This window comes from Poromitra crassiceps (genome assembly GCF_964638095.1).
Source record: "Poromitra crassiceps genome assembly, chromosome: 1".
In the NCBI taxonomy this organism is placed as follows: domain Eukaryota; kingdom Metazoa; phylum Chordata; class Actinopteri; order Beryciformes; family Melamphaidae; genus Poromitra; species Poromitra crassiceps.
In genome coordinates this window covers 88,763,919-88,908,097 of record NC_139623.1, presented here as the reverse complement: position 1 = coordinate 88,908,097, position 144,179 = coordinate 88,763,919, and the positions used below count along the sequence as shown (strand labels likewise).

Sequence of the window (144,179 nt, the reverse complement as noted above, 5' to 3'; positions counted from 1 at the left end):
GTGTGTGTGTGTGTGTGTGTGTGTGTGTGTGTGTGTGTTTGCTCTCCACTAAATGAAAGTTGTCAACACTCCTCTTCATAGTGACCACATGATATCTCTGTCTTACTGTAATCAATCACATGTAGCCCCCCCCCCCCCCCCCCCTCTCTCTCTCTCTCTCTGTGGGTGTCTTGACCTCATTACCTGCAAATGTAAGGTATCCATTAATTAAGTTTAATGTCTTGGTCTCTTTGGTTTAATTTTAGTTCCACAAATTAAGCATACATGTATTGAAGCTCATGGTGCAGTGGCGTGGCTATTCCACCTTATGGCAATTTAGCAATGTTTACGTCTAATCGTTTTCAACATGGAACAGTCCTACCGCTAACCCTAGCCTCCCGCCACCCACATCGCCCTAGCGACCCCTAGAATCCTGACTCTCTACCACCTTCCTATCCCTAGCTATACGGACCCTTTTCCCTAGCCCCCTCCCACCACCCACAACCCCCTAGCCACTCCCCTTACCCACCCCCTTATCCCGAAAAAATGAATCTGAATCTGGGTGTTTAATCGCCAACATTTTTGGAGATTCGCCTATTTGCCATTGCCGATAGTAAAAGATGTCTTTATCTTCACTGTGCGTGCATTAGAAAGTGTTGTAAGTGTTGTATGGGTTTTATTTTTTTATTTTTTTGTGGATATCTGTGGTCTCTTGTGTTTGTGTTATGTAATTTTGTTTAAAAAGAAATGAACAATAAAAACTTATATGTATATATATAAGTATATGGTATAGCTGACTACCCCAGTTCAGTTGCACAAAATATACATCCCATAAGTAAATCCATAGCGAGAACTAACGAAGAAGGTTCCATCTGAAACCAAAATGAATTCCTCGTTTGCCTGAGGTGCATGCGCTGTACTGATGACTACACACAGCGCATGCGCCTCAGGCAAATGAGGAAGTAACTTTGGTTTCAGAGGGAACCCTCTTTGTTAGTTCAATCAATAGGTAATTAGGGCAATTAATTGGCCCTAATTACATAATTAAAAAAAATACAGCTCCATTAGGTCACCCGCAGGGGTGCTCTTTACACTTCCTGAAAGATTTAGCCCGATTTAGATTTAACGTAAAATGGTATAGACCCCTTATACGACTACGTCACACTGACATCACGCAGCGTCAGATGCGCATGACGGAGGTAGAAAGACAGAGTCCGTGCAGCCCTTGCAAGTAGCTGATCTGCGGCTGGAAAACTAGACCAGCTAGACATGTCTTTGTGTTGTGCAGTGGGATGCCAGAATCGGAAAGCTATTGTAGCCCAGTATTCGGGTCCACCTATTCACACTTGGTTAATAAAATAATAAACGATAGAGCCAGGCTGTAACGTTATAACAAGCTTCACCTTTATTCTCCCCACATATTCTGTTCTATGGCAACCCTTGAGGGAACATACACAGCCTCGCATACAGACGCAATAGAACACAACACAACACTGAACAGTCTGTTACACTATCAACAAAGCAAGGACTAAAGTTTTACCGAATCCCGTCAACTCATACTCCTTTTAATGCTAACCGTAGGCGTCTTTGGTTGCAACTAAGCCATTAGAAGAACTGATTGGAAAGAGGAAATCATAAAAAATGCCCGACTTTGCAGTGCTCATTTCATATCAGGTAAGCTGTAGCTGTCATCGCTCAGTTAGTTAACAACCAAGTAACGTTAAATAATGTCATTATTGAGTTGAGCTGATTGGACATTAAAAATGCCCGACTTTGCAGTGCTCATTTCATATCAGGTACGCTGCCTGTAGTTCTAGGCTAACAGCCACATCGCTCGGTTAGTTAACAACCAAGTAACGTTAAATAATGTCATTATTGAGTTGTGCGCATTATCAACATAACAATATATCTTTGCAAGTTACAGAATAACTATCTACGCTATGTATTGCTGGCCACTCTAGGCTTGGCCATTTCTTCTTGTCTTTTATCCATTGACACGGCGCCAATGCGTATGGGTCTGTAAGACGTATCCCATTAACCAACGTTAATTTTGATGCATATAACATTGCTTATCACTAGGCGATAAGCTGTTGTAGTAAGCCGAGAACTGCATTTTAAAACTAAAATCTAACTGTGTGTCGCAGATGGGCGCAGAGCAGTCCTGACAGCGGCGGCTTTTACACAGCTCTGTGTCTGTCAATGCCGGGCTCCCGGCTTTTTACCTCCTTGATGCGCGCGCAGCTCCAATGCTGACAGCTGTATAAGGGGTGTATAGCTGTGGCTGAACACAATATTCTGCTCACTCACTCACTCACACACACTCACACAAACAGACACTTTGCTTTCTTATTATAAGATTCAGAAGTACCTTGGCCACAGTCCACAGTCTATTGTTGATTGATTTGAGTTGAAGACAGAATGACAGTTTAGTTTTTGGCTCTCCCCAGACTCAAATATTACGTTGAATCAATACGCTCTGCACACTACTGCAGCATGCAGTAACGTAGTAAATGAGCGTAAGAACTGGGTCTGGCATTGAGACTATTTTTGGCTTATCTTCTGCCTTTTCACTCACTTGAGCCTGAGCAATGTGCCTGATATTAAACTCCATTTCCCATCAAGCCGTTCACCAGTCTGCCATAAAGCAGACCGTTCTGCTGTTAACCAACAGCATTTTCAGATGCCCCTCCCTCTGCCGGGTCCAGTTTCACAATTTGAGCTAGTTGACAGGTTGTTAAAAGCAAGGATATTTTTATTTTTTATGTTTCAGAGAGAGACACAGGCCCAGGAGGGGATAAGGACTGCTTCAGCTCTCCCGCTCACTGCTGGTTCATTTTCGCTTTCTGCAGAGTCCACAGGATGGAGACAGCCTCACACCAAACTCCTTTCAAATAAATGTCATTCAAAGGAAGGCTTTGCCAATTTTCAACCCATTTTAAATCATTACAATGTCAATAATATATGCAGATGAGCCTTTACCTTGTCTTCATGTTTTCCTGTGCTGAGGAGAGCTCTGCAGTTTATTCCAGGTTCATATCAGAATGACGCATTGTGAGTCATTACGCATCATTCTGATACTGAGGTAGAGAAGAGAGTTTATTTTATCGAACTCACAGTCCCGTGGGAAGATCGAGTTGAGGAGGCTTATGAGCGCAAGAAAGCTAGGTATGCTGAAATGGCAGCAGAGGCAGAGCAGCGAGGTTGGAGGGCTCGAGTGCGGCCTGTAGAGGTGGGCTGCCGTGGTTTTGTGGCAAAGTCCGTTATTGCCTTACTAACTGAGTTGGGCATTCGGGGACGGAGCCTGAAACTTGCGGTTAGCAACATGTCTCAGGCAGCAGAACGAGCAAGTGAATGGCTGTGGATAAGGAGGAAACATGCTAGCTGGGGAGCTCGCTAAGGTCAGATTGATTGTTTGTTGTTGGTCATGATTAACGGTCCGCATCAACAGGGCTGAATCATTGACAGTGGTGGTGTAGTTAGGGATTGTTTGTTGTTGGTCATGATTAACGGTCCGCATCAACAGGGCTGAATCATTGACGGTGGTGGTGTAGTTAGGGATTGTTTGTTGGTCATGATTAACGGTCCGCATCAACAGGGCTGAATCATTGACAGTGGTGGTGTAGTTAGGGATTGTTTGTTGGTGGTCATGATTAACGGTCCGCATCAACAGGGCTGAATCATTGACAGTGGTGGTGTAGTCAGGAATGTCATACCGAATCGACCTGGATAGCTAGGCTTAGATAGTGAGGTAATATGCAGTTGTGCGGTGGTAGCATGGAGGGGGGTGTTTCCAGGACGCTGGATTACACCGTTAAGCCTTCTTGAGGTGTCGTGGGCCTAACTTAACGAAACGTCGGTGAAGGAAGGTGCCCACTTGAAAACCCCAATGACATGCTTCATACTGCTGTTGGCTAGGGTAGGTAACTGGTGATTTGTGTCTTGTTTATTAGTTTGTTAGCCTGTTAGCTTGTTTTATTCTGGATTGGGCTTCTAAATGTGTTTTTCCTCGGATTTTGGCACAAGGGATAGTAACATCTTGTCCTGTGTATTAATTAATACTAAAGCTAGCTTAGGCTAGTGACTGTTGTGAATAGTGCAGCTGACAACTAGGGAAAGACCTAGTGACAGCATGGAAAGACAGCTGACAGGAGGGATTAGACCCCACCGGGGCTGCAATGGGTTAGCTGCTCATTGTGGCAGTAGCCAAGGCCAATAGGCCATTGGTTACACCCAAACTTGCTACGAAACAGAATTATGAAAAAACACCCCTAGAGTCTGCGAGAGCGGGGGCGGAAGATGACTCACCTATGGTTGACACGGTTATTGACTCTGGAACGGACTTGACTATGAGTAGGGAAAACATGTCAGTGGAAGCCACTAGTTCAGATGTAGATGGAAAGAAGCGTCAGGTTTGCTTGTGTGGCTGGCAGAAGGTAACAACTTTGAGGGGCCTTAGAATCCATCAAGGCAGGAAGAGGTGCTTGGTAGAGGGAACACAGGGACCCCGCATTGATAATTATTTCTTAAGAAGTTTATCAAGTCAGTCGGGTGAAGTCCAGCGACAGGAAGTAACCCACAGCTCGCAGGACATCAGCACCCCTGATGTTGAGGCAGGTCCTAGCACCGAGGAAAGCAGAGAGGCCAGCCAGCCAAAAAGGGAGAAGATTAGCGGTCAGAAGCCTAGAGTTAAGTGGCCAGGTGCAGCGGAAAGTAGGAAGTGGGAAGATATCAATAGTGATTTGGTTAGGATGTTAGAGAAGCTTAAAGGAACTGCTGAGAGTAAGTTGGAGAAAATGGGAGATTGTATTTATGATTATGGTAAGGAAAGGTTTGGCGTCTTTGAGAAAAGGAAGAAACTAGAGGGTGAGGTAGTTAAATCTAGGCGCCAACAAGAGATAGATAGACTTATCCAGGAGAGAAGACAGCTTAAGAGGCAGTGGAGGAAAGCTACAGAGGTTGAGAAGGAAGGCATTGATTGCTTGCAGTCAGATGTGAGGGATCGGTTGGCAGTTTTAAGAAGAGCAGAGAGCATTAGGAAAAATAGGAAAAAGAAAGAGCGAGCTAGAATAGCATTCTATAAGGATCCATTTAGATTTGTGAAGTCATTGTTTAGTAAGGAAAAGAATGGTAGCCTTATGGTACCTAAGCAGAAGCTTGAGGAATATTTGGAGGAGGTTCACAAAGATAGGGAAAGGTTTAGAGAGATGACAGTCCCAGCTGATATTCCACCTATTGGTGAAATAGAGAGCCAGTGTGATGATAGCCCACCAAGGTGGAAAGAAGTTCAAGAAGTAGTGAGACGTGCAAGGGCCTCTTCAGCCCCGGGTCCTAATGGAGTCCCCTACCGGCTGTATAAGAGTGCTCCAGATGTGTTGCAGTTTCTATGGAAGCTGATGAAGGTAGTCTGGAAGAAGCAGGTTATTCCTAAGGCATGGCGTAGAGCAGGGGGAATCTTCATTCCTAAAGAAAGGGACTCGTTAGAGATAAGTCAGTTTAGACCTATCAGTCTACTTAATGTTGAAGGGAAGGTTTTCTTTAGTGTTGTGGCACAGAGGCTGTCTAGTTATCTAGAAAAGAATAGGCTAATAGATACTTCGGTGCAAAAGGCTGGAATTCCCGGCTTCTCCGGGTGCTTAGAGCACACCAGCATGATCTGGCACCAAATCCAGTCAGCTAGGCGTGAGAAGAGAGACCTGCATGTAGTATTCTTGGACCTGGCTAATGCTTTCGGGTCAGTGCCGCATAGTCTGTTATGGGAGGCCTTTGATTTCTTTAGAGTGCCAGGTAGTATAAAGAGCTTAGTTAAAGCCTACTTCTTAGATATTCAACTCTGCTTTACCACAGCAGAGTACACTACAGCTTGGCAGCAGCTGGAGATAGGCATTATGGCAGGGTGTACAATTTCCCCATTAGCTTTTACCATGGCAATGGAGATCATTATTAGGGCTTCAAAATGGGTAGTGGGTGGAGAAAGGCTGCAGGGAGGGCTGCGGCTCCCTCCAATTAGGGCATACATGGATGACATGACGACTATGACGTCAACCGCTCCATGTACTAGCAGATTGTTGGATAAGTTAAATAGTAATCTGCAGTGGGCTAGAATGAAAGTGAAGCCAAGTAAGTCCAGGAGTATTTCAATCATTAAAGGGAGGGTAGTAGGTAAGAAGTTTGTTATAAATGATGAGGTGGTGCCTACAGTGTTAGAGAAACCAGTCAAGAGTTTGGGAAGATGGTATGATGCAAGTCTCAGTGATAAGGGACAGTTTGAGGAGGTGAGGCAGGAAATGATTCAAGGTATTTCAAGTATAGACAAGTCAGGGCTCCCAGGAAAGTTAAAGTTGTGGTGTTTGCAGTTTGGATTGTTGCCTCGGTTGATGTGGCCACTGACAGTGTATGAGGTTCCCCTTTCAAAGGTAGAAAAGCTAGAAAGGATGATTAACTCATTCATTAGAAAATGGCTCGGAGTCCCACGCTGCCTAAGCAGTGTAGCCTTATATGGGAAAGGCATATTGGAATTGCCATTATCTAGCCTGACAGAGGAGTTCAAGTGTGCTAAGGTTAGACTGGAAATGACTCTGACTCAGTCAAAGGATCCAGTGGTTAGGAGTGTAGCGCCCACAGTTAAAACAGGGAGGAAGTGGAACCCAAAGGAGGCAGTACAGCAAGCACAGTCAGCTCTTAGACACAGGGATATCATAGGTCAGGTGCAGCATGGGCGTGGAGGCTTAGGGTTGTGCATAGGGAAACCTGTGTGGAACAAGGCATCAGTAATAGAAAAGAGGAAGATGGTAGTTGAAGAAGTACATAGGCAAGAGGAGGCAGTAAGATGTACTAAGGCAGTGTCGCAGGCAAAGCAAGGACAGTGGGTGAACTGGGAGAGTGTAGAGAAGAGAAAGTTGAAGTGGAGAGAGTTGTGGAGCATGGAGGCCAGCAGAATTAGATTTATTCTAGGGGCTACTTATGATGTGCTGCCATCTCCCCAGAACTTAAATCAGTGGTTGGGCGAGGATGGTGCCTGCCCGTTGTGTTCTAGTGTATGTACATTGAGGCATATACTGTCAGGGTGTAAGGTCAGTCTCTCCCAGGGGCGATACACCTGGCGTCACAACCAGGTGTTGAAATGTTTGGCAGCTGCAGTTGAGGAAAAGTGGCTAGAAGTAAATTCTCTAGTTGCTAGCAAAGAGAATAGACAGATCAAATTTGTACGTGAGGGAGAAAAGATTAGACCAATTAAGGTCAGGCACAAGTTAGGGCAGCTAAGTGTAGGTGGAGCCTGGGAAATGAGGGTTGACTTGAATGAACAGCTAGTCATCCCAGCATATATAGTTAGCACCCGGCTACGTCCGGACTTGTTACTGTGGTCTGAGGTAGAGAAGAGAGTTTATTTTATCGAACTCACAGTCCCGTGGGAAGATCGAGTTGAGGAGGCTTATGAGCGCAAGAAAGCTAGGTATGCTGAAATGGCAGCAGAGGCAGAGCAGCGAGGTTGGAGGGCTCGAGTGCGGCCTGTAGAGGTGGGCTGCCGTGGTTTTGTGGCAAAGTCCGTTATTGCCTTACTAACTGAGTTGGGCATTCGGGGACGGAGCCTGAAACTTGCGGTTAGCAACATGTCTCAGGCAGCAGAACGAGCAAGTGAATGGCTGTGGATAAGGAGGAAACATGCTAGCTGGGGAGCTCGCTAAGGTCAGATTGATTGTTTGTTGTTGGTCATGATTAACGGTCCGCATCAACAGGGCTGAATCATTGACAGTGGTGGTGTAGTTAGGGATTGTTTGTTGGTCATGATTAACGGTCCGCATCAACAGGGCTGAATCATTGACAGTGGTGGTGTAGTTAGGGATTGTTTGTTGGTGGTCATGATTAACGGTCCGCATCAACAGGGCTGAATCATTGACAGTGGTGGTGTAGTCAGGAATGTCATACCGAATCGACCTGGATAGCTAGGCTTAGATAGTGAGGTAATATGCAGTTGTGCGGTGGTAGCATGGAGGGGGGTGTTTCCAGGACGCTGGATTACACCGTTAAGCCTTCTTGAGGTGTCGTGGGCCTAACTTAACGAAACGTCGGTGAAGGAAGGTGCCCACTTGAAAACCCCAATGACATGCTTCATACTGCTGTTGGCTAGGGTAGGTAACTGGTGATTTGTGTCTTGTTTATTAGTTTGTTAGCCTGTTAGCTTGTTTTATTCTGGATTGGGCTTCTAAATGTGTTTTTCCTCGGATTTTGGCACAAGGGATAGTAACATCTTGTCCTGTGTATTAATTAATACGGGAAAGTGAACAGATATTGATCGAGGGCGGCCGTTATTGTTTATTTTTATTTTTTCTGTATACATCCATGGAGAATCTCATTGAGAGCCTTAACGAACCTTAATGACTTGCAGCTGGCGGGGGCGGAGTTTCTGCAGGCAAACTGAGGATATTTCTCGGTGTGGAAAACATAGAGAAGGTAAAAACTGTCCATCTACTTATATTACCGAGATTATACTGATACAAAGTGGGTTGATAATCGGCTCATCCTCCCTTTAAATGTAATGCTGCTGTAATTTTCTTTCGGAGTCAAATGTTTTTAGCATGGTAGCCTATCAGTCTGGACTCCAAGCCGTCCACAGTCATTTCAGTGGTGGGAGTAGACAGACAACTCCTCTAGCGTTGCCAAATCCACTCCGTCAGCCAATCAGCATCACCAAATCCAGTCCTTCAGCCAATCCGTGTCAGATCCAATCAAATCCAAATCCACTCGGAAGAACAGCGAAAACGTCTTTTTCGCTGAGAAACTGTGCTTGTTTAATTGTTGTGTTTGAGTCTATTTCTGCAATAATTGCACTTACAGCTGTGTAAACTCTATGAATTAGTTACAATGTCAATTATGAGGAAAGTCCCTGATTGGCCCGTGGACTTTCTAATTTCTGAATTGCCCACCCCGGGCTGGAGGGAAGATGGTCCCGCAGAACGAAACAAAGTGTACATGTAAGTTCACGTGAACTGGATGGTTTACCAGGCTAATGTTTCATGGTCATGATTCATCTCATACTTGGTTGGTTAGTTCCAGGCTTACAACTATAAAGATTTCCCGAAATATCTATGGAGAAATGAATGGGGAACCGGACCTGCAAAAAAGTGGGCGGTCACTGTTGAGCTCTCTATATGGCCATAATTTACAAAGTGAACAACATGCTGTACTGAAGAAGACTTGAAACTAACAATTGAGGGCATAAACTCATTAGCAACGTGTTTACTGACGCCATAACTCAAGTGAGAAGTAGGGTCATTTACCCATTGTCTTCCATGCAATCACACTTCTTTTTGTAGCCAACGGAGTCGCCTCCTGCTGGCCATTATAAAGAATGCATTGGCTTCATTTTTTCAGCAGCGAAGGTTGCCCCGGTCGACCCGCGTCCCAGAAGCAGCCGCTCACGGATCAGCCTTCCTACTCTGTCTGCAACGTTGCCCGCGGAAGGGTTGATCACGCCCAATCCGCTGCAATAGAGTTAGTGCTACACCGCAGTATTGAAAGACCTTTGGTGCATGGAGGTCTAAGGCCCTGTGGGGTGATTCCAGGCCGGGCACCTCCTTCGTCTCACCAGAACCTCCTGCGGAAAAAGGCAATCCTACCATGCCGTACCATGGGCAGGGAGGATGCCTCAAGGAGGCCTGTGCGCTGCACGTCATACACCTGCGGCGAGCACCTCGCTCTAGCCTGAAGGACCCCAGGCCGCGCCGATGTTTACGCAGATTTTCAGGAGGCTGATCCGTAGCGTTTGTGGATTTCTCCCTCACGAGAGCCAGGCTGGGGTGCTAAAACCCATCCCGTACCGGATGCCGTCTCTCCGACCGTCAACTTTCTCTCCAGCTTGTCACCGAACTATACTTGGTTGTCACCTAGTCTATTCCCAAGTGTCACTGGCCAGGGGGAGCCAGGACGTGAATAAAATGTTTATCTGCAAAGCAGGATTTAGATTTAGAGATTTGTTTTTATATTTTAATCAAGCTTCACAACAGGGTGTGTGTGACATGGGCAGACCCGGGCTGCGTTCCAATACCCATACTTGTACTTCTTTCTTGTAGTATGTACTGCCGCTGCCCTCACAAAGTATGGATTGTAGTGTGTAGCATGCATGCAAAATGCATACTATTGGGACACACTACATCTGTCGTCACATGAGCTTCCTGAACTCCGACCTCTTGCTCACTTCCGCCGACGTCCGCAGCGCGTTTATTCAATAAACAAGTCTGGCAATAACAAACAGTACATTATACAAAAAAATCAGACTAAGCATTTACAAAATTGGAACAATCAAATAAACAAATTGCTGTTATATTGTAATGTATGTTGTTGTTTCTAATAAACTGATGTGATGATACTTACATGCAGTCTCATTCTTAACAGTATAATAACGTGCATATTTCTGTCAGTGTTTTTATCATAGTTATTGACGTGTTCACGGCATCATGGAGGTGGGCATGGATTATACACGCAGCTCAGTCAGTGCGACGTAACTCCAGTAGGTGGCGGTAATGCACAAAAAGTTGTTTGCCAACCGCCATAAAACATTAGAAGAAGAAGAACTTCCGCTGCGCAAAGGATTGTGGGGAAGTTTGGCTGGTGCAGCATGCATCGATGCATACTCCGAAATAGGGGCTGATGTACATCCTGGTACTCTTGGCATACTGCATCTGACATACTATGTATAGGGACATACTAATTCTTTTTTTGCCTACTAAATAGTATGGAAGTATGGGTATTGGAACGGGGCCCATGTCTGTGACAGCCTGTCGCTGTCCATCGGTGGTGGTGTTGAAATGTTCATCAACGATGCATAGAGCGCCTTGCGCTGTCCTCGGTGCTGAAACATGCGTGTCTGTGAAGCTTCACTGTCCGCTTTCTTAGACATAGCCTACTGTATCACTTGGCTCAATACGTGACAAATTGTTTATGGATAGGACATCTACCTTTCTAGACATGAGGGGTCTTTGGTTTGTTTTTGCCGAAGGTGAGTAGAGCGGGCGGGGGGAGCGCGGGGGCGGTGGGGAGGAGTGGGGTGTGGTGCGGAGGAGAGCCCGAAGAACAGAATTGGGCAGCCAAAAAACCCTGTGCCTAATATCAGACAATTCATAAACGTCTCTGCAATCCTCAATTCTTAATGGATTTCTTATGTTTAAATGGCCCTGGAATCTATGGATTGAGGCAGTAAATGCGGCTATGTCAACCACGCTTCTATCACTTGTAGATCAAAGGCCAGAACTGAAATGCAAGTGTCGGGTCTTACAGTCTATGCCCGCTGGTTTACCATAAATAAAAGGCACAGCACGCTGAGAGAGAAGGTGGAGCCTACCCGATCAGACTGTTGTCACCCATAGATTCAGTTCGTCATCAGCTGAACAGCTAGGCTATATCTAGTTGCTTGACTGGTTTTGACACATGAGGACAGAGAAATTTGCGCATTCTGGGTTAATTGGCACGGGTCAACACACTTATGGTCAAATATATGTATTAGCCTACTCCCCCCCCCAATGACAACTTCAGTGCATTTTCTAATTTTGTTACATAATGCGTCACTTATTACATTTTCAACCAGAAAAAAGTGCAACCACCGCATTATGTAATAATTTGCGCAATATGTAATACATTTATTACAAAATGCGTCAAATGTTATTACATATTGCGTTCAGGCGATTTATTACATATTGCGCATATTATTACATAATGCGTCGTTATTACATATTGAAAGTGAGGTTTTATTACATTTTGTAATTTTATTACATAATGTGCAGTTATTACATAATGCGTCGTTACAAGGCGCACAGCCCCCTCAGGGGCTCCATGCGCACTCTACTTGTGAGATGTCTTCATCCTGGGCCCTTTTTAGAGGGATGTCTCCCCAAGACATTTGTAGAGCGGCAAGTTGGCTCTCACCTCTCTCCTTTGTTTGGTTCTAGACGTCTCAGCCCCGTGCTTAGCACAGGCGGTTTTGGGGCCCCAGTGAGGAACCTGGGACCCTCCTGGGCTCTAAGCGGCCTCCCTGCCTAAGTTCATGGGTGACGTCTTTTCCTATCACTCTAGGAGCCTTTGCTGCCCTTGTGGAGCAGCGGGTTCATAGTCTATGCCCTTTCAGGCCCAGAGGTTATGCCTTGTCCATGCTTTGAGCATTATTGGACAGAACTGTGGGGCCCAGGGAGGGTGAACAGTTGTTTGTCCCCTGGGCGATTTCCGGTCTGAGCAGGCCCAATCCCAGGAGAATGCATCTCACGATGGATGGTGGAGGCTGTCATCTCAGGGATACAAGTCAGGGCGCATGACCTCCTTGGAGCTCTGGGCGCACCCTACTCACATCTTATCTTGGGCCCTGCTTAGAGGAGCGTCCCAAGGACATCTGTAGAGGGGCGAGCTGGTTCTCACTGCTCTCTTTTTGTCCAGAGTCTGGTGTATCAGTCCCATGCCTTGCACGAGCAGATGGGAACCCAGCGAGGAACCTGTGGCCTCTTCTCTGGGTTGGTAAGTCTGTCTGGTCACTACGGGAGAGAAACAGATCCCGTCATGAGAGATGTCTCAACGAGACTTGAAATAAAACTCCAGGTTATGAATATAACCCAGGTTTTACAAAACAAGGTGAGAGGTCTCTCACCAGACGACCCTTCTTGACTGATCAGGTTGAGAAGGATTGCTTGTTAAATTGAATTGGCCCCTCCCTTCGCTGGGCATTTATAGTGGAGCATTGGCACTGCCCAGATGCCCAAAGGTGGAGGGATAAGCCTTTCTTACCCAACCCCAGTTATATTGCCGTAGATAAATATTGCTTCTGTCAGGGATCAGAAAGGGCTCTGTTCCGTCGTGAGATCTCTCTCACCTTGTTTCGTAAAACCTTGGTTATATTCATAACCTGCAGTTATTTGTCAAAAAATATTTTTACGAACAGTGAATCAACATTGTCAGGAAATTACTCAGAAAATATGAAAATCTTCAAAATGTCAAATACACTGGAGGGGGGCTTTAAGAGAATTTGTAGAAAGGATGGAGTGAAAAGGTGAATGTTGGGATTCAGGCATGGGGGCCCATGCTTGCCTTTGCCCTGGGCCCCCAAATGACCAAATCCACCCCTGGTCAAGGGTCAGGTCAGAGGTCAACGTTGGAGCTGTCCCCCGTGTCTCTTTACACTGCCTGGGGCTTTTACTGCCTAGAAGTACCCAGGAATGTCCAGGCATTAGTTTACATGTTTTATTGCCCCATGGAAGCCATTTCTGTCTCTCCGTGTTTGGCAGCTCTGCCGCATGCCAACAAGCAAAGGCATTCCCCTGTGAGGAGGAACTCCTCAAGCGGCCCAGTGGAGAGGAGCAGGAGATATCAGCACTGCAAGACCTACGGCAGGTAGGCAGAAACACAAGTCCAGTAACTGTGCAGGACTCGGGCTGGGGGATGAGGATTCGATTGGGTTTTTGATATGGGTTCTTGAAGACTGATACTGCAAATGTTTGGACCTGCTGATTGCTGGTTCAGTGTCTTTAAATTTGATAATATTCATGCAAAAAAAAATCCAAGTATTCAGTGTTTCCTGTATAATTTTGAAGAAGCTGGTTTTAGTTCCAACCAAACCAAGGTTATTATAATTAACTAAACTAAAAAATAAAACTAGGTGAGAAGAAAAAAGATTAACTAAAATAAAAACAACAACAAAAAACAAAAACAAACTAACCAAAATGATATTGTGTACTTAGAAAAACTAACTAAAATAAAAATATTTATGTACAGAAAATCTCTTTAGTTTTAGTTGTTGTCAATTTGGTGAAATTTGTCAACACAAGAAGCATGAGGAGGCATTGGTGCACTCACAGTCATGTAGACATCCCAGTCTCCCAGAGAGTCACTTGCCTTCACAAAGTGTTTGTATTGTAATACATATTCTGAACTTCTTAAATCTTGTCCCTGAGAAATACCGCCCCCATATTTGAGCAAAAAAAGATAAAAAACAAAATAAATACATAAATACATAAATAAATACATAAATAATACTCAAATTAAATAAATCTAAATCAAACCTAAACATGTTTAAGCAAACCTGAGATGAAATTAGCAAACCCACTCTGGAAACTAACTGAAACTAAACTGAATTGAAAACGACAAATAAAAACGAAATAAAAAGAAAAAGTAATGAAACAAAATAATCCTGTAAATCTGAACCAAACACACCGGCTACTTTCAGTATTGATCGTGTTTGGTTGTTGTGAGGAGCAGGCAGAGGGGCGATGACGTTTCTCGGTGTGTTTGTTAGTCTTTGAAATGCTCTTTGAAATCTTCTCCACCTTCACACTGCAACATGAGGCCATCATGTCACTCACTGAGGTTCATGAATTCACAGGAATGTGTCTTGGTGACACTGGTGAAGATACGTTTGAACAACTAACAGCATAAAACTGTTGTGATCAGAAAAGTATTTTCACATTTATGTATTTCACATTTTCGTCGCTGTAGGGCGGAGGAAACCTTGTATCTCCAAAAAAGCTATTTTTCACAAGGAAGAAAAACGTATTAACATATTGTAATAATAATAACATTAATAACCAGTAATATAACAGTAAAGTACCTGAAACTTTCACAGGTAATGTTTGGCTATATTTGGCTATACACTTATGCAAAAAATAAGAAAATGGACGAATTTGGAGATACCGGGCTCTATTCTCCCCCTGGCCTTAGGCGTTAAACTGGCCTTAAATGCAAAAAAAACACGCTTTGCGCCTGCCTACCGCTGACTCGGGAAGATAGCGTCATGTTTTTACGCCCTGAAATGCGCTTGCAAAACCAAGCCTTATTCAGTGCGCCGGGGGTTGTGTGCCTCCCTCCCCTACCAAACGCCACACACAGACACACATTTGCATCTCTCCTAGCATGCATTGGGGCTTACAAAATTTTGACAAGAAAAAGCAACCAAATCAGTAGGCTAAGTGGTAGATAGAAATAATAAAATAAATAAATAATTTCACAGTTTGAAAAATGCCCTGGAAGGAGTCACGTTTCCTGCATTTCCTTGGCTATACTGCAGCGTGCCACCTAGGATCAGGCTTCCTCGGATTGTTGTGCAGATGCCCATCGGCTCAGGCTTCCTTGGATTGTTGTGCAGATGACCAGATCGGCTCGCAGATCGGCACGCAGATAGAGTGGACATGTAGGCTCTACAGGGCGGCGCTAGCGCTGGGCCAAAAAAAAATGCTTTTTCAGTTTTATGTGATTTTTTTGGCAGTAAAATTGTGGGAACTGGCAAAAATTGAAAGTTGAGGGGGGGGGGGGGGGGGGGGGGGTGACCCCCACCCTTAGCTACTACCTAATGGCAACTTTTCTCAAAAATTGCAATGCAATTTGTGTACCGGTAGTTTAAAAGCCCCTGCAAATATTGTGGATATTGGTTTAATTTGCATTAGTTATTGCGATCACAAAAATGCAATTTCCTGGGGGGACCCGTCAATATAACACGCAATGAATTAGATAGCTCCATGTGAGCCTTCTCTAAAACAAGAGAACTGGTCGCAAACTGGTTGTTTAGAATTCTCCCACAAATTAATAAAATCACTCCAAACAGCTTGAGCAGTGTTGTGAACAATGACAGTAAAACTGATATTTTGGAAAGCGTTCATGCTTTCTTGCAGCCACATTGCATGTGAAGTGAAAATGTGTGCCCATCCTCATTTCCACCCGTACGATGCAGTTTCTCACTTATAGCATCAACAACCTTTCAACCCCCTGCAGATATGTCATTTTGTGCTGTGTGGAACAATGAAATCTTAGTTATGGCCCCTTTAAATCTGTTTCTCAAAATGCAACATCTGGCACTGAGTGTAGGTCTAATGAGTGTTGGAGGCATTAAGGCATTAAGTGAGTGACAACAGTGATGCATGTTGTCAGCTCCAGCCAGCCGTCCTCTGAGCTGATTTACAGCCCAGCAGACAGCTGAGCCAGATCCATTCCTGACAGAGGAGCATGAGGAGAATGGCGAGCAACTCATTGTCGGCTATAAAAAGCCAAATTGCTTGGCATCACCGGACGTGGTGTAATGTAACAAGGTAATAATACTTTGTTACATTACTTAAAGGAACACGCCAACATTTTGGGAGATTCACCTATTTGCCATATCCCCAATGGTAAGATTCTCTTCTCTTCTCGGTGCGTGCAGTAGAAAGTAGCGACACAGCCCTCCTGCTAGTTAGCTTAGCACAATGACTGGTAGTCTGCGGGACTGCTAGCCTATACCCCCATTAAAGGATGGCTTTACCGTGGGGAATATGAATATATATTAAATCTCACGCCCCTAAGGTTTTCGAATCCGTTGAAATTTTTGAAATTGGAGCTTCACTGCCAGAGATATCAACCGAAATCCACTCTGTGTGGCGGGGGGGGGGTGGGGGGGGGGGAGGTGCGGGTGCGGGGACTCGAAATCCTACATTTCCCACAATGCACTGGGCTCGCGTGGCCTTCGTTTCCATGCCCACCCCTCAGGCATTTGGCTGATATCAAACTCCAGTAGGTGGCGGTAATGCACATATATGTTTGCCAACCGCCATAAAACTCAAAGAAGAAGAAGAAGAAGGCTTCGACAATAATACATATAGAGAAGAAGAACAAATCGAAAATAAAATTGCCTCCAAATTGCACCAAATTTAAACCGAAGTATATATGTCGGGAGATGTCTTCATAAAAAAAAAATCATGCATTTTAAGGCATTTTCGTAGGAGTTACACGCATCTGATGTTGTAACTATTTTCTGTAAAAATGTGTAAAAATGGGTACATTGCTCAGCGTTGATTTCGTTACTTCAACGCACCTACTACTAGATGTAAAATTTGACGAGCTTTCCAATGCCGCCAGTCCCGTGTCTGTCCGTGCTTCCGTTCCCGAGAAAATCGTCTCTTTGCAAGGAGCTATGGAAAGCTAACCTAGCTACAGCAGGCTAGGTGGTGGAAAAAGATGGCTGCCTTTTGTTTTTGTTCAGACCTCTGAAGGGGCGTGGAGGACCTCTAGAGGCGGGACCATGGCCAACAACAGTTGTAGTTCATAGGTGCACGACTTCCGCAAGGCTGGACTTGTCGCTCTGACGCGTTTTGCGTCAGAGCGACATGGAAATAATGTGAGAGATGCTTGATATCTCTGGCAGTGAACCTCCAATTTCAAAAATTTCAACGGATTCGAAAACCTTAGGGGCGTGAGATTTAATATATATTCATATTCCCCACGGTAAAGCCGTCCTTTAAGTCGCCAAATACTAGGGATGCGTACCGAGCACTGGTATTATTTGGTACCAGTTCCTGATTGGTCGGTAGTACCAGGAGTACTACTGATAAGGTCATGCTGCTATCGGTATTTATTTTCTTATTTTATGTTTTATTTTTTTACCGTTCCCTAACGATGACGAAGCGGCACCAGGCATTTGATGTTGCGTGTTTAGACTCCTGTCTTGTCACTACGTCACACTTGTCACAAAGATCAGTAGTATATTTGGAAGAGAACTACTTTTATGATAGGAGGCATCGCGTTGCTGAATCACACAACAGAGTCTGATAAAGCGAGCGACTGCCCTGTGATGATTCACAGAGCAATCTCCGCCTCGTGTTGCACAAACATCACAGTGTTTTGCTGAACCCACCCTATTTTCTGACAGTCACACAAAACTATGTGGACTTTGCCAACTCTGAATACAGAACAACGAACAGCAACGGTGAACAGCAATCTCACACTATGCCAATTATCCAACCAACCTTGCTGCAAGGAAGCACCTCATGTGACCCTGAGACCCGAGGCTGGCAACGGAGCACATAGTCCATGGCAATCTGCAGGCATAATGAGTGACTAAGGAACTACCGCCTGGCGGCTGACAAAACAGCGTGTGCAAAGGACGCGTTGGCCACATCAAGGCTATAGAACCTAACAAAAGTGTGGTGGGTAGACGATGAGGCAGCAGAACTCATAGGCCACCACCTGGAAAGAAAACCTGAGGTATTTCCTGTGCATCTCTACTACTGAGGTGAAGTGCCCCGGTGAAGGTCCCCCGGCCGCAAAGCACTGAAGAGGCGGGGCAGGGTAAGCATGCGGAAGAGCAGCTTCCTCAGCGTCTTGTTCAGAAGCTGAAGGTCCAGTATGGGCCGCATGGAGCTGTCCTTCTTGGGCACGGTTGTAAAACCCTGTGCGCTTCCCCCCTCCGGTACTAGGCGTATCGCTCCCTTGGCCAGGAGGGTGGAGACCTCCTCCCGAAGCGTGGCCGCGGAACCCTCGTCCATGTTAGGTGCGGGGATCCTGTCGAAGGCAGGTGGGGGCCCAGCGAACTGCAGCGCATAACCCCTCCGAATGGTGCGAAGCAGCCATGGGGTGGGCCATGGGTCTCTGCTTCCCAGCAGAGATCCTGCTGGATAACGACTGTCTCGCGTAGGACGATGGCGCGGTACCCGTACCAGGGCCATCAGCTATCGCCAAGGAGATTGTAGGGGCGTGACCCGATGTCGGGGCAGGTGGGGGGAGCAGAGTGGGCGGAGCGATGCTTGCACGCTGTGCGACCGGGGCTGTAACAGACACGGGCACAAGGTACCTGAGAGCTCTGAACCCGTGTCAGGCGTTGAGCACAGACTGCGTTGGGCTCGCCCCATTGCCGGGGGGCACTCTGGAGGCAGGGGCCTCTTGAGAGCTCCATATCGGCGTCGGGCACTGGGCACAGACGCCGGTGGGCTCACTTCCCCCCCTCCCCCAAGGGAGGTAGGCTAGGTGCAGCCTTGCCTACCGGCCGCACTCGCGGTGCAGCCGGAGTGCGCGCAGAGTCCAGGAAGGCTCCGCGGTGGTAGTCTGGCTCTCAGCCGGGGAGCGGCCCGCGCCTTGGCTGGGGGCCCTTCCCCGAGAGCGCAGCGCCGGGGACTGGGACTGGACGGACCCCAAAGAGCAGCCCCAAGTCCGATCTGGTCCGACTGGCAGACGGCGTGGAGCCCACTGCCTACGTGGCATGAGGGGTCTCATGGCCGCCAAATCCTGCCGCTGTCTCTCCAACTGCTGGGCCATGTTTTCCACCGACGGCTCATAGAGGCCAGACGGGGAGACAGGCGCGTTCAACAGCCTCCTCTTCTCAGGCTCAGGGAGCTGAGTGAGGTTTAGCCAGAGGTGGCGGTGGGTGAGAAGCGAGAAGGCCATGACCTTCCCGGCGTTCACTGCCACACATTCCACCATGCGCAGGGTGTAGTCTGTGACCATACGCAGCTCCGTATAGGCCTCCAGGAGTGGCGGCACCCTGCAGGTCTGCTAGCAGGGCCGCCTGGTAGCCCTGGAGGATGGCCAAATTGTTGGCCATCGCTGCCACGTGGCCGGACACCAGATACGACTTCTCGGCCAGCTTGGCCATGGAGGGAAGCTGAGGCCTGGTGGAGGAAGGTGACAAGTGGGCTGCCACCGTATCCTCCAGTGGTGGCATGGTCGCGTAGCCCAGGTCGGGCTTGCCATCCAACACCGACCACACGGCGAACCCCTGGGAAGGGGCTCTGGCCTCTTGTGGGTGTCCCCAGGACGTGCGTACGGTGTCCTGTACGTCCGAGCACAGGGGCATGTGACGTTGAGGTTGGCCGGAGGGGGGCTGGAAAAACTGCCCACGCAACAGGGAGCTCGGGGGGGGAGGGGGGGAGGCCCAGGCGATGCCCAACTACTCCACGGCCCTGAGCATCACCTCTCTGAACTGCCTCTGGTAAGGCTCGCCAGCAGAGGCGTGGGCCTCCAACAGTATACGCTAGCGCTAAGCAGGCAAGTCGCTAAGTTAGCTAACACCTAAAGACACAACCCCAGCCGGGGAATTAGCAAATAGCTAGCTCGGGCTAGCATAACTCAACTAGCTACAACCTAGCCATGAGGATGGCTAGCAAGAGAGACTACCGAGCTGGCAGTTAAATCAACGAGAGAAAACTCTTAGCTTTCCTAGCAGGTCCCGCCGTTCCTGGCGAAGAGGGCCGGGTCGAAAGAATCTAATATCTAATAATCTAATCTAATCTAATAATAATAATAATAAATTGTATTTGTATTGCACTTTTCATTTTGACCAAATCCCAAAGTGCTACAGAGGTAAAAAAAAAAAAAAAAAAAAAAAAAAGATAAAAACATAGAGAGAAATAAAATAAAATAATAATAATTAAAAAGAAAAACATAATTAAAAGAACATTAAAAATCACATAAAAAGCCTGAGAAACTAAGGAAAAGCATAGAGCTAGGAGAAGGCTTTATAAAAAGGAAAGTTTTCAGTCCCTTTTTAAAAGCCTCCACCGTCTGTGGTGCCCTTAGATGGTCGGGAAGGCTGTTCCACAGACAGGGAGCGGCCGAGCAGAATGCCCGGTCTCCCATGGTGCGGAGCTTGGTCCTGGGGGGATGGAGGAGGTGGTTGTTTTTTGAGCGGAGGTTACGGGAGGAGGTTTGTGTTGTGAGCAGTTCTTTGAGGTATTGGGGGGCATGTCCATGGATACACTGATGTGTGAGCAGAGAGGTTTTGAACATTATCCGGGAGGAGACAGGGAGCCAGTGTAGTGAGTGTAGGATGGGAGTGATGTGGTCATATTTGCGGACTCTCATCAGGATCCTAGCTGCACTGTTTTGGATATATTGTAGTCTTTGAAGGCTCTTGCTTGGAATCCCGATTAAGAGCGCGTTGCAGTAGTCCAGCCTTGAGGAGACAAAGGCATGGACAAATTTTTCGGCATCTGGCAGGCTGAGTGTGGGACGGAGTTTGGAGATGTTTTTTAGGTGAAAGAAAGAGGTTTTGCAGAGTTGTTTGATGTAGGTGTCAAAGGTCAGGTGAGGGTCAAACCTAACACCCAGGTTGGTAACTGATGTGTCCCGCAGTCCTCGTCCACCGCTCCCGTTACAGTTGTTGGAACACAAGGGAACGGGTATCCACTACTGGCTGAGAGCTAACCGTTAGCTAGCAAGGGTCAAGAGAAGACAACACCCGAGTAGGTTGTTGGAAAAAAGCATAGTGAGGATCTGGGCATATGGCCCGGACGTGGTGGTCATGGGGCAGAGTGGGTGGCCGCGTCATAAGCCAGATGCCATGACGCCTTCAGGCGTAATGGATGCATGGTTTTATAGGGGTCAATTTTGAGAAAATAGACATTTTCCAGTAGGTGCGCTGCTGGGAGCAGCTTGGCATAGTGTGAGATTCTGAAGTTCGAAACGAAGTCAAACTACAGGTGTTTTCTCTGGTCCAATTTAAAAAATAATTGCGTATTTCTACTCCATAGGTGGCCTAGGTTTAATAAATCACGACGGTGAAATAGGCCTTCTCAGGAATTTAACTTGTAATAAGTAATAACAAAATAACTGTTGAATCTTTTCGCATCTTTTCATGTCATGTCTTTATTTTTTGCACCAAATTATGGAGAGTAGTATCGATAAGAGTATTGATAAGTATCGGTATTGATAAGTAGTACCGATAGCAGAATCAGTATGGATAAAATCCAAATGATACCCATCTCTACCAAATACACAGTCCAATAGCGCCAAAACACTCAGTCACTGCAGTCACTACGTTATCAAATAATAATGTAGAATTACAAGACATTGTAATTTATTTTCGAAGCAAAATAATAGCAAAAAGTAATTTCCTGACAAAACTGGAAGCTCCAGCTATGTATTGAGAGGAGATGACCTCTATTCTGCTGAGAATAGAGAGATGGCAGAGGAGAACAGGTGATGAAAAGATGAATAAGAAATAACTTGGAGAGGGAGATCCTACTGTGAATGGCATGCCTCTGGTACATGTATTTGTGGAGGAGGGAGGGACAGAGAGAGAAGGAGAGGGAGGGAGGGAGATAGAGAGAGAGAAGGAGAGAGATGGCGTTCACTGCCTGTAGCTGTCACATCCAAACCCCAGCCATTTAAAGGATGAGTATCTTTAGAGATGGATTATCTCATATTCTTTCATGGGTTTATACTCTTGAATGGGACAAATCAGTTGTTTTGCCAAAGCTATATTTAGGACAATATGTCACCTCTGAAACAGTCCAGTCAGAACCCGGTCGCTTTATGATGTAGAAACTGTCTTCACTGGGGACGATGACCGATGATCTTTAGGTTTCGGGAAGCAGAAGAGGCGGACCATCTATTGCTGCCAGCCAATCAGAGCAGCAGCTCTTTCTGCTTGAATGTGACTGGAAGTCTCTGCTCCCAGTGGCCCTGCCCCACTCTCTGCCTCAGCCATCTCCTCACCCAATGATAGTCTTATTCTCTGCACTGTGTGAGTTCCACATTTGAAAGATAACATTTTTTTCATGTTGAAAGATATCTAGTCTTGTCATTTGTTTTAAGTAACTGAATTGTGTTGGGAACAACGGTTGTGCTTAACAACACCAATTTTGCTCTATTCTTATTTCCAATCAAATTTTTTATTTGCTGTATCATTTAACTGCTGCAACGCCCTGATTCCCCCATAGGGATCATTATAGTTTCATGTTATCTTCTCCCCTCTCTCGCTGGATGCAAGGTCATAACTAAACATTCTCCAAAGGCCAAGGAAAGCCCTAGAGATATAGACGCTGATGGTGGACGTCGGAGGGGGTCTGACTATGTATAGCAGTGGAAACAGAGAAGAGCGGGTCACAGCTGGAGAGAGGAACATTTGCACCCAAGCCCTCAAGGGTTGAGTGAGAAGCAGCCAAACCAGAGGGAGATGACCCATTCTAGATTAAACATTTCACGGTTTAGGTTGGTAATGCATGGCAGAGCAGCTGAGAAACACATGAGATGAGAGAAGATCTCGCTGAGGACTCAAGAAACCTAAATTCTTCAGACCTTGTATGTTGTAAAACGTCCTACTCTTTCTAGGCTTGCTGTGCTTAAGGGACATTTTGTCAAACAGTACAGTATACTGTATATATATACGGTACTTGTTAATTCTGTGCCTGTAGCATTATTCAGCAGGTGTCAGTAGACTCCAGAAGTATGGAGCAGAGGGGGCAGAGCAGGGCCACAGAAGCCAGCGAGGAGAGCAGAGCCGGGGGCAGGAGAGACACAGAGGGCTCTCTGCTCAGGAACCACCATGGGAGAGGTATTTACAATTATGTTTTAGTCATTTAGCCCAGTGGTTCTCAACCTGTTTGTCCTGCATGTTGTGGATTCTGAAAATGCCCTCCCCGGGCCATCTAAAAAATATGAGATGATATCACTCAGAACCAAATATCACCCAATGGCAGATGGAAATTGCAATAGCATACTTTTAACCTTTAGATGGCAGCGAACCCACAAAAGTGCTGGGGGGTTAGTTACTCTTTATATCAAATTTGCCTCAAACGTCAACTTGGACTCAAGCATGAACTGATTAGATTTTGGTGGTCAAAGTTCAAGGTCACTGTGGCCTCACGAACGGCATTCTCAAGTTCGTTAACGCGATATCTCACAAACGCCTTGACGAAATTTCATCGAATTTGCCTCAAACGTCCACTTGGACTCAAGAATGAACTGATTAGACTTTGGTGATCAAAGGTCAAAGTTCAAGGTCACTGTGACGTCACGACCGCTCGTGTCATGCTCGTTAACATGATATCTCAGGAAGGCCTTGACAGAATTTCATCAAATTTACCTCAAACGTCGAGTTAGACTTAAGGATGAACTGCTTACAGTTTGGTGGTTAAAGGTCAAAGTTCAAGGCCACTGTGACTTCATGAACCCCATTTCCAAGCTCTTTAACGTGATATCTCAGGAACACCTTGACGGAATTGCTTCCAATTTGGCTCAAATGTCGACTTGGCCTCAAGGATGAACTGATTACCGTAGATTTTGGTGGTCAAAGCACAAAGGTTAAGGTCACTGTGACCTCACGAATGCCATTTGCAAGCTCATTAACATGATATACTGTATCAGGAACGCCTTGACGGAATTTAATCTAATTTGCCTCAAACATCCACTTGGACTCAAGGATGAACTGATTACATTTTGGTGGTCAAAGGTTAAGGTCACTGTGACCTCACGAACGCCAATTTCAAGCTCGGCAAAGCCATATCTCAGTAACCCCTTCATGGAATTTCACATTTGGCTCACGTCTGGACAGACATGGATGTCAACTGCTCACTTGTTGGTGGAGACATACTGTATAACCGCAGTGCGGTCGTTCTAGTTAAACTAGTTTCATGATTCAAAATTACAATTTACTGAACCTTTTGTTTGACCAGTAGATTACATGTGTGATGAATTTGGCTTGGCATGGACATGCTTTTTCAAAAATACAGCTAAATGTACATTTTACACAAGATAGTTGGACAGGAATTTGAATATTGTGAAATCTTGTGAGATCTGACTGGTTGCTTGTGATGTTGTAATCTCATTGCAAGTTGCTTTTCATAGTGTCAGCAATGTGACCAATATTGAAATGTATGTAGCCTATGCAGAAATACACCTGTCATGCTTTCTCTTTCTGCTGCTAGAAAACGGGCTCAACATCAAGTCAGACCCCCACACCAACAGAAACAACCACACCTCCTCACACACACACCATAACTCCTCACACACACACCATAACTCATCACACACACACACACACCACACGTCACACACACACCACCCCTCCTCACACACACACTCCAGCAGCATCAGCCAAAGAAGAAGCCACAGCCGGAGCAGCAACTCGGTACGATACACTCTTCCTTATTTATGCACCGCCTCCACACCAAGGCCCAATCCCACTTCTTATTTTTACCCCTACCGCTTGTTTTACAGTGCCCCTCGCTTTTCCACTTGGCCCTCGGAACAGAGTTACAAGGGGTAGTGGTTGAAATCTTCCCCTATGAAATGGGACAACCCTTTGAGAACGTGATACATCATCAGTAGTCGTCGATGGTGTTTACGTAGCCTAAATAGATGCAACGAGTTTGTTGCCAGACATTTCCAATCTATTTATCCATCAAAGGAGGAATGTGAAATGGAAATGAACTGTCATACACAAATCAGCCTTAAAACAATATTGTAACATTAGCTAGCTAGAGATAGCTAGAGACATCAGCATAGCCTTTTAACGTTTTTTTCTTTGTTATGCTTGTAATAAAGAAAGGGTCTATAATACATTGAAATGACATGAAACTGAGATAATACAATAGTTATCATAATTGTTAAATCTTTATTATCAAGGAAAATACATTTGTGTTTTTTTTTTAGTAGTAGCCTCCATCTTGCCGATGATTAGCAAGGCATTCTTTGAGATTTCTCATAACACTGGCTTTGGAGTGTGCCTCTGAAAAAGCTGTGTTTGTATGGCTATAGCCAGACCACTTCACCTAAGCTCGCGTCACCAGACTCTTCTCATTATACTTGAATTACACCTCTCAGCTGGTTCCAGCCTAGACCCCGCCCTAGACACCGGAAACGGTACATGTAAACAGGACACGTGCCACATTTCTATCGTTCCACCGTTGTTGTGTAGTATAACTAGTCGCCACGAACAGGCGGCGATGCTATATTGCATCAATGTTTTGTTTTATATATACATATGTACTATGTAACTTTTTAACGTTAGTCACCTCGTGTTATCACGTTGTAGCTATAGCTAACGTTAGCTACAGGGAAGATTTCTTTGGCGCACATGTATCCGGTAAACGGGTTCCGGTTCCTTGGTTTACACCCCCAGGTCCAGAAGCGGTGGAAATGGCTCCAGAATAACTTCACCCTAGTCATCCTCTATCCCAACAAGAATCGAGGCACCCTATAACATCATGAACGCGCGCAGGACCAAGTGATAGGGGCATGGGGCGTATTGGGATTAGGCCGAAGTGTGGCATAAGTTCAAAAGTCAACCATTGCAATAAGATGTAGGCCTCTTTGGTCTTTCATAGTTTGGGATGTACCTGATCAGATCTTGTGTCTCTCTTCGGGGTGCATTTGAAAACAACTTCACCGATGCCCTCTGCCAATCACAATGTGCTGCCCAACAACCCATATGCTCCACTACGACACTTAACCCCTGATGACGCTCACTCCTGCTTCAATTGTGATGATGATGATGATGATGGAGTACAGAGTGTCAGGGAAAAGAGGAAGAGCTGTGAGGATGATGAAGAGGACCACCTGGTCTATCACACCGGCCTCGTGCTGAAGGAGAGATGTAGGCTACTCAACCCCAACCTTTGTTTTTTCTCTGTTCTGTCTGTGACACAGTCAACCGTCTTGCCTTTAGCCCTATAGTCTCTACTCCAAAGAGTCAGCTCAGTTAAAGGCATACGCCAACTTTTTGGGAGTTTCGCCCATTTGCCATATCGCCCATACATAACCAAGAAGATACACAATGCCTTTACCACCACTGTATACTGCATGGAGCAGTATACAGTGAGCTACAGTCGTCCATTTAGTTAGTATCGCCAATGAATTGGAGGAAATGGTACAACTGTTCAAAGTCACCAGAAACACATTTCTAACCGCTCCAAATAGCCTTATGTACATGTTGTGACTCAGGTACTCACCATGAAATAATAATCCATAGTTACGTGAAACGTCATTTTCGTAGTAATCCACACACCGAGAACTAAACAATGTTGCATTATTGCCACTCTAATAAAGCAATATGGAATTATGAATCATACAGAGATGAAATGATGAATTATGATAATGCTTTTACCATTGAAATAATGCTTTTCCTTCAGGAAATGCCTTTACAGACAGGGGTACCACTCAGTTTAAGGACTAACTGAGAACCTTCCTCTGTATAATTCCTTAATCCATATAGGCTATTATAAATATAACCAGGGAAAACTGAGTTCTGACCCTTTACAAATGCCAAAAAGTTGGCATATCCCTTTAACCTGAAGGAACTCACAGCATTGTAACATTGTAGTGCAGCATGAAAGGAAAACTACTGCAAACATTTGAACCATATTTCTTGTTTAGAACCTAGCTAGCTGCAGCACACATCTCCTGAAAAACCATTTATAATGCATCTTTCTTGATTAGCTATCACAGCACCATCTCCTGAAAAACATTATAATGCACCTTTCTTGTGGCTACATCACAGCATCTCCTGAAAAACATTTATAGTGGATCTGACTTGTTTAGTTAGATCTTTAGCTAGATCACATCTGAAAAACAACCAGTCGGGTGTAATAAGTAAATGAGGTTTAATTGTAAGAATACGAGGCTATACATCTAGGCTAGTGTCTGATCACTGCTGTCGCTCTCTGTGTCTCTGTCTGTCTGTCTGTCTGTCTGTCTGTCTGTCTGTCTGTCTGTCTGTCTCTGTCTGTCTCTCTCTGTCTGTCTCTCTCTCTGTGTGTCTCTCTCCCTCTCCCAGATGAAGTGTTATCTACTATGGGTGAAGGATCTTTTGGGAAGGTGGTGGAGTGTATTGATAGAGACAAGTAAGTGTTATGAGTAACACTGAGCTTCTTGGTGATTGCTTGGTTTTCCAGTCTTCCAATATGACGAACATACAGACATTTCTCTTGTTTCACTAGAATAGTGAGTCAGCAGAACAGGGCTTGATATCCCTGTCCACTGTAGGTCCCCAACTAATCACTTTTTGAAATTAAATGTGTGTGCATGCGAGTGTGTGTGTGTGTGTGTGTGTGTGTGTGTGTGTGTGTGTGTGTGTGTACATGTTTCTCTGTGTGTGTTGAGCAGTGCTGAGCATGTAGCTGTGAAGATAGTGAAGAGCGGCGAGCGTTTCTGTGAAGCAGCCCGCTCTGAGATCGCTGTGCTGGAGGAGATCAATAGTCTGGACGACGACAACAGATTGTGAGTCCTGTCCTGGTGAAATGATCAAAGATAAATCTATCTATCCAACACAGACACATGGATGCATACATACATGTACATATGTACCTAATTATTTACTTGTCTACCTCCCTGCTACTTACATGTACTTATTTAACTATGTACCTATGGCCCCCACCAAAAGCAAGAATCACTGACTGACCCAAGGGTGGAACTGCATCACTGGTGGTGGGGGGACAACATGTTTACCATTGCTTGCTTACCTTAGGCCTTGGCCACACTGATCCGTGGTGTCTATCCGTGTGCGTTCATTTCTCTGTTCACTTCCATTCATTTTCAATGACAGCTGTCTGACTGTCCGTGGAGTACTCAGAAGCGTACGTATCCAGAAAATTTGCATACGTTTTGATGGACAGAAAGTTGAAGAGGGATGAACTTTTTCTGGATGGACGTATCGGATGGTCGGATAGTCACTGTCCGTTCCGAGATTTGTTTCAACTTTTCAAAGAAGATGGCGGCCGAGGCACTGAAGGAGGCTATAATTAATGCTGTGTACACCATCCCGCTGTTGTACAACGTGATAGTCAGTGTCACCGTCTGATTTCACCATCTAATCTGGTCATTCGGTGGCATTTTATTGCCACATAAGTAACGTAGCGCACAGAGCTAACAGCTAGCTGACGCCAGCTTTCTTCTTCTCTCGGTTTATAGGCGGGTCGCTGACACCTTCAAGGTGCTTACCGCCACCTGCTGTACAAGTAGGTTACTTGTACATGCAACGGACATAAATCTATCCGTCTATCCGTTCTGTCCATTTTCTGACGGATCAGTGTGGCCAACCCAGCGGAAAACATACTTCTGCGTCAAAGCCTGCGCCGAATGCGCCGAGAGGTGCGTCGTGGCTAGCGAGCCTGTCGGCACAGCTGGCGTGCAGCTCCTCGAAGACTCAACGCAGCTGATGAGAACAGCGCAAGTGTAATATAATGTAGATGGGGAGATAACAGGACAGAGTGAAAGCTATTAAGTATATGCACTACATTCTATACCTGGGCTAACTTCTAGTCATTGAAATTCTAGTGAAATCACACAATTTACTCATTTTGCTGGGGACTCCCCCGCAACCCATCGTCAATCTGACGTTCGAGTATATGGGACTAGCTGCCGCCGGCAAGGCTCCAAATCGAGGCGGACGCAGAAGTATGTTTCAGCCTTTAGTACACTAACTACTAATCTTATACCTGCCTCAGTTATCTCACATTACGACCACAATGCTAATGCTTTGCTAATGTTGTAGACGTACACTTTCTGTGAAGATGCTCTGCCATCTGCCACACCAGGAGCATTTGTTTCCAAATGCACGCAGCGACAGATCGCCAGAATAACGTTGGCTATTTTGTCGTTGAAGTTCATCAAGCAGCACTCACAGTAGCAGAACTCAACTTATCTAGCCTTTAGGAAGAACATCTACTTTGTCAGTTTGGAACTTTAGTAAGATCCTTACATCTACAATGTCATTCATTTTGAGCTGTGTATGACAGACAAAACTATGTGCAAAGTAAGTCGATCAACATGGGTTTTATTTTTACATTTTTGACTTGATGTCCTATTTTTCTAGTAAGCTGTTCTAGTCTGTTTTGAAGACTTGCCTGAGGGTTTGTCAGCCATTTCAAAATACAAATGAAAAGTGAGAGAGAAGAAGTAGGCTTAAGTATCAGACAATGGGAGAGACTACTCAATGTATTTGCTGGGCAGCCAAACCCAGATGAAGAGGTGAATTACGTCCAAAACGTTGGTCGTTACCATTATGGTTAGGCAAGTAAAACAACTTGGTTAAGGTTAGGGTTAGGGTTTGGTCATGGTTAGAAACGTTTGTGAATGTTTTTTATGTAGCTTAATGTATAGGTTTGGCTGAACATTACGTACACTGAGTCTCTCCGACGATTAACTCATGTTGGTTTTGATTGTTGTTAATATCAAATATTCACAAACACAAATATGGGACATGCTGCGGTTTTAAATGGTTCTATCTCCTCAGCGCCTGTGTGCGGATGCTGGACTGGTTCGATCACCACGGTCACATCTGCCTTGTGTTCGAACTCCTGGGCCTCAGCACCTTTGACTTCCTCAGACTGAACCACTTCCAGCCATTCAGCGTGGAGCAGATCAGATGCATCGCCTTCCAGACCTTCAGAGCTGTCTGCTGTGAGCAGCACCCTCTCTCTTACTTGTGATACTGGATGTTATGATATCGCCTTCAGGCAGGAGATATAGTCATGACATCAGCCTGAGAGGTTTTCCTTAATATTTACAATATCATCTTTTCCCATTTATTTTCTGTATTTATTTATATATATATATATATATATATATATATATATATATATATATATATATATATATATATATATATATATATATATAGACCGTTTTAACTTGACAACATACACATTCTAAACATAAACATTCTATTCTTCATACACATTATAGGGGTTGAATGACGTCTCGGTCACTGAGTTGATGACAGAATGTAATTACAATCATAATGGGTTCTTGATTTACAAAATTATCTTTTAAATTGAAAAACATCATAATGTAATTCATGGCACAATTTAAATGGAATTGAACAATGATTAGTCTCTCGCTGTTGACTATAGACAGCCAATGTTTTTATCACGTCAATTAGGTTGTCGCTGCAATCCCTTTGAAGTCCTTTCTGCGCGCCGGCGAGAGGGAGGGATTGAGAGAAAGAGAGCACACGTCAATTAATTTAGATGACGTTGTCGCTGCAATCCCTCTCATGTCCTCAGAACCTAACATAACCAAAAACGTGTGCCTTGTATTTCACACTGAGTGAGGTCAGGGGGCCTCATGCGGCCCGTGGGCGGCCAGTTGCCCACCCTTGTATGTTAAAAAAAAAGGGGGGGGTGAAACAATGGTTTTGGTAGTGACACCTTTCTAGTGACGTTACTCTGTGTGATCACCCCGTTACAGGTAATGTACACCAGATGCGTTATGGCTGCGTTGCCGGATCGACTCTCGCACATGTTAATTGATGGGCGATACATGCGATACGAAAGAATTACGCACTTGTTCTATTTTTCTCGGATACCACATACGTCTGACAGATTACATGAGTGAGTGTAGGTCTGTTCCCAGCCATACCGGAGCCGTAGGCCTACCCCATCTGTTCCGGAGGCGGTGTACATTAGCCCTTAAGCTTAGGACATACTCCAGGAAGGCAGTGCGAGGCGGAGCTCCGCAAACCGGGAGCGCACTCTGCGCTCGGGGCCTCGGGCCAAGGTGTTCATACTCAGAGTGCTGCTCAGAGCACCGCTGTTTACATAGTACAGTGAATGGCCCATTATATTCAGTAGACTGCTGTTTCACTCTCAAATGATCGTATCAGCACATGAATAGAATCGCCAATCTTGTTTTTATTTAATGTAAATAGGTCTAGATCTCTCTCTCAACACAGCCCATTACTTGAAATGACTAAAAACAAACAGAAAAACATGGTCAAAACATGGCTCAGTGTACTTCTTCATTTAATTTATCTTCCTGTCTCTCCCTGCAAAGTGGAGCGGAGCGCTGCTAGAAAAATCTGGTGGCATGCCCTTACGGCCTCGCTCCCACCGCGATGATGTCATATTGGCCGCACGGCCCTCGTGGTTGGAAGCGAGCATGGAGTATGTCCTGCCCTTTAGGGTCTCTATACAACCTTATCCTACTGTTGACGTCACCAGACTTGTGTGTGTATGTGTGTTCAGTCCTGCATCGTAACCAGGTGACCCACACAGACCTGAAGCCAGAGAACATCCTGTTTGTCTGCTCAGACTGTGACCTGCAGCACAACACCAATACGGTAACATGCCACGAAACACCTCATCTCAAGTCCTCTAGTCTCTAGTGTTTCAAGTCCTCTAGTCTTTCAAGTCCTCTAGTCTCTAATCAGGAGTGCGCTCTAGCAATTTGAAAGCATGATTGATAGATTTCAGATTTTGTAATGGTCCATTTCCACCGCTGGTATTAGTGCGGACCCGCCCAGCTGGACTCGCTTTTTTGTCTCATTCCACCGATCAAAAACCTGGACAGCCCGGGTTGAGTCGGGGTTGAGTCATGCTAGTTTAGGTCCCTGCTTTGTTGAGGTTCCAGCCGGTAGCATACGGTGACGTGAAAACACTGCAGACGACTGATTGGTCAGGCAGAATCGTGTTTACTGTATCTACTGTCAATGCTGAATACCAGTTTAGTGGAGCTTACCTTCTCTTCTGTTATTTCCAACAGTTTTTTGTGTTGCTACCTTCGGCTGTGGTGAAATAAAATTGATCTCCTTGCTCAGCCTTAACATGACATGGTTTTCAATTGTTTTGGGAGAGAAAAAGTCAGCTGCTCGGGAACCACTTGTAGTTGTGTGTTACGTCAGCTCCGCTAGGCCGGAGGCGGGGGTTTAGCAAAGCAGCGGCCTTTCCTGGTGAGTAGCCGCCGGGGTAGTGGCTTCCCTTCTCCCCTTCTTCTTCCCTTCTTCCCTTCTTACATGCGCATGCATGTAAATAACAACAAATTGATATCCATTCTCCTGGCCGATGGTCTCATTGCCTGTGTAGGTCATATAGAGGCACCAGTATTTCATAACCAGTTGTATGGATTTAATTTTAACGTTATACGTTATAGCCTACTTGGGCTATGGGCGGAGGGCAGATATGCGGTCGCTATGACGACCAGGTGTGGGCGGAGGCAAGTAAACTTGCTGTGGAAGCAAAGTCTATATAAAGTAGAGCCGTACTGTGCTGTAATATGTGGTGGAAATGAGCCATAAGTAACCCCGCCCTCAGACTCAAATAGCCCCCGCATGTGTTTGGATTTGCTCTGGTTGTCCTCAAACTGTATGCTCACACTGTACTTATACAAAACTATACTTGGACAGATGTCATGCACTCACACTTAAATAGCACCTCTTGGATTTTTTGTGCAAGACACTGTCAGAAATCCCCAACCAATAAGAATGCCAGGTATAATGTTGACCAATGAAATTATCCATTGAAATGATCCTCTCAAAATGCTAGACCGCGCTCCTGATTAAAGATAGGTATATAATTCCATACAGTACATGGTTATGGAGGACCAGGAGAGTCTTGCGCTAATGAATAGAGTGTCCCCTTAATAATTATCCAATCGTACAATTAAAAAGAGTAATTTCAAAAAGGATTCACAAATGACGTATTAATACATAATTAAAAAGTCGTATTTGGAAAAGGAACTTCAAAAACATCCATTAAACAGTGTATTTCAAAATGGAATTACAAATACATCATTTAAAACATCATTTAATACATCGTTTCCTTATTCCTATTCGAAATAACCATTTGGAATTGTATTTGAAGTCACTATATTAAATCCCCAATTCGAAATAACGATTGGAAATGCCATTTACCCATTGCATGACACTTTTGGCCTTAGCCTAGAAAAACTGTGTAAAACAATGCAAATTAGACATGTACTTTAATATACCCCGCTGGTCCCCCTAGGGGGATCGAAGCAATAATCGCGTAAGTTAAATTTGGAAAATCCTGGAGCGAAAGGTCTGAAATTCAGCACAGGTTTTTTTTATGGTTTATTATGGTAATTCACGTTGCCAGAACTAGAAAAACATCGTCCTGGCATCCAGAAAATCAAGTACAACTCAATTGTCCATTAAGGTCCCCCTACACGACAATTGAATTCATTATAACCGCCTTTTTGAGACCTCCAGGAAATTCTTACAAAATTAATGTATTTCATTTTTTTCAGCGGGCATCCTGGACCAAATACCTTGAAATTTGACCTTAATATCTAACCTTGGGGTTGATTGAACATTTTGTGGAGTTACAAGGCTTCAAAATCCATTGCATAGTTTTCCCATTGATTTCAATGTTAATTTTGCAAAAAAAAAAAAAAAAAAAATCGACCCCCAGCTACTTTCCCCCAAAATAATTATTTTTCTGATCTTACATCTCTCAGCTCGAGTGAAGACATCAAATTTGTAGTTTCTATTGTGTTTGCCCCCCCCCCCCCCCTATTTGCCCAGTGTAGGCACAGCAACCAATTGCATGCAGATTTACATGAAATATACCCTACAGTGATCGTCATGGAAACATGGTCACATGACCTGGGAACGCGGATTTTCCGGTGCAAACTAATGATTTGAAGCTTGGCCCTTATTTGATTCCATAGGATGAAGCTCGTTTGTGTTTTTTGTGAAAACTAGCTCGAAGTCGAAAATGGGCAGTTTCATGTTTTTTTTGTAAAACTTACCTTATTTGAAACTACATCGTATCTCCGCGCCCGTTCGTTGTAGAGACTTGTGACGAGCATTTCTGGAATCAGCGTCGAAAATTGACTCTAGATGTCTAATCTTGTCGTGATCCATGCTGTTCTAAGAGCTTTCCATGACTTCCGCTTTGAGACACGCAAAAGCAGCGAGGCGCAGCGAGGCACAGTAACATCCGATGCCCACGAAGGAGCGTCTTGGGCGGCAGAGGCGGTCAGAGCGTCATCCGTGGAGGCCAGCTCTGAGCTCCCTCGCTCATGGCCTAAATGGTGTCGTTCAAGCGTGTGTTTTGAGCCGGATGTTCAACTACGCATAATATGCGTATTTTACGTACTCATATTATGAGGTAGGAGGAATGGAATCAGGAACGGATATGGATCGATAAAAAATAAGAAAATACTTACTTATAAATATAAAAAACAAGTACTAATATCAAGATCCATGAAAGTTAAAAAAATGCTAATTTGCAATTCTCAAAAGATGGAAGCTGGAATAAAGTACTTCCTCCGCGAAAAATGTGACCAATCCACAGCTATGATAATCCCACCACCCCGCCACCAGGTGGCATTCATGGGAAGGGAAAAAAAATCATATTTTGTGTTTTCAACTGAAAATGGTATTGTACAGTAAGTACAGTAAACTGGCATTCGAGGGGTTAAAATTCTGAGTAAGCATGAAATGTTGATATGAGGTATGAGAGATGAAGTTACCAATGGATAAGAATCAATAAAAAATAAAAAAAATAATTAATTAAGACTATCAAAAATAAGAACTAATATCAAGGTCCCTGTCAAGGGACCAGTGGACGGTTAAGGGTTAGCGGCAGGGCCGTAGCTAGCTATGAGGACGGGGAGGTCCGGACCTCCCCTAATATTTCAGAGATTTTTTTAATATTTCATTTTTTTTTTTTTTTTTTTTTTTTTTTTTTTAGCCTTTATTTAACCAGGTTTGTCCCATTGGGATCAAAGATCTCTTTTACAAGAGAGACCTGGCCAAGAAACAGCAGCAACACAAAGTTACAACAAACAAACACATAAACACATACAATTGAAAAACATTAAAATGATCAAATAAAACATTTGCATACAGACAGCCTGTTCTCAAGAGATTTTACCATAGCCTTAAAACCATTTAAGGTTACTAAGCTATTAAGTTTAAGATCAGACTGCAGACTGTTCCATGCGGTGGGTGCAGAGAACCTAAAAGCTTTCTTCCCCAATTCAGTTCGGACTTTGGGAACAGAAAATTGTAGAGTGTCCTGAGAACGAAGATTGTAAAAAAATAAAACAATCTGCATGGAAAACAGGAAAAGCATGAAAAACACGGGATCGCTTTTATTTTGAAACGAAAGGCAGGTCAGGCAGGAAGTCATCTGACGCCGCGTCCGCGGTAACTTGATTCTGAGAGAGCAGCAGCATGGTGGTGAGTGATGACTGTCTGTCTGCCTGGCGAGATAATTGAAGGTGAGCGAGCTGCGAGACAGTGAGCGAGTGAACGACAGACAGTGAGTGACACACATATGGCTTAAAAAGGGGAAAAAAAAATTTGAATCCGCCTCCCCTTGCTGGACCTCCCCTATTTCAGAACCCTGGCTACGGCCCTGGTTAGCGGGTTAGCGGGGTACAAGGGTTAATTTTAAATTTGACATACCTTGTAGGCCATGGAGAGTCTTAAGCTAATGAATAGAGTGTTCCTTTAATAATTATCTAATCGTACAATTAAAAAGAGTAATTTCAAAAAGAATTCACAAATGACGTATTAATACATCATTAAAAAGTCGTATTTGGAAAAGGAACTTCAAAAACATCCATTAAACAGTGTATTTCAAAATGGAATTATGAATACATCATTTAAAACATAATTTAAACAGTGTATTTCAAAATGGAATTACGAATACATCATTTAAAACATCATTTAATACATAATTTCCTTATTCCTATTCGAAATAACCATTTGGAATTGTATTTGAAGTCACTATTTCAAAACCAATTCAAAAAACCGTTTGGAAAACCATTTCGTTTTAACATGACACTTTTTTGCTCTTTGTCCCCAGCCAAACAGTGTCAATCGTGAATTGAGCCCCCTAATGCAAATGAGCCATGTAACCAGTGGTGTAGTCTACGTGCAACGCAGGTAGACGCAATCTACACACTGCGAAATTACTCAGATTTGCGTTGGCGCACTGGGAAATGCGCTATGATACGTATCGTTTTCAATTTCCATTCATAAAATTCACCCTGTGCGCTCTGTGTGTTACCCTACGTCCACACACAGCACCCAAGCATTGCCTTTACCCACGCTTTTAACACCTTAAGTGCCATAGCCGAAATAATTCGTCTTACATAATCCAACGCTTAAGTGCCAGAGCCGAGTTTACTCGTCTTACATAAACATTTTTTTTTTTTTGACGGTGGTACATCAATCAACAACTTTTACATCTTCGAGATCACTATTGGAGCAAGATAATGTGTATAATCTATTTTACCGACCCACTAAGTGTTGACAGTGCTCCCCCAGACGACCGAAATCAAAGAAAAAACTGCCGCGGGACCAAGCCGTTCAAGGAAATGCCGTGGCGATTTTACAGTAAATCCATTCAAGACTTGTCTTGCCTGAGAGCGGCCGCGCACCGGCAGCAGCACACAGAGAGCGGAGAGCGATTTGCAAAATAGATCATAGGTGAAACACACTTTGAAACACCTCAGAAAGGCCAGAATCAACATCTGCCCATCGCCCACGCATTCCCCGGCCCATCTTGACTCGCACAAGGAGCGTCTGCACGCAGGCAAGCAGGCAGGCAGGCACACAGGCAGGCAGCAGCAAAAGCGCTTCTGACACGCCCGCTGTACAGCCAGGAGGAAGGAGGAGAAGACACACGGAGGGAGGAGTTTGAATGAGAGGGGTGTTTCCTGTTGTTATGGAGGAAATTACTGTTCAAAACTATTGTTTAGAATGTCTGACGGTCTTACTGATGCCAAAAATGAATGGTTAAAGTGACTGTTTCACAAAAAGCCATTTATCTCTGAATAAATTTCCAGACGCTGAAACCATGCTGTACTCAACGGCTAATATCTACATAACTACTAACTCTGCAAACTAACTCTTTTAGACAGAGAAAGCACACATTCTATTAGTTATTTTTAGATGATTGGTGTTCATGAATTCTTAACAGAAAAGAATCCTCGGCTGTTTCTAAAATGAGCCAGAATCGTCAAAAACACCCCTGGCACAACTTACCTACAGGAATGAAAACATGGCTGGCATTCAATGTGTTAAAGGCGTCCTTTTTAGTCAATGAGGCTGTGTACACAGGGCGCCTCAACGTGAACCTTCTGTGTACCCACGCCTCGCCTGAGCTGCGCCGATTTTTACATGAGTTCTATTTTCAAGCCGACAAGGCGCGTGAAGGCAGACTTTTTCTGTCAAGCCAGGAAAGAAAAACGCGACAATATCCGTGGGAAATGGCAAAGTCAACTGAATTTCAAAATAAAATGGTGTTACAGCATTGAGCAGAGAGAGAGAGAGAGAGAGAGAGAGAGATTGACGGGTGGCTATCACGTGGGGCTTTCTCCCCGTCGGCAAACAAATCTTCAGGAGACAGAATAGCGACCGAAGAAGCAAGATGAAGCTGATGGCTGAAGCTATTCTGTAAATTTGGGGAGGAACAACAACAAGAAATTGGTCGAATATCCGCCCACTTCCGGCCGAAACCACTACACCACTGCATGTAACAGGCTCTCTGATTGGCTAGAGAGCTTTGAGAGCTCAAACTCGACAGCGCTGCTTAATCCAGGACCTTTTTGTGGGGTAAAAAAAAAACGGGTCCAGTGGAGTGAATGGACATGTCACAACTCTTGTATCTATATAGCTCTGGGTGTGAACACAAAGAGGCAGTCCACTGAGCCAGGCTCTTTCGCGCCTCAAAGCTCTCTAGCCAATCAGAGAGCCATGTAACAGAGAGCCTGTTACATGGCTCATTTGCATTAGGACCATGGATTCACGATTGACACTGTTTGGCTGGGGACAAAGAGCAAAAAAGTGTCATGTTAAAACGAAATGGTTTTCCAATCGGTTTTTTGAATTGGTTTTGAAATAGTGACTTCAAATACAATTCCAAATGGTTATTTCAAATAGGAATAAGGAAATTATGTATTAAATGATGTTTTAAATGATGTATTCGTAATTCCGTTTTGAAATACACTGTTTAATGGATGTTTTTGAAGTTCCTTTTCCAAATACTACTTTTTAATAATGTATTAATACGTCATTTGTGAATTCTTTTTGAAATTACTCTTTTTAATTGTACGATTAGATCATTATTAAAGGAACACTCTATTCATTAGCTTAAGACTCTCCAGGGCCTACAAGGTATGTCAAATTTAAAATTAAAGTACATGTCTAATTTGCATTGTTTTACACAGTTTTTCTAGGCTAAGGCCAAAAGTGTCATGCAATGGGTAAATGGCATTTCCAATCGTTATTTCGAATCGGGGATTTAATATAGTGACTTCAAATACAATTCCAAATGGTTATTTCGAATAGGAATAAGGAAACAATGTATTAAATGATGTTTTAAATGATGTATTCATAATTCCATTTTGAAATACACTGTGTAATGGATGTTTTTGAAGTTCCTTTTCCAAATACGACTTTTTAATTATGTATTAATACGTCATTTGTGAATTATTTTTGAAATTACTCTTTTTAATTGTACGATTGGATAATTATTAAGGGGACACTCTATTCGTGTGTGTGTGTGTGTGTGTGTGTGTGTGTGCGTGGGTGTGACAGAAACGGGATGAGCGGACGCTGAGGCATTTGGATGTGAAGGTCGTGGATTTTGGGACAGCCACGTTTGACCACGAACACCACGAGCCGCTGGTGTCCACACGCCACTACCGTGCCCCCGAGGTCATACTAGGTACACACACACACTCTGTTGCTGTATTTGCAACCCTGTCGCCAGAATAAAACATTGGCATTGTACGTGTTTATACAATCTCAATGTCAATTTGAAACAAAACGACTGTTAATTTGAAAACCTTGCAACATTTCCTATGTTAAAGTTGTGGGGCCCTCCGCCCTATCTCCGCACCCACGCTATTTGCGTTTTGTGCGAGCCAACTTGCGCGTGTCATGTTCTATCGTCCCCCCTCCCCTGCGCAGCTGGCAATCTGGTGCTGCGGCGCCGTCCTGCAAGATAGCGGCCAGGTTCGCGCCCGAGATAGCTCCGCAGCTGTGGGAGTGGCGACCCAGAAGCAGGCGTGCCCACGCTAAATCCTGGCGTTATGCTATCGTCTGTAGGTGTGCAAACTATCGCGGGACCATTGCGCATAGACGAGCAAGAAGCACATCTTAACTTAGCGCATCCCCTCACAGCAAGAAGGTTGTGGGTTCGAATCTCCGCCCCGGTCCTTCTGTGTGGAGTTTGCATGTTCTCCCCGTGTTTGTGTGGGTTACCTCCGGGTGCTGTGGTTTCCTCCCACAGTCTAAAGATATTCAGTGTTGTGTAGTATCGTAATGTAACCTAGTAAATGTATAAGTATGTACTGTATATGATGTATATGATGGATGTCATGTGAACAGGGCACTCCTGAAAAAGAGAGCATTGCTCTCAGTGAGGCTCCCCTATATACTGTAACTAAAGGTTAAAGGAGAATTTCGGTTTTTTTACACCACGGTCCTCATTTCCAGCTTAAAATATGATGTTTTACTCACCGAAATATGTTTGGCTTCATTCGGATGCCCATGGAAGATTTTGAGCTCGGAGTATCATCCTCAAACAGGCTATAACGAGAGCATACGGGACAAGCTGCTTACGCTCTGTAAATGTCACTTTTTCGGTCACATCGCGGTTCGTTATGGTTGTAAATATGATTATGAGAACATTAAATAGATATCTAACTAACCGTCCTCTGCTCCCGAGTGCCGACAGCCCGCGATGTTTGCTGTCCGGGTGCCCCGGATGTGCTTGGGAAGATGCAGTGAGAAGCGCTTCTGTTTGGTTACAGTAGAAGAAGAGAAACCACAGAAGAAGTACATAAGCACTGTAAGCCCATCCGGGGCAGATCAGAGTTGACTCGCTCGCTCTCTGTTGTGTTGTTGTTAGCTTAGCTTTCAGCTTGGCATTATTATAGATATCTGATGTCAAGATTATGGACGTTTCAATTCCATTACCGCTCGTGTGGAATCATGCCACATATCGACAACAACAGCAGCGGGAGATGTTATGTGATGGACACCCGGACAGCAAACGGAGTGGGCTGTCGGGACTCCCAGCAGAGTAAAACATCATATCTTAAGCTGGAAATGAGGACCGTGGTGTAAAAAAACGAAATTCTCCTTTAATTAAATTCCCGCTGCGTGTGAGCCGCTGCAGTATCGTCGACTCCAGGACGCACGCACATCCACTCTGGAGAGATTGTCCATCCGGACTTTCTAATCATCTAGCCTACATCAGAAATAAAAATGAGAATAACCCAACAAATAAATTAATAAACAAATCAGCAAATGAGTAAAGAAATAAACGAATCACTAAATAATCACATACCAATGAACACCAGACTAATCCCAAAACATGCAATATCCTGGTCACTGAAGTGGTGCCTCCTCTGGTCATTCGGGGCGCCTGTTCGGAGGGAGGGGAACTCATTAGAATAGCGTGATCCTCCCACGTGCTACGTCCTACCGGTGAAGCTTTCCCTGTCGGGTAAAAAAGAAGCAGCTGGCTACTGCCCATGTCTCGGACGAATCATGGAGCTAGTTTCGGCTCTCCCCAGACCAGCAGAGGGTGGAGCAGCAACCAGGATAAATAAATAAATAAAAATTATACCATGGTCTGGGTGAATACTGATTTTCGTTCTGGTCAGCTGACAGAAGCCGGGCTCTCAGCTGTCAACTGTCAAACTTGCAGTTGACAACTTGCAGCAAGCCAGCCTAGCGCTCTGGGAGTGGGAGAGCGCGCGCTGTCTGTATCAGCGATACAAATCAAATCGAAAGGAAAAAGATTAGATCAATACAAACAAAACAACGAAATGGGCAGTTAACAGCAACACACTGAGAGACTTCCTTGTACAAAACAACCTGGACACCAACATTGAAAGCTTCAGATGGTTTTCAGTCTTCTCCAGCCTCGCGCCATTTACGTTTTAAAGACCCGCAGACGTTAATGGTCTTGTTTTGTTTCTTTGGCAAGTGACCATGGAAGCAACCATCCTCGGCTTTGCCTCGGACGGTTCAAGTACAATCATTTCTGATAATGCACACCTCGTCGTGCATTAACCCTTACATATAGCACTAATGGGGGATACAAAAATCGGGGGGAGACTTAAATAAAATAACAAGTCAATCTAACAACCTGGAGTGCGCTCGATCTCTTCACTGTTGATATACTGTATATATATATATATATATATATATATATATATCAACAGTGCAGCGGCCTGGAACGAGCGATGTGTAATGTGTGTATTTACGTCCTGTAAATAGCTTATTTTCTGACACGCAGCGGATCATATCCTTATTATATCATAGAAACAATGAGAAAATGAACACTGTACAGTATTTACCTTGGTGCAGCGTGTTCACCCCTGGCTCTGTTTACTGTCTGTCACATTGGTAGAGATAGCAGCTCTCATTCTCCCACTCCTCAGTTTATAATCCATATGACGTTATTCCAGCTCAAATAAATAGGGCGGCCGTCGAATTCAAATGCATCGTCCATATTCTGGAGATCAGCTGTTTACCTGCTTATCGACTGCTCTAGGTGCTCAACTCACCCTGCAAGTCCTCGGATGTGTCTTACAACAGGGCGAGTTGAAAGCACATCCCAATTATCCACGCTCTGGACATGAGCCTGTACCTTTTAAACAAGAGCCGCTCTGCGAGCGACACATACATAGTACTAGGCCTAGGGGCTTGGGTGGGTAAGATCCGTGTGCACGGGAGCGTACTTACAACGGACACTTGTGCCTATACACACCCCATCTACATCTACAAACGTGATAGGCAACGTATTTTGGTTCAGAAACATGTATACTCTACGTATCATTGAATTGCAGAAACGTACAATGCCAATGTTTTATTCTGGCGACCAGGTATTTGACAACTAGCCTAATTTTAAGTATGTTTATGACCATGATTCTGTCAGCTGTTTGGCAAATAATCTATTGTTGAGTAAATTGTGTGTGTGTGTGTGTGTGTGTGTGTGTGTGTGTGTTTTCAGATCTGGGCTGGAACCAGGCGTGTGATGTGTGGAGTCTGGGCTGCGTCCTCATGGAGTTCTACCTGGGACACACACTGTTCCAGGTACACACACGCACATACATACACAGACACACCACAGGGATGTCATCAGTGATGTCACTTGAGCAATTCTGATATCATCAGTGATGTCACTCGAGCAATGTGTTTGCCCAACTGTGATGTCACTCAGGCAGTTGTGATGTCATCAGTGATGTCACTCGAGCAATGTGTTTGCCCAACTGTGATGTCACTCAGGCAGTTGTGATGTCATCAGTGATGTCACTCGAGCAACTGTGATGTAGTATGAGCCGTGGCGCACAGTTGCACGATGGCACCTAGGTGGGTGGGCGGTGTCTATCTGTCTGTCAGTCACGATTTTGGGAACCCGCGGAGGGGGCGATTTCCATAACTGCAGCCATGGCGCATCATCTCCAGAGTCTCCACCCTAGGAATCGAGCGCACATAGCGCGCAAGATTCCTAGTATATTAAATATGGACGCCATGTCTCCACCTCCTGCCGGTATGCTGTACTGAGGCCAAAATGCACCAGCACCACCATTTTGGAACCAGAGTCTGCGCAACCGTTGGATGGGACCGCAGAGCAGGTTCACGCCCCCCCCCCCCTCTGAACTTTTTACTATAGCTGCTGGTGCTTTCCATAGTAGTATATTTATACAGTCATTAATGCTCTAGCTCTGTATATATGGCACTTTAACTTCAGTTTATCAAAATGACGCCTGTATGGAAATCTGATTTGGGCCAGCCGGTCATCATCTCGGCTCCTAGCAGCCAAATGCAATGTAACTCAGATTAACTGATTTGCAGCTCTGTAGTGATTAGCTAATGTCTCCCGCCGTAGCATTTTGATTAATGTTATGATCTCATGTTAATTCCTTCTGGAAAAGATTTTGGTTTAACAGATTACATCTAACGTTAACAAGTGAAGCTATATGTGGCCAACATAACATACTGGGCAGCACAGTGCTAGCTCTCTGGGGTTACGTTAGCAAGGCTGCCTGCAGGGTTAGATTTTCTCTTCTGCATATTCGTTACAACAGCTACGAGAAGAGGAGGCTGCGAACAACATCCCCACACTCAAAGCACTCCTCATGCTTTACCCCAAATCAAACCTGCAGTCCAGTGTCTGTTTATGTGACACCAAAGCGTCAATGCTCCAAAGGCAAACAGCTCACGTTAGCTGAGGGCTGATGTCATGGTTGTGTGCTAACATGTGTGGGCCCCATGTGTCGTGATCCAGACCCGGTCAAAAACTCACAATGCTGACACGTAGACGAGGCACAGTTCAGGTTTTTTTTACTGAGAGTTCAAGATACAGGGGCACTGTGGCCAGAATGTGCGGTGGACTGAGAGTTGAGAGCTAGGGCGGTAGTTGTGGCTTTGCTATAGAGGGGCCGAAAGGGTGGGGCCCGGCCTGGCAGTGGCCGAGTGTTCAGACTTGAGGTCTCAGGTTCGAGGTTGAAGTTCGGCTGGCGAGCTGGAGGCATCTGGGCAAAGCCAAAGAGCAGTGGCATGTGAGTCTATAAGCTGTTTCTAAACATGCAGTGAACTCCTGCTCTTAACCACATCTTAGTCAAATGGGCTGCATGTTTAGAATCAATTCTCCATTTTGAGCGCACTCCCATGACTGCAGATCATATACCACCCCAGACCTAGTCCAAGATCCGCATCGTTGGCAGAGCGGCTCTAGTTTAGCAGGTCGCAGCTTGTGCTCCGGTGCCGTAGAGGGGGCAGGCGGGTGAGGGCGTTGATGACGTGCTAAGCGAGCCACATACAAACCATGAAATGTCCCCATGCTATTTAATAATTTCATGAACGGACGTAGTTACATGGCTGGATTATTTGGAAGAGAGCCAAATTGGTCAGTAAACAAGTAGCTTAAAAGTGTAATCGTTTCATTTCTTCGATCTGCCAGTTTGAAAATTTAACAAGGAGATACTGCGCATTAGGCTATTGGGTGACAAGTGCCCGGTATTAACGTTCATGTAGGCTATATTAATGAATCGTTAATCGGCATATTAATGAATTAAACAGCAAACTCATGATCGGCGAGTGAGGACACTGCAGGACAGCCACAGCCAGGGGGGAGAGATGAGAGATCGCAAAAGCATGTAATAGGTTCACGCCCAGCTCAAGGTCTCCAGGCGTAGGCGTGGGTTGAGGCAAGGCAAGGCGTAGGTTCCCTATGTGAACGTAGCGTTAGGGTCTGCAGGAGGTTAGGTTTAGGCATGGGGGGTGGGAGAGGTTAGGTTTAGACGTGGGGGCTGGGAGAGGTTAGCTCCAGCCGGTCCCCCGGGTTAGGGTTAGGGTTCTTTTGCAATGGCGAGACAGATCTCCATTTCGACAAATTTGTCGGAATGCCGGTATTTCGGAGTGCCGACATTTCGGAATGCCGGGGTGTCCCCGTTATGAAACACATCTCCTGGTAAGTTCTGAAAATGTGTCTATTGCGTTATTCCAGCTAATGTTGACGTTATCAGTTATTCGTAACAATAATGCTATCCGACCGTGAAAGGCTAGTGGTGTTTGTGCAAGCTAACACATTCTGCATTACTTTGCCTTGAACAGGCTGTTAGCTTGCAAGCGATATAGCCTTACAACCTTACAGATGTTAAAACTGATAACGTTAGCTGGAGTGAAACACATCTTCTGAACTTACCACTTCAGTCCTAACATTACTTCCTCAAGCACTTTTCTCAAAACCCTCTCCTCTTTATTGCGCTCCCAAAACTAGTAAAGTAACGTTACCTTGACCGTCCTAACCATTATGGTCCTAACGTTATGCAAATGTTGCTATTCCCGTACACACATATGTAGGGCTGTCATGAGAGGAGCTGCCAGTGACAGTTTGAGACTGGCTGTCACAGCTGTCAATCAGCCCGTTTTATATCATCAAATAACTACTTAAAAACAAATTGTTCAGAAAAATTAGCACTTGAACATAGATAAGAACTACATAGAATCATAGAAACCACTTTTGGGTAAAGAATCTGGTGTGTACTTTGATTGTTTAGTTTGACTCATTTCCCACCCACTAACATGGCGGAGGCGGGACTTGTGACTTATACTGAGACTGACCACAAGCTGCGATCTAAGATGCTTTGCCTTCACTTCTAGAAAGCTCAAATCCTGTCCATTCTAATATACAGTCAATGTTTCAGACCCATGACAGTAAAGAACATCTGGCCATGATGGAGAGAGTCCTGGGACCAATACCCCCCCACCTGCTGCAACAGACCAGGTAATTTATGAATTATCCAGCTAACAATGAACCTCCATCCATCTTAAACTGCTTATCCGGAGTCAGGTCATGGAGGTAGCAGACTAGCAGTTCCAGCACTTCCCTTTCCCTGGCCGCATTAACCAGCTCTGACTGGTGGATCCCAAGGTGTTCTCAGGCCACATTAACCAGCTCTGACTGGGGGATCCCAAGGTGTTCTCAGGCCACATTAACCAGCTCTGACTGGTGGATCCCAAGGTGTTCTCAGGCCGCATTAACCAGCTCTGACTGGTGGATCCCAAGCTGTTCTCAGGCCACATTAACCAGCTCTGACTGGGGGATCCCAAGCTGTTCTCAGGCCACATTAACCAGCTCTGACTGGGGGATCCCAAGCTGTTCTCAGGCCACATTAACCAGCTCTGACTGGGGAATCCCAAGGTGTTCTCAGGTCACATTAACCAGCTCTGACTGGGGGATCCCAAGGTGTTTCCAGACCACATTAATTAGCTCTGACTGAGGGATCCCAAGGCGTTCCCTGGCCACATCAACCAGCTCTGACTGTGAGCACCATGTTGTAATGTTGAATGTTGATGTTTGTATATTTTCCTTCATTTTTTCTCCTGTGTCTGAGCCTGTTTGTCTTGTTAGTTTACTGTTCTATAAAAAACTGAAAATAAAATATTGAAAAAAAGAAAAAACAGCTCAGCTCTGACTGCGGGATCCCAATGCGTTCCCAGGCTACATTAAGCAGCTCTGACTGGTGGATCCCAATGCGTTCCCAGGCTACATTAAGCAGCTCTGACTGGTGGATCCCAATGCGTTCCCAGGCTACATTAACCAGCTCTGACTGGTGGATCCCAAGGCGTTCCCAGGCTACATTAACCAGCTCTGACTGGTGGATCCCAAGGCGTTCCCAGGCTACATTAACCAGCTCTGACTGGTGGATCCCAAGGCGTTCCCAGGCCATGGAGATGTAATCACTCCACCTGGTCCTCGGTCTGCCCTGTGGCCTCCTCCCAGCTGGACCTGCCTGGAAAACCTCCCTGGGGATGAACATGCATATACTTTATCTTCTATTTTTCCTTGCTATATGTTCTTTCTATGCCACAAAAATCCAGTTTCCCCAGAGGAATCAATACATTTCACACGATCCCATCGGAAATATAACTAACTATAACCCATCCTGTGTGTGTGTGTGTGTGTGTGTGTGTGTGTGTGTGTGTGTGTGTGTGTGTGTGTGTGTGTGTGTGTGTGTGTGTGTGTTTACATCGTGCGTGCATGCGTGTGTGCATAGGAAGCGTCATTATGTGCACGGAGAGCATCTGGACTGGGATGATCAGAGCTCCTCTGGACGCTACGTCACCACACACTACAAACCATTGAAGGTAACAACTGACCTGACTGAGGTCAGAATACAAATCACTGAAGGTAACAGCTGGCCTGAGCTCAGACACTATAAACCACTGAAGGTAACAGCTGACCTGAGATCATCAGTGTTATGTTCAATAAACTGCGGACCACGACGTACCAGTTTTATTCACATGCTGTTACAGGCTCCATCTTCCAAGATTCAAGATTCTTATTGTCACTCCGTAGTACAAGTATCACGTGTGAAATTCTTGTGCTGTAGGCTCTGTTACAACATAGTGCAAATGACAGTATAACAGTGCAAAAATCTCCATCAACAATCTTCCATCAACAACGACACTACGACACTTTCCGGAAGCTGTCGTAAAGCTGCCCGGCTCCGCTGTCTTAAAGGCACAGCTACAATTGGTGTGACGCATACACAACATTTCTGCCCCCCCCCCCCTCCCCCACAGGGAACCCAGAAGAACAGCAATGTGGATTATTCTGCCATGCTCTGAACACACTTTTTGAAGTCAACAGTTTGTGATATAGTCCTTCAAATATCCTGGTCTGACCCGGGCACGGGCCGGACGGGCTTTGGGGTTCGGCCGGCTCAGGTGGGCGTAGCTGCTCACCAGGAAAATCAAAGTCCCCATTTGTAGATGCCAAGTCCTCTCCAGTCCCTGGGTCCATGACGGGAGGCGGTGCCGGCTTCCGAAGCCGGTTTGCATGCCACCGTGATCCATCGGCCAGGCGAAAGGTGGCTGGCCCCAACTGAGCGGTGAAGGGAGGCGCTCTCCTCCTCCATCTCTTGTCGAACTGCTGCCTCCTCTGACGCTGAGGATCCACGACCCTGGCACTCTGGCAGGGTGCTGCTGCCGGTAGTTGAGTGTGCCGTTGCCCGGTAGTGCAGCAGAGTGCAGAGCTAGGAGAGCATGGGGTGTGGAGTATAGGGATAAGCTCCGGTTGCATCGTGTCCGGGATGGCGGCCCCAGTATTGTCCATGAGGGAGAAACCCAGCTCGCAAAACAAATCAAAGCCCATGAGGTTGGCCCCATGGCGAGACACTTGGAAGGTGAACGAAGGGAAGGCTTTGGTCCCGTAGTGCACAGTGAAGGCAATCGTGCCCGCCACCCCTTTCTTAGAGTGTCCATAGCCGTACAGCGTTGGCGGAGAGCAACCAGACCGTGGAAACATTTAGGAACGTCTTGGAGGCCCCCGTATCCAGCAGCAGTGGGAGGCACACACCATCCAACTCCACCGTGCACCACTTAAACGATCGGGGGGTGGCGGCCACTGAATGGATGCTCGTCGGCGCAGGTGGGCCAGGCGAACGCGGCAGTGGGGTGTTGGCAGCGGGAGCAGAGCGGCAGACCCGGGCAAAATGGTTCCACTTGCCACAGCGATTACACCTCTGGCCCTGGCAGGGCAGTTTGGGGCTCGGTCGGGGTGCAATGAGGAGACACAATTACCACAGGCCCAGCGTGCTGTGGGCGGCGCCACTGTCTGAGCAGCAAAATATCCAGACAGCAGTGTGACACAGGAGGAGTTTGTAGGAGCGGGTCCAAGAGTCCGAAAAATCCGCTGTCCCTCATTGCCCAAACTGTGTGGCAGCAGGGCTCGCCTCCTTTCGTTGCATTATAATAATGCCAATTATAATAAATAGAGATCAGAGCAGCTTTGTTGCTAATAGGTCCCTAGCTGATAATATAAGACGGACATTAAATATAATGGAATACTGTGAAAAAAAGGAAAAGGACTTACTTCTATTAACAATTGATGCAGAGAAAGCTTTTGACAGGGTGCTTTGGTCCTTTATTTTTAATACTCAAAAGCTTTTGGATTTCACCCTACATTTATTTCATGGTTACAATCAATGTATAAAAACCCTGTGGCACAGGTAAAGGTCAATGGTACCCTGTCAAGGTGCATAAAAATATATAAAGGGACCCGGCAAGGAGATCCGTTATCCGGTATGATTTTTGCCTTGTGTATGGAACCTTTAGCTGAAGCATTAAGACAGCAGGAGTATATCCAGGGAGTAACAATAGGACAAGAGGTTCATAAGTTGGCTCTATATGCGGACGACGTCATACTGTATACAACCACACCTGAAACTTCTCTACCTGCCTTAAAGGAGACAATAAAAGAATAAAGTGAATTCTCAGGATACAAAATAAACGAACACAAATGCGAAGCTATAACAATTGGGAATGATTTGACACAGAATACTAAGAATACTTTTATGATTAAATGGAACCAGAACAAAATAAAATATTTGGGAATCTTTATCCACTTCAATGGACTTAAATAAATTGTACAAGGTTAACTATCAACCTTTAGAAGATAAAATTAAACATGAAATAAATAGATGGAAAACCATTCCAGACTCCATCCTCGCTCGGGTAGACACAATAAAAATGTTGATTCTCCCCCGCTTCCGCTTCTTATTCCAATCCCAACAATATCCTTTACTCGGTGGAATACACTAATAACAGACTTTCTCTGGAATAACAAAAGAAAAAGAATAAAATTCATACTGCAAATATGGGCATCAAAAGGACTTAAGGCCCTATCGTTGTACGGCGTTATCATTTGCACTGCCTTTGCGCACCTCTTATTGCTATCGTCTGCCTCCACCGTCCAGTTTTGCGCTGTGATGACACAGGTGTAGGCGTGGCCCAGGCATGTCAGTGGGCCTCTAGCCTATCATGTGTCTCGCGCAAGTGTCATTTAGTGCTGTGGGGAAGATACTGTCGGTATGTGGCGAGCGCAAAGAGAGGTTTGGGAGTTGCCCGTTCCAAAATAGGCGTTCCAGCAATGTGTTAGAAAAAATCGCCTTGGATGCTCTCAATTTTAACGGCAGGAAATAGCTGGTCTTAGCGCAAACGCAGACGTACGCCTGAGCGCAGACAGTCTCCACAGCCCCTATTCTCCCACAGGCCTTCGGCGCTAAAACGGGCCTTACACGCAAAACAACGTGCCTTGCGCCTGTCTCGGGAAGATATCAACATGGCTTTAGGCTGGCAAATGCGCTTTACGCTGAATGGGCGTGGCGCACTCCCTGAATGGGCGAGAATGGGCGTTTCGGCCTTAAAGGAGAATTTCGGTATTTTTGAACCTGGAGCCATTTCCTGGCATTAATTAAGATTTGGCCACTCACCTAGCGATGTCTGCGGCGTTTCTGGGCGTCCTAGCGTTGTTTTGAGATCAATATCGTCCAAGTCAGTGTAAAATGGAGTTGATTTGGGGCCAAGTGGAAGCCTGTATTTCCTGCATCTAAATAGCTATTTTTCTTCCCGTTTTCGCCAAATATCGCCGTAATCGGATCAGTCTACATCCAGCAGAGTAATATTTCACCCCAGGCTGTTTCCTGGAGTGCACAGGGATCCACTACAGGGATCAAATTACCTCAAACGTGATCTAGGTCACCAAGTCTCGTGAAGTCCCGCGATACTTTCCTGTCGACTGGCCAAATACAGGCAGGACGCTTTGCGGTCGTGGTTTTAGCGTAACCTATGTGGGGTTTGGCATAACCTTCGTTCTTTCGAATCCCACATAGGTTACGCCAAACCCCACATAGGTTACGCTAAAACCACGACCGCAAAGCGTCCTGCCTGTATTTGGCCAGTCGACAGGAAAGTATCGCGGGACTTCACGAGACTTGGTGACCTAGATCACGTTTGAGGTAATTTGATCCCTGTAGTGGATCCCTGTGCACTCCAGGAAACAGCCTGGGGTGAAATATTACTCTGCTGGATGTAGACTGATCCGATTACGGCGATATTTGGCGAAAACGGGAAGAAAAATAGCTATTTAGATGCAGGAAATACAGGCTTCCACTTGGCCCCAAATCAACTCCATTTTACACTGACTTGGACGATATTGATCTCAAAACAACGCTAGGACGCCCAGAAACGCCGCAGACATCGCTAGGTGAGTGGCCAAATCTTAATTAATGCCAGGAAATGGCTCCAGGTTCAAAAATACCGAAATTCTCCTTTAAATGCCAGCCTAATGATATCTTCCCACCTGGCGTAAATTTAGCGCTTTGCGCTTTTGAAAACCAGGCCTATTCAGTGCGCCAGTTGAGCGGGGCACTCCTCTGCCTCTCCCCTGTCCCCCTTCTCTGTCTCTCTCTGAAACCAGGCCTATTCAGTGCACCAGTTGCGAGGAGCGCTCCTCTGCCTCTTCTCTGTCACCCTTCTCTGTCTCTCTCTGACTCCCTCGCTCAGACACAGTGGCGCCGGAACGAGTTTGCAATAAGGGGGACACAATTTTTTTTTTTTTTTTTTTTTTCCCGGCGCCCTAAAGGGCGCCGACGAAAAATTGACGTTTTTATGGACGTTTGGATGATTTTTAGCCATATTTAGATGAATATCTCATTTTAAATTAACATTAGGATTATACTGTAGTGATGTAATTATTCAGTATTTTTCCTTTTCTCACTCACTTGGTGACCTGCTCTCTCTTTAGGTCATTTTATAATTACACTACAACAGACAGCAACACAGGCAGAAACACTGAACTTATTATTATTATTATTATTATTATTATCACTTCGAAACACAGTGCAAAACTTGTCATCTCAACACAAAAATAAAATAACAATAACCGTATACGATTATAGCAGCAGCCAATGACAGTGAGTGCAGTACAGAGTCCAGGTCTGTCTGTCTCTCAGGTGTAATAATCCCACAATGATCACGGCTTTAACAAGTGTCACAGGCTGTGTAAACAGTGTAAAGTGGGCTCTCTGTAACTTGATCCCTGGGTCTGTCTGTCTCAGGTGTAATAATCCCACAACGATCACGGCTTTAACAAGCATCACAGGCTGTGTAAACAGTGTAAAGTGGGCTCTAAGCGTCAGGGGCAGTTGCCCCCTCAGATTTAAAAAAAAAAAAAAAAAAAAAAATTTAGGGGGACAAAATTTTAAGGGGGACAAAATGTCCCCATGTCCCCCTTGTTCCGGCGCCAGTGCTCAGACAGACACAACACACGTCCCATAGGAAAAATAAGTTATAAGTTCACTGCCTGTGAAATGTCCCAGCATGCATTGTGCTACTCCATTTCGCTACTAAATAGCAACCAAATGAGCCGAAATAGATATAAAGGTAGATCTAAATAATGTGTAATGGTAACACAACCTGCAATTGTAGAACATTTCAATATTGGACCAAATCAAACATCGAAATGAAAACACCACCCTATGTGAAACATATATGTCATATTGGGGCTATATACTGTATATCCCTCGTCGATTGCCTCTTCTCTGTCACCCTTCTCTGTCTCTCTCTGACTCCCTCGCTCAGACAGACACAACACACGTCCCATAGGAAAAAGAAGTTATAAGTTCACTGCCTGTGAAATGTCCCAGCATGCATTGTGCTACTCCATTTCGCTACTAAATAGCAACCAAATGAGCCGAAATAGATATAAAGGTAGATCTAAATAATGTGTAATGGTAACACAACCTGCAATTGTAGAATATTTAAATATTGGACCAAATCAAACATCGAAATGAAAACACCACCCTATGTGAAACATATATGTCATATTGGGGCTATATATATCCCTCGTCGATTTAACGTGATTTAGATAAGTGACAGCGTAACGCGCTTCTACTGTCATGTCCTACAGTGATGTCCGCTCCAATAAATTGGCTCTACTTCACATTTTAGTTTTACAATAAAAACACATTTATGCAATGACTTTACATAATGTAGGCTATATTTATGTGCATCATCCTACCTGCAGCAGGTGAGAGAAAACGATATCTTTCTGGACAAACTTTCACCAATCTAATTAATCTCATCATATAGGGATAGGCTATATTTTTCTAGCTGATGTGTTTAGAACATTCTTTTCACTTTGATCTTGCTATAGTGTAGCGTATTTACATGCTTGCAGTATTTAAACTGCAGTTAGATTGGTTTGAGAAGCATAATAATATGGAATAATAGCCTATATATGGAGACAGACAGACGGGATGAAGGGGGGGGGAGCAGAGGCTTGGCTTTGTCTGGTTTTACTGGATTTCTCCTGGAATTGGAGCTTAAAAGGCAAGCGTGTGACTCTTTACTGCACTTCTCCAATGGGCAGATGGTGCATAATTTTACGCTTAAAAGGCGTGGTTATAATGGTTGAGGCCGCGTGTAGCGCCGACACCAAGATATCGAGTGCGCTGCTCCACACCCACTAATCTGGGCTGCACCAGGCCTTAAACGCAGTTTCTACGCCGATTGCAACGATAGGGCCCCACATCTCCGTGCAGTGCAGGAAATCCTTGATTGGATCCATTTACGCACGGCATGGATGTCACTCCACTCGCGCCTGCACACACTCTTCTCTCCTCGGAATGCCACGTTGATTTTCAACTATTGCCTACATTGCAGAAAAAACACACCTTGATTTAAAAATGAGAATTAGTTTGTCATGGTTTTATTAGGCTACATAATTCCCGACCATACAGGTCTGTGGTGTAACATTAGATTACTTTAGGTAGGAGAGGGTAGGAGAAAATAAAAAGCAAATGTTGATCTTTTCCAACCATTATACGTTTAATAGCACCGCAATAGCCCTCTCCACTTCCCTCGTTGGGGGAGAGAGAGAGAGACACCCTCTCCCCATCAAGCAGACAGTGACGGAAGCATGTGTCTTTATGTGCAAATGGCGGGCTAAATTGGTGGGATTCGATGTATACATGAATAGAAACGAATAGAAAATAGCTGATTAATAAAATGTGTGCTGGTGGAACGAAATTCACCTTCAAATAGAGCAGCATCACTCATCGCCGGCTCTCAGTACGCTGCGCAATTACGCATGCAGTATATGCCCGCAACGGAGATGCAGGAGAAGAGAGCCCGAAAAGGAATAGGCTAAGCATACGTCCATACAGTCAGATGTTTGGGCAGCAGTCCTTTTTCAGCATGTGAAATGGCAATAATACACAGGTGATTCACAGGTGGGCATGAACACGTTATTTGATTTCTATGACAGCCTCACATCTCTCTCTCTCTCCCTCTCTCCCTCTCCCCATCTAGGCTATCTTTTCTCTGTCCGTCTTTCTCTCTCTCACTCTCCCTCTGAGTGAGGAGGAAGCTGCTGACGTGACTGTGGTTTTATGGGCATGACCACACCTCCACAATGCTTTTGGGCATAAACATGCCTATACGGAGATGTGCGCCGAGATGACGTGAAGCGCAGCGGGCCGACACGCCCACAAATAGGGCTTTGCGCGGCGCTATTCCAGCGCAAAACGGGCGCTTACCGCCGTCGGGAAGATAGAGCCCTAAAAGTTTATCTTCAAATGTTGACAAATAATACAATAAAATAATTTCAATCACTATCCTCTAAGTACGATCTGGCACAAGGTAATTCCTTTAAATATCTACAAGTAAGGTCCTATTTCTCGAAAAAAAAAAAAAATCAAGTTGATAAAGAAAGACACCCTTTAATTGGTTTTCTAATCAAAAATCATAACAAGGTATTAATCAAAAATGCCCTGTCAAAAATATATAAAATTCTTCAAGACAATATAGACACCCAGAATAGTATTCAAGAAAAATGGATAGCGGAAATAGGACATACATTAAATGAACAGGGTTGGAAGCAAGTGCGCAGGGAGATTCATAAAACAACAAATTCCAAATACTGGAGAGAATTTGCATGGAAATTATACACAAGATTCTTTCTTACCCCAAACGTGCTCTCTAAAATTAATACATCAATGAAAGCACTGTTGGAGAAAATGTGGTGAAAGAAAGGCTAACCACTCACACGTCTTCTTTTTCTGCCCTGTACTAGATCCCTTCTGGCACTCAATAGGGGATATCATGAATATTTTTAATTTAAAATCAACAGTTGAACCTGTCCATATCATTCTTGGAAAACCTCCAGCAGACCTACAGTAGTGAAGGAAACATAACGGTATTTGTATAGAATACTCAGGATCGTAGCTCTGAAGCAAATAACTAGATCCTGGTTGGACCCCGCAACTCCATCAGTCCAAAAATGGAAAGAAACCATACATGAAATTTTAGAGATGGAAAGGGTAACTTATAAGATTAGAAACGCAGTGACAGAATATGAATGACTTCAAGGTGGAGTAGATACACACTCATTGATGGCGTCATAGGTCTGTGGCGATGCGGACGTGGTGCCGCCATGGCCGTATCTAGATATGAGAATGGGGAGGTCCGATCCTCCCCTAATATTTCAGAGAGAAAAATAAAACAATCTGCATGGAAAAGCATGAAAAACACGGGATCGCTTTTATTTTGAAACGAAAGGCAGGTCAGGCAGGAAGTCATCTGACGCCGCGTCCGCGGTAACTTGATTCCGAGAGCGCAGCAGCATGGTGGTGAGTGATGACTGTCTGTCTGCCTGCCGAGATAATTGAAGGTGAGCGAGCTGCGAGACAGTGAGCGAGTGAACGACAGACAGTGAGTGACACTGACAGATTTTTTAGCAACAACCAAGAAAGTAAGTGTCTAGTCTGTCTCTTAAGTAATGTTACCTGTGTGACACGTTGGGATGCTACTGGCTAATCATGCATGATGCCAATTGCCAAGCTCCCGAAGTCAGGTATGCAGGTGGCTATATGCATGGTTTCAGTTTCATGACCCAATAAGTAACAAAAAGAGGTGGTGTAAAGTTAAAAACAACATAATATATTTTATTTTATTTTTCAATCGTTCCTATCAGGAATAAATGAATGTTATTTTTCATTTGGAATATACTAAACTGTATATATACACTGTATATATAGTATAATTATAGTAATATATATTTGATAACTGATAAAAAATTATAGAACATTGTCATGATATTCTAATTTATGGTGATGCACCTGTATGTGTTGTACTAGACTAGATTTGACCGAGGTGGGTATTTGATACTGGGCAATAGGCATCCTTTGCACTATTCAGTAGCTTGAAGCCTTAAACCATATCAAATAATGTTTTTACATTATGCAGGGTTTCATTCACTTATTTGAAGAGTACATGAGCCCACATGTTTGTGTCATCTACTATGTATTTGTTATTGTTGCATTACTCTTGCTAGCCTATAATTTGATAATAATCACATTCAATAATTTGAACCCTTCATTCCAAATTATTTTCAAGCATTATAATGTAATGTAATCAATAATTTAAAATGAAATATGGCAAAAAAAGGGGGGGGGGGAAACTAAAAAAATTTCCGGCGGGGCCCTGGACCTCCCCTATTTCGGAACGCTGGATACGGCCCTGGGTGCCGCGGGTAGACGCAGCGTCGGCGTAGGTGTGGCGTCATCAGTCGCCACTGACCAATACCTACCGGTGGTGGTGATGATGTCAACCTGGCTGACCACAACACGGCAGCATGACACCATCAATGAGTGTAATCCCCCTTTCCCTCCCTACCCCGCATCCCTCCCCATCTCCCATCCCCTCATACCCTCTCCTTACCCGATCTACTTCCCTTCCCTACCCTTCTACCCTACATACACATACACACCTTAATTTATTTTCTTTCCCATTTATATACTTTTTCTTGTTGGCGTATTCTTCTGTTGTTGTTTTGTTTCTTTCTGTCTTAATATGCTGTTGTCTGTGCCTTGTCTTGTTATGCTGTTTTGTTGTGTAAAAAAAAAAAAATTGTATAAATGCTGCAGGTTGTATGAAAATAAATGGATTTGTAAAAGTATACCCCTTAATGCCTGAAATAAAGTATTAAAAAAACAACAATAGCAGAAGTAATTAATACATTCAAAATAACCAAAGTCAATGTGTATCAACATAGAACATTGGGTGGGGCGCATTTCAGAAAAAATTATGAAATAATTTTAAATATTTACATTCTCTCTCTCTCTGGCCCCGCCCCCCGCAGCAGTACATGCAGAAGCACAGTGAGGAGGACCAGCAGCTGTTGGAAATGCTGGGCAGCATGTTGGAGTGGGATGTGACGAAGCGGCTCAGCCTGGAGGAGGCTCTGTGGCACCCATTCTTCAGCCCGCTCCGCACACCACGCCGCACATCACAGATAAACACTACTCTGACCTCTGACCTCACATCACAGATAAACACTACTCTGACCTCACATCACAGATAAACACTACTTGGACCTCACATCACAGATAAACACTACTCTGACCTCTGACCTGACCTTACAGATAAACACTATTTTGACCTCTGACCTCACATCACAGATAAACAATACTCTGACCTCTGACCTCACATCACAGATAATCACTACTCTGACTTCACATCACAGATAAACACTACTCTGACTTCACATCACAGATAAACACTACTCTGACTTCACATCACAGATAATCACTACTCTGACCTCACATCACAGATAAACACTACTCTGACTTCACATCACAGATAAACACTACTCTGACCTCACATCACAGATAAACACAACTCTGACCTCTGACCTCACATCACAGATAATCACTACTCTGACCTCACATCACAGATACACACTACTCTGACGGTCAGAGTAGTGTGTATCTGTGATGTGAGGTCAGAGTACCGGTAGTGTTTATCTGTGATGTGAGGTCAGAGTCTGACCTCACATCACAGATAATCACTACTCTGACCTCACATCACAGATAAACACTACTCTGACCTCTGACCTCACATCACAGATAAACACTACTCTGACCTCACATCACAGATAAACACTACTCTGACCTCTGACCTCACATCACAGATAAACACAACTCTGACCTCTGACCTCACATCACAGATAAACACTACTCTGACCTCTGACCTCACATCACAGATAAACACGAGTCTGACCTCACATCACAGATAATCACTACTCTGACCTCACATCACAGATAATCACTACTCTGACCTCTGACCTCACATCACAGATAAACACTATTCTGAGCTCACATCACAGATAAACACTACTCTGACCTCACATCACAGATAAATACTACTCTGACCTCACATCACAGATAAATACTACTCTGACCTCACATCACAGATAAATACTACTCTGACCTCACATCACAGATAAATACTACTCTGACCTCACATCACAGATAATCACTACTCTGACCTCACATCACAGATAAATACTACTCTGACCTCTGACCTCACATCACAGATAAACACTACTCTGACCTCACATCACAGATAAACACAACTCTGACCTCACATCACAGATAAACACTATTTTGACCTCTGACCTCACATCACATATAAACACTACTCTGACCTCTGACCTCACATCACAGATAAACACTACTCTGACCTCTGACCTCACATCACAGATAAACACGACTCTGACCTCACATCACAGATAAACACGACTCTGACCTCACATCACAGATAAACACGACTCTGACCTCACATCACAGATAAAGCACGTCCTCAGATTGGAAGCACCTTACCCATTAAAGGGTAATTTCGTTTTTTTTCAACCTGGACCCTATTTTCCACACTGTGTGGATGTGTCTAAGGGACTCATCATGACATAATTTATTCAAATTGGTTGAGTACTCACTGAGATAGCCTTGTTTACAGCTTGAGCATTATCGTCAAACAACTACCAGTGTAACCCAGTCAGGCATTTGTGCACTGTCATTCCACGTTCGCTAAAACTGCTTGTTTTGCCGCTGGGAGACTCAAACTGTCATTAGTGTCTGGCAACATGGAAACGACTCTATACATGAATTCTCCGGACGGAGAAAATGGGCGTGAACAGGCGAGGAAAGAGAGAGAGCGAGAGTAGCAGGGAAGCTTGCGCTGTGTCAACACGGAGGATTCGACTCATTCAACAGCGCTGTGCTGTGGAGACAATTTCTCCTCGCCTCTTCATACAGTACGCACATGTTCTCTGTCCGACAGTAAACCCTGGAGAATAATATGAATCTATAGAGTCGTTTCCATGTTGCCAAACACTATAATGACAGTTATGTCATTAACTGTCTATGTCAGTTCTGTCTATGTCTATGACAAATAGATAGAAGTGATTGATGCATTTCCTGTTTGAAAGAAGACAAGTTCTCTGTGTTCCTCAGTTGATTCCTGTTCATATTTGTTGGCAGTTTGATAACACATTTCATACATTCTGTAGAACCAATCTGCTTTCATTTAGTTTTGTTGTCATCATTCTAAACAACAATAATTGTTCTTATAGCTGCTGTTAATAACCTCATGCTCATGTTTGTTGACTGCACATGTACGATGGTGACAGATAAAATCTATTTGACCCCCCAGGGCATTCTCCACTGGGATTCTGGGTAACAATGAATGTAGGCCAACCATAGGCGGAGTTTGACTTTTATACTTGGTGGGGCCACCAGACAGGCCTGCAAGGGGGGGACTTTGCCGGCCGGCAAAAATTTGTGGCTGTTTTTCTTTGCCGTTTGAAACCAGATTTAGAGGAATTATTATTGTACAATAATTACAACAATTAGTTTCAGAATAATAAGTATTATTAATAATAATAATAATAAGCTGCTGCTACTACTACAGTGTACTAATAATAATAACATAAGTATTATTGTTATTGTTGTTTTATTATTATTGTTAGTGTTATTAACACGTTCACTGCCAATGACGTGTTTTTACGTCAAACAAAATCCAACCGTTCACTGCCAATGACGTGTTTTTACGATTTTGTTTTTTTGACGGTGGGATGTGCATCTAACCCTTTTACATCTCTTATATAAGTATTGGACGTGTACAACGTGTACAACCCATTCCACCGACCCACTAAGTGGCGACAGTGCTTTCCTGACTAGAGGAAGGCAAGCAAAAAGCAGTGTGACGAAGCCATTCTCATGAAAATGGGCGCTGATTGCTGGCGGTGCGGGATTGCAAATTTGCATAATAGATTACGGGTGGAACACACTTTGAAACACGCAGCATAAATATGACCAGAATCGCAAAAGCTTCATCAAAGCTCTCAACCAAAACTCCAAGAAGCGAGCGAGTCCATCCAGACTTCCTCAAAGAGCGGCCGCGCAGACAGGCACAGCAGCAGCAAAGCAGTGAGACTGGTGACAAGCTTGTGACACGGCCGCTGCAGCCAAGAAGAACGCCCACGGAGGGAGGAGTTGGAAGCAGAGGGGGGTTTCCTGCTGTTATGGAGGAAATTACTGTTCAAAACTATTGTTTAGATGTCTGACGTCTTACTGATGCCAAAAATGAATGGTTAAAGTGACTGTTCTATCGAATTTCACAAAAAGCCGTTTATCTCAGAATAATTTTTCTGACGCTGAAACCATGCTGTATTCAACTGCTAATGCTTACATAACTACTAACTCTACAAACTAACTCTTTTAGACAGAGAAAGCACACATTCTATTAGTTCTTTTGAGATATTGTGTGTTCACAAAATCTTAGCAGAAAAGAATCCTCGGGTCTTGAAAGATGAGCCAGAATCCTCAAAAAAAAAAAAACCCTCTGGCAGAACCTACCTACAGTAAAAAAAAACGGCTGGCAGTGAATGTGTTAATCGGAGAGTGATTAATTAAATTAAATAAAAATAAATTGTAATTATTTAATAAGTATAAGAATGGAAATATTAGAATATTAAATATTAGTATTATTATAATATTATATATTACCGGTATATTATATTATATTATTATTAAACAATGACAATGAGTTTTGTTTTGGCCTGTCACAGCTTTAGCTTCGTTAGAGAGACACAGTACAGTAACTAATAGTTTAGTTTAGTTTAGTTTATTAGGATCCCCATTAGTCGCAGCAGGATGCTATGGCTATTCTTCCTGGGGTCTGAGGGATCCTGGCTACCTTCATGGTCTATGCTGCCTTCAAAGCGATCAAAAGAAAAAGCGGCAGTCCTGTCAAAGGGGGTTCTGGTTCAACAGTAAGGGGAAAATAAAATAAGTACATTCTGTATATATTCCTTTCATTGTATTGCCCAAAATTGTAGTTATATAAAATGACAAAAAAAGTAGTTTAACTACTTGAATCACTAAGCAAATATGAATGTAGTTGAACTGCCAGCAAGGCAAGCTACTGCAAAATGACTACGTAGTTACATGTGGTTCACTATTCCCCAACACTGGTTTCCGCTCGGTCAGGTCCGGCCAGACGGAGCGACGCCAAGCTGGGAAACTGCCGAGGAGCGATGAGGGACGGAGAACTTCTACACTCCGACTGTGTGATCTGACAATACAGTCCAAGGTTCCAGTTTCAAGTTTATTATTTGTCCCAAAAGGGCGATTTGTTCTGCAGCAAGCATAAAAACCACATAGCAAAACATGTACAAAAACATAAAAAAAAAACATTACAAATGTACAACAATTTACTATACAAGTAAGTGTCTCCCGTAACCCCTCAAGACATCAGCATTTCATCCAACTATTGCTATGGAAGTTCTACTGTATCTCGATATGAATAAATTAGAAAAATAATGTTACACACAACGAACGGCATTTCACATATCTCAGCAGACTAGCTCCTCCTCCCGACAGCATTCAGGGCTGGAATGGAGACGGGGACGAAGGAGTTTTTGTTGCTGTTTTTCATGGCCAAAGGGACACTTAAAGTCGAGGTGAACCCGTTCGTCACGTGCATCTGAGTCCGTTTCAGACTGAAAACAAATTGAGAGGCGGACCATATACGGTGTCGATGATTTGATTTGACAATTCTGTCGACTGGCTTTGGCATCGGCCAATCCTGGCGTGTTCCACCCCCAAATCGGGTGGGATTCAGCGTGTTGTGCTACGCGAGTGGGATCCGCGGAGTACCAGGCAGCTACCAGCTTCGTGTGGAGCGAGCGGACAATCCGATGCATGGGTGCTGCCCGCCCGCCTGGAATCTCCGAGAGACGACCCCTGACAGCCAGGGAGGCTGTCAGGCTCGGAGGCGCGCGCCATTATCATTATAAATGTAAATAATATTCCTGGAATGCGTGTTTTAACGAGCCAGTTACATTTCTTTGCATTCTTAGAAATTATAGTTTTTGTTTTTTGTTCATGTTTCTAACAATTGGCCAAGTTAGTAGTTAGTTTATGGGATAGGAATTCTGCCAGATGACAGGCACTAGGCGCCATTTTCTACTTCATTTGGAAGAGAAAATTATCCTGAAATGAACATTTGATTGATGTCATGATATGATTGGTTGAAATGGGGTAGAAATGTGATAGTACTAGGTTATGTCAGCAAACTGTAGATTACTGTTATCAATGAAATCTTGAAAAATTAACTTTTGATGTGAAAAAGTGTGAAAAACTAAAGAAATTAGATTTTTGTGATTTTTTTTTGCATACATTATTAAATAGGTGCACTGCATATACCCAGGTATTTGAACTAAAAGAAAAGAAGTCATTTTTGGGTTCAGCTCGACTTTAAAGGAAGGCCAGAGGGTAGAGGATGGACATCATGTGAACGGTCGGATGGACAGAGCTACTGTAGCCTACATATTTATTTCAATTCACTTCTACATTTTTTATTTTTTTGAATGAGACAGTCATTTCAACAGCTTTTTCACATCCTGTTTTGGCCGTGGCTCTTCCTCTGGGTGTAAATTCCCCCTCGTCTTCCCTCTTGCCTTGGTGGGCGTCTAAACCTTGGTTCATCTCCTCTTGTGTCATAAGCAAGGTGCTTCCCCTCTTGTGTCCTAAGCAAGGTGCTTCCCCTCTCGTTGAAATTGAAATCTGAGACTTTCCACCCAAAACAGAAAACACCTGGGTCGGTGGCAGCTGGTTGAATCATGCGTGAGCGGCTCGTGGACTCTCAAGGGAGGCGCTAGCATGTGGTAGCCTCTCTCCTGTCTATCCTGTAGGGCATAGTGTGTGGTAGCCTCTCTCCTGTCTATCCTGGAGAGCGTAGCATGTGGTATAGCTTCTCTCCTGTCTATCCTGTAGGGCATAGCGTGTGGTAGCCTCTCTTCTGGGACCGCAGGAGAGGCGTCTGGGTGTCTGCGTCCCGTGACAGCACCGCCCTGCTTGCAGAGCGAAAGTGTGTGCGCGTCCAGCCGTACATCAGAGAGTTGAGGAAACCTTGGGAGCCGGAGGTGAAGGCCTGCACAGAGGAGACACAATCACACACACACACACACAAAGTTCCAGTGATGATGTCATCAGTGATGTCATAAATTGTGACAACATCAGTGATGTCAGAGGCATTGTGACATCATCAGTGATGCACACATACACACACACAAGAGACACACACACACACACACACACACACACACACAGACAGTCAGACACATGCACACACAAACACACACACACACACACACACACACACACACACAAGAGACAGACACACACTGATGACATCAGTGATGATGTCATCAGTGAGGATGTCATCAGTGATGATGTCATCAGTGATGTCATCAGTCTGAGGCTCACGAGAGAGACTGAGGAGGCTCACCAGAGAGATTGAGGGAGAGGGAGAGAGAGGAGGGGCGAGAGACTGAGGGAGAGAGAGAGAGAGGGAGACATTGTGCGTGCGCCAATAGGGCAGGCAACGCCACACAGCAGCCGAGCTGCGGGCAAGGCTGCGCAGCGGCCGAGCTGTGAATGTGAGCTGCAGGATGGGCAAGGCCGCGTACAGCGGGCGAGCCTAGGAATCAAGCACGCGTAGCGCGCAAGATGCCTACTATAATACAATTTCAGTCTTACCATTGACAAGTCTATTTCAATAGCCTATCTCTTGAACTCAGCTGGAACTGCTTCTGTTCAAGTGAAGACCGCTGGCTCCGTTGTCAACAGAACTCTTGACATAATCCAAACATTGTGGAAATGCTTCCATACCATCGATTTCTTTGCATTGTTGTCAGTAGTTTTAAACTCCTCGATTAGCGTTTTCTTTCACGTGTTTCTCCATGCAATTCAGTTTCATGTGTTGCGCAACACTGGTGTTGCCTTCAAGTGCTGTAGTAAATAACAATCCAGCAAACAGACAGCATGATGTGAAGCCAAAAACAACAGAACACACTAGTGACTGAACAATGTGATCGAGCCCGGTTAGCCCACCTCTAGTAACCTCACATTCCATTGGAACTGGGAAAATTTAGGGTAAATTTGGGCGAGGGACAAACTAGTATGGCCTGCCTCAGCCTTATTTTCCCTCAGCCCTATGTTCACTCGGATCAGTACTTATAGTACTTACTTACCCCTAATTCTGAGTGAACATAAGGCCTTATTTGGATGAGGGGGGATTCATGAGGGAACATAGGGGTGAGGGAACATAGGGATGACCTCGAACAGGTAGCTAACGCTTCAGTTTAGCCGCTAAAACAGTTAGCTTTAGGTAGCTTCAGCTTTTGCTCACGGGTCAACAAAAGAAAACCTGTTGTCATGAGGAGGTGGGAGTTGAACTATCTGACCTCCACGCCCTGACTGTCCACCATCAAACTACTGTACTTCCTGCTTCACGTTATCTTTCCTGGTATGGAAACCTATTTCTCTTACTTTTCCTGCACTGAACATATTATTGCAGTTTAAACATTGTCGTGTGTCCGTGTCAGTGCTGACTGACCTGTGTGATGTAGAGGATGACTCCAGCCAAGCCATGACCAGCTGAGGGCGCTGCCAGCCACACGGCTGCCAAGTAGACCGCTGTGAACACACACACACACACACACACACACACACACACACACAATACTCAACCTGACGCCTACTCCATCACTGTGATCATAACAGCCAATCAGAAGCAGATAATGCTGAGGGTGAAACACAATCAAAGTGTTTAGTGACCAGATGAAGTGATGACTGTGGATTGAAGGGTGAAGGAGCAGACCTGGACCCCAGCAGAAGAGGAAGACAGAGGGGTAGAGGAGCATCCGTCTGTCAATCACACGGAAGGATGACCACTGCCGGTCGCCTAGGTAACCGCTGGAGGTCACGACCCGCCTGTAAATACGCCGGGCCTTTCCCATGAGCACCTGGTGCAAGACAGGAGAGGTAAGTAGGCAGCAGAAGTCACATGGTCTGCTCGAGCATCTCTGCTATCTGCTGTTTAGGTTAAAATCACCAATGAAATACAGTATATGATAGACTTTTTGAAAAAATGCTTTAAGAACTAATTGGGCTTTCATATAGTGCAACCCAACATTTCCAGAGAAAGAATATTGTTTTCAATGGCTGTGGTTAAATAAGACTTTTTTCCATTCTGAATGAAATCATTCTGAAGGAAGTTTCCCACGCAAATGTTTGCATGAGTTCTAAATATAATGAGCGTATTACATGTTCCACACATGTAATCAGAATAAAAGTTTCTGACATGCGCCAATCCCGGCGCTTGACTGCTGCGTAGGCGGGCACAGGGCGTGGTTATTGCGGAGCCTATGTCCGATTCGAAATAACGCATCTGGCATGATGCAGCCTAAACGTGACATATAAAGTTCCAATGTCATAGAAATTGTTCTCCCCCTCTCTAAAGGTGCGTTCACACCGAGATATTTATTTTTCGCTCTGTCGCTTGATTCAACCCTTTGGAATCGCTCTGTCGCTCTGTTTAAATCGCTCATCAACAGGCACAGGAATTGACGGACATGTGGGGGCTGTAACGTTACGCAAAGTCCACTACGAGCCACCGTCATTGTTTACAAGCTAAAGCCTATCAGCGTGCTCCTAATGCGAGCTCCATACCGGTAGGACAGACTTCACTTCATGTCAGCTGTCAGCCTGTCAATGCGGTTTGTTGCCACACAATAAACCAGCGGTTTGTTCCAAGCCAGTGTGATCCTTGACTTGCTCTCACACGGCAGCCAATCAGCGTTGAACAGCGAGTGACTGATGCCAGCGTATTTTCGCTCGAGTTGGGATATTTCATCTCGGGCGACGAGCGAATTTTCTCCCTATCGCTCTGTCTCTGCCGCTCGGACGCCCAGCGATTTTTCTCCCAGGCGAATATACGCTCAATCGCTCGTTTGCATTGACTTTGTATGTAAACTCGACGCCAGCGAAAAACTTTGTGGGGAGGTGGGGAGGTGTGTGTGAGTAGAGGTGATGTGTGTGTGTGTGTGTGTGTGTGTGTGTGTGTGTGTGTGTGTGTGTGTGTGTGTGTGTGTGTGTGTGTGTGTGTGTGTGTGTGTGTGTGTGCCCTTGCATGCCCCCCTCTCTTTTTTTTCTTTCTTTATTATTTTTTCTATGAGGATTTTTGTTTTGTTTTTCGATTTGTATATACCGGTATGCACATGTCTGTGTATGCGTGTGTGAATGTATATGGTTGTATGGATGAGTGTGTGTGTGTGTGTGTGTGTGTGTGTGTGTGTGTGTGTGTGTGTGAGTGTGTATGTATGTATGTATGTATGTATGTATGTACTGTATATGTATGTATATGTATATATATACTCACATCCTTCTTTTAATTATTTTTTTGTATCTCGTATTGTTATCCGTCCAGGCTAGAACACTTAATTTCAGTTAAATTACGTCTGTCACCCTATGTTCATATGCTGCCTAGCTTTCTCCATTACTGTTCACTTTTGGGCAATTATTAATGTACACAAAGGGGATCTTACGATAATTAAAATATGCTGATCTTAGGGTCAGAGCTAGTGCTGCTATTTGTTTTTTACAGCAGCTGGGTTAGTGGGTGGGGTCAGGTGGGGGGTGGATTGTATGTTTAATGTTTTATTTGTGTTTCTATATGTCGCTTTTTTTGTTTCAATTTGTGTGCTCAGTGGCGTGCCGGCCATTAGGCGAACTAGGCAAATGCTAGGGGCGCTTGAGCCGTTAGGGGCGCCAGAGAGGGTACATTTTTTTTTTTTTTTTTTACAAATACTTTTTCATGATAATAGGCCTACTATTATTTTTACAATAGTAGACAAAAAATAAGCAGAACAACGTCTTAAGTCTTTAAATAATAGTGAAATCATTTTTCTAATTCTGGCTTTCTGGCTGCCTGGGCTGCAGCACTTTCACCATGGTCCCTAATCCATACCACCCCACCCCCTGCGCGGCCGCGCCCCCTTCTACCTGCTCAGAGCTTTTTCCCAGAGTGGGGGAAGGGAGCTGGAAGGTGGGTGCTGAGGGTGCTGCAGCACCCCCTGGTGGCAAGAAATGGGATTTTCGAAATTGTTGGATTTGGTTGTCTTGTGTTTATACCACCAACAAGATGCATTAAAAAACAGTTTGTGCTTCCCAGCTCTAATCTTATTTCATACTCTTCAAAAGTGTTTGATTTTCATCATAATCTGGTTTTCCATAATAATAATAATAAGTTCAGTGTTTATGCCTGTGTTGCTGTCTGTTGTAGTGTAAAACGACTAAAGGGAGAGCAGGTGCTTACATGAAAGTGAGTGAGAAAAGGAGAAGATACTGAATAATGACATCACAACAGTATAATCCTAATGTTAATTTAAAATTAAATATTCTTCTAAATATGGATGAAAGTCCAAAAAACGTCAAATTTCCGTCGCTGCTGCCCTCACGGGCAGCACCGAGTCCCTTTCTTACAGCACCCCCTACCTAAAAGTACTTCCAGCGCCACTGGGGAAGGGCCATTCTGAGCCTGCACTGCAGTGGTGGAATTAGCTGCGATATACTTTTTATTATATTTTCTTTGGGGGAGGGGGGAGGGGGGGGCACCAGTAAAAATCTTGCCTAGGGCACCAACTTGGTCAGGCACGCCACTGTGTGTGCTACACCATACAGTATGTACCTAATTTCCAGTCAGCCCATAATGAGTTACACCGGAACAGCACCTAGAGGTGTGGTAACGTTTACCACCTGGAATGTAAAGGGAATGAACGCACCTGTTAAATGCAACAAGATTTTCCAACATTTAAAACACCTCAACACCAGAATTGCTTTTCTCCAAGAAACTCACCTCAAACCAGCAGATCAATTGAAACTCAAAAGAGGGTGGGTAGGCCAACTCTATCACTCATCATTTTTAAGTAAAGCCCGTGGTGCTGCAATCCTCATCCATAAATCCATTCCATTCTCCATGTCAACAATATCAGACCCTAATGGACGTTTTGTTTTAGTTTCAGGCAGCATCAATTAATTTCCTTTAATTTTACTCAACATTTACGCCCCCAATAATTGACGATCCTAATTTTTTTAAAGAGTTTTTGATTTAATCCCGGACAACAGCAATTCAAACATAAAAATCAGAGGTGATTTTAACTGCTACTTAGACCCATACTTAGATAGATTGTCCACACGCCCACCCTCAAACATATCATCTGTGCAAGTCTTAAATAATCTGATCAAATCGAGAAACTTAATAGATACTGGGAGAATACAGCATCCCACTGATAAAGAATATTCATTTTACTCACATGCCCATAAATCCTACAGTAGAATAGATTGTTTTTTAATAGACTCCCAGCTAATTTCTCATGTTACCAACACAAAATACCATAACATTTTGATTTCTGACCATGCCCCTTTGACTATTTCGCTGAACCTCTCTCTTCCTAAACAAAGCTACTCTTGGCGTCTTAACCCTTCCTTACATGCCGATGGGACATTTATAGAATATATTACTACCAAATGAAAGCACTTTTTGGAATTTAACAATAATGGAGAAGTATCAAACTCTACATTATGGGAAACATTAAAAGTTGTTATTCATGGGGAGTGCACCCCCTATCTTCCCACTGGCCTTAGGCGCTAAAACTGGCGTTAAAACGCAAAAAAACGCGCCTTGCGCCTGCCTCGGGAAGATAGCATCATGGTTTTATAGGCCGCGAAATGCGCTTTACGCCGAAGAGGCATGGCGCAGTGCCAGAATAGGCCAGAATGGGCGTTTCGGCCTTAAATACCGGCCTAACGATATCTTCCCCCTGGCGTTAATTTAGCGCTTAGCGCTTTTCAAAACCAGGCCTTATTCAGTGCGCCACGGATATTACTGTGTGTATTTACGCACAGCTCTCCTCTGCCGATCTCACACTCTGTCCCCCCCTCTCTCTCTCTCTCTCTCTCACTCCCTCTCTCTCGCGCGTCAGACAGGCACAAAGACCGATGGAAAAAAAGTTGTTATATCGTAGTTTTGAGCCCCTGTCATTCCGAGGCTGTTGAGCCACTTGTGAAATCTCCCAGCATGCATTGAGGCTAATACATTTCGATAGGAAATAGCAACCAAATCAGCCTAAATAGGCTAAGTGGTAGATATAAATAATGTTTCTGTTAACACAACATGCAATTCTAGAACATTTCAATATTGGACAAAATAAAACATAGAAATCAAAACACAACCCTATGTGACACATATATGTAATCCAGGTCGTATACAACATGCAATTCTAGAACATTTCAATATTGGACAAAATAAAAAGTTTCGAGATTTTGAAGTCCTCCCAGAAGAACACACTTTTTCTGAGGTCTTGTTGAGTCCCCTCCATTCCAGGCACCTTATTTCTAGACTAGTACATTTGTTCGATAACTACATTAGGGCCCCCACTGAAAGGATTAGAGAGGCATGGCAGGATGAACTTGGTATTGATCTATTGCAGATTACATGGGACAGGAGTTTGTCTATGGTTCAGTCTTGCTCAGTTAACAGCAGACACCAGCTGATACAATTCAAAGTTACTCACCGTCTTCACTATTGCAAATCGAAATTGCACAAGATTTACCCATCTGTCTCACCACTATGCGATAGGTGCCAGGTGTTAGAGGGTACACTGTCACACACTTTTTGGTTTTCTCTTTAATATGCGGATTCTGGGCCAAAGTTTTCGACTGGTATTCTAAGGCCTACAGAGTAACTCTTAAGCCGGAGGCAGAACTTGCCATTTCCGGCTGCTCGGAATCCTCCTTACTTCTCCCCATGGCTGTGCAGCAGTCCCTGACACAGGGGATGATTGTCGCCGAAATACTTATTTTGAAAGACTGGAAATCCCCCTCTCCACCCTCCTTTCAGCTATGGCTGACAGACATGGTCTCAGTAGTGCGTATGGAAAGACTCAGGTCTCTGAGGACTAACACAATCAGGAAGTTCTCGACCATCTGGGACCCGTTTCTGGACTACCTGGGTGAGGTCAGAAATGAATAACTTACACATCCTTATACACATATTTTAGTAGGTTGGTAGCACCATGTTGAAATGTTTTTGTTTGTTTGTTTCTTGTATTTTTTTTTCTCTTTTCCTTTTTTCCTTTTTTTTCTTTCTGTTTGTTTGTTTGTTTGTTTGATTTTAACAATTTAACACCAAAACTTGTACAATCGACTTGATATGGGACTAAGTTTACGGGGTGGGAGAAAACGGTTTCTTTTCAGATCGCATTGCATTATATTTGTGCATGCAACTCATTTGAAGACCATTTGTTGTGGATTCTGTCACATTTGTTTGCTGCTGTTTTGTTTTGCTTTTTACCTGGGTGTACTGTGTGCACCCAATTGTTGATGGCAGTAAACTAATGTCTGAAATTAAACAATAAAAAAAATATTATATGAAAGGGTTATACCACCCAGGCCCGTAGCTACCATTGAGGACACCGAGGTCATGACCTTGGTATTTTCACAATTTAAAAATAAAATAAAAATAGCTCCGGCCCCCAGATCTATTCATCTGTCATTGATGTTTTAAAGCCCTCATAAATAACATGATATATGACATTTGATCAGAAATACAACAATTTGCTTCCTCTCTGTGTGCTATAGAAGGAAGAAACATAACTCACCACAACATTAAGATTTTGCATTGGGGCTAGATTGGGGCTAGACTTTGGGGACAGTTCTATTGAAGTGAATGGGTAAGGAACTCCCCTGTAAGTTTGTATAGATGGGCCATTGTATTTAATTGAGCAGTATTCTGCCATGTGACCTGTATGCAGAATATACATTCTATTATATGGGGAGACATTTATTTTTTGTATCATTTTAAAGCAACAGCACAGTAAAGAGGATATTAATCTAACATGATGTCTGTAGTTCTTTATAGATCTAGCCTCTTAATTTTGCTCTCAAAATTGCACCAGATTGAAGCATTATATTTTAAAATGGACAACATTTTCTAATTTTATGATCCATTTTTATTGGGCTTATATTCTGATTACAAGAGGAATAAAATACCCCATGTAAAGGCAGACAGACAGAGACAGACAGACAGAGCTCACCTAAACCACTACGCAGTCGCACCAGCTTGATTTTTCATCAGGCTCATGGCGAAAGTTCAACAATATTGAACTTTGACCCAAATATGCTTGACGTCTTTGAGACGCGTACATTCTGGAATTTACAGCTAGGTTGTGTTGCTAGGCTCTGTCCTGCGTTTCCCAACAAAGAAGCTTCTTAAGGAGTTAAGAAGCTTCTTAAGGAGTTAAGAAGGCTCCAAAGAAGTGTTTCCCAAACACCTTAACAGCCTTCTTAACACCGCTAAAGAAGGCTCTTAAGAAGGGTTCTGTGAAATATGCATGTTGTCACGATCTATGTGAAAGCCCTGTAAAAGTATATACTGTACTACATTTGTATCTTGAATGTTCTGTACATTCAAGATTGTAGTGCCGTGTCATGTAATGTGCATGATTTAATGCATTTCTTATTGGGCTGCATTATTTAATTCTGTGCTTGTGTAGACCTACTGTACTAACTTTTTTCTATTTGTGTCGACTAGTGCAGTGCCCGTTCGCCCTGCTGCGGCACAGATCGCTGTTCGCTTTTAAACAAAGTTTCTTAATATTGAACGTGTTGTGTGTCTAAATTGCACCAAATCCGACACTGCACTTTCTTGGGTCCCCAGCAACACACTCGTTAACACATTCACTGCCAGCCATTTTTCAATACTGTAGTTAGCTTCTGCCAAGGTTTTTTTTTGAGGATTCTGGCTCATCTTTCAAGAGCCGAGGATTCGTTTCTGTTAGGATTTTGTGAACACACAATATCTCAAAAGAACTAATAGAATGTGTGCTTTCTCTGTCTAAAAGAGTTAGTTTGTAGAGTTAGTAGTTATGTAAGCATTAGCAGTTGAATACAGCATGGTTTCAGCGTCAGAAAATTTATTCTGAGATAAACGGCTTTTTGTGAAATTCGATAGAACAGTCACTTTAACCATTCATTTTTGGCATCAGTAAGACGTCAGACATCTAAACAATAGTTTTGAACAGTAATTTCCTCCATAACAGCAGGAAACCCCTCTCTGCTTCAAACTCCTCCCTCCGTGGGCGTTCTCCTCCGCCCTCCTTGGCTCTGCAGCGGGTCTGTCACAAACGAGTTGCTGCTGCCTGGCTGCTGCCTGGCAGTCTGGATGGGGCTCGCTGGATGGGTTTCGCTCGTTTCTTGGCATTTCGGTTGAGAGCTCTGATGAAGCTCTTGCGATTCTGCGCTTATTTATGCTGCGTGTTTCAAAGTGTGCACCCAGTCTATTCTTGGAACCCCCCACCGTTGCCACCGCTGTGCGTCAGTGCGAAAGCGTTTTCGCCATCCATTTTACTGTATGAGAACGGCTTCCTCGCGCTTTTCCCTGCAGTTTTGGCTCGCCTCTTCCTACTCTGGAGAGACATGTCGCCACTCAGTGGGTCGGTAAAATAGATTATACACATTCAATACCTCCAATATTAGTATAAAAGACGTAAAAGGGTTGGATCCACGTCCCACCGTCAAAAAAAAAAAAAAAAAATTTAAGCCGAGATATCTCGTCTTTGGCAGTCAACCGTTGGATTCTGTAAGCCGAGATATCTCGTCAATGGCAGTGAACGTGTTAAGTGTGAAGTCGATCGGACAAACATTTCTTGAGATATGCGAAGGACACACATACAGACAGACAGACAGACAGACAGACAGAGATTCCTAATTAGTAGAGATGTTGCCTGGGTCCAGATCTTGGAATCCGCCCACTCCATAGAGTTGAGTTTGGCTGTGTCTGGTCTCGCATCGTCAAATGAAAAAGCCTTTTCTCTGGTTTTACCAGCGATTCAACAATCATCGCCGAGAAGACTAACGATTGGCCAATCAGCGTCAATAAACGGCCAAATGGGCGGGAGTAAGCCGTTGTCAAGCGGTTGTCAAGTGCACCCATTGGAAGCGCACCGAGGAGTAACGTTAATAACAACATCTGTGGCCGCCGCCTGCTATCGAGACTGTTTTAAATTGATTAAAAGTACCAATTACTTTGAAATCTGAACGACACACTGGTTGGAAGGCATTTCTAAGGGGAGACGTTTCTTTGTTGCTGGGTTTTTTTTTACGTTCTCCCCCGACCGGAGTAACTATGGTAAAATTCAGGTCTCTGGTGATTGGTTATGGAAAATGGAATTCACCTGGGGGAATCCGCTAATAGAAATGTGTTAAACAGAGGGCAATCTCAGACTAGAAGATAATTCACTCTGAATATCAGGCTAAGAGAGATATAAATGTATTATTCTGTTTTTCTCATGTTTTTTTTCTACTCTTGAATCTTGAATTTGAATCTGATGGTTCCTTGACTGGTAGACATAGTGTAGACATCATGTGACCTCTGAACTAGACACTCTTCTCAGCTGATTGCCCTGTGATGTCACTTATTTGGAACCCCTGTTTTGTAGATTATTGTATATCAATCACTGAGAAGATGTGATATTTTATCTATTTTTATTTTATCCTGAAAGAAGGTAATATGTGATGAAAAATTCTTCAAGTCTAGTTTCAAGCCTTCTTCATACAACATGATGTTGATTTGGTAAATGATGGTCCCATTTTGAGTAACATAGATGACCAATCATGTGATCGCACAGCTTACCGATCACGGACCAATAGCAGCCAGCGCTGTCTGGCCCAACAACAAAAAAAGGATGGTGATGGTCAAAATGCCAAACTCAAGGCTTCCGAACAGGAGTCGACAAACCAATGGGTGAGGTCACGGTGGTTACGTCCATATTTTTATACAGTCTATGGTGAACTCACCACGATGCCAATCAACGTGAGCAGGAATGCGGCGAGGAAGATGACGAGGCAGTAGGTGTGCAGCAGGCGGCAGGCTCGATCAGGTACACCCTGTTCCGGGGCCGGGTACGATGCTCCTGTCTGCTCCAGGATCAAGTACGATGCTCCGGTCTGCTCCGGGGTCAGGTACGACACTCTGGTGTGCAGAAGCAGACACCTGAGGAGAAGATGTTTTTTGCCGCCATTTCTCCCTTGCTCTTGAATCGCAATGCAAATTCAAAGAGTGCTGAAAAGTGCAATTGATATGGGCTGGATACCAGGCTGACACTCACCTGTATGGCTGGCTGAAGTTGGCGTAACACTGGCTTATGTCTCCCTGTATAAACACCGGCGTCATCAGTAGCCCAGGAAGCAGACTGCGGACAAAAGGAGAATACTTGTTTTAATGACTCCCTATTGGGGAAGCTCCTGATCAGCTGTTGCTGTAAACACTGGATTTAAATCAAAAGTTGATCAAGATTTTGCAGAGTTTTCCCATAATTTTCTCCAAATTCTGCCAGTTCCCCATGAAATAGTAGAATAGTGTTTTAATGGCTGTACATACCTAAACCAGGTACAATCAGAAAGATCTAAAGCTGATTTTGACTTTATAAGCAGAAACATAATTTGCACCCTATGTTTCCTCAGTGTCAGCGAGGAGTTCAGACTCACCCTGAAACCAGTGCAGTGACCTTGCTGGCGGTCTTCACTCTGCTGGGGAACTGGGGAAATGAAATGAAAAGGTCTGATCTCACACAAATGTACCATATCACACACACACACACACACACACACACACACACACACACACACACACACACACACACACACACTCATACACGCAGGCACGCACACACACACACACACACACACACACACACACACACACACACACACACACACACACACACACACACACACACACACACACACACACACACACACACACAGACAGACACAGACAGAGGCAGACACACACACACACACACACACGCACGCACGCAGACAGACAGACAGACAGACAGACAGACAGACAGACAGAGACAGTAACTAGTGATCTCTGGTGGTAACTACCTGTACTGGGAATCCATTAATGCTGCATTGGAACTTGGTCCTGATGGAAGTGTAGAGGCTCCACACGTAGTTCAGTGTGTAGAAGAATGAAGCCATGTACAGAATCTGGCAGAAATAACAGAGTTAGGTATAGTATGCAGATTTGGGGGAAAGCTTCATTTAAAGGAGGTTTATAATAACGTATGTCATTGTAGAACTTCACCAAATATTTCTACAGCAAAAGCAGTTTCTGTGACCACTGCACTTGTGTTTTTAAATGGAAATTCTTTGATTGAATTTCAACTTCCAAACGGTAAGCATCACTTCCTGAAAAGATAAAAGAGTGAAACTAGCGGCTGATCTGGGGGTCTGTGCATCTGAACAAATGAAGTAGGTCAGGAATGCTGGGCGGTTTGTCTGGCTTGGTTCTTCCTGCTCTACTTCCCCCTGACCCGGCAGCAGGTTCAGGTGCGGTCAGCCGGGGGCCATCGGCCGAAGAGACGGGAGTGTGTGTGTGTGTGTGTGTGTCTGGTTTCAGGTGAAGTTTCAGTGAAAATGTGCGTGGTGGGATGTTGTAGTGGTTAGTGAAGTCATCCTCACTCTAACCGGACCTGCTGAAGAGCCCTTGTGCAAGACATCTAACCCTGACTTGCTGCCATCAACAGCGGGTGAATCTGCAGCTGACCACAAGATGAAAGAGCAGTTCCCCCACTTTTTTTTTCAAATTTCAATTGCGGTTTGAAATGTTAAATTTGTGGAATTTTGAAAAAAGATTTGTGACACTTTTCAACACAACATATAAATCAGTGATTCTCAACCTGTTTCCTCCCAAGGACCATAGTTTAGTCCACATTAGAGCCACAGACCCAAATCTCTCCTACCCAAATCTGAGAATATATTTTATTGTTAGATCTGATTTTATTTAGTCCAGAACTCCTTGGTAAGGTCCCTATATCTGAAATAGGGTGGTGGCCCTCATTCTCTAAATAATTCCAACATTTTTAACTAATTCCGTAATGTGGTGGGCCTACCTGCTCCACAGTGTGTATGTGGTAGTGTGTACCTGCTCCAGTGTGTATGTGGTAGGTGTGTAGTGTACCTACTCAGCAGTGTGTATGTGGTAGTGTGTACACCTACTCCACAGTGTGTATGTACAGTAGTAGTGTGTACCTGCTTCACAGTGTGTATGTGGGGGTGTGTGTGTAGTCGTAGTGTGTACCTGCTTCACAGTGTGTATGTGGGAGTGTGTGTGTAGTCGTAGTGTGTACCTGCTCAGCAGTGTGGTATGTTGTAGTGTGTGTAGTCATAGTGTGTACCTGCTCAGCAGGGTGTATGTGATAGGTGTGTAGTCATAGTATGTACCTGCTCAGTGTGTATGTGGTAGGCGTGTAGTACAGTAGGTGTGTACCTGCTCAGCAGTACACACCTACATAGTGTAGTCGTAGTGTGTACCTGCTCAGCGGTGTGTATGTGGTAGGTATGTGTGTGCTGAGAGAAGACAGCGGCTCCGAGCAGCCAGCAGAGAGCCAGCAGCAGGTCTGATACGCTGAGCAGGACCACAGGCTGCAGCTGGAATATACACATACACACGCACACGCACACACACACACACACACACACACACACACACACACACACACACACACACACACACACACACACACACACACACACACACACACACACACACACACACACACTTGAATAATCTTCTATCTATATGGCCAGCAAGAAGGTCCCGGGTTCGAATTCCGGTCCGTCCCATTTCCTTTCTGTGTGGAGTTTGCATGTTCTCCCCGTGTTCGTGTGTGTTTCTTCCGGGTGCTCCGGTTTCCTCCCTCATCAAAAGACATGCATGTTAGGGTTAATACTCCTGTCAGTGCCCCTGACCAAGACAATGGCAAAATAACTGGAGTTGGTCCCCGGGCGCTGCACTGCGGCTACCCCACTCCGGCTGCCCCACTGCGGCTGCCCCACTGCTCCTAGTTCTAGGAAGGCTCCTAGTAGAGCAGTGGTTCCCAACCAGGGGTACGTGTACCCCTAGGGGTACTTGAGCAGCTTGAAGGGGGTACGTGGAAAGATTTGGGATCACAATTTATTTCCAAAATGAAAGGGGAAAAAAACAGTATTCCAAGTCATTTCATATAGGCCCATTTCTAAAATGCTATGTACGCATGCCCGGTCAGTGTTGGTAAAAAATGAAGACTTTTTCAACCCACCAGAATTATATTATAAAGGGGATTCATTCAAATTATTTTCATGTAATAATCAGTCGTGTTAGATACTAAAAGTTTTAATATGAGTTTAATAGAACACATTTAGAGAATCATCATCACGCCTGAGTGAGGGGGTACTATTGGCATGACGAAACAGCTCAAGGGGTACATAAGCCAGAAAAGGTTGGGAAACACTGTAGTAGAGGATGGGTCAAATGCAGAGGATGAATTTCCCCATGGGGATAAATAAAAAGGATAACTTAACTATGATTTTTGGACATTCTCTCCCAAGCAGTTTATATAAACAGTAAATAAAAGTGAGCCCAGAACTAAACCCTGAGGAACCCCTTTACAAACAGTTAGGACTTCAGTTGTAAGACCATCAAACTGTGTAGCCTGATAATGATGATGATGATGATATCATGTATGAGTGATGTCACTGACCTCGGGCGTCCACAGCATTTTCTGTGAAGCTGCGTAAACAATGATGGATCCTGAACCCAGAGTGCTGCACATACACACGCACGCACGCACACACACACACACACACACACACACACACACACACACACACACACACACACACACACACACACACACACACACACACACACACACACACACACACACACACACCATGCTGTTAGGATGATTTCACGGCTCATTTAACTCTTAAGCTCTGTGTGCCTCTGGTATAGAGTCTCTTCCCCCACGATAAAATCAGTGATTCTGTGATCTGTTGCCAGCATCAGACTTGGGGGCCCCAGCAGGCAAAAGCAAACACAGGGCGCCCTGGATCCCAACTCTCAGGTTCAATGTTATTGTCCCTGGGGGGGAAATATGTCCTGGACACAGTAGCCTACACAGTTGCTTCACATGAAAAAAAACATTGCAGAACATCACACAAGAAGCATTAATACAGTGTTACAACGCAGACACACTGGAAACGGATCTGACACGGAAGTGACGTGACATGTAGGCAGTTTCATTTCGGGCCCCTTTTAACAGTTTAGAGAACCGAGAGTTTCCACGTCTGGTCCATTTTAGATGTGAGCGGCCACGTGCAGCCAAGCATGAAGTCAGTACAATTTGTGATTGGCGCGGAGCGAAACAGACCGCTTCTGGTGTGAGTGGCCAGGCTCCAGCGGGGAATACAGTAAACAGCAACGTCCTTTATGGGTCTAATATGATCATTCACGGGTCAGAGGAGCATTTGTTCCTCTGTTATCCCTGACGTCTTTCGTGTGGGTTGTTTGTAATGTTGGTGATTCTACTGTATCATTTACTTTAGTCTTGTAGGCTACAGTATCTGACTCTTCATACATACGATAAAACAGGTCAATAAAATTTAAAACCTAGGCGTCCGGGTAGTGTCGCAGGAAATCAGGGATCAGAAAGAATAATAATAAAATAAATAAAAAATAAAACCCTCTAAGTCTGTACAAATAGTTATGAGAAATTATTTAAAGGATAACAGTGAGTTATGTTATTTTAAATCAAATCAAATATGACATGGGAAGAACTAAACAAGCGTGAATTCGCAATAACTGCGACCAAACTCTTTAAAGGGATAGTTCGGTTTGTTTAAAGTGGGGTCCTATCAGCTAGTTCCATACACTAACTGAAATAGGTACAGTGTTCTGGACGCTGAGCGCACCATGTATCAAGACCCGGCACTCTGAAGCAACAGCCTCCACAGCTCTGTCTCTCTAGTACACGGGGTCAAGAACTAAAACGTAATTTAGCCACCTAAAACAACGCCCACCTAAACAAATCAATATCTGTGTACATGTACGCTCTATTTTGACAATTTTCAGCGCTTTACTTTTCCGCCAAACAGCCGTCTCATCCGGCACTACTTTTTCTCCCAACCGTACAGCTACCGTATTCCTCCGCTAAACGCCTGCACAGAGCTGCGGCGCTGGATTACTCCGCAGATCAGCTGTTATTTTGGGTTAGATACGAGGAACTGCCATAATATGCTGCCTAAATGCTGGGGTGTCCTGCAGACCTTTTTCACCCTTCCCAGGATTGGGGAAAACGTCCCAGACCAGAGAGGCCAGGTGACTTGTTGTCTCTAAAGTAAGTCAGTGTTTTGTCTCTCTTCTAAGCCTTCATGTTTTGTAAACCGCGGCTCTGTGCTCTGTGCAGGCGTTTAGCGGAGGAATACGGTAGTTCTGGTGGGAGGAAATAGTGCCGAATGAGAGGGCTGTTTGACGGTAAAGTAAAGCACTGAAAATGGTCAAAATAGAGCGTGCATGTACACTGAGGGGCCCTTTACACGAGGACAGTTTCTGGAAGAAACGACACAATAGCGTTTCCTTCACACCTTTTCCTTCACACCTTCTCCCTGTTTACATGAGTGCTGTTGAATTTTTAAAACGCCGTAATGTACATGCCAGGTCGCTAGGTGGCAGTGTGATCACCTTATTCTTTGCCCATACAAGGACGCTTCTGCATGACGTCATTTCGTAATCGTCTTTCCGGTTTTAAACACGGAAGTAGAGTACGCCTACCGCAGTCATTTAGACTTGCCAAAAAGCTGTTTTCAAGCAAAAAAAACGCCAACTGTTTTAAAGTTTTGATATTTGTCGGGTGAGAACGTAACATATATGTGACCAGTTTATCAGAATAACGCCTATTGGAAAGCAGCGAGGACCGGGAGCGCTGACTGTGCTGACACCGGTCGGACTAGCTATCTGTCAAACCCTACTGTGTAGTTAGGCTACTGGCAGTGAGAAAACACTGTCGACGTGCTTTTGTAACTAACGTTAAATGCCGACCGGGTACAGCCATCGGCTCCTCGCAGCAGTAACATTATGAACATGTAACTGAAGTTGGCCGCAGTGTAGCTTAATTCTGAATGTTGCCAAACTTCATTCATACTGATGTTTTATTTTGAAAATGGCCGCCAACTCGTGCACGGCTATGGCGTAATCGCGTGTGCCGCGTGTGCAGGCACGTCAGAGTTCCTGAAATGAGCCGTCTCAAGCAATTACATGGAGCGCTCAGCGGGGAGCGTCACCAAGAATTTCACTCTGGAGGGTGGTTTCAAAAGCTGCTTTCACACATGTCTGGAATTCAGGAGTTATCTAGAGGCCATCCGTATGGCGGTCTATGTGTGAACAGATTTTGGAGGCTCATGCGCGCTCCCGCGAGCCTCCTCCTAGCCGTAGGGAAGTGTACCCCCAGCCGTAGTGCCAGGAGCGGATTGTCGCCCCCCACCCCTCCAGAGCTCCGTGAAGTAGCCAGCTCAGTGAGTGCATGAGGACAGAGACAGAAAGCCATCATGACAGATTATTATTATATAAATAGTCGATGTGAATGAGCGAGCAAAAAAAACATCATGCCGTTTGGTTTCCAAATGAAGCTCAAACCTGCTCCGTGTGCGACAGCCAACATCATGTTGCTGGGGATTGAAAGGCTCATGGCTCTGATTTGATTTCATGTCTGCTTCGCACAGCACACACATTTAATAAGCATTTTTGGACGCGAGGGTCGTCCCATTTCCCAGTATTGGACATCGCTAGGTAGGGTATCTGGATCTGGTTGCGTTCATGCCTTTGATTTAACGTTTACACAGCATTTGTGAAGATTCAATGGCAGAACCGCAAATTCCAAGTAGCGTCAAGTCAGGCAGTATAAAACGAAAACTTCCGGGTATAACCTTCGCAATAATGGCAATAACATTAGGCAGTTATCGCCATTATGTATTTTTAGTTTTCACAACTCCCCATTGTGTGGTCATGCCCAAATTCCCCCACCCCCGCCCCCTCTCTACTTTACAAACTCTGCGGCGGTGCTACTGCTACTCATGTGTGAAAGCAACATGCCTCATGTGTGAAAGGGTACACTTCACGTATCATCCGGGGCAGGCTCAGTGGGGAGCAACCCTCACCTGATCCGGAGTTCATGTGTGAAAGTAGCTAAAATGTGTCATTTCCTAAGCGCAAATTCTCCGTCGCCGTCTAAAAGGGAGGCACTAACGACAAAATAATTCCCCGTCACCATAGGAAACCGTCCTCGTGTAAAGTGCCCCTGATATAGATTTGTTTAGGTGGATGTTGTTTTAGGTGGCTAAATTACGTTTTAGTTCTTGGCCCCCTGTACTAGAGAGACAGAGCTGTGGAGGCTGTTGCTCAGAGTGCTGGGTCTCGATAAATGGTGCGCTCAGTGTCCAGAACACTGTACCTATTTCAGTTAGTGTACATGTATGCAACTAGCTGATAGGACCCCACTTCAAACAAACCGAACTATCCCTTTAAGACACTCCCCCACGGCAAGAGACTGAGGTCTACCAAGACCAGAACCACCCGCCACAAGACCAGCTTCTTCCCAACCGCCATCAGCCTCACCAACAAGGCCCGGAAACCCCTTCCAGTTCCACCAAGGACCTCACCAACAACACCCCCCCACACACATACACACAAACTCACTACCTCCTCCTAAACTTAGCTGAACCCCCCCCCCCCCCATAAAACTGTAACTCATATCTAATTTAATGCCTGTTTAACTGGGACTGTAAATTAATGTAAATCCACTGCACATTTAACGCCTATTTAACTTAGCCTGTAAATTTCATGTACATTCAATGTAAACTCTTATTTAACTCCGACTGTAAATTAATGTAAATCCACTGCCTATTTAATGCCTATTTAACTCAGTCTGTAAATCTCATGTAAATTCAACGTAAATTCATATTTATTATCCACAGACCACTTCACCACTCATGTACATATTGTATATATTTACTCGATTTGATTGCACTTGCAACTTTGTGATTGTCTTTAGTTATCTTCCTACTTATCTCTGTATATTGATGTGACCGCTACGCTGCATACAGACACTAAGACAAATTCCTCATATGTACCTTGCATACTGCAATAAAAGTGATTCTGATTCTGATATGCACATGCATGCATTCTCAGACACGCACGCACACACACACGCACGCACGCACACACACACACACACACACACACACACACACACACACACACACACACACACACACACACACACACACACACACACACACACACACACACACACACACACACACACACACACACACACACACACACACACACACACACAGCCATGAATTTAGACCTGTTCAAACCTGTTCAGGCTTGTGCTTCCTAATAATCAATAATCCTCACACTGACCTCAGAACAGCCATGAGCAGCTGGATCCACCTGACAGCTTCATACACCTGCACACAGGAGAGCATCGCTATGGTCAGACATAAACCAGACATCTCCACATATATGGGATTTGAAGGCTGATATACTGCTATTCTTGTTTTGAAGCTGCCAATACAATCATTTTGTTCTTGCCAGGGTGGAAAGTTGAGAAAGTGTAGAATTGAGAAGATCATGAGACAGTCAAACCCAATGTGCTCCGTGCGGACCCGGTACAGCTGCCGGAAGAGATGTAGGTTAAAAAAAAAGTGAATTAACATTTTGGGCTCAATCTAGCCTATATCTATATATATCTATATAGCCCTATCTAATGGCACATGCTCAATACAAAAGTCATCTGTGCAGATAACACCAGTGACACACATCACTCACCCAGCCTGGCTACTTCAGTAGTCCTAATGGTTTTTGTGTGTGTGTGTGTGTGTGTGTGTGTGTGTGTGTGTGTGTGTGTGTGTGTGTGTGTGTGTGTGTGTGTGTGTGTGTGTGTGTGTGTTTTGTATGTTTGTTTGTTTGTTTGTATTTTTGCTGTACTGTTTTCATCAGTCAGACATAACTCAGACAGGCTGGCTGAGTGATGTCACTGGTGTTATCTGCCAAGATGACTTTTTACTGAGCCCGTGCCAGCTGCTTTACAAAAACCAGTCTAGATGCAGCTATGTGTCAGGAAAAATGAAAAAACAAAAGAGAATCCTATTGCTATATACCAGTCCTACATATTAATGCAAAGTGATGTCCAACCTGCAACATGCTCTTTAATGAATGGGCAATACATGCCGTACAGATGTTCTATTTATCTCGGATCCCACATGTGTCTGACAGATTACATTGGTGTGGGTCTGTTCAGGCAGCTCCACATAGCCACAGCCGGTGGACATAGGCCTTAACTCTCCACTGAAAGCTAAACTAGATGTTAGCAGCTCCTCAAATCACAATAAAGAAACTCAAATGTCACTACAGGTTTCACAGACTGTCTTTCTGTGGTCAGGGGGAAGCTGCTTCAGATCAGAGGGCTGATATCTCATATTTAAAGGATAAGTCTGGTGTGTTTTTTATTGCATTGCTTACCATCAACACATCCTATGAAAATAACAAAATAATTGCTGATCTCAGCGCATATGTTTTGGGATAATGGTTATATGCTACAGCAGTCAGCAATATAAACCTGTGCTGAGGACTTAAAACACCAAATGAGACTCTCCAAACTAGAAGAGGAGGCAGAGCAAGGGAAATTCAGATATATTTAGTTTCTTTGCAGAAATGAAGAGTGAAAACTGAAAAAGAAGAAATACAAGCTGTGAAACACACAAAAACCCCAGGGACAGAAAATATCCAGAAGACAGTCTACAGTATACTGTATGACAGAGAGGTGAGGGGAGCAGAAACCAGATGTCCAAGTCAGCTTCACTCGAGTAAGTCAGTTTCACTCGAGTCCCAAGTCAAGTCTGAATGCAGAACAGCAAGTCAAGCCAGAGTACAGTATCAGTTTAATATCTTAAAGAAAACTAAATTAAATATCATGACTTGTCAATGCAATTGATTTCTATAATGAGTTTCAACTTCAGAAAACACAATTTAAATTCAGTCATCTGCTGTAACAAATCTCATTACTTTCAATCTAAGTCATTTACACAAATGCAAGATCTCAAGTCAAGATTTTGGAAACCTTTTCAAGTCATCAGAGTACAAGTCAGAGTCAAGTCTCAAGTCATCAGAACCCAAGTCAAGACTTTAGAAACATTTTCAAGTAATCAAAGTCCAGTCAAGTCCAAGAGTCACCAAAACCCAAGTCAAGTCTTCAGCAGAGGAGAATCAGGCTTCCTGCTCGTCTGACTGTTACATGACAGCTCATATAATATCACTATATGAGCAATAATAGCAGGTCTACAGCTGCACTACAGGTTATATGTTATAGGACCAAATAATGTTTGTTTGCTCCTATGGCATGAAAATCATGCCATGCTTGTTCGGGGGGGAAAACGACTTTGAAACGTTGAAACTCAGTGTTTGAAAGCTTGAAATCTAATAAAAAGGTTTTGTAAGATTGAAAGTACCTGGCATGATGTTCTACTCCAGATAAAGCACTGACCTCAGTCCAGTCCTGGGCTCCTGTGGTGTTCCCCTGGCTGTTGTTGGTGAACATCTCCTCCAGAGCGCCTGCAGCCCACATGATGAACACTCACCAGACAGAGGAGCCTGGAGATCACCTCACACTGAGCAGCCACTGGTCTGTCTGGAGCTGAAGATTTTGAAATCTCCCCTCCTCTTCTGTTTGACCCCACCCACTCCCTGCTGCTGGCCATGCCCCCCTGGAGGAGCTGAGGGTGACAACCAGTGATGTAGTGGGAAGGGGGAGGGGTGAACACTGACCTTCAGTTAGTGTATCAGTGGACAATTACCGATATGAAGGAAAATCAATCATAATTATTATTATATTTTTTCTTTGTATGTACTGTATGTATTTTACCTACAGCACATTAGCAGACTGCATCAGATTTTAAGCAAAAAATGATTGACTGTATGTTTTATATATACTGTGTATGTATATATATATATATATATACATATATATATACATACATACATACACACACACACACACACACACACACACACACACGCACACACACACACACACACACACACACACACACACACAATATGCATACATACACACACAATATATATATATAAATTACTTTTTCTATTTTCTATATAAACCATAAACCCATTCATATTACATAATTTTACATAATATTACACTGTGTAGCCTACTACTAGATATTTTGTCTGCTATTTTCTACATTTATCTTTGCTTCTCTAACATTAACTTGTTGACTAATTGATTGATTGAGCTCTGCATTGCAGGTGGGTTGTTATAGTACAGCCCGCTATAGGTGTGTGAGATAATTTCCTTCTAAATTAACCCTTTTGAAACATATTGTTCTTGTAACTGATTGAATAAGATGTATCATTGAAGTATACATGAAGGGGTGTGCAGTATTTCCTATGGCTGTGTATCCTGAGGAGGCTTATAGTTTGAAAATCAATTATCAGATCAGCATCAAAACCTAATCTTTATCTGAATATAATAGTATTCGATTTGATGTCTATGAAAATATGTCATAACGATTTACTAAATTCACTATAAAGCTGGTAAACCGTTCCTGCAAATGAAAAGGGAAGTAACCAAGATTAATTTGGTTTCCCTCCACTTCATCTCTGCTACTCTTCAGTGCTGCCATCTGCTGGTGGACTGGAGAAGATAAAGCTGTGAGAGTCTGGTCTTCAAAACCAATAAATGACAGCATCATCTGTGTGTGAAAGCGGCTGCCTGTCCGCCCCAAAACATCTACCTGTGAGGCTGTGAGAGCAGGAAGGAAGCCCTGCTGAGGAAAGTGGACTGTCCAGTCCACTGTCCAGGACTGTCCAGTGGACTTCACCACCTGGTACGGGAACTGTACCACCATGGACCGCAGGGCGCTACGAAGAGTGAGACGCGCGGCCCAGCACGTAACAGGATGTGAGCTGCCAGAACTGCAGGAACTGTATAACCAGCGATGCCTCAGGAGGTCCCTGAAGATCATCAAAGACACAAACCATCCCCACAACAGCCTGTTCTCCCTGCTACCCTCAGGGAGGAGATACAGGGTCCCAAAAGCACGCACAAATCGCTTGAGGGACAGTTTCTTCCCGCAGGCCACGAGACTCCTTAACATACACAAATAGTGTAGTAGCTGTACTGTACCGTACTGTAGCTGCTACCATTATGTATGTCTAATGTTTAATTGTATGTTTAATTAGGTATATGCTATTTGCACCTGTACGTCAAATACGTTGAATTTAAAATGTTTAAGCACGTCTAAAGTATGCACATGACATGTGCACCTATGTGCAGTGAATATGCCACTGTCTCTGACTTGTCTTATCACTCTACTGCCTTATTGCTTGTTGTGTCTCTTGTTGTTTTTGCACTCATATGCCCTGTTATATTTGTACTATGTTGTAAACGGAGTCCACAGCACAAGAATTTCATACGTGATACTTGTACCACGGAGTGACAATAAAAATCTTGAATCTTGAACTGTGACCAGCAGCTCTATAAGCCACTATGTTGGTCAATCCACAAAAAGTTCACCACCCTTTAGTGGCCAGTTTTCACCCTAGGAGGCTGTAATTTGGCACGGAGGTCAAGTGTGTGTGTGTGAAGGTGTGTGTTTGCGTTCATGTCAATTGGCAAAAAAAGGGGGCAGTGGGGGGTAAATTTCGCATTATGTGATTGCAGCTATTGTGAATTCGCACTTGTTTTACTCTCTTCATTGACTGCCAGGAGTAACCTCGCGTCACCAGGCTCTCAAAGGAGAGCCTGGTACCCATTACTACAGGCAGGATGACCCACCCTGTGTTCCGCCAGGAACACAGTGGTCTTTTACGCTTTGTCCCCCATAGAAGGATGGTTTTATATGGTGTTAGTTCATTTTATTTTTGTAGCTACATAGCTAGATAACGCACATCACATTTATTTACGTTACTATAACGCCCTGTTTTCAGGGAAGAATTGTTTTTTTGGCGGCCGTTCGGCGGTGTTCCGCCAGAACACCAAGTGTGTTTGCACCGGATGATGTGGTGCTATGCTTTTGGCCCCAGACTAGTCTGGAGGAACAGTCTGAAAATCACTTAGCACATGAAGGAAAGCCGATACAGCGCATTCTGACTAAACTAGTCCCGCTGCTGAATGGGGCTGAAGTCAATCTCTTTCTTTTGGTTTCTTAAACATTTCAGTTTGAACAAGTGGAAGACTGAAATCCAGTTGGAAGAAACTTAACGAACAAAATAATTGTGAATAGGCAAGGGGGGGGGGGGGGAGTGAGACTCATATTTATTGTAGCGTATTGTCACAATCTGTTTTGTCAAAGTCCCTTCTCCCCCCTGACATGGAGACAGAACCAGACCTCTACTAGCTGGATGTAACACATTTGAATACTTAAAAAAAAAAAAAAAGATATTTAAGAGTTTTTAGGCATTTAAAGGACCTGCAGACTGTATTCAATGAACACACACATGACTCATACTTCAGTGGCTTTATTTAACAATAATCCTACATGATCCAGATATGAGGTGAGTGATCAGCGGCTCACACAGACAGCAGCATCAGGGGTGAATTTGACTGATTTTAAATAAGTGTCTCTGGTCTTTCACGGCCAGACTGAACAGACAATGATGTGTCACGAGTCTTCTCCTGTCCCTTTGGCTTCCACTGTGTCCTTCTGCGTCCCCGACAGAGACGAAAATGGAGACTCGTGTTTCTTGATGTGCTTGCGGAAGATCCGGGCTCCTCCGAGGTTCTTCTTGCAGATGTGGCAGAAGTACGGCCGCGCCTCAGAGTGCACGCCCACGTGGTAGCTGAGCTCCAGTGGCCGGCTGAAGCTCTTGCTGCAGTAGGGGCAGTGGTAGCGGACACCGGAGTGCGTCATCTGTAGGGGACAATTTAAGGTATTATTGTCTATCGCCAGTATGTTTTAGTGCCATCATGTTGAGTTTTGAGCATATTCTGAAGATTATCGCGACATCATTAATCATGATTATTTTGGACAGGATAATCGTGACATGACATTTTCATATCGTCCCACCCCTAGTCACCTGGTGGCTCTTCAGACAGCTGTGCTGCTTGAAGGTCTTGCTGCAGATCGGGCACTCGTACGGCCGGGTGTCGGTGTGCAGTCGCTGGTGCCGCCGCAGGGCGCTGGAGAAGGTGAAGCTCTTCCCGCAGGGGCTGCAGGTGTAGGGTTTCTCCCCGGTGTGGATCCTCTGGTGCTCCGTCATGTGCACCTGCCAAAGTTATCATAGTTAATTCAAACTAAACTAAAAACTACAACTAGGTGTGAAAAAACCCATTTAGTTAACTGAAAATATTAATAATGATAATAATAACAACAACTAGACTTTAGAAGAATGAAAACTAACTGAAAATGATATTGTACACTTAAAACTCAAACTAATACTCAAACTAATACAAACTATACATACAAAACAAAACATTTTAAACAATAAAAAACTAAACTAACTGAAGCTAACCTGAATTGGAAAAAAAAAGTTAAGAACAAAAACTAATGAAAAATACAAAGCAATAACAACTGTGGACCTGCTGGGTGAAGCTCTTGTGGCAGGTGGGGCACTGGTAGGGTCTCTCTCCAGAGTGGATCCTCAGGTGCTTCTGCAGTGCCGACGCCTTCTGGCAGTCGCGGCCGCACACTGGACAGCAGTGCTTCCTCTTGCCGCCACCGTCACTGCCACTGGCCGGCAGCTCCGAGCGGCCATGTTGGTCTGTTGGAGGACAGCAAGGACAACTCAATCTGTCAATGAATGTGCTCTGTGGTCACCTGCAGTATTATGCTTTTGTCAATACATTCATACATACATTCTGCCGACCTTGGGAAAGTATTTTGAGTGGCACTACCACAATAGTAGAGTAATACCTTGTCTGTTCAATGTATATATGATTTATCGGGTTGATTTATCATCTCAGTTAAACGCATGTGGAACAGGGTGCATGGTTGGTGATTATCTCATTAACCATCTTATCTATGCAGACAATGTGGTGATTTATTTGTCCATGTAGTGTCTCATCTTCAGCAGTAACTGAGGGTATGCTCACAATATGGTATAGATTTTGACATCAAATAGAACGCAAATAAGAGTAATAATATTATGATTGTCAGAAGTAGGGAGGACAGAAGATTAGTATTTCCTGACTTCTTCCTGTCTGGCGTTTCTCTTAAAGAGTGTAATTAGGCTAAATACTTAGGCCATTAAAACGATTTAAAACGATTTTCAGACGGCAGCCCGTCTTTATTGTCACACAACACACTACAACACATGCACGGAGGGCCACAACACACACATGCTGACGGTGGCCGGTGAAATTTGTCCTCTGCATTTAACCCATCCTGGCTTTGTCCTTTCCTCCGGGGGGCAGGCCAGGAGCAGTGGTCGCTTTCTCGTACAGCGCCCGGGGACCGACTTCGGATGTTGTCGTCACTGGTCGGATGACGATGACGATCTGATCTTCTGCATGTTTTTAGTGGGGGGGGTTATATACGGAGGAACCCCCCTGGGGGAGCACGGGGAGAACATGCAAACTCCACACAGACAGAAAGGCCCTTACGACGAGATACCCCACCTGGGCAGTAGGCACTGAAGATATGGGGGGGAACACAACCACAGCGCCCACAGTGTCCCAGGCGAGAATCGAACTCAGGACCTTCTGACTGCGAGGCGACAGCTCTACCACTGAGCCACCATGCCCCCATGCCGTGCCATTACATAACCAACGACCTATCTGATGACAGGAACATGTACAGACAGTGTCAAAAGATCTACGTACAAGCGAACATGTTGGTTTGTAAATAAAAAATGTGTTCTGTGGCTGTAAAGCCTTCTGTACCCCATTGTATACTGCCCACTCGTGGTGGTACTAAAAAAAGTCAGCATGCAGAGACTTACAGCAGCCTATAATGACAGCATGAGGCTGCTGCTTAAAGGATGGCTTTACCGGTAATCAACCCACTTTGTATCATCAATAATCTGGGTAATATAAGCACATGAGGAGTGTTTACCTCTCTCTGTGTTTTCCTCACGGAGATCTCCCATTTCCTCCTCTGCCAAAGTGCTCCGTCCCGACGCGTTTCACGTCACAACGGGTCAGAACGGAGCTGCGGAAGTCCTTCCGGAGAGGCAGAATCTGCTCAGAGGTACGGCAACCATTTTAGGGCATCCTCCTCCGTCAGAGTAAGCGTCGTCAGTTCTTGTGTCTCCTAGTAAACCATGTCGAGTGTGCTCTGAAACACCTTCAGTCCTCACACGAAGTAATGACACATTCAGCGGGAAACTAACTATAATTAAGACATGTGCCAACTTTGACGACGTTTGGTTCAGTATTTTAAGAGCAAACAGGTTTTTTTAACTTCCTGAAAAGTTGCTGTTTTGGAGATTCGAGGTCCTGGAACGACAGCGACGATATACCGTATATATATATATATATATACCATATTGCGGTTTCCCCATCACACACGGAAGAACAACAAAAAACAACAAATGACAGCGTTTTCATGTGAGACGTGAGGAGTGATGACTGACAGCTAGTTTGAGTGATAACTGAGGCATGTTGCAGGAGAAATGATAGCGTTTTCGTGTGAGACGTGACGAGTGAGGACTGACAAGTGAGGACTGATGACTGATGAGTGAGGACTGATGACTGACGAGTGACGCCGTATTGTGCGATGACCGACGTGTGAGGAGTGAAACAGTAATGCAGGAAGAATGACAGCGTTTTCGTGTGAGGACTGAAGGTGTTTCAGAGCACACTCGACTCTGACGGAGGAGGATGCCCTAAAATGGTTGCCATACAGAGGGCGTCTGTTATTGTTTATTTGTATTTTTTAAGTATGAGCACATCCGGGGAGAATGCATTGAGAGCCTCAACGAGCCTTAATGACTTGCAGCTGGTGGGGGCGGATTTTCTGCAGACAGCAGCAGTGAGCATTTTCTCCTTGAGGTAAACAGAGAGAGAAGGCAAAACACTGCCCATGTGCATATTACCGAGATTATATATATAATACAAAGTGGGTTGATTACCGGTAAAGCTATCCTTTAAAGCTCCAATAAGCTGCAGAAGTAGCTCTCACTACTGCTACTACTATTAATAAGAGTGTTACTACCGGCATAACCGCTGTTCACAGCACCAGACTAAGCACATCACCATCTCTGACATCACTCACCGATGATCACTGGTCTCCAGTCTTCCTCCTCGCCGTCTGAGTTGATGAGGCCGCTGACGTCTCCGTCCCCGTTCTCCACCGTGTCCTCGTCCTCCAGCACCAGCCGCCCCGACAGAGCCACATCACCATGGTTACCGGGGGAAGCTCTGGGTTTGGGGATGAGGGACTCAGAGGTGCTGGACTGGCCCTCTGCCTCCTGGAGGAAACGCGTTTGTACACAGGGTTTATTAATGATGATGGTAATAATAAGGGTTCCCACACTTTCTTAAACATCAAATTCATGACCTCTACTACAAGGACTTTCCAGGCCCAATTCCCTCAAATTCAAGGAAGAATTTGAGGGAAAATTCAAGTGGCTAATGCTAGCTAATGCTAGCAGCTAACGTTAGTTACCATATGTTACATGGCAGTAAAACACCACTGAATGACCAGATTGATGTAACTTTGAACCATTCCGAGTAACACCGTTTCCATACGGACCACCAGCGTTGGTTAGTTGTTGATATTTATAACATGGCTATATTTATAATGTTAGCTCTGATACACTTTGATATAACGTTTTTCTCTATGCGGGGAAAAGTGTCATAGTGCCATTTCCGGTATAAAATTCCGGTCTAGTCTGAACACAGCCAAAGAGTATAGTGAGACAAGAGAAGATGCTCTTCTGCTTCTTTTCTTTTCTTTTTCTTTTTTTAATCAAGCAGCATGCTGTTACCCGGGGGGGTGCAAGCACTTTCAGTTGCCCATGTTCAATTATGTCAATTTTCAAAAACCTTCAAGGCCTTGATTCCCCCCTCAAATTCACAAACTATCAAGGACTTCAAGAACCTGTGAGAACCCTGAATAGTGTGTTCCTCTGGAGTGTCAGAATAACAGATGGGTGTTGTTAACTCATTGAGTGCCAATGACGACAGTTGTCGTCAATTCGAATACTAACGTAGAGTGCCAAAGACGACGATTGTCGTCAATTGCGTTTTTTGACGGTGGGACGTGGATCAATGCCCGATACATCTCCTGTACAAATATTGTAGCTATTGGAGGTCTATAACCTATTTTACCGACCCAGTAGGTGGCGACAGTGCTCTCCAGATTACAGAAAGGTCCGGAAAACAGGAGGAAAAAGCCGTGATCAAAGAGAAACCGATGTACAGTATCCTGCAGCCAGAGCCATATAGATTGCTCTGTCTGCAGCTGACGTTGTCTGCGAACCGCAGTCAATCCGCGCACACAACTGAGCTCCTCTGCCTCTGTCTGTCTGTCTGCATAGTTTCTTCACACGATTAGCTGCCAGAAAGGCAGCACCCGACGCCGAAGGGCCAAACCTTTCCCTGCAGTCCAGGTTGGCATTTCCTTGTTGCGCTGGGAGCCGCCCGGCGCACACAAACGGAGCTAGACTGGGTGCGTGAGGCTGTGTAGTGTGGGGAGGAGTTTGCAGCTGAGAAGGGGAGAGGGGGGTGGGGCACGCAGGCACCACACAACGACACCACGTCACTACATCATAAAATATTATCTTCAGACTCAGTGAATGTGCTTGAAATGCTGCATTTCACAAAAGGCGGAATAACTCAGCTTCTAATTTGAAAAGTGTCTTTTTGCTCAAAACAGCCTATCTTCTCCGGCTCATAACTAAAGAACGGAAAATGGGATCAATAAACTTTTTTTTGCAGATGATAGAAGAGAGTCTAATCGTTCTTTGTACGTGTTCGGTGTTTACATAGTAATATCACACAATATTCTGTGGGCCTCGAGAAATCACTGAAAACGCTCTGAAACTCTGGCACTGGGAGCGTCCGTTCTCCAAAAGTGGCTGGCACTCAATGAGTTAAATTGAGTGGTTTGTCCCTTTACTGCTCCCCACCTGCTCCTGCTCCTCCTCCTTCATCCTGTCTTTCTCCTCTTCCTCAGCCTCTTCTGCAACTTTAATGTTCAACCAGAACTCCTGAAAGAGATACAGTCAGTATGTTTACATGCACACTAATATTACACTATTATTCTGAATATGATAATACAGTATTCCAAATGTGATAGTGTCATCTAAATAGCATATTCCGTTTGGATATTCCGAATTAGGCTTTGTAGCCTTTTCCGATTAAGACATTTTGGGCCCTATCTTCGTACAGGCGATATCCCCTATTAGCGCTTGCGCACCTGTTTGCGCGTGCCTTAAAGCAGGGAAGATTGCAGTCCGCTGTCCAGGTGTTATGCCTGGACAGTTTAACTGTTTAAAAGTAGGGGTGTCACAATATATCGTCCCACGAAATTTCGCGATAGTAAAACGTCACGATATGTATCGTTGAGATGAAATCTCATATCGCAAAAAAAAAAAAAAAAAAAAAAATTTTTTTTTTTTTTTTTCTTTCAAAAAATAGACTAAGAAACGTCTTTGTTTGTTAAAGTTCAATGTGTGGAAAGTAGTTCAGTTGAACAAGTCTCTGAAGAGACACATGAGAAGTTATACAGGAGAGAAACCATTCAATTGAGTTTCTGGCAAAACTGTTTACTTGACAGGAAAAACTGAAGATGCATAAAAAATAGATTAAGAAAAGTCTTGTTGTTTGAGTTTGAAGAAAAACTGAAGATGCATAATGAGAATTTATACTGCTGAGAAACCTTTTAGTTCAAAGTAAATCTAAGTGACGGTGTAACTCATTCTATTTCAAGATAAGCCTTATCTCCAATCTCATGTTTTTTCTAGTTGTTATTGTAATAACAATTTCCCACAACAGCATGTTTTGTATTTGTGCATTTCAAATAAAATACTACTTTTCCAGTCATATATTGTCATTATTCAAGTTTAAAAAAATATTGTTAAAATCGTATCGTATCGTATCGTTATCGTGAACCCAGTATCGTGATACGTATCGTATCGTGAACTGAGTGTATCGTGACACCCCTATTTAAAAGTGATATAATTGTCTGGTAGACGTGACATCCCTGATTTCTAAGTTAAAACAGCCCCGAAATATGTTGGGGATGCAATTCTCGGCGGGGATGCGGAAACGTTCGCAGGCGCAAATTAGAGCCGTGCCAAAATCATCTGCGCCCCAAAATGCCTGCGCAAAAGGGATTTGGGCGGTCTTTACTACCAGAATTATTCACAGGTGTGGTCAGGCAATGCTGGGCATTACGTCAATCAAAACCAATCAGATTCCCGTCTCGCAATGGCTGTTTGCGCAAGGCATGCAATATGCTGTAATTCTCTCCATGCGTAATAGAGTGTACTCACTCGTGCGAGGACAGAGGTTCGTTGAAAGGACTAGTTGTTGCAATCCCTAGTACAGCCCCACTTCTAATTCATGGGGAGTTCTTGAAAGATGGCTGCTATAAGGCTTTACCAGAGAGAGATGGAGAGAGCTTATTGACAGATCGTCTGTGGTGCCATGACCCTCCGGATTATGAAGATAAATAGCCTATGTCCATTGTCCAACAAGTTTTCTCAATTAATTTCCCTCTTTGCGATGTGATAAAAGTTTCTCAGTGAGTTATAGTTGATTGCCTCACTGAATTATCTGCTAATACCCAATTTTAGCAGCAGAATTTGATGTCCTGGCATGGCAAGGCTGTGCTTAATGACATATCCAAAAGGAATTTGACTTTGCACTGTGGTGCGCTGCACAGAGATGATGGCGATCGCAGCGAGGTATTTAGCGCATAAGAGGTCCTTTTCAAAGCTCTTAGCGCAAAGTAATTGCGCGCTGCTGACGATAGGATAATGCCATCTATCCCCACATTTTGGGGCTGAAACGCCTGCTTTGGCATGTGGCACACCTATGCCCAGTACAATTATAACAGGCATGCGCTTGTGCCCGCCCCCAATTTGCACGGCGTTAAATGAGCGCAAACGCTAAATTACCGCTTTTGGCAAGATAGGGCCCTTTGGATATACTGATCTCATTGAGGCTTTAGGAGCATTCGTCATTCAAACCCACAGGCCAGAGATGCATGCCCAAAAGAAAAGCCCACATTTCTGGTGCGAAGGACAAACACACCTACCATTATGAAAGGCTGTTGGATATCAAAAGGTTTTTATATGTGGCACCGTTTGCCGCCATTGCCTGTAATGTTAGATCCTGTAATGATGCATGCATGTGCAGATCAATAATTTTTGCTAGCAGTCCCATCCAAAAAAAATTAACTTTTATTATAGAACAGGGTCCATTTACATTTATATTTAAAATGCGAGTCCTCGATACGATTAAATAACGAATACTAGGGGGCAGAAGAAGCGAGCTTGTGGACGGAAGGTCAATCCCCGGGACCAGCAGGAGAAATCTGGGTGGGAAAAGTGAAAAGGCAGCGCTTGCCCCTCCCTCATTACCACCACTGAGGTGCCCTTGAGCAAGGCCCTTAACCCCAACTGCTCCAGTGGAGCTGCAGTGGCCAGCAGATCAGACTGTGGTTGTACTGGGCAGCTTCCAGGTATGAATGTGTGTGTGAATGTGAACAGGGCACTCCTGAAAAAGAGAGCATTGCTCTCAGTGAGACTCCCCCTGTATAAATAAAGGTAAAAAAAATAATACTGACGTCCAAATTGAGTACTCGTGTTCATCCCCATTAAGAAGCTTTATGTTCTGAAGCACTGCTGCTTCAGGACATTTCAACACTTTTAAAAGGTCTTACATGCAGAGAACTGAACCAAAGACACAAGGTGGGTTTCCATCCAACTGTTTTATGCACATTTTCAATTTGTGCATTACAAACCTGAATGGAAATGCTGAACATAAAAAAAAAAAAAAAATTACGCTTGGGGGAGGTGAAGTTGATAAAAGGGTAGGTAAATGTGACTAATACCTTTTTTACATCAAAAGTCCCACTAGTACACGTGTTTTTGTTACCCAGGAAAGCAGCAGGGGGTAGCAGCAGCAGCATCACATTTTAGCATCAACTTTTATATCGCACTCTCAACCCGCGTTTCTCTACCGCTGTGGGCTGTCTCTTCCCCCTCCCTTTTCCCTTCTTCTCTCACGGCGAGGGCGCTGTGTCAGGCCACCCAAAACAAAATGGAAACTTCCGGGTAAAAATTTCAAACTAATTAATTAAAGTAATTTAAACAAGTGAACAGCCTGACTGATGCACGTTGGAGGAGAAAAAGGTGTTTCAACAAACGAAGCAGCAAATATTGTATCAAAATACTCGTTGTGATGTTAAGATTACATAAAATGGCTGTAAAGCATGACTCAAAATGCTTAACGTTACAACAAGGGTTTTATTTTTAAAAGAGCTAAAGCGGACGACCTACTTACATTCTGGCTGACTTGACACTGTCTGCGCGTGGGCTGTGGGGTGCACTCGTGCATGAGATGCTTTTTTTCTTGGCATATTCCGTAAATGTAAAATAATTAACCGTTAAGAAAGTGGAGTTTCAGGCTGTGGCAATCACTGAATCTCACTGACTCACGCTGGAAAAGGGGCGGCAACTCAGGAGGAGAAGCAGGGTCGGAAAATCATGGGTTGGACCACCGGCAAGATTTATATCGCCAGCCGGAACAGAGCCACCGCGTAAAAACCCACCTCACTTGCAGGGTTGCTCTATCGGCTAAACGGCCCGGCTCGGAAATTTTTAGACTGAAGAAAATGCCACTAGTTTGTGGATATTAGTGGGATTTTTGACCAGTTTAAAAGGGGTTTAAGTGAGGGGAAATGCAGCAGATTAAGCGAATCTGCCGTTGTCTCGGTTAAGAAAACACCAAACTCCATTCAAAAACCAGGCAGTTTAATGTTGCCTTGCTTAGTGGCAAAAGTTAACACCTTGACCGTAAAACATGATGAAAGCTTTTTATGAATCAGTAGGATGCACTCTACATGCTGGCATACACTAAACACACTTGTAAGGTAAATAAGCTGCACATATTTAGGCACAATTTGAAGGGTTAGACCACCTGCAATTGACTTCTGGAAATGGAATTGCCATTTTATTCACTAACTGGAACTGCTCAGTGGATTATTATGTATGCCGAATTGAAGAGTGGGGCCTGATAATGCATTTTATGGTGTGCCTTTGTGAATAATCAATAAACTTTATATTAATATGTTTTTCATAGAGCTTGACCGCTGCCTGTAGGCCAAGAAGGCACGTCCTCATATGAGGCACATATGAGGCAACTCCTCATATTCGCATAACAGTCATGGATGGAAACACGCATAACTTTGCATTTTCTTCGGTCGATTTTCTGAAGACTCTTAAGATTTACAATACATTTAGATGGAAAACCAACTACAGAGTGCAGGCTGACCTTGGCGCCGTGTGCGGTGGCGTCGATGAGTCCGTCTCGGATGTGGATGGTCATGTGTTTCCTCAGCTGATAGGGCTTCAGGAAGCTCTTGGGGCAGACGCTGCAGGCGTGAGGCTTGTCCGTCAGGTGGGTCTTCTGGTGGGCCCTCAGGTTGGTGGAGGTGGAGAAGGTCTTCCCACAGGCCGAGCAGACGTGTATCTTCTCCTCAGCGTGGAGCTTCTGGTGCTCCTTCAGCCGGCACGGCCGGGGAAAGCTCTTCCCACACACACCACACATGTGCTGCTTCTTGCTGTTGCCCGCTGGAGGCTTGTCTGAGTCTGACAGCACCAGTGACATGACAGGTAAAATACACTTTAGATCGGGGGAGTCAAACATACAGCCCGGGGTCCCCACAGGCTGGGTGGGAATTTCGTCATTTTAGGGGCAAGGCCATCTGGCCTTCGGCGTCGCACATTTTTTTTAGGGCACAAGGCCACATGCCAGGGCACTAAGGATGGGTATCATTTCATATTTTTCGATACCGGTGCTAAAACGGTACTTCTAAAACGGTACCGGTGCCTGAAACGGTACTTTAAAAAAAGTTAAAACATATTTAAACCAATTTTCTTTATTTATAGAGGCTGTAAAGACGATTTCAAACAATAATGTTATGTGTTATGCCCTAGAATGTTAGTGAAGGTGCGTGCAGCGCCCGTTTCGGAGCACCGGAGGGCGGATATTTCACTCGGCAGCTCGGGCATGGCACCTAAATGAGGCACCTAAATCTGGGTTGCAATTCGGTACTGGTAGCATTAGTTGTAAAAGTACTGGTACCATATTGGTACCTTGTTTCGGTACCCAACCCTACAAGGCACAAAGGCAATTGCTCTATTGACATCATGAAGGGGGATTTTTCTGAAATGTGTGTTCAAATGAGCCACAGTAAGGGTGGGAATCGATTAATTTAACCGAAATAATAAATAATAAACCTACTAAAATAAATTACCTACTAGTACTACTATCACCAGAGCCCCCATGATACGATATTATTGCGATACTTATCTCACAATAATAAATCATAATAATAATTCATTTATTTCATATAACACTTTTCAATGACCCAAAGACGCTGACAATAGGAGTCCACAGAAAATAAAAACAAAACATAGAAAAGAGCAACAGGCAACAGATACAAATAACAATTAACGTATCTAATCAGGGATATACATCTATATACGATACAATATTATTGTTTTTTTCAACTGCAAATTATGCCCTTAAAGGAAACAACTTTGTCAACATCTGTTTTATAATGAAATAAAGTTTCCAGTATGTTCATCTCACTTCAATCATTTTTATGGCAGCAAAATGAGATTGTCAAGCAGACAGACTGACCAACACTGTCATAAATGTTGCATGCATCTGATGATTTATGTATATAATAAAATATCGTGTTACTTGGCATTTGTGCGATACAACATATTGCCACAGAAAATATCGCGATACTATGCCGTATCAATTTCCCCCCTACCCCTACATTAAAGTAAAGTGATGTCCTTTTGTGAACTTACCAGACTGTTCTGGCTGCTCTATTATTTGTCTTTACCCACTTAGTCATTATATGCACATTACTGTGGATATAATGCATTCCTATGCACTCTGTGCACTGCCTGGTGGCAGTTCGGACTCAAACTTAGCCTCGGCACTTACTCATGTTGTTATATTCTGACTAGATCATTCTTGTGTTGTATAAAGCTCAGATGTACGTAGCTTTGGATTAAAGCGTCTGCTAAGTGAAATTGTAACATTGTACTGATGATTATTTATCATAAATCTCATTGTGTAAATATTTTGTGAAAGCACCAATAGTCATCCCTACAATATTGCCACAATATCTACCGTATATGGAGGTATTTGGTCACAAATATCAAGATATTAATTTGATTGATTTTATCAATAAATCGCCCAGCCCTATCACCAATCAGCTCTCATACGCCGCTTTCAGACATGCCTTGGAACTCGGGAGTTATCTAGAGGGCATCCGGATGGCGCTGTATGTATGAACACATTTTGGTGAGCTATGCACGCTCCCGCGACCCTCCTACTATCTGGAGGAGACATTAGGCTCGTACCTAGCCACATGGCCGGATTGGTCCCCCTCCCCTCCAGAGCTCCGTGAAGTAGCCAGCTCATGAGGCGGGGGAGATAGACAGAAAGCCAGCGTGACAGATTATTATTATATAGTCTATGTGAATGAGCGAGCGAAAAAAAACATCATGCAGTTTAAGTTTTTCCAAATGAAGCTCAAACCTGCTCCGTGTGTGTGTCAACCAACAGGCTACATGTTGCTGGATTGAAACGCTCATGGATTTGATCTTATTTCATTTCTGCATAGCTTCGCACAGCACACATTTAAAATTGAGCATTTTTGGACGCGAGGGTCGTCCTGCTTCCCAGTATTGGACATCGCTAGGTAGGGTATCTGGATCTGGTTGCGTCCATGCCTTTGATTTAATGTTTACACAGCGTTTGTGAAGATTCACGTGCAGAACCGCAAATTCCAAGTAGCATCAAGTCAGGCAGTATAAAACGGAAACTTCCGGGTATAACCTTCGCAATAATGGCAATTAAATAAAGTAAATGCATGTGTAATGTTTTTTTGTGTGTGTGATCCGAAAGATACAGAACAGAGATAAACTGGAAGAATATCTGCTCCCTTCGAAAAGTCAATTTTAACCCGTAGTGAGTCGACCGTTCAGATTTTCTGTTACTAATACAATATTGATTTTATTTTGAAGGTAAAAATGTCTAGCTTCCTGTATTCTGCTAGTCTCGCTGGCCAGACTCCTCTCCCTTCCGTCCGAGGCGTGTAGGTTTCTGCCATTAGCTTGCTAGCTAGTTAGCGTTGTTGTTTTCACTGAGGCGGCAGGGCACTATTTACAGCGACACACAGGGAGGAGGGAGTGGAAGCCGCTCTGATTGACATGGTCGGAGCCAATGACAGAGCTTGTAATAAGCCGGGAGCGGATATCCGGCTACCACCGAAACAGTCGCTCAAATGGGAGAGCAGAGTAGAGCAGGGGAGGGTTTATCCCAGTTATGGAAACCTGCGGCGCCAGACTCCTCGGACGGAAGGGAGAGGAGGCTGGCCAGCGAGTAGGGATGCACCGATCCACTTTTTTCACTTCCGATCCGATTCCGATACCTGAATTTGGATATCTGCCGATACCGATATTATGCCGATACCAATATTTTTCTTGAATATACAGTATAGGCAAAGATTTGGCCAATTAAAGTTTTTTTTTTAAATATACCTTGCAAAAAGCAGACAAAATTAAGAAAATATACAAGGCAAAGAAGGATACTATTATACATTATTACACAAATTACGGCCAGCTTTGTGCTGGAATTGCAAAAAAAAAAAAAAAATCCCCCAATTCCGATCCGATCCGATCCGTGAATTAGTGCCATATCGGCACCCGATACCGATATTGGATCGGATCGGCCCCATCCCTACCAGCGAGACTAGTATTCTGCATAATTCTAGTAGGATTGATGCATTTTCGGACTGAACATAGCAAAGACCTGTTTTCTTTGTAGCGCTTGAGACTCGAGGAAATCGATGCATCTGGGCGTGAGTTGTAGGGTTGTTTAATTAATTACTAACGTTATGCGCAAACGATTATATGCCTTGAATGTTAGGCAGGTTTCGCCCATTATGTATTTTTAGCAACTTGTTTTTGGACTCTGCATGTCGTGATAGTTTGTTGAATGTCAATGCGTTCACTTAAGGCTATGCTCAGACAGTGAAGTGCAGCTGTGTGGTCAGTTTTCACAACTCCCCATTGTGTGGTCATGGCCAAATTCCCCCCACCCCCGCCCCTCTCTACTTTACACCCAGAGGTGCTCCACATGTATGAAAGCAACATGCCTCATGTCTGAAAGGGTACACGTATCCCCCGGGTCAGGCTCAGGGCAAGCAACCCTGACCTGACCCGGAGTTCATGTCTGAAAGTGGCTATACAGTACCCTGGGTTTTTGTATTATGACCCAACACACTGTCATTTACAAGTGCTCTTATACCGTTATTGATTCATGTGCTCATGTGTGAATTCCTTGAGAATTTTATACTTGTGTATGGGCTTCTATTCATCATGTATTTTAACATATGTCAAATCAAATTCATTAATTTCATTCATTCAATAAACCAAAGTATTAAAATAAAAACAAAATAAAAAACATGTACTGATTGTTCACATTATAGTCATGAATGAATGACAATCTAGCATCATTTCTCTGGTGACATGCATGTTAACTTGTAGTCTTTGGGTTTTGTCTGCAGGCACTGTACATTATGTGCATTTTTACTGTATTGTACAGTTATGTGTGTTTAGACCTCGACGTGTTTGGCAGTCCATGCTCACCGGGCTGGAAGTGCAGAGCTTCAGTCACAGCTGTGGACTGCCTGTCCTCCTCTAGGTCCTCAGCTGTCCGGCCCTGCAGCCCATTACAGCCGGCAGGCGGAGAGCGGTCAGACAAGACGAGGCGAGCATCCGATACCTGCAACAAAGACCCATTCAGAAAACAGAATTTAAATTCAGTCATCTGCTGGAACAAATCTCATCACTATCGATCCAAGTCATTTACACAAACACAAGACCTCAAGTCAAGAAAGTTTAGAAACCTTTTCAAGTCATCAAAGACAGTACAAGTCAGAATTAAGTTCCAAGTCACCAGAACCCAAGTCTCTCAAGCCAGTCTCTCTCATCCACAATCTTCGAATGCTCCAGAGACGGTCTGTACTTCAACCTAGGGATGTAGGTACTACCGGTACTACCCCCGAACCGCGGTGCTATTGCTGTAGAAACGGTTCTATACTAAGATTTAAAAAGAACAGATACTTTTCCGACCGCTGCTATGACTGATAATGGTCAATATGAGCCTGTCTCTTTAAGGAAAATGCGCCGGAGTGAGTGACGTCATATCCACATGTCAAGCGGTGAGGAAAAGAGTTTGAGGAAAAAAAGCAGCTGAGCACTGAGCAGACCCGCGCACATTAAAAGCAAACTAGCAAAGTAGGCTATGGCTAAACACAAAGCCTCTCCCAGCCCAGTTAGTAGCAGCAGCTGTGCCCTTTCACAGTTTACATCTAACGTTATGTAGGCTACTTTCACGCATACTTCAGTCAGGGTTATCGACAGTCCATATTATTGCCTCTGCACGTTTCCCGACGCTACAGTGAGAAAATGCGCTCGTTAATGCTCTCATTAACTAACGTTACAGCGGGACTCCGCTGTACTAACGTTACAGCGGACTCCGCTGTACTAACAGCGGACTCCGCAGTAACGTTAGTTAACGAGCGCTCACTGTAGCGTCGGGAAACATGCAGAGGCAATAATATGGACTAGGGATGTCAACGGTTAACCGTTAATCGATTAACCGTCGCTAACGTCGTTGTTCGGTTATTGCTGTCGGTCTATCAGTTAATATTTAAAAAAAAAAAAAAAAAAAAAAAAAAAAATTTTTTTTTTTTTTTTGGTCTATTTACTCAATGAGCTCATGCCCAAACAAGGCGTGTCTATTTAGATGCTGAAATGTTAATGCTTTTTGTGTTAGAAATTCTAACACAAAAAGAATTTGTGTTGAAATGTTGATGCTTTTTGTTAATGCTTGTTAATGCTTTTTGTGTTAGAAATTCTAACACAAAAAGCATTAACATTTCAGCATCTAAATAGACACGCCTTGTTTGGGCATGAGTTCATTGAGTAAATAGACAAAAAAAAAAAAAAAAAAATTTTTTTTTTTTTTTTTTTTTTTTTATTAAAAAATTATGAATTAACCGATAGGTTAATCGATTATTAGCGTCGGTTAATCGAAAGTGAAATTAACCGAAAATTGACATCCCTAATATGGACTGTCGATAACCCTGACTGAAGTATGCGTGAAAGTAGCCTACATAACGTTAGATGTAAACTGTGAGTAATACTGCCGGAATGCCCCACCCATGACAAGAAGTGCTAAACTGGAAGTTGAGATTACTGAGTATAAACAATTTAGAGACATCAGCCCTGCAGAGGATCCCCTGGCATGGTGGAAGCAACACCAGACAGACCTGCCCATCTTAGCTCAGTTTGCTAGACAATATCTCTGTATTCCAGCATCAAGCTGTGCATCTGAACGTGTTTTCAGTACTTCTGGGAATATCTGCAGTCCAACAAGATCTAGACTGACCGAGGAACATGTTGACACCCTCGTTTTCTTGGCTAGGAACCTGAAGAAGACATTGGGATGGGAGGGACTGAGTGAGTAAACTGAGAGTCAGCCAAACAGTGAGTCTGTCTACCACCCATAGGAGAACTAGGGTTTAGACTGAGTAGGCTGGGGGACAGAATGGGAATATGAAGCCAGTTATGCTGCTTGTTGAAGAAAAAAAGATTTGAGTTTCTGCTGCTATAGTGTTTTATTATATTATTATTTATTTTACTTATTCCCATTTCCCACTGTTCAAAAGATTTGTGTTATGTTACTGAGTGTGTACTTATTTGACAAGTAAAAGTTAGACAGAATTTAAATGCCACCAATTATTTATTTATTGTTGTTATTGGTGTTTCTCTGAGTTTTTGCTGCTATAGGCTAGTGTTTTATGGTCATTTTATTTTCTTATATTTTTCTCCAACAACTGGCATTACTTTATTTTACTTACCGGTATTCTCACTGCTCAAAAGGTTTGTTTTGTTCAGCATTTAAATGCCACACCAATTTATTGGTGTAATTGTTCCCAAACTCTTAAAATAAAGCCAAATCTTGACATTGGACAGTTTCACTTTTTTTTTTACAAAAAGTATCGAAAAGTATCGAAAAGTATCGAAATACAAATTGGTACCGGCACCGAAACAGAAATTTAGTACCGCTACAACCCTACCCATTACAATTTGGACAGAGGGAGTAATTTGGACACAGGGAGTAATTTGGACAGAGGAAGTTGTCATTTTCCAAAGAAAAAACACTTCAGACCCGAAGGAAGTTTGATGGTATTTGACACATGTTCACGAAAATAAAAATAAAAATATCTTGTCCAATTTCCATTACTGCTCAGCAGCTAGCTAGGTAGGATTTGACTAGTTCAGGGGGGGGGGACAAAAACTTGCTGATGGACACCTCCTTGAAAACTAACACTGAAAATGCTGCAACATGTTTCAGATGCTGTGTTAGTGACTGTGGAAAATAAAAATTGCTCTGAGAACACATTATTTGGCCTCCATATTTTTAATGGGGTCAGGGGTTGGCCGTGAAAAGTTTTGAGATTTTTAAGTGGGCCCTGAGTCGGAAAAGGTTGGGAACCGCTGGACTAGTTTGTTTTCCAGTCTGAGATCTTAACCCTTGTACCCTGCAGGCGCGGAATCCTCAAACTCGCGTTGGTCCATCTGATGGACCTTGACGGGAATACTGTACTAATTTATAAATATTAATTTAAATTTTTAAATTTTTGACTGTTTATAATTCATTGGTAACTTCTTCCCTAATACCTCATACCAACATTTCATACCTATTCGAATTTTAACCCCTCAAATGCCAGTGTACAGTAAGTACAGTAAAAAAAAAAAAAAGGGGTGTTTTACAAAAGTCACCACTGCAAGATGCCTAGTATCAAAGATTCGCAGGCATGATGTCACAATAGCTATGACATCACTAGCCTATGACATCATCAGTGATGTCATGAGATGATTTTTTGTCAATAATATGTCACTGATGACATTACTGATGATGTCACAGACATTGTGACATCATCAGTGGGTTTTTGTATTTTTTGTAAAAATAGTATTTTTTCATATTTTGAGCCAAAAATCCAAAAAGCGCATGTTTTGGACTACCAGCCATTTTCCCCAAAAAACACAAACGAGCTTTAGTCCAGCATCTATCCTGGTCTAAAGGCTTCAAATCAGTAGTGTGGACTGTCAAATTCAGTTTTATAATATTTTCCCATCTTTGGCATAGGAATCAGTTTTTTTTTACATTTCATGTAAACTGTATGGAATTGATTGCTATGCCAAAACTGGGGGAATATGGGGAAATAGGCAAACACATTAGAAACTACAATTTTAACCGCTTGAGTCAAGGTGAGATGTGTAACATCAAGGAAATAATGATTTTTTGAAAGATTTGCTGGAAGTCAAAAAAAAATGTTCTTTTTGTGCAAAATTAACATTGAAATCAATGGGACAACTATGCAATGGACTTTGAGACCATGTAACTCCCCCAAAATTTCTACCAACTCCAAGGTTAGATATTAAGGTCAAAGTTCAAGGTATTTGGTCCAGGATGCCCGCTGAAATAAATGAAATAAATTAATTTTGTGAAAATTTGCTGGGAGTACCAATAGAGTGGTTTCAATGGAAGTCAATGGGTCCATCAGATGGACCAACGCGAGATTGAGGAGTATTTTTGAAAATAGGTCTTAGGATCGTATAAATTTGATAACTATGATTGATTTTTGTCAAATACCCCCAAAAAAATACCTAGCCTTAGTTTAAGACCATATACTCAAAAAATGTCGAAACGGCCCATACGCGAATACAGGAAAAGTCCATCAGATGGACTAGGAGGGAGGAACACTCCGCCCATTTTCAACCAGCTTTGTATCATTAGAACATCAGTAGTATATCAGACAACTGTAAACGGTTTTGAAGTCTGTCATTTAATTTGACAGTTATTGAGTGTTAAAGTGTGGACCAGTGACATCACTGGTCCACACTAACTCAAATTAATAACTCATTAACTCAAATCAACTCTCGATAACTGTCAAATTATTCATCATTCATCTAGTTTGACAGTGATTGAGAGTTGATTTGAGTTAATGAGTTATTAATTTGAGTTAGTGTGGACCAGTGATGTCACTGGTCCACACTTTAACACTCAATAACTGTCAAATTAAATGACAGACTTCAAAACCGTTTACAGTTTTCTGATATACTACTGATGTTCTAATGATACAAAGCTGGTTGAAAATGGGCGGAGTGTTCCTTTAAAGACAAGCTGAACCCAAGTGGCGCGAGGGTCTGAGACGTATCGGACTGAAAACAAATCTTGACTGAGAGAGGCGGGCGATAGCGTGTCGATGATTTGATTTGACAATTCTCGGGACTGGATTTGGCGTTGGCCAATCCTGGCGTGTTCTACCCCCAAATCGAGTGGGATTCAGCGTGTTGCGGCGCTACGCGACTGGGATCCGCAGAGAACCGAGGAACTGGCTGGCTCCGCGTGTAGTGCTGTTCGAGGCAAATGTGCCGCCTGCCGGCCTGGAATATCCAAGGGCCCGGGGTAAGACCCGCGGACGTTAACGTTATTCCTGGAATGCGAGTTTAATGATTATTTGAATGTCTTTGCATTCAAATAAAGACATTACAGTTTGTTTTATTTTGTATGTTACATACTTATTTGCAAGGTTATTAGTTAATTTATGGGCTAGAAATTCTGCCATGTTACAGGCACTAGGCGGCCATCTTGCCTGCAGAATTTTCTCATCGAAATGAAGATTGATTGACAGCTGTCATGTCGTGATCTGATTGGTTGAAATGGGGTAGAAATTTGATAGTACTTCGTTACTTCACCATACCATAGATTAAAGTTATGAATTAAATCCTGAAAAATGGTCTTTTGATGTGAAAAAGTGTGAAAAACTACGGAAATTAGATTTTTGTGATTTCTTTTTTTGCATACATTATTAAATAGGTGCACTGAATACCCAGGTATGTGAACTAGAATATATTCCACATTATTTTGACCGGATATCCCGCGTTATTTTGACTGGATATCCCGCTTTATTTTGCTCGGATATCCTGCATTATTTTGATCGGATATCCCGCATTATTTTGACCGGATATTGCACATTATTTTGGCCAGATATCCCGCGTTATTTTGGCCAGATATCCTGTCTTATTTTGGCCAGATATCCTGTCTTATTTTGACCAGATATCCTGTCTTATTTTGACCAGATATCCTGTCTTATTTTGACCAGATATCCCGCGTTATTTTGGCCAGATATCCTGTCTTATTTTGACCAGATATCCTGTCTTATTTTGACCAGATATCCCGCCTTATTTTGACCAGATATCCTGTCTTATTTTGACCAGATATCCCGCCTTATTTTGACCGGAATCCTGCGTTATTTTGACCAGATATCCTGTCTTATTTTGACCAGATATCCTGTCTTATTTTGTCCAGATATCCCGCCTTATTTTGGCCAGATATCCTGTGTTATTTTGGCCAGATATCCTGTCTTATTTTGGCCAGATATCCTGTCTTATTTTGACCAGATATCCTGTCTTATTTTGACCAGATATCCTGTCTTATTTTAACACGTTCAGTGCCAGCGACGCCATATGGCGTCATTAGAAATTTACCGTACAGTGCCAGCGACGCCAAATGGCGTCATAACTCCAAATTGTTTTTTTGACGGGGGGGTGTCGATCTAAGCTTCTTACGTCGCCTCTAACAATATTGTAGCTATTGGAGGTCGATAACCTATTTTACAAACCCATTAGGTGGCGACAGCACTCTCCTGATCAGAGAAAAAGGAGCCAAACACACAGAAATAGTCACTGGTGAAAATGAGGAAATCGCATTGCATCCGTCCGTATGCATCGACGTGCCTCCATAAACGAGCACAACGCCAGCTGTGCCCCCAGCAGCAGCATCCGCTGTCACAACTGAGCACTTCCATGTACGCTGCAACAGCACATTCACATAATCAGCATTATTATTCCGAACTGGAAGCATGCCAGCCCGTGACAAACACACGCGGAACCAAAAAGCTGAATGTCGCGCACCATTCACTGTGTGTGCGCAGCAAACTCAGCAGAGACTGAGAGCCACCAGACACATAAGACACACCCAGGAGGCGTGTGCAGTTGAGGGGGGGGGGGGGGGGGAGCACGGAGAGCAGCAGAGCAGCATACACTTCACCCAGACAGACCCAGACATCAGAAAATTAGCTTCAGAGTCAGAGATGTGCTTGAAATGTTTAATTTCACAAAAGGCTCATTATCTCAGCTCGTAGAAAAAAAGGTATGTTTTTCGTTCAATCAAGCTATCTTCTCCGGCTCATAACTAAAGAACGGAAAATGGGATCAATAAACTTTTTTTTGCAGGTGATAGAAGAGAGTCTCATCGTTATTTGTGCGTGTTCAGTGTTTACATAGTAATTATTAAAAAAATTATATGACTGTTTTAAAATGCATTGCGGCCTATGTGGCACAGCAAGCAACCTTTTGCCCAAGGGCCGTGGCACTGAAAGTGTTAACCAGATATCCTGTATTATTTTGACCAGATATCCTGTCTTATTTTGGCCAGATATCCTGTCTTATTTTGACCGGATATCCCGCCTTATTTTGACCGGATATCCCACCTTATTTTGACCGGATATCCCGCCTTATTTTGACCGGATATCCCGCCTTATTTTGACCAGATATCCCGCGTTATTTTGACCGGATATCCCGCCTTATTTTTACCGGATATCCTGCCTTATTTTTTGACGAATTTTGAGAGCTGGTGAAGTACAGACGGGTAGGTGGGAGCATTTGTAAATTGCGGGACCCAACACGTCTCTCTTGAGAGACTACCAGAACCCAAGTCAAGTCTCAAGTCTTCTCTTCATGCATCAAGTCAAGTCTCAAGTCTTCTCTTCATGCATCAAGTCAAGTCTCAAGCAATTTCAAATTGTGACTCAAGTCTGATATGTGACAGAGTGTCTGCACCTGTGCCACCTGTCTATCAGAGATAAACCCCGCCCCCTCACCTGCTGGTCCCCGGGCAGTGGGGAGCCGTTAGTGGGCAGCATGTCGGCCCCTGGCTGTCGGCTGTGGATCTCCTGGTGCTTCCTGAACACTCTGTGGAGGGAGAAGCGTTTGTTGCAGACGAGGCACTGGAAGGGCCTCTCCCCGGTGTGGGACCTCACGTGCTCCTGCAGGCGGGACGTCCTGCTGAAAGCCTGGCTGCAGATGTGGCACACATACTGCGGCGCCCTCTGGTGGAGGAGCTCGTGTTGCTGCAGCTTCTCTGAGGAGGAGAAGTCTTTCTCACACAGGAAGCAGTGCAGAGCCGTTTCCTGTGGGAGATGAAGACAACATACGGTTTGTAAAACAAAACGACAGCACAGACACTGTCACGATGATGGACAATCTGGTTCTCTCCTGATATGACTCCATATGTGATCTGAGCTTCAGGATCAATACAGCCAGGAGGATACCATGTGACCAATAAAATTTCAGTGACAACCAAGTGTGATTGTGCAGAATTCTGTTTATTTCTGAGACTCAAGTCTTTCCAGCGATGCCATTGGCTGCTAGGATCAGGGTTCCTACACATTTTCGATCAAAAAGTTCCATTCTTTTTTCCAGACCTTGATTTGTTTTGAGGGTTTAGTCTGGTGTTCAATATGATTTAGGCAGATAGACATCTTGCCCGGTTAGCTAGGTTATGTTCACTGTATAGATCGGTGGTTCTTAACTGGTTTAGGTTTACGACCCACATTTTTCCTTAGTCATTAAGTCGTGACCACAATTTCTGATTCAGACCATTTTGAAAATGTCCATGCCCTTGCCAAAATGTTGCTTACATTTGGAGCATTATTTAGCCCCCCTCCCGACAAGCTAGCATGAAATGGTTGGTACCAATGGATGCCTTGGGTCTTCTAGTTTCATAGTGAGAAAAAGCCAGCACAGGTTTTAATAGTTCCTCAAAACCGGGCAGCAGCAACAACGAACGTTTCAGCCAAAGGCCTTCCCAACGCTGAGGAAGGCCTTTGCTGGCTTTTTCTCACTACTGAACTCTTTGCTTGCCCTGCAGCCAGTGACTTTTTAATCAAATTTGAGTGTGCTCGCGACCGGTGAGTTTCTATTGTTCTTCTAGTTTCATATCATACCAGAATTGTCATTCTAGCTACAAGTCAGCCTGCTACAGCCTCTGAAAGGCAGTAAAGCCATTGGCCGGCATCCTCAAGGATTAGACGTGTTTTTTTTTTCATGCAAACATCCGTGACCCACTCAAAATGACCCACCAGTTGAGAAACCACTGGCATAGATGAAGATTGTTCTTCACAGCCATAAATCTCAGAATATGTGAGATTGATTGGCAGGGTTCCTATACACTTTTTTTTTTTTTTAACTCCATATTTTTCCAGGCAGATCCTATGACATCATGACCGGATGTGACTTGACTTGTTCTTGACTGCATGTGATTTGGCATGCTGACAGCAGCTGCGTCATAAGAGCATCCATCTATCTCAGGGGTGGGCAACATTTTTTTCCTGAGGGCCATACTGACTTACATCAAGTAAGCGAAGGGCCACCCATTGGAGATTATACCTGCCAACACTCCTGATTTTTGCCGTTGTGATTGGTAATTTCTTGTTAATCTCCTGATATAATAGTGATACAAATCCAATGGCTGTAGCATATGAGATTTATTAACATAATTCTGCCTTTTATTGAGTTTTTGGGGGTTGCTTTGTTTTTCTTTGAGTCCGGCCCTGGGGCCGTATTTTGCCCCAGGCCCCAGGGCCACAAGAAATGACTGTAGAACAGAGATTACTTTTAGCCTTTTAGTCATAAATATTATTGAAAGATAGCCTATTCCATATTCCAGACTGAAATGGAGTATTGGCCAGAATGACATGAACATTTGGGGCCCGCGGGTCGTATTTTGTGTGATCTATCTGAACATTATTCTGAAAAAACTGTGGACTCAAAGTGGCTCAAACAACATCAAATCTATAATTATGTGTGTATTGAATCTGAACCACAACATTTTCCAGACATTCTTTCAAATTCTCAAACTATTCAAGACCTGGAAATGATCAAATAAATGTTTTATACTTTTCCAAACATGCCTGTGTGAATGTAAACATTTAAAAAATTTATCATATTGATGATTGATGATCATATCCCTCTATTTTAACCTTTTGTATGATATGATATGATTTGTATGATCTGGTTGTTAGAGTACTTTGTAAACCAGGGTTTCCACACTTCTTTCAAGGCCCAAATCCCCAAATTCAAGGACCCAACACAGCATAGTTTGAGACACGGATCGAGGTTAATTACTGTTACAACACTGAGAATTTTTATAATGAGACGTAGCAGAAGCTCACAGACATTTAAAAGAGAGAGGCTTGAATCTGTGAACACTTCTCAACTGTGCTGTATTAGTTGCAATTTCAAATGCCGCTTGTTAGAAAATTGTTTTTGTTTTCACTTGTCGAGAGCTGAAGGCGGAGCGGAATTTGACGGAGGCGGCCCCCTCGTAATTCTCTATGCATGAAAAACAAAAAAATGCAAGCACTTTCAATGACCCATGTCTATTTAAAAAAAATATTTAATGCCTTGATTTTGATTTTTCAAATTCACAAACTTTCAAAGAGGACCTGTGCGAACCTTGAAACTCTTAATCATGTTTACGTGTAGTTCTAGCAGCAGGCATGTCTCACCTTGCTATCTTCACCTAGTGCTCTCTGCCCGGCGCGGTCTCCCTCTGTGGCGTGTGTCCTCATGTGTTTCCTCAGCAGGCCTGGCCGGTTGAAGCTCTTCCAGCAGAGGGGGCAGGCGTGTGGCTTCTGCCCGGTGTGCAGCCGCACGTGGTCGCGGAACGATGAGGGCGTGGAGAACACCTTAATAATAATAAAAATAGTAATGAACTAAACTTTATTTATATACCACCTTTAATAACATAAAATACAGCTCAAAGACAAAAATAGGGAGGATTAAAAGAAAATTCTTAAAATAAGAAATAATAAAATCATAGAGAAATAAAAGAGGTAAAGTCATAAGGCGATAAAAGGGATAAAACTGGAATAAAATAACTTGGAGCAAGAGCAATACGAATGAATACAAATAATAATAAAATACATATAAATACAGGCAAATTAATTAAAAGCAAGGCAATAAAAACAAAAATAAACCTTGTGGCAGAAGGAGCAGGGGTGCAGGTTATCCTGGCTGTGCACCCTTTGGTGGTCCTTCAGGCCTGTGGTGGAGGCAAAGTAGGAAATTAGCGGGGTCTCAGTCTGGGCACAAATGCCCATAAAAGATTGTTTATTAAAAAATGTAATTGCCCTTGGAATTGGGATGACAGGCTCTTTTAAATGCCCCCATAAAATAAAGAGTTTCTGTATTTTAATGTTACTCTCTATTTGCAAGCGTGTCCGAATTTTGGTCTGTATTTGCAAAGCGCAACTCGAAAATGGCCAGCTAGGCATCCATACCTGCACACAACCCCTGCCCCCTCCTGCTACTAGTGGTATTATTTACTTCAGTGACAGGCAGTGCAAGCTATCTGGCCAGCTAGTTCACTAGCAATAACATGAGGCAAACCGAAGCTGTTTGATATGAAATAATTTAGAAACTGACCCTCTCCCGGTCTGCAGGGCCTAAAAAAGCTGTTAAAGAGTCTACTGTTTTGGGTTGGATACTGGAATAGCAACATGTACTGGATAGCAACATGTACAGACAGTACATCTGGAGACACCTTACTATAGTGGCAGGCCTGTTGAGCAATGCAACCCAGATGATACGTTTAGAAATAAAATATGCTTGGATACGAGTCGTTGAATAGAAGAACTAAGGTATTTCCCCCCAAAATTATAAAATCGCCCTGGAAATTATCCAAAATGTAAAAAAAAAACAAATTTGGGGAAAAAGTTAATTTCCTAGTTCCTACCCTGGGTGGAGGCGAAGCGCTTGGGGCAGAGCGGGCAGGGGAAGGGCCTCTCCCCGGTGTGCGTGCGCTCATGCTGCACCAGGTAGCGGCGCTGCACGAAGCCGCGGCTGCACACGGAGCAGCGGTAGGGTTTCTCTTTGGCGTGGCGTAGCCGGTGGCGGCGCAGGCAGCCCGGCTGGGCATAGCTCGCCCCGCACTCGGAGCAGGAGTAGGGCCTCTCGCCCGTGTGCACCCTCTGGTGGACAAGCACGCTGAGTTTCCTCGTGAAGCGCTTCCCGCACACGGAGCAGCTGTGCGGCTTGTCGCCCGAGTGTGTGGTCATGTGCTGCACCAGGCGGTACGGCCGCGAGAACTCTCTGCCGCACAGCGAGCAGCGGTGACGTGCCTTCAACCTGCGGCCAGTCACACCAAGCTCTGCTGAGGTGGAGGGAAGCTCCCAGTCACACACAGAGCCTTCTCCTGCAGGAAGTTAAACTGGCAGTTATTCAAAGACAACATTCAACAGCAAATTTCCATCTCTACTAGGGCTGCATGATATGCAAAACAAATCATATTGTGATTATATTGCTGTCCTTCCGTCTTCAATTGGTTGATTTCAAATTGGCCCCTCCAAACAAACAATAACAAAAAACAAAAAATAACAGGAAAATAAATCGCCCCCCCCCCCGTTGTTATTTTTTGTTCTTGCTTAAACCAAATGTTTTATGGTCACTCACGATTTAGTAGGTCACGGGTTGGCTTGGTTCCAGCCTTAAAACTCGTTATATAAGGATTCATCTAAATGTCTATGGAGAAAATGAATGCGGAACTGACTTTCGGGACAAATTACGTCACGAAAAGTCACGTGCCCGTTGAGCTCTATTCCCCCCTGTAATAAGCATGCAGATGGAAAAGAGTGCTTCTTGCTTTTGGTAGTCTGTGTGAAGTGCCCAGGTAAAACATTTTTCTATGGTTCCAAAAGTATTTTTAACAGATCAAGACCGTGTTCAATATTATTACCATGCAGCATATAATGGAAAAACCCCTAATTTGTAACTATTCCCGGAAACCTTCAATCTTGTGACTCTGACCAGAACGCCTTGGGCACACTGCAGCGACCATATTTGCGTGTAGAGACGCCTGCTGTCGCTGCTGCCCATTCATTTTGTATTGATACGTCGCCACTCACCAGGTATCCCAGCATGCTTTGCAAGGCGATGAGCAGCGGACGGCAGCGACGAGAGGAGGGGCCAATTTGAAATCAATCAATTGAAGACGGACAGACAGCAAGTCACCCAATCAAGCTGCAGCACCAAGCGAACAGCCAGGCCAGAGCAGGCGTCTCCACGTGGAAAAAATCGCCTATGTGTGCACAAGCCGTGAAAGGTTGTCAATGTTATGTTACTTCGCTTCACTCGCTTAATTTCCTCATCTGGGCTGGCTTTACTTTACTTTACTTTACTTTATTGGCATTTAGCAGACGCTTTTATCCAAAGCGACGTACAGAGATTATGTACAGCATAGCAATAAAAAACTGATAGAAAAACAGTACAAACCAGCAACAAACAGACAGCATAAACAGCAGTAATAGACAGCAATAATAATATGAATAGACAGCAATAATAAATTAATTAAATGATTCATGCTATAATCAGGTGAAACAAATTGTCAAGTCTAATAATCCATTGTTTAAAAACAAAGAAAAGGTGGTGCCTGAGGAAAGTCAGTCAGGGGGGAGTCAGATGGGATATAAAAAGATGTGTTTTTAGTTTTTTGCGGAAAGAGGGTAGTGTTTCTGTGGTTCTGATTGCGGGGGGGAGTTCGTTCCACCATTTTGGTGCGAGGTGTGTGAACAGTCGTGAAGTGCAGCGATATGGTCCATGGAGCGGCGGAGGGGTGAGACGGCCTGCACTGGTGGAGGGGCGGAGGTAACGGTGGGGGGTTTGGAATTTGATCGTGGATTGTAGATACAGTATGGAGGAGCTGTAGAGTGAACTGCCTTGAAGGTCAGTACTAAAGTCTTGAATTTGATGCGTGCTGAGATGGGTAGCCAATGAAGGTCACGGAAAAGGGGAGTGACATGGGAGAATTTTGGTTGATTAAAGATCAGGCGGGCTGCAGCGTTCTGGATTAGCTGAAGGGGATGAGTAGCGGAGGCAGGGAGACCGGCGAGGAGGACATTACAGTAATCAAGGCGAGATATGACAAGTGCTTGGACGAGAAGTTGTGTTGCGGCTAATGTTAAAAATGGGCGAATTTTACGAATATTATAGAGGGAGAACCTACAGGAACGTGCCGTTGCTGCAATAAAATTGGAGAAGGAAAGATGGTTATCGATTATTACTCCAAGGTTCTTGGCAGATGGGGAAGGGGCTACAGTGGTGTTATTGATGGAGATGGAAAGATCGGTCAGAGGTAGGGGTGTCACAATATATCGTCCCACGAAATTTCGCGATAGTAAAACGTCACGATATGTATCGTTGAGATGAAATCTCATATCGCAAAAAAAAAAAAAAAAAAAAAATTTTTTTTTTTTTTTTTTTCTTTCAAAAAATAGACTAAGAAACGTCTTTGTTTGTTAAAGTTCAATGTGTGGAAAGTAGTTCAGTTGAACAAGTCTCTGAAGAGACACATGAGAAGTTATACAGGAGAGAAACCATTCAATTGAGTTTCTGGCAAAACTGTTTACTTGACAGGAAAAACTAAAGATGCATAAAAAATAGATTAAGAAAAGTCTTGTTGTTTGAGTTTGAAGAAAAACTGAAGATGCATAATGAGAATTTATACTGCTGAGAAACCTTTTAGTTCAAAGTAAATCTAAGTGACGGTGTAACTCATTCTATTTCAAGATAAGCCTTATCTCCAATCTCATGTTTTTTCTAGTTGTTATTGTAATAACAATTTCCCACAACAGCATGTTTTGTATTTGTGCATTTCAAATAAAATACTACTTTTCCAGTCATATATTGTCATTATTCAAGTTTAAAAAAATATTGTTAAAATCGTATCGTATCGTATCGTTATCGTGAACCCAGTATCGTGATACGTATCGTATCGTGAACTGAGTGTATCGTGACACCCCTAGTCAGAGGGCAGTCTTTACTGGGGATGAGGAGGAGTTCAGTTTTTGAGAGGTTGAGTTTCAGATGGTGAGCAGACATCCACTCACAGATGTCTCTGAGGCAGGAGGAGATGCGTGATTTGATATGTGTGTCAGAGGGGGGAAATGAAATGTAAAGCTGGGTGTCATCGGCGTAGGAGTGATAGGTGAAACCGTGGGATGAAATTATATGGCCAAGGGAGTGCATGTAAAGAAGGAAGAGAAATGGACCTAAGACTGAACCTTGGGGGACACCGGTGGTGAGAGTGCAGGGCTGTGAAAGAGTTTCTCGCCAGAGGACTTGGAATGTGCGGTCAGACAGGTAGGAGGAAAACCAGGATAGTGCAGGGCTGACTGCTGACTCACGGTACGTGCACATCATGAAACGCTCAGCGGCATGCCTCCTGTGAAAGCCGCTTTGACGCTGCATCTTGATAGGCTGTCTTGCTCTATTTCCGTGTCTGATTGGTCCATTTCAACCTCGCGCCCCCTGCCGCTGGAACCGCCCAGCGTTTCGCTGTCGCAGACTAGAGGCGCTGGGCGGTTCCAGCGGCAGGGGGCGCGAGGTTTAAATGGACCAATCAGACACGGAAATAGAGCAAGACAGCCTATCAAGATGCAGCGTCAAAGCGGCTTTCACAGGAGGCATGCCGCCGAGCGTTTCATGGTGTGTACGAGGCGTCAGCTGAAAATGTGCTGTTGCTGTTCTCACCGCAGCCAGCCCACTGAGGCCACGCCCATAGCCCCACCCAGAGGCGTTCTGTTCAGTTTTCTCTGTCTCATAGTGCCATTGCGCCCTCACCTGGTTGCGACCACGTAGTGAAATCCAATCTTAGGGTGTATTCACACCTGTAGGTCGTTTGCTTTGTTCCGATTCAGGTACTTAATTGATACAATTGTTGCATTTGTGCCTTGGTTCGTTTGTGTTCACACAGCCACAAATCAAACGGTCCAAATAGTATTGTCAAATTTCCTGGATTGGCCAGCAGACACTCTGATAGGCTAATAGCCTCTCGGGATGGAGATTTTCCTATATGATTATAAGAATGCGTTTTGTTAGACCTACATTGTAGGCTATGTCCATGCGAGGAGAGAGAGAGAGAGAGAAAGAAAGAGGGAGGGATCGAGAGAGAGAGAGAGAGAGAGAGGGAGAAAGTTCTTTATTTATTTATTAATGTAGCCTATGTAAGCCTATGTATTTATTTAGCCTATTTAGGCTATCAGGAATTTGGAGATAGAAGATCAAAGACCCTCGCAAATTCTGCTATTAGGCTACTATCACGGAGACGAGGATTAGCTGAGACATAGGCTATATGAACACCTGTCCTGTCAGGAATAAAATATTAATAAATAATTTAATAATAACAGACATTTCGAGGAAGACATGCAATCAGTCTGATTGTCTGATTGAACCAAACAATCTTATCACAAAGAAGGCTGGCTCTGATTACCACGACTTGTTTTTATTTATTGAATGGAGACCGAGGTAAGTTGATTGAGTTCAAACTGCTGATGTGATGATCCAAAAATCCCCCAAAGTTTATCGATGCAAGTCACAAGTCGCCAAAACAGGATCTGAAAGATGTTGTTTTTAAACGATAAAAATGCTCGTTCTTCAGGCCATTACGCACAGCGCAGCTGACTACGGCAGCTGGTTTATCAAAAAATGTGCACTGTTTCCTGCAGTTGTGGCGGATCGAGGTCGGATCACGTTCTCACCACAAACGAACCAAGGACCCATGTCTATTTTCACACAGGCCTTGATTCCCCCCCACCCCCTAGCTAGCACTAGCAGCATTTCCTTGATACAATTGGTGGTTTGAAATGTATCAATATTTCTATGTATGTGAATATTTCTGAGGTGATTAGGGGATGCAAATCTCAGCAGGTTGCAGGCAAAATCTGTTCTTTCATTTTAGTCACAACACCTTTGTCCTGTAGTCTGTATACTAAAGACTTGAATAGGTCAGCATCCCCATGCTTTCTCCTATCTAAACTGCCAAGTATATCTAATTATTTCATCACCCGAAAGACAAAACTCTGTTTCCTCATCGCCACCATGTTTGTATTTCGCTGAAGCGGTGCCTGCGCACGTAGTCTGCAGCGGTCAGAAACCAGGATAAGATGTATACGATGCAACAGTATCCCAGTTTCTTTCAGAATACTCCAGCTGCAGCTAGCATAATCGGGTTTTCTCAAAACCGGGATAAGGGCTTATCCAGGTCTCTGACATGCACAAAAACAAAAACGGGATAGGCTACTTCAAAAGACCAATAATGACTGCCTGCAGTGCCTGGGACACTCATGTCCATATAGTCACTGTTATCAGCTCATATGAAGTGGGGACGCAATTCTTCTTCACAAAGCTTTCTGAAATGAGTTTCTCTTTACCTCCATCAGGAAGCTGCTGATCACCCTCTCTTCTGTTTGTTGCTTCCACCACCTCTCTGCCCAACTCTGTTGCTTCCACCACCTCTCTGCCCAGCTCTGCTGCTGCCTCCATCCTCCTCACTTCTCATGTTAGAGACAGAAACAGAGAGAGAGACAGAGAGAGAGAGAGAGATGCAGCCTGACATTATACCACTTTGTACACTGACAAGAAATACATCTTCGATTAGCATGTGTAATTTGGTCTATTGTTTTTTCCAAAGTCCCTCACAGCACCATGAGGTCAGCTCAGGTCACACATCTTTAGTGAAACAGCAAATAGAACCCCCGGCCCTGGCAGTGTTAGTGCCTTGCTCTAAAGCTCTAACTAAATATGGATCAGACCAGTTCAGAAGATCAGTCTTGGCAAGGTCTATATTTTATATTATTATCCTTACATCATGACATGGAGAAAATACTTCCTTTGTGCATGCTTTTATTTATTTCAGTCTCACTATAGAAGTCTTTCTCTCCACAGCCAGACAGGCTTTTCACCAGAACTGACCACAAGACCAAGAACACTCCTGTTTCAGCCTCCTCACTGCTACCAGCTGTTTTTACAGTGGATTTAAATGCCTTTGTAACTTTGTGTAACTTTGTAAAAAAATATGTTTTTGCTTGTAAATAGTGTATACTTCCATCCAAATTTGGTGTGAAACATTAGACTGTAGGTGTGAAGGAGAACATTTGTAGACGTGTGTGTGTCTGTATGTAATGTGTAGAGATAGATAGATAGATAGATAGATAGATAGATACATACATACATACATACATACATACATACATACATACATACATACATAGGTAGGTAACAGTGGTTGCTAAGCAACACATAAGAAGCTTTGGGAGTATTATGTTGTCGCCATACTATGGTAGACCAATGTCGGAGCCAGGCATGGTTATTACTGATGGTTTATTAATATTGAAATGAAAATAGCTGCCTCACGGTGTTATGTAGGCTACCGTACCGTAAAGATTTTTACAGCCGCTTCAAACAAGATTCAGCCAATTAGAACAGCGCACCTGGCAGTAATCGTTTTATACATGATGTAGCTACATCAATATGGTATGTTCCTTTGAAGCTGACAAGCTAGCTGAATAGACAAACACAGACTGACAGAGAGACAGAACGAGACACAGACAGATAGCGTTAGAAAGACAGACATAGAGAGATAGACAGGCGTGGTTTCTGAGCAGGACAGAGACACTCTCTGTCCTGCTCAGAAGCCACGGTAAGGCCTGCCTGTCTGAGACAGACAGACCTGCCGCCGTATTACCGTGGTTTCTGAGCAGGACAGCAGGAGGTCCAGATCTCACAGCTAATCCTTGGCAGTATGGAAGACTCCTTTGACTTTTGCTTCATGCTAATGCTAGCTTGATGCTCGCTAGCTATGGCCCTTAGCATACTAAATTCGGCTCAATCATCTTCTATTCAAGTCACTGATGCATCAGTTAACACAATGAGGTCCAGTGTAACATAGCCTTAACATGTATAATGACAGACTAGACATAAAAGAGGTAGGTTACGAGCAGAGAGCTGCCTGCAGAGCAGAGCGCTGATGACGTGTAAAACAAACGACACAGTGGTCCTCAGCGGGAGGAGCTAAAGGCGCAGGGACGAGGGATGGTTGGATGATTAAAACACATTGTGGGAAGGAGAAGATGATTTGTTCCTAATATTCAACAACAATATTTATGTCATCAATTTGCTCAGTATTTCCGCCAAATCTTACATTCATAAAGTGACATTCTTGAAGAAATTATACCATTTAGGCTACTTTTAAACAGATCGAAGCTGAAGCATATTCAAGCAACCTCTATGTGATTGTGTACACGTGTTGGCCTATATATACACACACACACACACACACACACACACACACACACACACACACACACATGCTACATAATAAACACACATACACGCATACATAATACACACATAGGCATACACACAATGGACAATATCGTTTTTTTTGGTCAGACCAAAATTCGTTTTTTTTAACCACATATGATTTTGTCCAGAACTCCATGACTGTCTATATTGTAGGTAGAGAGATTACAGAGAAACTATTATCAAAAGTCATTCTTCTACATTCTGTGTTAACTTGTAAATAGAGAACCGCAGGAATGAGTCCGGAAGTATACTTCCGGGTTCGTAAGCGGAAAAGTGAATGGGGATTTCACTTAACCCATTGATACCTGATGCAGCATTTGTGTGTATCCCTTTAAGACCTTAAAGGGATACACACAAATGAGGGATATATATATACACGCAAATGCTGCATCAGGTATCAACAGTGTTGGGGGTAACTCATTACAAAAGTAACATATTACATGTAATATATTACTTTTAGCAGTAACTCGGTAATATAACTTATTACTTATAGGATTTCAGTAATATTATACCAGTTACTTTGTCAAGTAACTCAAGTTATAAATTGAGTTACATTTTATTAAATCAAAGCACATATTTAAAAAAGATACAATCATTTCCTAATCAAACTGTGTGTTTTTATGCAAATAACCACTATATATGACACTAACAAAGGAAAATAATAACATTTAGAATTTTGGATTATTTACACTGACTTCAAGGCGGTTGAATTTTTTTTTTGGGATGGTTCCGGGGCGGCAATGTCATTCTGCTGCTGCTGTTGTTTTGGTAAAAGTAATGCAAAAGTAGTGTAATAAGTAACGAGTTACTCTACACAGAAAGTAATATTGTAAAGTAATGTATTACTTTCAAATGAAAGTAACTAGTAATATGTAGTATATTACATTTTGAAAGTAACTTGCCCAACACTGGGTATCAATGGGTTAAATGCATAAGGTATGTGGTTAACAAAAGTTTATAGGAACGCAAATGTGGGTTCAGCAGGATAATCTTCACAAACGTGAATAACTTTTATGACTTTTGGAACGTAAAAGCCTTTTTTTTTAAATACGTTTTTTAGAAAAAGCTTCAAAAGGCATAAAAGTGATTAACGTTCGTGAAGATTATCCTCCTGAACCCAAATTTGCTTTCCCATAAACTTTTAACCACAGACCTCATTTTATGCATGCAAGTGAATTTCCCATTCTAAAATCCCATAGTTTTTCCCTGAAGAACCAAAATGGCAGTGATTTCTGGTTAACCCTACAAAAATACGTCATCGGTAGGTACTATGAAATAATGGAGTTTAACAATTCATCAGTTTGCTGGGGACCACCTGGATCCCCCTCAAGGACCCCTGGTGGCCCCCAGACCCCACATTGAGAACCACTCGGGTAAGCATGACCTACTTCACCTTGAGGAGTCACTCACATGATTAAGAGTTTAAGAGCATATGAAACACGCACACACACCAGCGCTCATTCCTAAACATTTTAGATTTAATTTTTTTTAATTTGTTTTGAAGATGTCTGGTGTCCAATACGATTTAGGCAGATAGGCATCTTACCCCTGCTAACTAGATCACATCACTGTATGATGAAGGTTGTTCTTCACAGCCACAAATATCAGAATATGTGAGATGATTGGCAGGGTTCCTACACACTTTCAATTTTAAAACTCCATATTTTTCCAGGCAGATCCTATGACATCATGACTGGATGTGACTTTTGTGGGTATTTGGCATGCTGACCGTGGTTGGGTCATAAGAGCATCGCTCTATCTCACCTATCCACAAAGTGGGGTATGTGGACCCCCAGGGCTACTCAGTTACATTGAAGGTGTGTTAAAAAAATAAATCTGTAGTACCTTCTGGAGGTAGGAGGGGTACACAGCAGGAGGTTGAATGTTTGAGGGGGTACAGGACTTTAAAACATTTGGGATTTGGGAACCACTGCTTCTCAACAGTATTCTTCACATCAACAAAAACTGTGGACAGAAAGTGGCTGTACAACACGTGGCAAACTCAAGGCCCCAGAGCCAAATTATGTGGCCCGCGAGATCTAGCAAAGAATACAATTTGTAGCGCAATACAATTCATCGCTAAAAATTGCTATTGCTAAATTGAATGATAGCTGTAGGTTACTTTTTGCCATTCTTTTCCCTATAATCCTGTAGCACTATAATTCTGTTACTCAGAATTGTGTATCGAACCTGTCCTGAACCACACAACATTTGCCATACTTCTCCAGACTTTTTTTTTCCAAATTCCCAAACTATTCAAGACCTGGAAATGTTCAAAATCATGTTTAATACTTTTCCAGTGTCAGTGTTTCTTCTTGACCACATGAGCACAGTCATATTTGCCGCGCACCACCTTGAGCTTGACGCCGGGCAGGTCCTGAGTGCGCCCCCCCTCCACCAGCACCACGTTGTGCTCCTGCAGGTTGTGTCCCTCCCCGGGAATGAAGGCCACGGCCTCCTTGCCGTTGGACAGGCGCACACGGGCGCACTTCCTGTTGGCCGAGTTGGGCTTCTTGGGCTTGCGGATCATGGTCTTGAGGATCACCGCCTTCAGCTGTGGCCGGCCCGATGTGGGCCCTAGGGCCTTGGGCTGCGGCTTGGGCTTTCCCTGCCGGTGCATCTGGTTGAGCGTGGCCATGGCGCGGGGCAGGAGGGGTCCCGTCCAGGGGCAGGCATGCTGGGACACTACAGAGAATCAGAATCACTTTTATTGCCACAATATGCAAGATTACATGATGAATATGTCTTAGTGTAAGTATGCAGCGTAGCGGTCATATCAATTTTCAGAGATAAAAAATAAAATATCTAAAAAATAAAATCCAAACATTGCAAGTGCAGTCCAATATATACACGAATAGGAGGAGTGTTAAGTAGGCATTAAATATTAATTTACAGTCCAAGTTAAATAGGAATTAAATATGATTTTACAGTCCAAGCGGTGCGCAATGTAGTTAGTGTAGTACTTTAAAGTAACATTGGATACATTTGTCATTATGAGATTTCCCATTGTTTGTGCATCTATCATTGTTTGTGTTCAAGGATTTTTTGTCTAAATGTGAACACAAATAAAGGTATTAAAGTGTGTGTGTAGCTAGCCGTACACACACACACACAGTGTGTGTGTGTGTGTGTGTGTGTGTGTGTGTGTGTGTGTGTGTGTGTGTGTGTGTGTGTGTGCGCGTGCGTGCGTGACCAGAGACCTCAGGGGCCCCAGGTGTGGGAGGAGTTGCGTGCCAAAAAAAGTGTGCGGAATAATAAATGTTGTCAATATTATACCTGTGAATGCTACAACAGCAATCACAATTATGTTCATTATAAATGCATCAATTGGCTGTGCTTAGGAGTCATTTTGCAGACTGTGTGCCTCTCCCTTCAGGATTCAGTGTGAACTTGCCTTGTAGCAGTGACCTCAGCATTGGCCTCACACTCCACAATGACGTCATCCCTGCAACAAACAAGACACACCACACAGCTCAGCTCAGCTACAGCTCAACTAGCTCAGCTCAACTATAGCTCAGCGCAGCTACAGTTCAGCTGCTCACCTTCAGTTTTCTTGTATAGAGAGCCAAAGTCACGGCCCTTCCCGTCGGGCCCTATACAAACCAGCATCTATGAACAGTGGTAAATGTTGAGTCAATTTGTTTTTTATTCTGTTTGAATTATGCCATGTACATATAGATCATGTTTGTCAATTGTAAGTTAAAAAAGTCACAGTTTGTCGTAAAACTGTTGCACTGTAAGTTATAAATCAGAAAGACTACACAAAACCAGTCGCCTAAGTCAGGGGTTCCCAACCTTTTTTGTGCCGCGGACCGGTAGATAGATGGGAAAATGTTGTGGACCGGTTGTCAATTTGAATAATTATTATATTATATATATATATATATATATATATATATATATATATATATATATATATATATATATATATATATATTTTTTTTTTTTTAAATAAACATAGGCTATAATATTATAGGCTGTGTGGTAGTTGAAACATAGTTTCAAGTTGACGTTTACTTTGTAGTTTGTAAAACAAAATTGTAAAAAAAATAAAAATTGGACCGGGTACCAAATGCGTTGCGACCCCGGTACCGGTCCGGGGCCCGGTGGATGGGGACCACTGGCCTAAGTGACGTCATCACTTTCTCTCCCGCCAGGCCATGTTGGTGTTGGTGTAACGTATATTGTGCTAGACAAGAGATGTAGTTGATTGAGCGGTTTCATACAAAACTAAACGTTACATTTCAGTTTTACGGCAAATTGCGGCTTTCTTGACATGCAAAGTTATGTTTTAAATTGACAAACATCACATGTGTACTTCATGGCACAATTAAAACGGGATAAAACAATTATTCATATTTTTACTGATGCTGGTTCGTCAGCTGAAGCAGCAAGTAGGCTGCATGACTTTGTCTCTCTGGAGAGTGAGAGAGTGGCCCAACTCCAATTCGCCCCCTTACTGACTCACCCCCTTAGAGGCGTGTTCATGTGAAGGGAGTGAGGGCTTAGGGATGTCCCACGGTGAAATCGCAAAGTGAATGAGGGCTCGGAGTGACCCCTTTCTGTCCCCTTACCGTAAGGGAGCAGCTGTGGCCACTTACGGAAAGGGAATTTCCCACAATGCATAGCGTTGTGAGTGACGTATAAAACGGAGTTACCGGGGAAGGCCGCAAATATCTGTAAAAAAGAAAAGAACACGCGCAAAACGAACGAGGAGACCATTAAAACAGAATGGAAGGATCAAGGAGGAAGAAGTTTACTTGTAAGTATGACAGTTGCTCAGAAATCAGACAACTGACAATGAAACATTACATGACGCACCAAATCTCATTCTCGGAGATATGAATCACTGCTCACTGAGAAAGACACTCAAAGACTTCCACCAGTACGTTACATGCCCGACCAGGAACAATAAAATCTTAGACATGTGTTATGGAAATGTCAAAGATGCATATAAATCATTACCCCTAGGAAGAAGGTAACTCTAGCCAACTACAACTGCGACCATCAACTGGCTCAGAGCCTCAATGATTTCTATGTTAGATTTGATGCTCATGATTTCAGTGAGAATCACTCTGAGATCAGAAATAGACTTCTGTCTGCCCCCCCCTCAAGTCCTTTTTTCAATGAACAGGATGTCATCAAGTGTTTTAAAAGGTGTAAACCTAGAAAAAGTGCGGGTCCAGACCATATTGGCGGTCGCATAATAAAGACCTGCGCTGAGCAATTGGGTCCCATTTTTAATTACATATTTAATTCGTCTCTCACCCAGCAGAGGGTGCCGTCCATGTGGAAGCAGTCCACTGTTGTGCCTGTTGCCAAGAGCAACAACCCAAAAACACTTAACGATTTTAGACCCGTTGCTCTGACCTCTCTGATCATGAAACAGTTCGAGAAACTAGTCAAGTCAGAACTCGTGGCTAAAACTGAGAGCCTGCTAGACCCTCTTCAATTCGCGTACAGGGCTGGTAGGAGCGTTCAAGACGCAACTGCCACTCTACTCAACCTGCTTTATAAGCATCTAGAAGGAAGTAAAAATCATGCTAGGCTGCTTTTTGTCGATTTCTCGTCGGCGTTCAATACCATTCAGCCCCATGTTCTGGTAGAGAAATTAGTTGGCGCCTTCGGTCTAGATCCATGTCTGGTGGGCTGGATCCTCGACTTCTTAACGAACAGATCTCAACGTGTAAGGGTTAACGAGATACTGTCCAGCCTTCTGTCAACTTCCACTGGTTCGCCTCAGGGCTGTGTTCTATCTGCTTTCTTGTACATTCTTTACACCAATGACTGTCGTAGCCGCCATGACAACAGATTCATCGTCAAGTATGCTGACGACTCTGTCATCGTCAGCCTGCTTGGCGATGATGAGGTTGGCCACGGTCAGGTTATGGATGACTTTCTATCCTGGTGCAACGACGCCTTCCTAGAACTTAACATCTCGAAAACGAAAGAGATCTGTATCGATTTCAGACGTCCCCCCCGTACTACCCAGAATAGTGTCGTCCATGGTCAGTCAGTGGACATTGTAACCAACTACAAATACCTGGGCACGATTATTGATGACAAACTGAAATTTGACTTAAACACCGACATGCTGTGCAAGAAGGGCCAGCAACGCCTTTACTGCTTGAGGAAACTAGCCAAGTTCCAAGTAGACAAGAGCCTGATGAAACTGTTTTATAGTGCTTATATTGAATCTGTGATCTGCTTTTCCTTTATCTGTTGGTACGGTAACCTCTGTATCAATGATAAAAACTCCCTCTGGAGAATTGTGAAAACAGCTTCTAAAGTAGCCGGCATCCAACTGGAGAGCCTTGACCTTAGCTATAACAGACAGATGCTCAAAAAAGCTCTGTCCATCCGCTCAGACAGTGCCCACCCGCTCGGTTCAGATTATAGGCTACTGCCATCCGGCCTTCGCTTGTGTGTCCCACGGACCACCAAAAACAGGTATAAGTATTCCTTTGTCCCTTCCTCCATCCGTGCAGTGAATGCCGCTGGAGGAAGGAAAAGATGACTGAGGAATTAACGTTTCATCAATCTGCTATACCAGCAGTCGGCTCTTTTATGTTCTTAGCTCTTCTTATGTTTTTTAATTTGTTTTTTAATTTGTTTTTAACTTGTTTTTTAATTTGTTTTTATACTGTCTTATCGGCCGTATCAGCCACTGGCTCATCCCCTTCTTAAGTTATTAGTGTTGTGTTATTTTATTTATCAGCCGCACCAGACGTATGCTCTTTTATATTGGCTCATCGTATGTCTAAATGTTGTTACATCCTGATTATTTATGACATTGTATGTATGGTTTGCACTTTATGTTCTTACGTTTCAAGCCTCTACGCCTTGCTGTAATCCAATTTGCCCTTTGGGACATTAATAAACTACTTGAACTTGAACTTGATGAATAGGAATTTCAGATTAGACAAAAATAATATATCAGAGGAATGCAAGTAGTTATATTACACAATCCTAGTATAATCATCGATAATTTCTATTACAATTGCAATCCACAACTTTTTTGATGAGTGAGAAATAGTTTGAATCTGTCAGTTTAATGTTGGTGTCGTGCCAAGCCCTGCTGAATTTACAGCAGGGTGTGTTTGATCTCACTATCATGGTGCACCGCTTGCACGCGGCGAGCAAACAACACATGGAGTCACACGGAAACGGCGGCTGTCAGTGATCAACGCAAATCCAGCGCAACTGGGAAGCAAAACATGTCATGAAATACTCAAACTCCCAAGGTTCCCGTCGGCACTAGGAAGCTTCTCCTGTCCTCAATACTGGAGATACTGGCTGTGGAAAGACTGCTTTTAAATGGTTGTTTCACGCAGCAGTATCATTTTAACAGCGCCGGTCAAATTGCTGGCTTCAGTAGGGGGACTATCATATCTTCGGATCTGCAATCGGAGGTCGGATACGGGTAGGAGAGCTTTTTTAACAGCGTTTCCCACCCATTGACGATTTGAACGCTGTGTGACGTTGACTGCTGTACGAGAATATCGGAGTACAGTAGCAGCGTCACGTTATGGGGCTAGGTTCAACATGGGTTCAACCCTTTTTTTTGCGCCCTCAAATGAATGGGCGATCTGGTACATTGTTACGGCATGGTGGTATTTGCGCGTGCCCCACTCATGTGATTTTTTCCCCATGTGATTATTACTGTAGTTCACGCGACGCAAGCCCTTTAAGAGCAATGCATCATGTGTAAACGCCTACTGTGGAGGCGGGCCATAGCGTCTCTGTCGATGATTTGACAGTTCTGGGCACTGGCGTTGGCCAATCCTGGCGTGTTCCACCCCCAAATCGATTGTGTTCTGGCGCAAAGCGGGTGGGTTCCAGGACAAAACAGTCTCGAGCCACTTACGTTATGTTTAGAGCAGCGAAGTAAATACAATATTCCTGGAATGCGAGTTTAACTAAACAGTTATATGTCCTCTGCATTCTACAACAAATAAAGACATTACAATTTGTTTTATTTTGTATCTTACATACTTATTGGCCAAGTTATGATAGTTATGGGATAGGAATTCTGCCAGGGTACAGATGGGAGTATAGGCGGTCATCTTGCCTGCAGAGTTTTCAAATCAAGTAGAATACCGTTTTGCAAGAAATCTGGTTTTTTTTTTAGTCCTGCTTTAAGGTAATGTTACTTGTCCTACCTAACCAGACGGCCATGCAGATGCAGTCTATTAAAATATGTAATCCCTCAGATGATGGCCTGCCATCAAGTGTTTTATTTTGTTTATCGATCATGCATAATAACCATGGTGAATATAGAGAAGTTTCCAAGACATTTCCTAATAAAAGTTACAGAGAAAGACACTGACATTCTTCTAGCTCAACGCGACTTCTTCCATACTGCATTTTCGGTCTGCCAAGAACCAAGTGTTTAGCTTTACAGATCAGCAAGACATCGTTAAAGTGACTGGTTTGTTTAATGGAATTTGGCGTGACAATATCTTCACACGTATCAGGGCAAACTGCTAGCTAAGCTTGTTAGCCTACCATAAACTAAAAAGAACACATATTATCTGCACGAATAATGCAGTTGCCCTTGCACAGCAACATCATGGCTAGCACATTTAGTTAGCTAGCTAACCTATAACATAGGTTATTTCTCATGCTAACAGACCTCCTACCTGCTCACAGCCTCCCGCACAGAACAGACAGCACCGTGTGGGTATAGAGATAATATCCGTGTTGATGAGAAGTGGTGAAGATGAAGCTTGCTATCGCATTTTGACTGAAACCACCAAGGACGGTTGTGTTCTATTCACACCCATTGATATAGCGTTTAGCTAACACATTGGAGTCGGTGGAGAACAGCTTCTTCTTCTTCTTCTTCTTCTTCTTCTTCTTCTTTTTGATTTCCGGCAGTGTGGACGCTACTAGGCGTATTACTGCCCTCCGCAGGTCAAACTAATTCACTCACACTTCATATTCTCTGATACAGTCCTGATTCATGCAGAAACTGCAACACTGCTTTAATGATCAACTGGTGGCTCTTATTATACCCAAAGAAAACTTTAATAGAAAAGGAAGCTACTCCTAAACTTGTCAAACTTTTAAACAAAATTTCCCTTTCTTTTTTATACTTAGCACATTCCAGGAAAACATGCTTAACTGTTTCTTTCCCTCCACACTCACATAATCCACTAGGATGTTTTCCCACAATGTACAAACACTGATTCAACCCACAATGTCCAATCCTCAGTCTACAAACCTTAACACTATCCCTTCTAGATCCATAATAATAAAAACTTGTTTTTTTAACCTTAGCTTGTAATGAAAATAAATATCTCCCCTTCACCTCCTTTTCCCATAACCCCTGCCACTCTCCATCCACTCCACCCTTGATTTTCTCTCTGAGTTCTACTCTTCCCAGGGAAATATTTACATCTATATCTTCCCTTTTCAGGCTTTCTTTGGCTACAGAGTCTGCTGATTCATTTCCCTCAATTCCCACGTGTCCCGGAACCCAGCAGAACTTTACAACACAATCATTCTTCTCAATTCTATATAATAATAACAAAATTTCATACACTAGATCAGGTCGAGCTTTTGACTTCCCTGCTCTTAAAGCAAACAGAGCAGCAGCTGAATCAGAACATATAATTACCTGCCTTGGTTTTACTTCCTCTACCCACCATAAAGCCCACATTATAGCCCCCAACTCTGTTACAAAGACAGAACTTCCATTTGTGATTCTTTGACCCGATTTTATTCCCAATTTAGGAATACACATCCCAAATCCCGCTTTCCCACTTTCTGGATCCATAGACCCGTCCGTAAAGATTTCCAGAAATCCCACTTCCTTAAGATACACCTCTATTTTTACTAATATCTCACTTTTATCTTTCTCTTTCAAAAAACTAAACTCAATATCCCGATCAGCCATTACCCAATAAGGAACTGATCCCCACCGTAAATGTTCTGCAATTCTAACTTGTTCTAAACTCAATTTCCTGGCCCACTGATTTATATTTTGAAAGAAATTTTTGTATTTGGCCTTTCCCCCTGTAACTGCCTCTTGCAAGAGACACCTAGCTGGAAATGTCTGAATACTACCATTTAGTTTTGCCCAGTACTGCAACCCTAACTTTACCCATCTCAGACACAAAGGCATTTCTCCCATTTCCACCAGCAGAGCAGGAATTGGAGAAGTCTTAAAAGCCCCACAACACAATCTCAATGCCTTAGCCTGAAGAACATCTAACTTACCTAACAATGACTTTGCTGCAGAACCATAGACAAAACACCCATAATCCATCCCAGACCTGATCATTGCCTGATATATTAAGTGCATGGTCTCCCTCTCTGCCCCCCATTCACACCCAGCCAAACTTCTCAGAACATTTATAACTTTCTCACACTTAACCAAGGTTTTTGTTATATGGATGTTCCATGTCATCCTCTCATCAAACCACACACCCAGAAACTTAAATACTTTTACTCTCTCTAGAGGAGAACCATACATATGAAGCCCAAATTTAGGTAACTTCCTTTTGAAGCCAAAAATCATAAAGTTAGACTTTGCGGCTGATATTTTAAAGCCCCATTTATCTCCCCATTCCTCTACAGAATCCAAAGCTCTTTGGACTTGCTTTAAACAAAATTCTACATTCCTTCCTCTTTTCCAAATAGCCCCGTCATCTGCAAATAAAGACCTACCAAACCCACTTCCAATATTACTAAATATATCATTTATCATTATATTAAATAAGACAGGACTAATTACACTTCCTTGGGGCGTACCATTTTCTATTTTGACAATCTTTGAATTTTGCCCACCCACACGTACTTGAATTGTTCTATTCATTAAAAAATCCTTAACCCAATTAAACATTCTCCCTCTAATTCCCAAATCATACATTTTTATCATTAAACCCTCCTTCCATAGAGAATCATATGCTTTCTCAATATCTAAAAATACACCTACCACTATCTCTTTATTATCAAATGCCTTTCTAATTTCTTGATCTAATACTGCAACTGACTCCATTGTTGACCTCCCATTCCTAAATCCATTTTGAAAATCAGTATAAAGCCCCTTACTTTCTAAATAATATACTAACCTATTAGTTATCATCCTTTCCATTATTTTACACAGCACTGATGTTAATGCTATAGGACGATACGAGCTAGGATCAGATGCATCCTTACCTGGTTTCAAAATAGGAACTATAACTGCATGTTTCCATTCCTTTGGCAAACAACCCTCTAACCACACATTATTAATCAAACACAAAATTTCTAGAATAACACTATCATCTAAGTGTTTAAATACTTCATATGAAAGCCCATCTCTCCCTGGAGTAGTATTTGCACCAGACTGAATAGCATCCCTCAACTCTTTTATTGTGAAAAAGAAATTAACTGTACTTTCATTTTCTGTGCTCCAATTCAACTTATTATTATTTTCTATCATCATCTCACTCCTCTTCCTACCCCTCTCCACCCCCAGGCTCCCAGAACTATGTACTGCTTGAAAGGCATCAACCAGCATATTTGCCTTTTCTATATTAGAAACTGCTTCCACCTCCCCTTTCTTGAGAACTGGAACTCCCCTCCTTTTATAAATTCCTGACATTCTATGTATTACTGTCCACAACTGCCTTACAGGTGTCTCAGGGCCTAATGTCTTTCTTCTTCTTCTTCTTCTTCTTCTTCTTCTTCTTCTTCTTCTTCTTCTTCTTCTTCTTCTTCTTCTTCTTCTTCTTCTTCTTCTTCTTCTTCTTCTTCTTCTTCTTCTTCTTCTTCTTCTTCTTCTTCTTCAGCTTTTTGTGCATTACCGCCACCTACTGGAGTTTGATGTCTTCTTCATAGTGGAATCTATTTACAGTGTTCATCATGCAGACATGTATCCACCCATAGTGCTCCCATTCACGATATATATGTCCATTCTACGACTCAGTCGGCGGGAACTCATCCCTCAGCGCCTTTTCGGATCTCCTCTCCGGAAATGTCAACAACATTCAAGAACCTTCTAGCTGCATCATCATCTTAATCTTTTATGGAGAACAGCTGTGTACTGCCAGCAAATATAAGAGCTAGCGAATAGACGGTTTTCACCAGAGCGCAACCCCACAGCACTTCCTTTTTCTCAGCATTCGGCAAACTGCAGAAATATTCACTCGACATCGTTACTTTTGTTTTCGCTGCTCAGCTGTATAGACGGTTTTCACAGAATGGTCAGTCCTGCAACGCAGACGAAACACACCGGCTACACTAGCAGACAACCTGCTAACATCAAGCTAGCTAACACGGCTACATCCAGGCCACCCAGTCTCACGAGGCTACCCACCTTTTCTGCCGTTGCTCTGGGACCTTGAGGCAGTGGAGTCATCCCACATAACGTTACGTTGAGGTAGGCTAAATTTACACGAAATTACAATAAAAAAGTTGAACCAAAGACTTATCTGATATTGACATTCTAACTATAGCGTTATATAATGTACTAAGCATAATAGCTACCGTGAATCAACATTACCGTTTATCAATGTAACTAGCTAGCTACTTAATAGATGAATAATTTTAACTATATATCAATTAACGTTGATGGTTGACCTGAATTCCGATTTATCAAATAACTTTAACGTTAGTTACAAGTCGTTTCTTTTGATGTCACTTGATTATACTTGTATTACGTTAAGGGTTTGGATAACCTGTGATGGGAACAACGTTAGTTCAGTATGTATAATATTCTTAAATGTTTTATTGATACTGGATTGATGCTATTGCCGTTGTTCCTTTTAACTTAATTGTACCAAACAACACTTTCAAAAATCTGCAGTTTGATTATCCGTGCAGATACATCAGTGCCTTTTAAATGTTTCCTTCTTTCAGACATCTGTACTTGAGGGCATGGCCACCAGTGATGCCTCCATCACACCTGCTGCACATAGCATGAAATGTAAGCACCAATCTTGGCTGCTTGACTTTTAGACAGCCATTATTACTGTGCATTGTCTTCAAAGGACAAGTATTTAAAGACTGTGATCTGTTTTGAGGAGTCACTCCCTTTTCAATTTTATCCTACAGATGTGGTATAGTAGTGTCAACATAAACTGAGCCACCCTTCATAGGTTATATTTCATGATCTTATGTATTTATTACTTTATTTCCTCCAACAGCAGTGTGGATCATCGGTGACAGCTATGTCCGGTGAGGGGGCGAGCGAGCTGGAGAGACCTTGGGGACCTACCTCATCCTACCAGACATTCGCGTGAGCTGGTTTGGCAAAGGTGGACTGCGGTGGGATGCCCTTCTCCCCCTCTTTAATTATGCCCTTGAAGGAAGAGCAGCAGCACCACCGGTTCTCCTCATCATCCACTGTGGCGGCAACGACGTCGGGAGAGTGAAGAGCATCGTGCTGGTCAACAGAATGAAGGAGGGGTACGGTGGCGCAGTCGGTAGCGCTGTCGCCTCACAGTTAGAAGGTCCTGAGTTCGATTCTCACCTGGGACACTGTGAGCGCTGTGGTTGTGTTCCCCCCCATATCTTCAGTGCCTACTGCCCAGGTGGGTTATCTCGTCGTAAGGGCCTTTCTCTCTGTGTGGAGTTTGCATGTTCTCCCCGTACCCCCCAGGGGGTTCCTCCGTATATAACCCCCCCCCCCCCCACTAAAAACATGCAGAAGATCAGATCGTCATCGTCATCCGACCAGTGACGACAACATCCGAAGTTGGTCCCCGGGCGCTGTACGAGAAAGCGACCACTGCTCCTGGCCTGCCCCTCGGAGGAAAGGACATGCTTGGATGGGTTAAATGCAGAGGACACTTTTCACCGGCCACCGTCAGCATGAGTGTGTTGTGGCCGCATCGCATGCATGTATTGTGGTGTTCGTGTGACAATAAAAGACGGGCTTGTCCGTTACGAGAGAGAGAGGAGGACCTTCACCATCTCCACCTCCAGCACCCTGGCATGACAATTCTTTTTCTGAGGTGACCCAGAGGTGCCAGTGGAGAGGTGTGGCAAATCCGTCGAAATAAAGTTTGACTGAGCTCCAGCTAAATTGTCAAATACTGCCGTCTGCTCGCCACTCAGGCACTTATGTGTGTACCTAACTAACTTAACCTATGTGCACAAAATTGTCAGACTAAACTCTGTCTGACACCCAAAAATCCTACAATCTGCTGCTGTACAGAAAAAATAATTGTTAACTGGCCCGTGGTTTCCTATCATTATACAAAAGTGGCCCCCAGACAAAGCAAGTTGAGTTTTGTGGTACATCAAGTTTCCACACTCAAAAACGACTTATGTAGGCAAGTATGATTAAAAACAAGCCAATGACAGACTGTAATAATATTTTTGTTAAAATAAATATTTTAGCAATGATTTGGACCAAACATTATTTCATATTTCAAATATTTTTATTTGTCACATTGTCACACATAACATAGTTTACACATAATACTCTATAACCGATAACACTAAAATTGAACTATAGGACGAATCAGCGTGACGTCACCAGAAATGCGGAAGCCCGCAGCAGTTAATAGTATGAGTTGTGCCAAACAAACGTTAATATCTCAAAAACTATACATCACATCGCTTATATTTTGACATTCTGAGTGAGAGCAGAAGTAGCTCAAGAGTTTGATGTATAATATACATGTCGTGCAGGGGTGTAGTGGTAAATACAGAGGTGGGTAAACTATCCAAGGTGAGTAGTTTACCCACCTTGTGTCCCTTCATTATTTTATATAGGTGATCTGAAAATAGGTGAGTAAACTATCTGCATCATTTCAAAGAGGTGGATAAACTGCGTTTACTTACCCTCCACTACACCCCTGCTGTCGTGTTAAAGTTGTGTGAACTGTCGCAGTTTTTAAAATGTAAACAGAGTTAGACGGCTAGAGTCAGACACACAAGCCTCGTGTCACTTGGGCTCCATAGGGTTCCATTGCCGTTGACACCCAGTGACGCAGTTTGTTTACCAAATTGCTGCTCGGTTGATCCCTCGTATTGTGTTCCTACAATGTAACTGTAGTGTAATGCATTCATTTTTATGCACAGCCTGTGAGTCAGTGAAGCAAATCACAAAAAAAATTAAATAAAAAATCTAACACTACATGTAGGCTATATCATTCACTGGAATTTAAAAAAGTATATTTACTATACATCTCACATAACTGAATTGCATATAGAAATAACTAACCAAAATTGACTATTACACAACCGATTTCACACACAAAATCCACGAAGGGGGGGAAGCCCCCCCTTCACCCCCCACCTCCTATCTTGCCATACCTTGGCTCTGGCTGAAATTACGCCACTGCCCTCACTCACACCCCTCTGTTTTTAACCCCAGATAACAATCCCATGTCCAAATACTGGTTTACCCATCATTTACAGCAGATTCTCCTTAGATGTGGCATACCCCCAAAGCAATACTCAGGGCATTCGTTCCGGATTGGTGCAGCAACTTCTGCGGCCTTACAGGGCATTTCAACAGCATCCCTTTGCAATTTTTCCATCACACCTTCAACAGAGCGTGTGCATATATAGTTTGTGCCGACATCTTGGACACGGGGGTGTCCACTGTCCAGTAGCTGTCCAGAAATGTCACCATAGGGCGTTTGGGTGGGTTTGACGGGCCGCCATATTTTTTTTATTCCTACTGGCCTTAGCAGAGAGCGGGATGTCATAGAGGAGGTCGTTACACACAATAATTACTCCACTACTCCTCTCAGCTATGAGAATGACATTGCATAAACAATGGATGTCACTGACAGTGACATCCATGACAGTGACAGTGACATAGCCTACTGACAGACTGTCAGTAACACTGTTACTGTGTTACTGACGGGGTCATCCCTATGTTCCCCGGGTCCTATGTTCCCCGGGTCCTATGTTCCCCGTTTTTGTGGGACCGGGGAACATAGAACCCCGCTATGTTCCCTGGGAGAGGTTAGGTTTTGGGTTAGGGTCTGGGGGAGGTTAGGTTTAGGCGTGGGGGTGGGAGAGGTTAGGTTTTGGGTTAGGGTCTGGGGGAGGTTAGGTTTAGGGTTAGTGAAAAACGGGGAATATAGAACCCGGGGAACATAGAACCCGGGGAGTAACACAGTAACACTGTTACTGTAACACAGTAACACTGTTACTGTGTTACAGTCACACAACCACAGTTTTAACAATTAGCCGCCTCAATACACAAAAAGAGTCAGAAATTAAAAGCACAAAGAACTCAACTCAAAAACCCGCGGGTGCACCCCCTGCCCACGCACCGACAGCAATAAAAAAAAAGTTTTTAATTTACCAATGAATGACGTTCACTTGATGACAAAACTGCGCGACTTCATCACAACCGAACCACATCATAAACTCCTCCCTCCTTGTGCTTCGTCTCGTCTCCTGGTTGGTTTGTATTAGTCTGGGCACCTTCCACCCCGCTTTTTGTCATGGGGGCGTAAACCCCGGACCCAGAATTAACACCGGATGGCAATGCGCCTAACAACGTCTTTGTTGCCGTTAGCTTGACGCGGTGATGTTACCTAAACTAGAGTCTGATCAAAACAAAGCTAGCGTTACATAAAACAAAACGTTTATGCAATATGGCATCTCCGCCACCACCGCCTGACACACCGGTCAAAACGGTGAAAGAGGATTCTGATACTTGGGTCAAATTGTCAAGTTAACGTGAAAGTTGACGAGCTAGAAACGCTGCCATCCGGTCTAGGGCGGGCTCTAGGCGGGAACCAGTAGGGTGACAAAATCAATTGTGGGCGGGAGCCAGGCTCTTTCTCGCCGAGAAGAGCCTGGTGACGCGAGGTTAGTTTGTATTCGCGAATGCCTGATACATATCCCACCCACAATTCTGATTGGTTAAAACACCTGTCATCAAAATTGTCGTCCCCATTTCATGACTCCAGTCGGTCCTGGCTTGCTGTCAATCAACTACCATTTGCGGTGGAGGCTGGTCCTATTTTAACCCCATATTTGCTGAAACAAAGTGAGTCCAAGATCATAACAATTTTGGGACATTATTAGGCTACGTTACTGTTATTTCTGTGAATAAAAATGAATAAATAACAAATACAAATAATTTATTCTTATTATTATTATTCTTGGGCCTTCAGTGAATACCTAGAAGGCCCTGACGGTTCGCCACTGTGTCGACATCTTGGACACAGGGGTGTCCACTGTCCAACGGCTGTCCAGAAATGTCACCATAGGGCGTTTGGGTGGGTTTGACAGGCCGCCATATCTTTTTTTATTCCTACTGGCCTTAGCAGAGAGTGGGATGTCATAGAGGAGGTCTCCCCGAGCGCGTGCATATATAGTTTGTGCCGACATCTTGGACACGGGGGTGTCCAGTGTCCAATTTGTAAAGGCTATGCACTCCAGTTAAATGCTTAGTTTATTAGTTTAATGTGGAAAATAATAATTTTTCATTCGCCCCTGTCTGCTCTATAATTGTGCAGAATCGTTATTTTACTTTGAAAAATCTCACCGGGACTTCTTATATAGACGGTTTTAACTTGACAACAAAAACATTCTAAATTGAACCCCCGCTCACTTCCTGTTGCAGTGTTTGCTATGGACATAAAAGAAAAAAAAACATTCAAGTGCGGGGCCCCGTTCCAATACCCATACTTGTACTTCTTTCTTGTAGTATGTACTGCCGCTGCCCTCACAAAGTATGGATTGTAGTGTGCAGCATGCATGCAAAATGCATACTATTGGGACACACTGCATCTGTCGTCACGTGAGCTTCCTGAACTCCGACCTCTTGCTCACTTCCGCCGACGTCCGCAGCGCCACATTTGAGTTTTTATTTTTATTTTTTTATTCAATAAACAAAGTCTGGCAGTAACAAACAGTACATTATACAAAAAATTCAGACTAAACATTTACAAAATTGGAACAGACAATCAAATAAACAAAATAAAATAAATAAAGCAAAAACATTAAGTCAGAGATCTAAACAGGAATCAAGATATGCATGTTTTGGTACACACCATTGCTTGTTTGGTTTTAACATATTTCAAGGCTTTCTTAAAGTTAATTATCTCATTCATGAACACGCAGCTCAGTCAGTGCGACGTAACTCCAGTAGGTGGCGGTAATGCACAAAAAGTTGTTTGCCAACCGCCATAAAACATTAGAAGAAGAAGAAGACATAACTTCCTGCTGCGCAAAGGATTGTGGGGAAGTTTGGCTGAAGCAGCATGCATCGATGCATACTCCGAAATAGGAGCTGATGTAGTACAACATCCTGGTACTCTTGGCATACTGCATCTGACATACTATGTATTGGGACATACTAAATCTTTTTTTGCCTACTAAATAGTATGGAAGTATGGGTATTGGAACGGGGCTCTGGTCTCGTTGCCATCTTCCCATCCGACTGACTTCCTGGAGCTGTGCGCATGTGCACTAAGCGACACACCACTTGGGGTGTGTTCACACGCAACAACAACAGAACACTCAAACAAGACATTCACATAGCCTACAAAACGAGGAAATGGTGGTGTTTTTGGTTAAATTCATACGTAACCAGATTAAACCCGTTACATTCACCCTCCCTGAATTTCACCAAAATCATCCTTCATCAAAGCTCCACTTCACACCAAGTACCGTGCTTCCGTAAGACACTCCCCAATCTTGCCCCCTGGACCAGCTAACAAAGATCTAATCTTTGAGTTCAGTTTGAGAACTATCTGTAAAACAGATTAAAAGGAATTACAGGTTGATCAGACCCCCAACCCTTTCAGAACATAGAGGTGCAGCCTACACCCCACTACACGTGGTCCCTTTGGGCTCATGTGACCGTGTCCCCCTTAACACACATCCAAACCATCCTAGCTATCTAATAGCTACTTTAGCTTTATGCTACACCATTCCCAGCGCTTCGCCAAAATACCAAACGTAACCACTGTCTGTGCGATATTCTCCACAAGCCTGGAATAAACAAAACAAATCATACACTCTACAGCATTGTTACACACTCCTTCCAACAAGACACTGTCTCTGTCGTGGCTCGTCCCAGCAACACCTGAACAGTCCCAGTGTCCCCAGTGAGCAGCTACTCCTCGTTCAGCCACTCTCCACCTACGTCCTCGTCGCTCTCCGAGGGAAAAGCATGAAGAGGTGATCGGACGCCCCCACCAGGTCAAGGATCCGCAGTACGTTCCTCAGCTCAGGAATCCACACAGTCTCTTTCTTTACAGTGAAACATGCTCATTACAGAACAAATTAATAAGACATAACTCAATAGCATGGCAAAACAAATAACAGACCCGGAACTGTTCAGAACCATAGGGCACGTTCACCCCTAACTCAGTCCATGGCGACCCAGCTGAACTCCCGGGACGCCGGCTCTCCCGCACGTAGCTCCATGGCACCTCTGGCGACGCGCTCACCCTGGACCCGCTCCTGCAGCGCCTGCCCCCCGGGCTCCTTCACCGACCAGCTCCCCCATCTCCACCACACAGCGCCGCATGGCCGACCGCTTCTCTCTGGCTTGCTCCTCCGTCATTCTCCGACGCTTCTCCCCATGCTCCTCTACGCTGGGGAAAACTCCACGACGGCTAGCCTGAGCAACAGGCTAGCTTTTCACTACACGTGCGGTGTGGCAGCTAACGTTAGCTCACCTAGCCGCACCAGCTGCAGTCCCTCAGTCTATTCAAAATGTCCCACACGGCCGAGAGTGACCAACTTGAAACAAAACGAGTGATCGAGCCTCCCACGGCGACCGAACGACATCGATCTCAGATGAATCCGGGTCACGGCACCAATGTAGCCGGTGTGTTTCGTCTGCGTTGTGTTCTGGCTATTACCTACGAGTGTGTGGCGACATTCATGAGTCAGGAGGCAGGCAGTACTGGGTCTCAAACTCTTTACTGAGTTATAAACTAAATAAAACAATAAACGGTTGCATACACTGATACAAAATAAACTATAAATAATAAGCGTTCTCAGGCAGAGAGTTCACCGGCACACCTGGTCTCGTTGCCATCTTCCCATCCGACTGACTTCCTGGAGCTGTGCGCATGTGCACTAAGCGACACACCACTTGGGGTGTGTTCACACGCAACAACAACAGAACACTCAAACAAGACATTCACATAGCCTACAAAATGAGGAAATGGTGGTGTTTTTGGTTAAATTCATACGTAACCAGATTAAACCCGTTACACTAGCTAGCCTCAGGCCGCTAGCTTGGGAAGCAAGGTGGGCGTGTTTGTCAGCACGTAGGCTCACCCCCATAGGTTATGCTAATTGGCGCTCATCCCACGCCCGCCCTTAGCTCCACCCTCTCAACCACCACCTTCCCACTAAAACCAAGATGGCAACCCCCACCTAGTCTATGGCTTGAACCCCGCCAGGGAGAAGAAATTCAATGGGATAGTTTTGTCCATATTTATTATACAGTCTATGCAGTTTACACACATAAACCATTCTCAGAAATCTCTACAATCGTTGTTTAATTACCAATAGAGTAGTTAATTTAACCCTAACCCTGTTTTCAGTACAAGGGTGTAAAAAGCATTTTCAGGTGGATCCACACACATTTAAAGACATTTTTGAAAATAGTCACTGTAGGGCTAGCAATATCAGCAGTGCAAGTAATTCTCAGGAATCACAAAAACAAAACAAAAAATTAATAAATGAGAGACACCTCCGAAGATTATTGTCTCTCTTTCCAAAACCCATCCATACGCATAAGCATTAATATCCATGGCTCTCTGCCCACTAACCCTTGCAGAATTATTAATGATGCTATGTGTAGCATTTTAACAAGCTATATCTATATCTATTATATTCACCATAAACAAACAGGACCAGCTAAAAGATTGGCAGCCTCTAGCGGCATACACTGCATTTTACATTGTTTGCCACTGGGTTAGATTTGGTGGAAAATCTGCAGTACAGCTTTATGGCACAAAGGGATACTGCTTTATTGCACACAACAGGAAGAAGGTGCTGTTGTGGCAGCAACAGATGCTGGAAGTAGTGGAACACCAAGAGAGGGACAAGAAGTAACATCTGTTTGTGACAAAGCAACAAGACTTGTGGGAAATGTTTTAATTTTGAGGAACACTCGTCTAACAACACCACTGGTGTGAGATAGAGACAATCACCCCTGTTTATGGTTATTACACCAAGGCACATTTAAAAATAATTGGCGGCATTTTGACACAAAATTGCATTTGAAGTGTCTCATAAACAAATTATTATAATCTCTCTTATGCAATGATTAATTTAGACCTTATTCCTCCAGGGTTTCACGTGTATAAGACGAATCAGCGTGACATCATGACCACCCGGAAATGTGGAACCGCAGCAGCAGTTAACTAGTATGAGTTGTGCCAAACAAACATTAATATCTCAAAAACTATACATCACATCGGTTGTATTTTGACATTCTGAGCGAGAGCAGAAGTAGCTCAAGAGCCTGATGTAAAATATATGTATGTCATGTCAAAGTTGCGTGAACTGTCGCAGTTTTTAAAATGAAGTGAATTTAGTAAAAAGCAGAGCCTGCTAGCGTGAGACACTCAAGACTGGCTCCATAGGGTCCCATAAAGTTGCCCACAGTAAGCCGTTTGTTTACCAACACTGATCCCTCATATAGTATGTTGTTTTGTCATTTGTGTTAGCCAGCCTACACAGTCAATGAGCAGCCGATGCATTTATTCATGGTCGGCTCTGGTGGAAAGCTACAGCTTAATGATTTATGGCTATGGAAATGTGGCTGTGTCTGCAGTTGTGTGCCGAGTCTGAAGTGAAGTGTGCTTTTCTACAGCCAGAAGACAATAGGGAGGGAGGGGGATACTTTTTATACTATACTGAACAAAAATATAAACGCAACACTTTTGTTTTTGCTCCCATTGTTCATTAGTTGAAATAAAATATATGTATTTTTCTATGCACACAAAAGGCTTATTTCTCTCAAATTTGGTTCATAAATTTGATTAAATCCATGTTAGTGAGCACATCCCCTTTGCCAAGATAATCCATCCACTTGACAGGTGTGGCATAAATAACATAAATGCAGTATAACTGAACTATGAGGCTACAAATAAGCATGGGCCAAAGGCCCGCCGGGGACATGAACATGAACAGCCCGGAGACACGCAGGCACGCACGCATGCACTCACTCACTCACTCACTCACTCACTCACGTGGTCTAAAAGGTTTGCACTTGAAGGGCAGTCAGTATAAAACAACACATTTTAGAGTGGCCTTTTATTGTAATCAGTCCAAAGCACACCTGCTATGCTGTTTAATCAGCACCACACCTGTCAGGTGAATGGAATATTTTGGCAATGGAGAAGTGCTCACTAACGTGGATTTAAACAAATCTGGGAGCCACATTTCAGAGGAATAAGCCTTTTGCGTGCATAGAAAAAGTCTTAAATCTTTTATTTCAACTATGGGAGCAAAAACAACATGTGCGTTTATATCTTTGTTCAGTATACTTCCATATTAGGAAAACCATAAAACTCAGAATTATAGCTACTTTAGCCATGACAATGTACAGCGTAGCGTCAATGGCCATTCCCCTCACAGATCCAATCGAACACAGCATTCTCTTTTTCTTAATTTTTGACAGCCAGCCAAGTTGAGTGAAACTGCTCTGCACCATTTACTTTTCTTTCATGACTTGTAAAAGCAGTCTCACGTTGCAACACTGAATCAGTCTGTTAGATATGGTTCCTTTCAGAAAACATGTAGTAACAACTAACAACCAGTAAGGGCAAAGAGCAAAGTAAGCATTCAAACACGCATGGAGAAACACAGGTGAATATGCTGCAGGTAGACAGCGAATGACAAATGTGGCAACTCTCTCAGAACATGCAGTGTGTCCCTATGGGGCTCCAGGATGACGGCAGAACAGTGTACAGTCTGCAACTGGGCAAGAATGTGAGCAGGTGTGGACCGGAGTAAGATAGACGGCCCTGGAAGAAATGGGTCACTTGGAGAGAGTGCTGCACAGAGAGGAGGGAGGGAGGGAAGGAAGAGAGTGCTGCACAGAGAGGAGGGAGAGGAGGAAGGAGTTAGGTGTATGTATGGGGGTGGGGGGGGGAGTGAAGAGAGAGAGGGAGGGAGGTGCAGAGATACTGTAGGTAAATTAAGCTTAGGGGAGGCAGCAAAGAAACAAAGAGTCCACAAGCAGGCTTTGAGAGCCAGGAGTGTGAGATGAAGAGCATGTCTTTGATCCGGTGCTGCGTCGGCCACTCTTGGCCCTTTGCAGACCCCTGACTGTACATTCCCATCACTTTGGAGGCAGTGCAGAGGTGGATAGTTGCTGTATGGGTCACCATGGTCCAGAGCTGTGTGGGCGTCAAACAGAGCTGTCACCTCCGGGTGTCTTCTCTCAGGAGGAGGCTGGCCTTCCACAGGGTCAAGTGAGTATTGTAGTCAAGTACTTTGTCTTGCGTTGTCTTGGGTTTGTCTTTCTAGTGATCAGAGCTCAGACGCTCTTATTGATCGCTGCAGTTGATATTCTGCACGTTTAGCTTCTTTTGCACCTTCTTTGCTATGGGAAATTCTTGGTAGTTAAACAAGATATGTCTGTCTGTTTGTGTTATGTTGCTCTTAAGGCATTTCTGTAAGAATAAGTCTGAGCAAAGAACAGACCATTTGGGCACTGCTGGATAAAGTAGCCTAATATTTGTATGATATGAAGTAACCGTTCCATTAAGAAAAGATAAGTTTAAGAAGATCATACATCTCATTAAGGCTAATACTCATCTTTCTCCTTCCCCTCTCCAGGAGTGACAGTGCGGCAGGACAGCTGAGGTAAGACTAAGACATACAGTAATGCATCACTAGAAACATTTAGTGCTGACAATGCATCAGGCTGAACGCCATTATTTGAGCTCCTCCGACAATGATCGTCTCATTGTGGAGAATGCACATATCCATCTGAATTTGTCTGAGTTTGTTGTTGGGGATATTTTGCACAGTCCAGATGCAGTTTCACCTTTGGCAACCTGAGCCTTAGCACTAATCTAATTGATTGCCAGACTTAATAGATAGGGGGGAGCATTTGTGGAAA

The 144,179-nt window shown here is 43.7% G+C and overlaps 4 protein-coding genes across 4 annotated transcripts; 1 reads left to right on the top strand and 3 right to left on the bottom strand.

Moving 5' to 3' along the window:
- Positions 1 to 25,857: 25,857 nt before the first annotated feature.
- LOC310798040 (dual specificity protein kinase CLK4-like) lies at positions 25,858 to 56,897 on the top strand (the record flags this gene model as incomplete). Its single annotated transcript, XM_083660513.1, has 10 exons — positions 25,858 to 26,062; positions 27,242 to 27,308; positions 27,571 to 27,684; positions 29,699 to 29,865; positions 31,431 to 31,525; positions 38,762 to 38,891; positions 42,195 to 42,277; positions 45,394 to 45,473; positions 46,747 to 46,837; positions 56,676 to 56,897. The coding sequence occupies 10 exons, from the start codon at positions 25,858 to 25,860 to the stop codon at positions 56,895 to 56,897; spliced, it is 1,254 nt and encodes a 417-aa protein (XP_083516639.1).
- Positions 56,898 to 62,641: 5,744 nt separating this feature from the next.
- tmem116 (transmembrane protein 116) lies at positions 62,642 to 84,206 on the bottom strand (the record flags this gene model as incomplete). Its single annotated transcript, XM_083660389.1, has 11 exons — positions 62,642 to 62,809; positions 64,277 to 64,356; positions 64,541 to 64,685; positions 73,576 to 73,750; positions 73,887 to 73,970; positions 74,266 to 74,315; positions 74,668 to 74,772; positions 76,099 to 76,215; positions 77,307 to 77,370; positions 82,031 to 82,077; positions 84,153 to 84,206. 11 exons carry the CDS (start codon positions 84,204 to 84,206, stop codon positions 62,642 to 62,644), a joined length of 1,089 nt encoding a protein of 362 aa, XP_083516515.1.
- A 2,953-nt stretch (positions 84,207 to 87,159) lies between these two features.
- LOC310772868 (uncharacterized protein) lies at positions 87,160 to 119,736 on the bottom strand. The gene is made up of 13 exons (XM_083632807.1): positions 119,547 to 119,736; positions 118,234 to 118,353; positions 112,764 to 113,222; positions 112,006 to 112,070; positions 111,535 to 111,714; positions 108,847 to 109,155; positions 101,477 to 101,612; positions 97,074 to 97,390; positions 92,699 to 92,779; positions 90,841 to 91,036; positions 88,206 to 88,387; positions 87,704 to 87,892; positions 87,160 to 87,537 (listed from the first exon to the last, which is right to left on the bottom strand). Exons 2-13 carry the CDS (start codon positions 118,343 to 118,345, stop codon positions 87,289 to 87,291), a joined length of 2,475 nt encoding a protein of 824 aa, XP_083488933.1. The 5' UTR covers positions 118,346 to 118,353; positions 119,547 to 119,736; the 3' UTR covers positions 87,160 to 87,288.
- A 1,322-nt stretch (positions 119,737 to 121,058) lies between these two features.
- Positions 121,059 to 128,959, bottom strand: LOC310777877 (small ribosomal subunit protein uS12m-like). Its single transcript, XM_083638225.1, has 3 exons — positions 128,809 to 128,959; positions 123,561 to 123,611; positions 121,059 to 122,851 (listed from the first exon to the last, which is right to left on the bottom strand). The coding sequence occupies exons 2-3, from the start codon at positions 123,607 to 123,609 to the stop codon at positions 122,469 to 122,471; spliced, it is 432 nt and encodes a 143-aa protein (XP_083494351.1). The 5' UTR covers positions 123,610 to 123,611; positions 128,809 to 128,959; the 3' UTR covers positions 121,059 to 122,468.
- Between the last annotated feature and the right edge of the window lie 15,220 nt (positions 128,960 to 144,179).

Coding starts and splice junctions, on each gene's coding strand:
- LOC310777877 (XM_083638225.1), bottom strand. CDS start 123,609: ATGACGTCATTGTGGAGTGTGAGGCCAATGCTGAGGTCACTGCTACAA. Junction 122,852..123,560: donor GCTGAGGTCACTGCTACAAG/GCAAGTTCACAC, acceptor GATTCTCTGTAG/TGTCCCAGCATGCCTGCCCC.
- LOC310772868 (XM_083632807.1), bottom strand. CDS start 118,345: ATGGAGGCAGCAGCAGAGCTGGGCAGAGAGGTGGTGGAAGCAACAGAG. Junction 112,071..112,763: donor GCGCTTCGCCTCCACCCAGG/GTAGGAACTAGG, acceptor CCTCCACCACAG/GCCTGAAGGACCACCAAAGG. Junction 101,613..108,846: donor CACTGCCCGGGGACCAGCAG/GTGAGGGGGCGG, acceptor TCTTTGTTGCAG/GTATCGGATGCTCGCCTCGT.